Here is a 144179-nt window from a genome sequence, read left to right on the forward strand (position 1 = left end):
CAAGATGATCACAGATCCTTTGAGAAACTACCAGGATCCCAGGGCCAACTCCCAACATCCTGAACAAAGACCAGTTCTCAGAAATTTGAAAAAAGGGAAATCGCCCAGCCTTTGTGGGTGTCTCAGAGGGTTAGCAAATCTGCCTGACGGCTCGCTGGGGTGAGGAGAGGGAAGAGGAGTATCAACCAGAGTCTGTAAAACAGATTATCTAAGTTCAACTGTATGTGAGTTAATACATACGTTCATAATCTCTCCCTTTGTTACCTGCTTTCAAGCCCTCAAAGGGGACTTTTTAATAATTTTTAGGAGAAGCCTCCACAGAATTCCATCACCCAAATGTTGATCTCCATTGCCCTGCCCCCCTGCCCTGCCTCTCCAAACCCTCTCCTCTCTGCCTTTTGGGACACAAGATACTCCCTGTTGCATTGATCCTTCCAACTACTTTTTCGTGAAAATGTTCCCATGACTCTTGTCCTACCCACTCAAATGGCAATACCAGGGTTTCCTGAGACACAGTCATCACCCCTCTTTTCTTTCCATGGCTTCTCAGGGAGCTCATCCCAGTGGTTTCAGCTATACCTTGACCCAGAGGACCTTGATGCAGGTGGCTCCCTGTTGACATCTCTAGTCTGGGCCACTCACTCAAACTCAGTCCTGAGTCTCGGGGTGTTTACAGGTACATGAGAGAAGACCCACTTTTCCCTGTACCTTCTGAGTTCTTGGCCGAGACCCCGGTAACAAAAAAGATTAACAGGAGAAAAACAGTTTACAGGGATACCTTGTTTTACTGCGCTGCTCAGATACTGCATTTTGACCAAAATTGAAGGTTTGTGAAAACCCTGCATCAAACAAGTCTACCAGCACGATTTTTACCACCTGCATTTGTTCACTTCATGTCTCTGGGTCACAGTTTGGTAATTCTCACAATATTTCAAAAATTTTTAAATTACTATTATATTTGTTACGGTGATCTGTGGTCAGTGATCACCGATGTTACTAATTGTTTGGGGGCACCACAAACTATGCCCATATAAGAGGGCAAACTCAATTGACAAACACTGTTTGTGTTCTGACTGTTCCACCGACCCGCTGTTTGCCCGTCTCTCCCCCTCTCCTCAGGTCTCCCTAGTCCCTGAGAAACAACGATATTAAAATTAGGCCAATAATAACCCCACAATGGCCTCGCAGTGTTCCAGTGAAAGGAAAGAGTTGCACATCTCCCACTTTCAATCAAAAGCTGGAAATGGTTAAGCTTAGTGAGAAGGAAGGCATGTTGAAAGCAGAGATGGGCTGAAAGCTAGGCCTCCCTCCCCAGTTAGCCAAGTTGTGAATGCAAAGGAAAAGGTCTTGAAGGAAATTGAAAGTGCCACTGCAGTGAACACATGGATGGTAAGAAAGCAAAAACGGTTTTGTTGCTGATGGGGAGAGAGTTTTAGTGGTCTGAATGGAAGATCCAAACAGCCACAACATTCCCCTAAGCCAAAGCCTAATGCAGAGCAAGGCCCTCACTCTCTTCAGCTCTATGAAGGCTGAGAGAGGTGAGGAAGTGCCTAAGAAACGTTTGAAGCTAGCAGAGGCTGGTTGTAATCTATTCCTGGTGAAGATGCTTTGAAGATTGGGGAAATAACAGAGGATTTAGAATATGACATAAACTTAGTTGATAAAACAGGAGCAGGGTTTGAGAAGACTGACTGCAGTTTTGAGAGAAGTTCTAATGTAGATAAAATGCTGTCAAACAGCAAGCAGGCTACAGGAGAAATCATTTGTGAAAGAAGAGTCAGTCAATGCAGCAAAGTTCACCGCCATCTTATTTTAAGAAATTGCCACCAATTACCACCCTGATTAGTCAGCTGCCATCAATGCTGAGGCAAGACCCTACACTAGCAACAACAACAACAAAAAAAAAGTGTGATTTAATGAAAGCTCAGTTGATGGTTAGGATTTTTTAGCAATAAAATATTTTTTAAATAAGATTATACATTTTTTTAGACATAATGCTACCACATAATAGACTATAGTATAAACATAACTTATACGTGCACTGGGAAATAAAAAAAATTCATTTGACTCATTTTATTGTGATATTCACTTTGTTGTGATATTTGCTTTACTGCTGTAGTCTGGAACCGAACGTGCAATATCTTCAAGATATGCCTGTATTCATGCCTGTGGTGCACATCACACAGCAGAAAACCAAACCAGAAGTAACTCAAAATGGAGGTTTAGAATTGAGCTGATGTAGCATCTTTAACAAAGAACGATACGTTTGTAAAGAAATGATAGGACCAAAGAGTTTTAGTCTCCAAGGGCAGAGAACTGGGAAGGTAAATCTATGAGAAGAACAAACAGAGTAAGGTTCGTTTGCAGATTCCTCCAATGCATCTCTGGGCTGGTAAGAGTCTATCTCTAGGAAAAGGAGGACTCATACCCTGTCTTTAGGCCCAAAAGGGAGAGATTTTGCTAGGTTTGATGCTTCTAATTGCTTTCAGCTGAAAATAAGTTTTATGTCAAAGTGGTATTTAGGGGGTTTCCTACATGAGCTACACCTACCATCACCTAAAACTCAAATTGAACTTGATTCCTGGACTTGATTCCTGAGCCTCCCATCTGCTTCACTGCTACCAGTGCTCCTGTTTCTATGTCTGCAGCCACTGTTCTTCAAATCTCTAATGTGAGACATTCCCAAGGTCACCTTTAAGCCATCCATCTCCTTCTTATTCCACCTTGAGTCCCACCAACTCTGTGGACCATTTCTTTTAACTCTTTCTGGAATCTGTCCTCGTGTCAGGACTATTTCAGTTTTATTTTATTTTTTTTTAAGATTTTCTTTTTAAGTAATGTCTCTACCCAACGTGGGGCTCAAGCTCACAACCCTGAGATCAAGAGTCACACGCTCGACCGACTGAACCAAATCAGGCACCCTGGGACTATTTCAGTTGTAAGTGACAAAACCCAACACAACCTGGCTCAAGTATCAAAAGGAATTTATTGGCTTACATATCTGAAGAGCTGGGTCTGGGGCCTCATAAGACATTTTCAGAAATTGCCTTTCTCAACCTCTTGGCTCTGCTTTCTCTTTGTTGTTTTCATTATCAAGAGAGCAAGCTTTTCCCCTACTATACCAAATATGGAAGCTTTTATTCATGATCCTTGTATGACTAAGGAAATTCCTATTTATTCCTATTCTGTTTCTACTATTAAAATCGAGCTCTACTGGCTTGCTTTTTGCTTTTTGTGCTACATCATGAAATTCCAGTGCCTGACCTAAATTAAGAAGAAAAAAAAAAAAAGCAAGTCTTCATAATTAACAAAAAGGGTCTCATAAAGAGATGGAGGAGATGTTTTTCTTCAGTAGGCTCTGAAGAAGAAAGACCCCTCTACGTTTACAACTTGTTAAAAAAAAAGCTGATTTAATGGGGTGTTAAATTGATAACATTCATTAGAACATCAATCTTGTTTTCTATGCAATATAGAGACTTCTGCAGACATGCCTAAGTGTTACCAACTTGTTCTCCCACTGTCTTTGGAAGAATAATTTGAACAAAGGGGTCTAGTAAAACAGCTAAGATGTGAAGAAATGTTGCAAAAATAATCTTCAAAGAACAACCTGTATCTCTGATTTGTTGTCTTACTTGATAACGTGTTGGCCTGGTAATAGTGGTGACACTGTCACCTCTGCATTGATGAAACCATATAAACTCTTGCAAATATTTTAGGGTCCGTGGACCATATGCTCTCTGTTGCAACTACCTAACTCTACCCTTGTAGCACCTAAGCAGCCAGTAAGCAAATGGGTGTGGCTGGGTTCCATTACCACTTTATTTATGGACACTGAAATTTGAATTTCATGTAACTTCCCTGTGTCATGAAATACTGTTCTTCTTTTGATTTTTCAACTACTTAAAAATATATAAGCACTTCTTATGTCTCATTTGTACCAAATGCTTGATCTAGAAGTGTCTTCATCCATTTACTCATGTGGCTAACTCCCTTACCTCCTTCAAGTCTCTGCATTTCACTTTCTCAATGAGGCCTAACCTGACCATCCTGTTTAAAACTGCCACCTGCATCATTCCCCACTCCCCCTATGGTCCCCAGTCCCCACCTTTACTCCATACTCCGCTTATCTCATTATGATTTCCCATAGGACTTACACCTTCTATAATACTAAATAATGTCATTATTTATAATAATATTGTTTGTCTTCCCTTGCTGGATGGCAAGCTGTCTGAGGGCAGAAGTTTCTGCATTTAACTTCACAGATGCATCCAAAGTGCCTGAAGACAGCCAGGCACACAGGTGACACTTAACAGCTTTGTTGAATAATTAAACAGATGGATTCATGACCCATCAAAGCCATGATCACCCATTAGATTGGAGTTTGGGTCATTTGATGGGAAGAGTTGGTCTCTCCTTAAAGCATAGAGGACTTAGTCTTTAGAGATGAAATTGTCTATAATTCACTTCCTGTTGGACATTTCATTCAAGAATGGCCAAAGAAGGCCTACCAATTCAGGAAAAAAAGACAAAATATTTTTTTGTGAAAAAGAGATTGAATGCTTATAATCTATAATACTTCTTTCCCAAGATTAGCTTTAGCCCATACTTCAAGTCTGGTGGGTCCCTTCAGCATTCTGTGAGTCTGAATCCTCTTCCAACCTAACCATGCCTGGGGGTGGCTGAGGCTGATGACCAGTGACAGTTCGAAATGGCTGGAAACGTAGGGTCCTAAATAGACAAGTTCGAGTGGCTTAGTTTGTTTGTTTGTTTTGCATTAAAGGATCAATTCCAGAAAACAAATTTTAAGAGCTGCTTTTCTCCACTTTTTAAAGAAATGCAGGGGCGACTGGTGGCTCAGTTGGTTAGGCGTCCAACTTTGTTTCAGGTCGTGATCTCACAGTTCATGGGTTCGAGCCCCACATCGGGCTCTGTGCTGACAGCTCAGAGCCTGGAGCCTGCTTCAGATTTTGTGTCTCCCTCTCTCTTGGTTCCTCCCCGCTTGTGCACATGCACTCTGCCTCTCTCAAAAATAAATAAACATTTAAAAAAATAAAGGAATGCATTATTTGCAACTGCATGTAAGCATTCCTTTACTATTTTCCCTTCCTTGTCTGGTTAATTTTTTCTTATTTTTTTCGCTAGTATTTCATTAATTATACAACTAGCATGCACCACAGTATATACTTATAGCTGCAGCTTTGATCAAATTTTATGTGAGGCAAGACACTCTTGAAACTGGGTTTCTTGATTCACTCTTGAAGCATCTTAATTGGAAAATATAGATTGTCTCACAGTGCCTCCTTAAAGCTGTACAGGTATCTGCTGCTTTTTAAAAGATTGCATTATGCCACTTGACTTTTCAAAAAACAAACAAACCAACAAACAAACCAGAAAACCATTGGTACCTCTTTTTGCTAACTGAAAGAAGCCTGAAGAGGATTTTTGCTTTTACAATGAAAGGGGAAAGCAAAAATAGTGTGCAACATTTGTTTTGCAGCAAGCCGTTATACAGGCAGCAGCCCCCGAAGCAGCAGGCAAAGCACCGCCAAGCCCCCTTCCCCAGGAACCACACTCAGCATCTCAGCATCAAGCCTCAGAGCTTTGAACCGTATCTGTGAGCATCTGTGCTTTATTTTGATTTATTTTGAGCATTCATTAGCGAGATGTGCTTTAAGGTATTAGAAAAGCCTAAGAGAGGTTATATTTGGGGCCTGGGACACTTGCAATTTTTCCATATAAGTTAATGGTAATTGCTTCTTTGCTTATACCACTTCTAGTTTATGAAAGTTTTCATAGGAACGCTCTACTTTCAGGGAACAAGGGAAAGCTGTTATTTAATCTGACAGCACACGTTGTATTTCCCATTAGGTATCACTTTCTAACTCTAGATTAGAAGTATTTATTTACATGTCTATCATGGCTATTAAACTTCCTGAAAATATCTTATTTGTATCCCCCACAAATGCTAATACAGTGTTTAATAATAATATGTTGAAATGAAATGAAACATGTATAGTTGGCTTACCCCCCAAGAACTTCAACAGGTCCTCTTTGCATGGCATGAAAGGCCTTTCGTGATCAGGCCCCCACCTCTTTCCACTGTCATATCAGCTGTCATTCTCTCCTACCCTCCAGACCCTAGAAGTTCTAGACCCTCCGGATCATGCTACTGCTCACTCCTTGCTTTTGTTCATTTGCCTCCTGGGAAATGACTGCCTGGTAAACTCCTTGCCATCTTCAAGCCACAGTTCCTACTTGTTTATCTGTTTATTGTTTGTCTTCCCTCATTAGCCTTTTAAACTTTATGAAAGTGGGGGGCCTGGTCTGTCTTGCTCACTGCTGTCTCCCCAGTGTCTGAAAGCAGATAGAGACTGGACCAGTCTTAAAGACCAGAAGTTTTGATTATTTCCAAAGGCAACAGAGAATCACTAAAAGATACATTAAAAAATTATCAACAGGTTTTTGTTTTTGAAAATCACTGTGGTTGCTGTAGGGAGTGGGGTGTGGATGGATTGGAGAGGGCAAGACTGACCCTAAGAAATCTTACCATTAGAGTAAGCAAAAATGATGAAAGCCTGATTTGAGGTAGCATTAGTGGGGTTGGGAGGAGGTGAGGGATTGGAGACAGTGAGAGAACAGCAGGAATGGATGGCCTGTTGGATGCTGTGACTGAGGGTGAAAGGTAGTAAAGGATGACTCCCAGTTTCTGGCTTCAGAGATTCCGTAGCTGTTGGTGACGATGTCTGGAACCGTCACACAGTGTTACCGTTGTACGTTTACTTGTGGGTCTGAAAGGGACCTTGCTAAATCTTTGAATTAGCAGTGTAAGAGAGCACCTATTACATGGGAGGCATATAATAATGAATGAATGAATACACTGAAAGTAATGCTATGGCTCAATGAGAGGAGAGGCCACAGTAGAAATTCTACACTTACTATTATCTGCCTGCTGTACCAAGAAAGAGAGAAAAACAAGAGGAAACTGGCTTTGAAAACAAGTGAGAACTAACTGGCTACTCAGAAGCTTTCTGCCTATTGTACAACCAGGAAGCTGACAATAAAGTTTATTTGAGCGCCGACGTGCCCCGACGTGGCCCCGCCTACCCAGTCGGAGCCGCGATTGGTGGGCATTCCCCGGCTCCGCCGTTCCTAAGCTCTGATTGGTGAGGGCAGCCGTCATTTCGGAGCGTCCCGGCGCCTGCCCGCCCTCTCGCCGCGTCGCCGGTGCCTGTGCCGCCTGGTCCTCCTCGCCTCTCCTCTCCCGGCCGAAGCCCGGGGGACCAGAGCGAGACGCGGGGACCATGTTCCGACGCAAGCTGACGGCCCTCGACTACCACAACCCGGCTGGCTTCAACTGCAAAGGTGAGGCGGCGTCCCGAGGCCGACCGCGCGTCTGTGACCCCGCCGGCTGCCGCTCCCTTAGTTCCCGCACCCGGACCCTCCGCGGCCTTGTTTCCCCCCGGGGTCCTCTGGCCCCTCTTTTCCCGGCCGCCAAGCACCTCTGTTTTCCGCCGCCTGTGCTTGGCTTGGGAGCCCCCTCACCCATTCCTGCCTGGGCATTGCCACTTTGTGCACTTGCTAAACTCCAACCACCACCTCCCACCCACACCCTCAGCACGCTAGAGAGTATTCGCTTTCTAACTTAGCCCTTCAACTCCATGGTTCTCCGGGTGACTGGGCGATACCGTAGGCAGAGTGCTGAAATCTGTGTTAGGTGGTAAGTTGAAGACTAGTTCATTGCCCGTTGGGTACTCAAGGGTGAGGGTGGGGAACGGTCGGAGCCCACCCAGCAGTTTGAGATCGAGAGAGTGCACAGTGAAGTGCAGGACTGACAGAGTTAGGGTAAACACGTAACAAGCTTGTGGACTTGTGCAAAAAAGTTAATAGCAGATGATGAGGGGGGTTGGATTGTAAAACGGAAAGGTATCTGGGATTTCACAGCATTAAAATTTTAGAGAGGATTAACACTGCTACCTACTGTTACTCAACTACTACCCACCACTCCTTAAGTCTTCCAGAGTTTTTGACCTGTGGTCGACTAAAAAGTTTGAAAGCATAGAGTATAACCCCCGCCCAGGGGTACTAAGACCATTGTATAATTCTCAAGACTTAATAATGGAAGCCTGAGTTTGAGATTGAAAATTATTTCTGAGCAGTATACGTGTATTTTGTTAATCTCCTGTAGAATCATATAATAGAATCTTGTTTTTTTTTTTTTACTTTCCCTTTATTTAATAATGATAATAATAATAATAAAAAGATCAGTGGCAACAGAGCTTAGATCTAGATTTGAAACTTCGGACAATTTTCTCATCTATAAATTGGGGATATTACCTTCGCAAAAAAGTGAGAGGATTAAATGAAATGTATTGAACTTTCTCTTGTATGCACTTATGACAGTAAATGATAACAGTGGTCAGTATCTTCTGTTTTTCTGTTTTGTCATTTAGTTTTTTGTACTTTATTATTACTTTGCTATAAATTTAACTTTGCCCAGTCCTCCCTCACTTTCCTCCCTGAAAGGAACTGGAATAATAACTAACAAATAGCAAAAATATGTGCCAGACACTGTTTTTATCCATATTTATTTAATCTTCGTAACAACCCCAAGATGTAAGTGCTGTTATTACACTCATTTTGATACTCAGTCTGAGGCACAGAAAATTTAAGGTGATCAGCCCAAGTTCACACAACCAAGTGTCTGCAGCTAGAATATGAATGCAGGCCAGGGCTTGAACAGTTTTTTAATCAGTTCATCCAAATCCTGCACTTCCAACTTGTACTTTAAGCAGCTCAGTTAACTTCTTATTTTGGGGTCAAAAAATTATTTGTAGAGAAAGAAGTGCTTTTTTCTAATGCTTCTAGTGATTTATGAAGTACCTTTGTTGCAGATGAAACAGAATTTAGAAACTTTATTGTTTGGCTTGAAGACCAGAAAATCAGACACTACAAGATTGAAGACAGAGGTAATTTAAGGAACATCCACAGCAGTGACTGGCCCAAGTTCTTTGAAAAGGTAATGAATTAGAAAGTGAATAAAAGTACAGAGAGCTTTTCTAAAACTTATATGAAGACAGTTGAACTTAAATTACTTTGTGCTTTTAAAATAAATAAAAATAATAATGATCAGTATTAGGAAAGCTGGGTTTCAAGGATTTAACTTTTCTCTTTCCATGTTTGTTTTTAAACCAAATTATATTATCTCTCCCTACCAAACTTTCAGTATTAGAAAGCAATAGTTTTGTCTGGAAACACTGTGAGGTTTCTTAATGTGACATGTATTCTGTAAATGGTAAAAGGGGCCAAAATTAGAATTTTTACATTAGACTAAAAAGGTAGGAATAACACACTTATTATGTTAAATTAAGACATTGACTTACTTGCAAACTAAGATTATGTCTTGTTTGGGCTTATATTTAATGTACATAGTAGATGTTCATTGTTGTGTACATTATAAATATTCCTGACGAGGTCTGTGTATATCTTATTTTTGCAGCTAGAATAGTTTTCCTATTGACTTAGTTTAATTGTAGTAACATTTTTGTAGAAAAAGGAATTGTTTTCAAATTAGAATAAAAATCACATTTCCTGGTATCGTTACTTACATTAAACATTTTCATCAGCTTCATTACTTTGAAGAATAAGATATTTTCCTTTAAAAATACGAAAAGTAAATTTTTCATTCGCCGCAGCAAAGTGATTAGGTACTTTTCTCTTTAGAATCAGAGGTTTTGTGTATTAAGGGATTGTGTAAGTTACACACTAGCTCTATGACCACAGGCAAATTTTGTTAAGGTTTCTGTGTCTCAATATTGTCATCAATAAATGGGGATAACTGTAGTGCCAATGCCATAGCAGTGGCACGTATTAGTGAGTGATATATACCTGTGACTGGCCCATAGCAAGTGCTGTATGCTCATTACTTCCCCTGCCTGTCCTAGCATTATTGATATACTGCTATTTTCTTTTTTCTTAAAAACTTTTTTTTTGAAATTTTTGGTAGGTTTAAGACTTGGAAGTATGTTGTTAGGATTTTATATTTGTATATATCACCTCTCATGACACATTCATGTGTATAAGACAACACAAAGTTTCACAGAAGGGTATTTGAAGAACATGAAAATTTTTCTAATGGAAAACACCTAGAAGTGACAGTAAAGTAAGATAACTTACGTGTGTTGGAACTTGCAATCCAGATATTATCTTTCAAGTTGGTCTCTTTGGAATAATGAAGTCATTGTTTCAAACATATTCAGAACTTTTGGAATTACTTTTTTTTTTTTTAAGTTTATTTATTTTTGAGAAAGACAGAATATGAATGAGTGAGGGGCAGAGAGAGAGGGAGACACAGAATCCAAAGCAGGCTCCAGGCTCCTAGCTGTCAGCGCGGAGCCTGACGCGGGGCTCGAACTCACGAACTGCGAGATCATGACCTGAGCCGAAGTCGGATGCTCGACTGAGCCACCCAGGCGCCCCTGGAATTAACTTTTAAATCATGAGACGTGTTTTGAATATCTTTAATACTGGTAATTTTTTATACTTTAAGGTGGATTTTTTTTTTGCATCATGACCAAATCATGTGAATGAAATGTTTTCTTTAAAGCAGGGAGATAAAATTTTGGGTTAGAAAATGAGTTCTAGCGAAAAAATAATGATTTATCAATTACCCTGAAAAGATTTCCAAAAGGGAGTTGCAGAATTTTTGGCTAAATAGCATTGTTCCTGGAATTAGATGTTGCGCTCTTAAGAGACCCATTTGAAGGACAGTGTTCACTTTTTAAAGTGTTTTTGGGGTTTTGTTGTTGTTGTTTTTAAACTGTGTTTTCAGAACTGGAGTCAGAAAGTTTAGGTTCAAGTCCCAGATCTAAGTTGTGTAACTGCTAGCAGGTGTTAATATCTAGGCCATATTTCCTCATCTGTAAAATAAGGAAGTTGTTTTTAGACCAGTGGTGCTTTACCTAGAATCTCCAAAAGTAAAAATTGCGAAAAGCAAGATGGAAATACTTTTTTTTTTTTTTTTTTAAGTAGTACGTGTACATGTTTCCATCTTTTGGGGTAAGTAATTGTATCAACAATTTAGTAATATAAATGTTGTTTATATTTGTAGAGATCCAAACTAAGATCTCTTTCAACTACCATTTTTTGATTCTGCTATGTTACAGTAATAATGAAACCAGGTATTTTTTTCTTCACAGTATCTCAGAGATGTTAACTGTCCTTTCAAGATTCAAGATCGACAAGAAGCAATTGACTGGCTTCTTGGCTTAGCTGTTAGACTTGAATATGGAGATAATGGTATGTTTTGTGGAGAATGTGTGTTTCACAGAGAGGGAGAGGAAAGGTGGGAGCAAAAGGAATGTCAAAATGTAGGGAACTTACCAGTTGAGTTTCTTTGTCTTATATTGTTTTACCTTTGGTGCATAGTAGGTTTTACGCATCCTCATTTCCCTTTTTATCATCTTTTCAAAAATTTACTTTTTGAAACCATTCTTCTGTGTCTAGCTCTTACCCCTGCAACTCCTAAATTATCTAGGAAAGAGTTTTCTTTTAAAAAATTACAGTCTCTTCATTATCATAAAGCATTGAAAGCAACTGTCTTTCATTGGTACTTTTTAAAAGATTTCTTTATTTAGAGAGAGCAGGAGAGGGGCACAAGGAGGAGAGAGAGAATCCCCGGCAGGCTCCCTGCTGCCAGTGCAGAGTCTGATGCAGGGCTTGAACTCATGAACCGTGAGATCATGACCTGAGCCAAAATCAAGAATCAGAGCTTAACCAACTGAATCACCCAGATGCCCCTTTTATTGGCATTTAGATTTTTTCTTTTAGAATTTAGAATGGTGTCTCCTTGTAATTGTCTTCTCCCAAAGTAACATTACTTTGGTAAATTTGCTGTCTTTCACAGTCTGCACCTTAGCCTTTTGTGTTAAATTGTTGTTAGAGTCCTAGAATTGATGGGATTTCAGACTGTTGGTTGCAGCTGGTAATTTCACAAGAGACTGAAACATGTATCTAATGCCAATAGGTGCTGTAGCCCTATTATGTAGTAATATGTTTATTACTTTTGTTAATATTGTTTTATTATATATACTTATATTATTGGAAACTTTTGAATATTAGTACCTGTAGTAAAAAAAAAAAAAAAAAAATTCCAGTAAATTTGTTTCCTCTCATTAGACCATTTCATTTTGAAAGGGCTACCAACATCTAAATGCAGCATCCAGTTATCTTACCTCCATCCTCTGCATTTTATGTTGTTCTCTTTTATGCAACTCTTACAGTCCCTTCCATTTGCCTTTTTGATCTTTGTCGTCTCCCTTTTCCTTCCAGCCTGTCGCCATCCACCTTTTCTGATGTCCAGTGGATCTTTTCTTTTCCATTCCCACTGCTATAACCCTGACTCAGGCTCTTGTCACTTTCTGCTGAGATTATTGTAGTGTCTTTCAGACTCCTCTCCCATTAGCTTCATCCTCATGACCCACCAGGCTTCCTTTTGGAAACATAAGTGTTTTAGAATGCTTTGCTCTGTTTCTAAAGAACAGTTACTATTATATATTCAGGAACACCATTGCTTTCCCATTTTCTACAAAAGGAACTCCAGGTTCCCTTGGTCTGGTATTCAAGGCCTTTGATAAGTGGTATCCAATCAGTATTCACATACTTGACATCCCAGTCAAACTAGAAGAGTGCTGTTTCCTGTTTACATCTGTTTTTTTCTCCCTTAGATTTCTTTGCTTACACTTTTCCTTGACCAGAATGCCATATCAGTCTGTCTCTATGCATCCAGATCCTACTCATCCTTGTAAGATCCAGCGCAACTGCCACCTTAGCAAGAATATTTCCTTCTCTCAACTTTCATAGCTTTTTTTTTTAATTTGTTTACATTTATTTATTTTTGAGAGAGAGAGCGTGAGCAGGGGAGGGGCAGAGAGAGAAGGAGACACAGAATCCAAAGCAGGCTCCAGGCTCTGAGCTGTCAGCACAGAGCCTGACATTGGGCTCGAACCCATGAACCATGAGATTGTGACCTGAGCCGAAGTCAGATGCTCAACTGACTGAGCCAACCAGGCACCCTTCAACCTTCATAGCATTTACCTTCATGCTTTGTGTACCTTTTAGGTCATTCGCCCCTTTCCATTTTGTTTATATGTCTTATTTGCCCCACTAAATTATAAGCTGATACTCAGCTTTGTTTCCTACATTGTACCTCTATTAGCGTCCTATTGCTGCTGTACCAGATTACCACAAATTCAGTGACTTAAGACACAATTTATTATCTTACAGTTTTGGAGGCTAGAAGTCCAGCATCTGTCTTACTAAAGTCAGTTTGTCCACAGGGCTGGTTCCTTTTGGAGGCTTTATGGGAAGATTCATTTCTTTGCCGTTTTCACTTTCCAGAGGCCGCCTGCATTCCTTGATTCTGGCTCCTTTATCTTCAAATTTAGCAGCATAGCATCTTCAAATCTCTCTGTGACTCTTCCATTGCCACATCTTCTCTGACTCTGATCTTCCTGCCTCCCTCTTACAAGGATGCTATGATTATATTGAGCCCACCTGGATAATCCAGTATAATTCTCCCATTTCAAGGTCCTTAATTGAAACACATCTGTAAAGTTCCTTTTGCCATGTAACCCAACATACTCCTAGGTTTAGGAATTGGGATATTGACATCTTGGGGCCAGGGCAGGGGAGGAGGTGGGAAGGCAGGGGAACAGTCATGATTTTATCTGCCACAGTATCTGACATAGTTTCTTGGAGGCAGTAGATGTGCTTATTAACTTTAATGTTTGGCAAATACGAGTATTTACGTATACTGCTACAGAGGATCAACCAGCTGCTTTTTGCTGGTTCCTCAGACTTACATTTCAAAAGCCTTATGGCAGAAGTCTTAAGGAAATCTCTAAGACTCTTTACTTTCAATTTTAGTTTAGAAAGAAAATACTTGTGGGGCACCTGGCTGGCTCAGTAGGAAGAGTGTGTGACTCTTGATCTCAGGGTCATGAGTTTGAGCCCACGTTGGGTGTAGAGATTACTAAAAAAAATAAATAAATAAACTTAAAAAAAAAGGGGGGGGAGAAAATACTTGTGATTCTCTCCCTTTATGTAATCATAAGCCTTGGTAGCATTAGTTGATTTTTAGGGTCTTTAGCAAAGTCTTTAACTGTTCTGCTGTGGGTTGACAGTAACTCTTAATTTGTGACAAAATTTTCTCCAGCTTTTCCAAGGTGTTTCTCAGCTGTTGCCAAGTAAAACTGTAGTCACATCTGTTTATTTCTGTTTTACCCTTACTTATTTCATTTGTCCCATTTTTAGAATACTGCAACTTAGGTTACGTAGGTCCCAAGAACAGTAGATGCCATGTGAGTGTCCTACAGTTGACTGTAACTTTTAAGTACATTTATCAAGTGTATTAAAAGCCTAAACTAGAAAACAAGTGTTTGTTTAATTTTAAAATTCAGAATTGCAGACCATTTTTGGAAAAGGGTAAAGTAGTAATACTGTCCATTATCAGTAGGGGGTGCTGTTGTTCTTTTGTTTTACATTAATATGTTGCATTCTTCTTGACTTCTTTGACATAATTTCAGATTTACAGAAGTTGCAAAATAGTACAAAGGATTTTCCCATATCCATATGTAAAAAAATGCTAGCGTTTTACTTCATTTGCCTTATCCTTTTCTACCTACCCAAATACACATATGTAATTTTTTTCTAAGCCATTTGATAAATTGTAAATGATTCTTTTCCCCTTACGTTACTTTAACGCACATTTGCTAAAAAAGACTGGCTTCAATAATTACAGTATAGTTATCAAAATCAGGAAATTAACTTTGATTCAGTACTGTTACATACAGTTGTTATATTTTTCCAGTTGTCTCAGTAGTGTTCTTTATAGCAAAAAAAAAAAAAATCCTGGACCATATGTTGCATTCAGCTATTCTGTTTAGCCTCCTATACTCTGGAATTTTTTTAAGTTTGTTTATTTATTTTGATTGCACGTACATGTTGCCAGCGGGGGAGGGGCAGAGAGAGAGAAAGAGAAAATCCCAAGCAGACTCTGCATGGTGACAGTGTAGAGCCCGTAGAGCCCGAGGCGGGCTCCAACCCACAAACTATGAGATCATGACCTGAGTTGAAATCAAGAGTCAGAGGCTTAACTGACTGAACCACCCAGGTGCCCCTAATCTGCAACATTTACTCAGTCGCTTTTGTGCTTCATGACGCTGACAATTTTTTTGTAGAATGTCACTCAGTTTGGGTTTGTTCGATATTTCTTCGTAAGTTGATTCAAGATTTGTACTTTTGTTAAGAATAGCACAGAAGTAGGGCCGCCTGGGTGGCTCATTGGTTAAGCATCTAACTTCGGCTCAGGTCATGATCTCACTGCTTTTGAGTTCGAGCCTCGAGTCAGGCTCTGTGCTGCCAGCTCAGAGCCTAGAGCCTGATTCAGGTTCTGTCTCTCTCCTTCCCTCCCTCCCTCTCTCCCTCCCTCTCCCTCTCCCCCTCTCCCCCTCCCCCACTCACGCTCTGTCTCTGTCCCTCAAAAATAAATAAATATTTAAAAAAAAAAGAATAGCACAGAAGTGATATATTCTTTTAAATTAGCGATATGCCTCAGTACTAGTCATGTACTGGTCACGTTCTGTTCACTTGGATGAGGTTTGTCCACTGTAAAGTTAATATTTTCCCCTGTGTAATATGTGTCTTGTGGGGAGACGATGTCAGTATGCTTTTACTCCTCAAACTACACTTCTACCTTTATTTTCTATTTTTTAATTTTTAAAAAAAGTTTTTACTGTTTACTTTTGAGAGTGCGTGCGCAAATGGGCGAGGGGTGGGTGGAGGAGAGACACAGAATCCAAAGCAGGCTCCAGGTTCTGAGCTGTCAGCACAGAGCCTGTTGCTGGGCTCAAACTCACAAACCGTGAGGTCATGACCTGAGCGCGCAGACGCTTAACCCACTGAGCCACCCAGGCGCCCCTACACCTCTACCTTTGGTCTCCATTTGATTTTTCTTGTCTGAGTCATTTATTATGTTGATGATGAGTGCTAGAAGTGTTTTTCTGATTCCATCATTTGTTCTGCATTTATTTGTTGGCTTTTTACAGTAAAGAAAAAGGAGCTTTCCTTTTTCTCCAATTTATGTTTGTTTATATAAATTAGTGTAGATAATGTGGATTCTTATTTTACTCAGTGGGTCATAATCTTTTTTTGTCATTGTGTGATGTTTACACGTTCCAGATTTGGCCAGTGGGAGCTTTTTTGAGCTAACTCCTGTGTGACTTAGATTTGAATGCTTTTATTTTCCCTCTTGCTTCATTAACAGATCATAGAAGCACTGTAACCAAAGATGGCACTTTGGACTTATTTAGTGAATTACTATTAAATACTTACATTTATAAATTCTTTTTAAGTATTGTTAATGATTTATCAAGTGAGAGTAATGAAACCTGCCTTTGGAATTCTGAATTTCACATCTCCATTAAATTAGTTTAGGTTTGTACATGATGGTGTACTTGATGTGCTGGTTTTTTGAGAAAGCAAGGTTTTGGAATTCCACATATGACATTCAAAAGACTTAGGGAAGAGATTTTTAGTGAGGTGGTATCTAATGTCATGTAACCTATACTTACTCCTCCCATTCTCCTACCCCTGTTAAGTTTCTCAGCAAGCTGTAAAAGCACTTTCTCTCCTTAGATTTAGATGGTGTGTGAATTGTGTTAGTTTTAGAAATGGTAATGAAAAGATATTTGTATAGATATTCCAGTAATCATTTTAGCTTAATCAGAAAGCTACCATCACATTGTCTTCTGATGGGTATTTTATAGCAAAAATAATTTGGATTGGATGAGTTATGTTTATAAATCAGTTTGGCTTAAATTCAGTAAGCAGTGTTTGTTTTACCTTAAGTAAAACAGTTCTACAAATTCTATTTTTGCCTATGTTTACAGCTGAAAAATACAAGGACCTCGTACCTGATAATACAAAAAATGCTGACAATGCAGCTAAAAATGCAGAGCCATTGATCAATTTGGATGGTAAGTGTGTAAGTGCATAAAAGTGATCATCAGTATTTTTGGTCCCATAAATGTTTTTTTACTTCCTAGAATGAAGAAGTGTGGGTTTACTTGGTTTTAGTAAAGTAAGAATGCTTTATTTTCTGTGATGTTTTTTATTGTCATTTACAATGTGTTTTCTCCCTCCTCTTACAGTTGAATAGCTGAATGTTAGAATGCTGTTCTTTGATGTGTTCATAGTAATTTGAAGGTTTTGATTTGTATTTAATCATGGTGGTGATTGTTTGCCTTCCTGGATGCATAAAATATTTTTTCTAATCTAATGACATGAGACAAGTACTAAAACTTTTCATTATTTGAAATTCCAAGTGCCTTTAAGAAATTTTCTTTTTAAAAGTATGAAGATTCCAGTTACATTATAATAATTTAAGTATTCATTCATAACAGGTTCATTGTGACCTATGATTCACAAGCTACTCTTATGAATTAATAAGCTGGTTAGACAGACTCTCTAGAGCTGCTGCTTGGAGAAGAGGTTTTGGGAAAATTATCAATTGAAGGAGTTGAGTTTAAAATTGATAGCTTTGGGAAGAAATGTTTCTTAAAATTGCTACAGTAAGTGTGCCTTTTGGGAAATGTTACAGGACAAACCTAACGAGTTAATTTAGTCATTTATTGGATTGTTCAGTGTGGCTGATTAATAGAGAACCCATTGAGCTCATCAATTAGCCTAATTGTTGATGTCCCTACACTGCTCTTATCAACAGCAATTTTAAAAACTAAGAGGCTGTTATTGGAAAATTAAAAATGTTTTTTATAGGTTTATATACTTACACATAGATCTATAATAACATGCTTATAGAGCTGTAAGTTTACATTTTTTATCTTTTACAGTAAATAATCCAGATTTTAAGGCTGGTGTAATGGCTTTGGCCAACCTTCTTCAGATTCAGCGTCATGATGATTACCTGGTTATGCTTAAGGTCAGTTTCATATTCTTGATTCTTTAAAAAAATTTTCTTAATGTTTATTTATTTTTGAGAAGAGAGAGAGCATGAGCAGGGGAGGGGCAGAGAGAGAGGGAGACACAGAATCTGAAGCAGGCTCCAGGGTCTGAGCTATCAGCACAAAGCCAGATGCAGGGCTCAAACCCATGAGCCATGAGATCATGACCTGAGCTGAAGTTGGACGCCCAACCCACTGAGCTACCCAGGTGCCCCACATATTCTTGATACTTGACAGAAACCTTGTATGTAGAAAAAAAAATTTCATTTTCTAAAAATTAACTGTGTTATTTAAATATATGGTTAAATGACAGGAATTTGGGACTTAAAGCAGATTTCATCTGTTTTAGGTTATCTAATAGCAGCTAACATCAAAGAGTGTTTACTTTGTGCCTGCCACTGTGCTAAATCCTTGGCAAAGAGGTCTCATTCAGTCCTCCCAACCGTCCTGGAGATAGATGCCGATATCCTTTAATTTTAATATGTATATGAAGAAATTGAGACCAAAAGAATAGATAATGTCCAGATGACACAGAAATTGATAGAGCCAGGAATTTAATCTGGGCACTTGTGGTCTGACCTTGCGGTCCATTCTTTTTCCTGTATCTTCCAATTCTACTTAATCATTCCTTTTAAAGATTTGTGATCTGTACTCAACTAAGATAATGGAAAATGCCAAATTGGTAATGGTGGATTTGGCCAAAAATATATACCCCAGAATCTCTTTGAGGAATGAATGTTTTTATTTTTCCCAGTGCCCCATCCTAGGTAGGCTACTTAGTTCATACCTGCATGTTAGGGAACCCAGTGATCTGAAAAGAGGTCTCTTTATTTCTAAGAGGAAAGATATACTTCAGCAGAGTTAGGTCCCATAATTGTGATAGTACAGTGGGGTGGGGTCGTAGGAAGGGAGTGGTATTTAAGATACTTAAGATTCCAGACTTAGAAATTATTTTAGAAATTATTACTGATTTTATGAGAAATTAAAGAGCTTTTGACTATACCTAATACATATAAATTACCTTATTCTACTTTGCAGTAAATTGAATAATTAAATTCTGTTGTATCCATAAGAGATTAAGCCATAATTTATTCTTTTTAAAACTGTATGTATTAAATGACACTTCCAACAAGAGAAAAACTATTTCTACATTATTATAATTCTCTTTACTGAATCTAAACGTTAACTCAGATTTTCTCAACTCAGATTGGTTGCCAAGAGATAAAACGTTGGGGCACCTGGCTGGCGCAGTTGGTCATGACGAGCATGTGACTCTTTTTTCTTTAATGTGTATTTATTTATTTTGAGAGGAGAGAGCATGTGCCGGCGGGGGGGGGATTGAGAGAGAGAAAATCCCAAGCAGGCACTGCATTGTCAGTGCAGAACCTGATGTGGGGCTTGATCTCACGAACCACTGAGATCATGACTTGAGTTGAGGTCAAGAGTTAGATGCTTAGCCAACTGAGCCACCCAGGCGCCCAGAGCATGCAACTCCTGATCTTGGGGTCATGAGTTCGAGCCCCATGTTGGGTGTAGAGATTACTTAAATGAATACATAAATAAAAACTCTAAAAGGCAAAAAGTTGTTTTTATTGAAATTTAGCTCTTTATTCCTTACTTGGGCGATTATGTAAATTGCTTTGGAACAGTTCTGCAGTGGTCATGTCACCTTTAGTCATAAACTGAATGAGAGGACAAATAGACTAGCATATTTGGGGTGCTTTTATTAGACTTTAAAAACCCAAAGGGAAAAAGTATGAATCAGCTATAATCAAAAGCTTTTTAAATTCTAAGCTGCCTGTTTGTCTTGGAAGTTTGGAAGCATTCAAATAATCCATGACACTATTGCAGACATCTTCATAGGTTTGCCAAGTGTGAGAATCACTATATTGACTGGCAACTGGACTGATTATTGAAGATTGATTTAATGATTCTTTCTAAATGTAGTGTTTGGCTTGTTATATTATTAATAATTTTTCAGTTTTTGCATTTAATTTAAGTCACAATTGGCATCTACTAGAATTCCACTTAAAATTTATTTTTTAAGCATGTGTAGGGCATGCATGCACTTATGTCTGCCATAATAAAATGCCTTGGTGATGGAAAAAACCAGTCCTTGAATGAGAGATCTGAAAATGTTTTAGTATAATTTAAAAAATCAAGGACAGTAGGTATGATATGCCACTCTTTTTGTCAAGAGTTTGTGTGTGTGTGTGTGCGCATTTATGCTTGAGCATGCTTATAATAGTCTTTTTAAGGATATACAGCAGTCTGGTTCGTTCTGTTGATTGTCTTCTGGAGGGATGGCTAAGGCTTGGGTAGGAAGGAGAACCCCCCCCCCCCTTTTTTAACATGTATCCTTTTTAAAAATTTATTTTTCACACACATGAATTACCTACTCAAAAAAATTTAATTTTTGTGAGCATCTTTCCACATCATAAACTATTAAAAGTGAAAATGTTCATTCTAATAGCAGTTTGTTTTTGTTTATTAGGGAATTATAATTCTAACTTGATTAGTCTCTAGGTGTCCTTATTCTCTAGAGTCACAAGAAGAGATGAACAGCCAATAAAAAGTAAAAAATATTTTTTGGTTTCTTAGGCAATTCGCATTTTGGTTCAGGAGCGCCTGACTCAGGATGCAGTTGCTAAAGCAAATCAAACAAGAGAGGTATGTACTATTTTTTTTAATAAATTCTAAATTGATCACTAATGAAAGGTTCTTCTAGTGTTGTCAGGAGTTTACACTTTGTATCTGCTTAAGATAAACTATGGTTGAACTGTCCAGAGAAAGGATAGGTTATTTCAGTGGGATTGAATTTGCTTAAGCAAATTATAGCTATTTTTGAGTGAAAAATAAATTTACCTCGCTTCATACCTTAAAGCAGCTACCAATAGCATATCCACAGTCCACCAGTACAAACCACTGCACATGCGCAGTTATTTAAAAGAATTTACCTTGTAAAATTTACTAGGTTATTTTGACGAATTGCTGGAAAACAGGACACACCTTGTCTTTGTTACTAATTTTCTTCTTTGACGTAAATCCTGTCCTTGCTCTTTTGTTTCTTCAGAGAAATCTTTTCTCATTTTATTCATATTTCCTGGCATCACTTAGGAGAAAGTAACTTACCTAAGACCACCTAGTTGGTAAGTGGTTGAGCTCAAATAGTCTGATTCAAGAGCCAGTGCTCTTAACGGTTGATGGGGACAAAGGTCTGTGTGTGAAGGCCTGCATGAGCTCATTGGTCAGCCCAGGAGAATTCTGGCATAGGGGTGTGGAGGCTGTATTAGAGTGTAAGTTTCAAGGTTCAGGTGACTGCAGCTGTCCTCTTTCAGTCCTGCTTTGTAGGCTGAAAACTATACACCATGACAATTTTCCCCTTAATTCTGAGATATTTTAGATAAACTGTACTAGAAATCCAAAATCCCTAGTCTCATTGACTATGGGACAGTGCAGAGAATGTCCTCAGGGTTAGCAGTAGCAGGTGTCTGATAATGCCTCTTGCTATGAACAGATATTGCAGTGAATGCCTTGGGCACAATAAACATTCTAGATTCTTGTCCTTTTTTTGTCTCCCCTAATCCCCCAGTGTCTTTTGTCCTCTGATCCCATCTTTAGTAAGGCCCAGCAGTGTTAAAAGGTTATTAATGCCAGGGCAGTGTAGTTCTCTCTGAAAGACACTGTTTGTTTTAAAGGCTCTTTATTGCTTATTAATTATGTATGAATTGGGCCACTGGAAATTGGATTAAAGATCAGCTTATTTCACCCACACTGTAGAACAGACAGTAAATTGTTCCGCCATAATAAAATCATTCATTCATTCGTTCAGCAAAACTATGTCTTCTGTTTGGAGGCGGTGCAAATGAGGGCATAGTCAACTCTTTTTACTCTTTTTTGCAGAGTACAATTTTATTTTCATTGCTCCAAATCTTTAGTGTTCTCTCAGAAGGTATCATGCTATAGGTATACATACAGTGGAGAGGTTCTTCTAGTGAGTAGTCTTGTTTATAAACCATAACTAGTATTTGGGGCATATGGTCATCTTGAGGGGTTTAGCTGTTCCTTGGTGGTCTGTTGGCAGAGAAAACGAAAATAAGACTGGCCTAGAAAACCACTCAATGTAATTCTTTCTTGCTTTGCTTGCTAAATTTACATATCCATTTATTTCTTCACCTGTATAATGTATTTAGCTATTTTAAAGTATTTGGAGCCTAGATAGATTTGCTTTAATAGATTAGGTAAGAATTGAGTAGTGACATCCTAGCATTTGTAACATTGAAAGTATAGATTTTATATAGTATAATCAGAAAGTCTGGACTGTCTGTCCTTGTTGCTACTCTGAACTCCATGGAGGTTGGCATTATAGTCCCCATGTTTGGCATATGTGTATGTAGGTACTGACCAGTTAACTAAATGGTTTAAAGTTCATTTATTTTCCTGGACTTCAGAATAACTTCCAAATGAACTATTATTGAAAGTTAAATTCTATAAAGGTAATGTGGTAAACATCACACTAGGTGGAAAAAAGTCAATACAGATTTTAGGTTTTGTATAAAAACAAATTAATGTGTTCAGAAATATTAAAAGTAAACCTATTTGCCCTGTACTGTGCTGCTTATTGTAGCTAAAATAGGACAACAGCAGCCCTGCTCAGCTGTCCTTCCACAGCATCAGTGACAGAACAGCTGTGAAAGGAGCTAGTGTTTTATATCCCTAGTCTTAGAGGAGAGAATGGTTGGTAGAACTAGCTTCCCACTACATGTAGAGGCCATTATTTCATCCAAAGGCCAATCTACAGAGAAAACACTCAGCCCCCCATCACTGCAGCTAAAAGGGTTAATAGAATAGCTAGCAGATTTTCAGTTACAGATGAGAAAAGAACATGATTTTTAACTATAAAGTTTTATTTTGTCTTTAAGGGCTTACCTGTTGCTTTAGACAAACACATTCTTGGTTTTGACACAGGAGGTAAGTGATTTTGTTTTAATCCAAACTCTTATTTTTAGAGACCAGGTGATTATTTGGGGAAGAAATGGGCAAGTAAATGGTCTTGAATACGGATTAATGCAGTGTTTCTTATAAAATAGATGCAGTTCTTAATGAAGCTGCTCAAATTCTGCGATTGCTGCATATAGAAGAGCTCAGAGAGCTACAGACAAAAATTAATGAAGCCATAGTAGCTGTTCAGGCAATTATTGCTGATCCAAAGACAGACCACAGACTGGGGAAAGTTGGAAGATGAACGTTTTAGGATTTCAGCTTCTCACGTACTTAGTACAATTGGGAACCATGTACACTCTGGCATGTGTTTGGAAATCAAATGTCACATTTTCAAGAGAAGAATCCTAGAAAATTGACTCTGTTCTTGAGATTTACCATCATTGCTTTTTCTTTAATAAAGTTCAGGAAAGTGGATTTTTTTTTGACTGTTATGTTTGTGTATCTATATAATTAATTGTCCTCTTTTGTGGGTGAGGTACATGCCAGCCCCCAGCACTGTTACAGAGACAATACAGATGCTCAAATCATGGGAAAACTTAAAATATTTTATTGGAGTAATCTAGAAAATTTGAGAATTGTTACATCTTTGGTATTTATAAATGTAGTAACTTCTGTGGGTAACTATAGAGGGACTTATAGGATCAGAAGATACAAATTGAAACATTCTAGCACCTTTTAATATAAATAGAAATGCAGTGATGCAGAGGTAAAAAAAAATAATAATAATAAATCTTAGAACTTTTACTGGGAAACTTCCCTACCAGTTCCACATAGCCTTCTCTAGGTCAAGCCTTGTGGTCTTTAGGGTTGTGTCTTTGTACTGACAACCCATGCTTTAATTTCTTGGTCAGAAAGAATCCTTAGCAAAAATTAGATTTAGGGTCTTAATGTATTTTAGTGAGTTTGACCCTTTAAATATGACAGAAATGCTTATTAAAAATTGCTTTAATAAGCAATTAAAATTCTATTTTTTAAAACTTGTAACTTTTGTTATTCAAAATACAGTAGTAAAGATTGAGGTATAAAACTTTTCACAAGATATACTTAGTCTTTTTGTACTGAAAATGTTCATCTTGTAGGTCCAATTCCTTTTTCACTTTCTTTGCCTGTGTTTGTAGTAAATGCTCTTTAGGGTCCAGATTCTGATTGTAAACTCCAAATCCTTTGTGATGCCGTATTTACTTTCTTCCTGTGAGGGGAGGTGGAAGAGACAGTGGGTGAATATTTTATAACCCAGTTGCAACAACATTTTAAAGGGGAAATATCCTTATAGGCTGACCTTTTTTGTGTATAGTTAAGCTAGGGTAGTCAAGATTGGTCACCCCTGTGTATGGGCCATTAACTTTTCTATTCAAAGTGGCTCTCCCTGGTGGTGATGTTAGTGGCAGCAGCTGCCCTCTGGGCCAAGGATCATCAGTTACCAGGTATATCCTTCTCTACCCTGCTGATCCAAAGGAGCACCCTGCACATTTTGTTTACCTGTTGGGCAGTAGGGGTAGACGGCAGTTATCCCGTAGAGATGAGATCGCTGCTCCGGGAGATACTCATCAGTAAACTGGCCACTATCTCTATTTACTGATATAACACCATCCCTGGTAACAGAAAGGAAGAGTAAACTCATGGGATTTAAGGTTGGATAGAAACTCAGTTTCAATAGCGAATCTCTGCTAGCCTTCTAGAATATGTATTTTTTTTTTACTTTAACCGAGTTTTGACTCATTTAGATTTGAAGATTTTCTAGATGAGTGGTTCTCAAAGTGGTCCCCAGACCAGCATCATCTGGAAACTTGTTAGAAATACAAATGGCCTCAACTCCAACCTACTGAGTCATCAGGAATTATGGGCTGGGACCCAGCAATAGGTTTTAACAATCCCTTGGAATGTTTCTGATGCCATACAAAACTTTTCAGAACCACTGGTCCAAGTCAGTGGTTCTCAACCCTTGTTCAACGAATCACTTGAAAATCTATTAAAATACTGATGCCTAGGCCTCACGCCAGACCAATTAAATCCAGATTGCAAGGAATGGGGTAGAAGGGCTTAGACATCCATATGTATTTTTAATGTTCCCCAGTTCCTCCTTGGGGCACTAGTGTAAATTACACTACTCTTCCTTCTCCCAGGTGGACAATATATCCATAATACCATTTAAAAAAAAAAAAAATCAGTTTAAATCACGTGGCACCACTTAAGGGGGTAGTGTTTTGGATTCATGTACTTCCTTTTTGGATAGTTCAGTGTAAGCTGTGCCACTTTTAAGCTACGTGTGAGCAGTGCCATTAAGTAGGACTTAAAAAGCATTAGCACTTGAATGATGTTATCTACTAACAGAGATAATGGAAACTTGCAGCAGACGGCATAGTTTACTAAAGACACTTAGTGACATTAGGTAAAATGGGTGGCGCATCTTCCGGAACCCCAGCCTCGTGAGGCACGGCCAGTGTGCGTCGGCTCACCTCCTCCAGTCTGTGTGGTAGAAGTGATCTGCAAAGCTGACAATACTGAAGGGGTAGTTGAGGTGGTTCTGAATGACCCGCCGTCCAGTCCCATCAGGTAGTGTACACTCCAGTTTCTTGGTTCCTTTTAAAACACCAGAGAAAATGAAATCATTCCATACCAGGAGAAAAGTCATTTGCCAAAAATAATTGTGGCAGGTGGAGGCCTTCTGAAAGGAAACAAAGGTAGACGAGGAAATAGGGTATTTTCTTCCCAGTGCAGTGATGCAAATTAGAAACTAAAATTTTCCTGTTCTGTTACCAGTCTTCAGTTTAATAGCATTCTCGTTTCTTAGAATTTAGACTCTTGATCCCTTCTTGGAAGAGAGGACTGCATTTTTTTCTCCCTAAGTAGGACATTAGAGATAAACTTTGTTCTAATTAAAGTGTCACCTCATAAATTGTCGTAAACATCAGATAAACACTTGCCCTTTGTAAGCAATGCATAAGGCCCTTAAGAAATATTGAAGGATTTTAAAGACTTATCTTGTAGATAGGAATTAAAAGTAACTAAAATGGCGACATGGCTTATATTTTTCAGTGTAAAGGAAGCACTCTCGAAAATTTTATAGTACCTAAACAAGTCAAGAGTTTCCAAATTTCATGTGTCTTATGAAACATGGATTTAAATTTCAGATAGTTTTTAAAAATATAACTTAAAAAAAATAACTTGTTTTGGGCCAACCAGGTTATAATATTGATCCATCTGCATTTATAGTTCCTTTTATTAAATTAGAAATTCTTTAAGAATGGACATTTTCATATTCTTTTTAGTATAGAAGAAGACCTATAGCATCTTTTCTATTTTTCTAATAAGGAGATCACACAACAGAAAGAACTTGGGTATTGGCAACCTTAACTTACTACCAAGGGCCATCCTGCCACATCACTTTTCAAAAAATGTCTTCCACGTAATAGCATACTGTAAATTGTTCTGATACTGGCAAACAAACAAACAAACAAAGCCTCTTGTTCATTTATCTAAGCTTGCCAGTTCCAACAGAGGATAAAATTTCTCTTTACTTTAAAAAGTATACCAGGACAGGGCACCTGGGTGGCTCAGTCGGTTAAGCATGCGACTTCGGCTCAGAACATGATCTCACAGTTCGTGAGTTTGAGTCCTGTGTTGGGTTCTGTGCTGATAGCTCAGAGCCTGGAGCCTCTTTAGAGTCTGTCTCTCTCTCTGCCCCTCCCCTGCTTGCACTGTCGCTGTCTCTCAAAAATAAACAAACATTAAAAAAAAAAAAGTATACCAAGTGCTTGTGTGGGGAAGGGCTAGTAGCACAAAAATGAATTGGGACATAGTTCCAGCCCTCAGATCATTGCCTAAGTCACAGACAACCCCTCCCACCCAAAACCCCAAGAAGGATTAGAAGTATCGACTAAAAGTGTCCTTTAACAGTTTAGACACCAACCAAAGGAGCAGATTCTGTGCTGGCTGTACTGTTGAAAATTGAAGCCAAAAGCTCTACATACTGGGATTTGGTTTTGTTGTAAAAGCTGCGGTTAAGTGCTGGCACCCATGGTGCTGAAGTGTGCTGTGTGTACATGCCATCAGTAATACCTGCGTCTGCCCAGCAGAGCAGTTTGGAGAAGGGGTCAAAGGTTAAACCATTAGGTAGTCCAATGTCTTTATTCACCAGAATTCTTCTGTTTTCTCCTTCTAAAGAAGACGTTTCAATTTTGGGAGCCTCACGATTCCAATCTGTCCAGTACAAGTTGCTGTGGGATAAATTAAATAAAGATTTTTTGCAATAGTGAAAATGAGGTCAGAGAAATAAAACACCAGTGTCTGAGTTTTGGCTACTCTCACCATTTAAGGAACTTAACCCTGTTGCTTCAGCACTAGAGTTTCCTAATGTGTTGCTGAAGGAGACCCACCCATCCAGTTCAAGTGTTAGACAGCCTTGCCTGGTCAGTGATCTCGGGTGGCCCCCCAGTGCCTCTCACATACTCTGAATTCTCTCTGTATCGCACTGTCGTCTTAATGATTTTCTAGTTTATTCATTAGTTTACTACCTTACTTCCTCCCAGAATGTGAGCTCCATGAAAGAGCAGACCTTGTCCCCTTTGCCTAGAACAGCATCTGACGCCTAGTAGATCCTATATAAATACTGTTTTTAAGTCCATGCTTTGGAGCTTTTGCACTCTTGTTCTGACCCTCTCCACACTGCATTTAAAATCCAAGGGCTCCAAATTAGGATCCACAGGAAGCAGGAGAATAGGGAAGCCCAGCTGACCCTCGGATTGGATCCACAGCAATGGCTCGAGGATTCACCAGGTCCGTGTGGAAGAGGGCCTTCCGCTCAGAACCGTCCAGCCTGGCCCTCTCTATCTTGTCCAGGCCGCTGTCCGTCCAATACATTGTTCTACGGAAGTGGTCAATGGCAAGTCCTTCAGGGCTTATCAGACCTGGAAGTAGAACAGCAGGACTGGAGTATTTGCAGGCATGAAAAGGGAACCCGAAGCAGAGAGATCTACTATGTTTGAACAGTTTAAAAAACAAAAAGTCCCGAGAGGCTCTTGGCCGCAAGAACCAGGTTAACTGAGGAACGGATCCTTTGTTACTTGTCCTGCCACCTCTAGTTTTCCTTCTACACTAACATACCACCAGCCTGATGGTACCGGGCATGCACAGTGCTGGGGCCAGGCAGCATCAACTGTGGCCACACACTGAGTTCTCACTGTGAGCCGTTTCTGTTGGGAGTTCCAATTTCATAACAGGCTCACAGTAAGAATTACCTCCTTGCTTACGTATAAGTGTGTGTTTACAGAGGGGCTGGTATTGCAGCGCTTGATGAAGTGGCTTGAATGGCGCTTAACCTCCCCTGGTGAACGTAGGAGACTCAAATGAAATACAAAGCATCTTCCAGATGAAGCTGCTGACCTGAGCTGATGATCGTCTCAGGCTCTGCTCCTGGCTCCAGACTGGCACGGCTGATTGCCCGGCCAGCAACATCTGTCCAGTACACCATCCTCTCGCGGCAGTCATAGTCAATTCCCACGACTATGGAGCCCTTTGTGGACCAAAACATGAAATTGGAAGAGTTAGGACTCCATGCATTTCCCCAGAGCTTGCGCGCAGCTTCTGCACACATGGCTGTAGTGAACGACCCACAGTAGTCCTAAGGGCAGCTATGCAGCAGGATTACACAGGTGGCTTAGAGGCTGACTTCTGGGGTCCCAGCCAGGTTTGGCCACTGACTAGCTATGACTTTGGTATTTAACCTCTCTATGCCTGGGTTTCTTCATTTGCAAAATGAAGATACTAGTACCTACTTTATAGTGCTGCTATAAAAATTCTACCAAAAGTTCTTGTAAAGTATCCTCATCGGTCATTAGTATACAGCAAGTGCTCAATAAGCACAATTACTGTCAGCAGTAATAAAATGATTTCATGAAATCAGCCCCTTGAGTGATTAGAGAACAAACATTAGTCTCAGCAAAGTAAGTCCTTAATACTGTACTGGGTGAAAACGTACTCCTTCCGAATGGTATCAGCACTTCTGAAACAGCCTTTCTAAAATTCACCAACATAGGAGTGCCTGGGTGGCTCAGTCAGTTGAGCGTCTGACTTCGGCTTAGGTCATGATCTCACGGTTTGTGGGTTCGAGCCCCACGTCGGCTGTGTGCTGACAGCTCCGAGCCTGGGTCCTGCTTCAGATTCTGTGTCTCGCTCTCTCTCTGCCCCTCCCCTGCTTGTGCACGCATGCACACCTGTGCTCTCTCTCACAAAAATAAACATTAAAAAAATTTTTTTAATTCACCAACATACAACAACAAAATTTACTCTCCCTTTTCCTATAACTATCATGAGATCTTTCCCCTGAGGTTTAATCCCTTATCCCTATCTCTGCTTCTTATACAAAGCAAATGATTTGGTTGTAATCAGTATGTAGAAGAAAGTCTCCAGAAGGATGGGTTAAGGAACTGGAGACTGGTGGTCACCAAACCGCTGGTTAGGGAGGTCTTCCCTTCCCTATTGCTAAATAAAGAAGTCTTTTTTAAATGCTGAGTCTGTGGTATTTCTTTACAAAACTCTGCATAGTACTTGCTTCATTCAGTTTCCAACCCAGACTCCTGGTCTGAAGAAGCCCAACAGATGTGCAAAGCCAACATCTAGGGGCCATCTGGCTGTCCCTGAGGTCATACCAGCTCCCTGCTTGCCTAACAAAGCCTCCTGGGGCCGGCTTGACATGCCTCCGGGAGAGAAGTCAATATAAAAAATACTGTACAAAGCAGAATTTGACTCCTGTGGAAAAAATGGGCAGTTGATTTAGAGGGATCTAAAGGTCAAGAACAGTTTTACTTGAAAAGTGAGTCATCTGTCTCAGGCAGGAGTGACATCCATGTGCTTCCAGTGACCTAGGGAATCATGGGATCCATTAACCCATGTACTGACTTTAGGGTTTCTTCGAAGAAGGAGGCTCAGTTTAAGTAAATTTCCTCAAGACATGCTCATAACCCATGTGCCTTAGTTCTCTTAGTTCTGCCACCACCACCTTGCCCGAATGAGAGGCAAGTGCAGAAATGCAGTAAAACCATCAGCCTTGGCTACGATAGTTAGACTGAGGTGTTGACGATTTCTTAGTTTCTCTTAGAGAAGCTTACAGAATAGTATGCTAGTGGTTGCCAACACACCTAAAACTCCAAAACCTAAATCTTAAAAAACAAACCTCTTTCTCTGAATACTACCTGCTTCTGAGCTTTTTTTGGAATCCCAAAAGTTACAGAATTAGCTTGATAACATAAGTAAAGGGAAACACGGACATTATACTCTTCTATCAGATGAGCAAGTACCTGCTGCATGAAGTTTAGAAATGGAATCAGACGGCTTTCCTTAATAACCATCAGTGCCTTTCTGGCGAACTCCCTTCTCTTTTCTCCATTTTAGAGAAGAAAGCTGTCCTCCAAAATGGAGGGAGGCTGCTGGCTCAGAAAGCAACAAGCATCTCCTATGGAAAGCTTGTCCACTCCTTTCCCAGCGTCCCACTCCACCCAAATCTTCATCTGTGAAGGAGTTAGAGAAGATAGGAGACCGCTCAACAGAACCAAAACGGAGGGGAGGGGGCTACAACAACGAGGCAGTCATTAACTTCTTTCCACAGAAACCACACCCTTTAGCTAGTCCTGGACCCTCTGTGGAGATGTCTGGCATGGAGAGAACCCTGGGGACTCGGGCTGAGTTTCTTTCCATTCTCCCTTGGCTCACCATACTGCCTCCATATCCTGGTAACTCTGAACTTCCCTTTCCACTTCTCTGAAACCCCATGAGCCACTGGAGAAAGCCTTGGTCAGTCAGTCAGGACTCCCAGCAGACAGTGCCCTCACTTCCTGTGGCAGCAGCGTCAGACTCATGGAGTTGGACTGCAGCCCAGAAATCCTCCAGGACCTCCCTCTACCTCAGGCCCTGGCCCAGATCTGAACGCCCCGTACAGTCCCACCCCCAAGGGAGAAATCCACTTTACATGCAGTGACAGCAGGGTCTTGGCCATGTCCTTCTGGAGCCTGGTACCATTGAGTGGCAAGTGACCGATCTGCTGGCCCTGGGCGTAGAGCAGGAAAGTGCCCACAGGTGGAGGGGTCACATCAGGCCGGGGCAGGGGCCGGGCTGTGGGTGGCACAACGGTGGGTATACCTGCCATGGGAAGGAGCAGGAGGGTATGAAGAACGGAGAGGAAAGAACACAAAGGTGGGTGGGGACAGGGGAAGAAGTTACTTCCCACATACCAGAACCTCCAAAAACATCAAAAGGTTTTCACCCTAGACAGATGTATTCCAGATGTTCCTTAAAAGAAATTCTAATTTCTAGGGGTTTCCCCCCCCCCCCCCAAGGATTATGTAAAACACTGCCAATTACTAGGGAGGAAGACAACAAAACACTTCCCTCAGAACAAAGCAAAAACGGTTTTTTTCTTTTTAAGGGCAAAAAAACAGTATTGTGTCCGCTTTTCTTTGGGCCCCCAGGGTGACACGTGTCCCCTCTCATCCTGAGCTGGGGAGGAGGAACTGCTTGTTGAACTGAGTTCCAGATGTTCTAATTACAGAAACTGCTAATGACAAAACCAAACGTTAAATCCAAATAGGGATTTGGATCACAGACCAGCTGATAAATCAACACGGCATCTTAGCGACTTCTTTCACTGGACCTATGGGTCCCCCCTTTCCCCCCGCTTCACTCACAGCTGGCAGTTTCCATACAAAAAGCCCTCAGAGTGGATGAGGGGGATGAGGGCTGACCCCCGGGTGCTTACATGCAGGGGTGGTGCCTGGCTGGGAGCGGGTGCCCTGCACTTCTCTGCCATCTTTGTCCACGCACCAGCAGAAGTCACTCTTCCCGTGGCACTGCAGGGGGATGAAGTGGCCCAGGTCATCACACTGAGGCACATACTGATCGTCCCTGGGCGTGCCACCGTAGTGCTCCAGCAGGTTTTCCCTCCAGCGCTCGCAGACAGTCCGGGGCCTCCGGGTGGGCTCTGAGCAGATGGGGACAAAAAGCCTTTGATTGTGAGCCAAGGACAGAATGCAGCATGTGGCTGAAGATCCCCACACCTGGCCTCCCTCCTCCTAGTATCCGCCAACAAGGCCTCAGCCAAGCCCCTGGACGTTGGACCAGTCAAGTGCTCTAAGAAGCTCTCCACAGGCATCCGGAGAACGGAGGAAAGCTCCTGGGCCAGGAGGATTTGTCACGAAGGCCAGCCACGTCAGCAGAGAGCAAGAGGAGGTTAAGATCAGGGGTACAGGGCACACTCGGGCCCGGCCCATGGGGACACCTCTGCTGGGGCCCAGGACCTCTGCTAACAGAGCCCTTTGGTGGGGACCCTCCTCAGGGACTCGGGCCTACATGATACTTAAAGGCAGTATTTATTCTTTCCCGCTTGGTTCAAGTTCCAGGCCTGCACCTGAGAGGACAATCTTGACGCTGGCCATGCGTCTTACAAACTAGTCCTGACCTACTGCCTGCCCTACTTTGCCCTACTGCCCAACTATTCCTGCCTCCTATTCCTACCCTACTTACGTGGCCCTCAGCTCTGCTCACTGGAAAACTATATGGAGTGAGACTCACTGTAATTAGTAGGGGTGCACATGGAGGACGTGGTGGCCAACAGCTCCATACTGACTGTTAGACGCTCCAGTTCCTGGAAGCCCTTTGGCTCAAAGCTGAACCTTTCTCCCGGGCTCCTGCTTCCTGCCCATAGCTCTGCCCCTCCCTTGTCCAGCATCCTCCCCTCTGCTCGCCCTCCTGGCTCACCACCCGGCTTACACTCCTGTGAGCTCTTGCAGAGTAGCTTCTCTAGCTGCAGTTTTCTCCCTGCTTGCTTCCACAGGGCTGTCGCTCTGTCCCAAACGTGGTGGTTCTCTGTCTGCAGGGAGTCTGCTGCGGGCTTTGGAAGTAACTTGTACCCCCGTCTATCAGAGGAGTATCTAAAGGAGCTCGTTAGAAGCTGCTGCTGCTTTAATTCCTGTAACTCGAAGCCTGTGGTCTGTGGAATCACACAGCCAAGTACCTACATGATACCACTACCTGGGTGTATGCCATTAATCTCAGAACAAAAACGGGGACCCTGCTTTCCACCGTCAGCGCTACTGTCCCCTAGACTTTTTCCTATCAGTAAATAGCACCTCCATTTTCCATTGTGTGGGCCCAATCATCCCTGACTCCTTTCTGTCTCTTGCTCTCCACATCTGGTAGGTCAGAAAAAGGTCAGCTGTGCCTTCAAAATACATTCAGAAAATCTTCACTTCGCACTATATCCACCCCTATCACCCTGGTCAGAGCCTCATGGTCTCCTGCTAGGATATTACAAAAACTTTCTCACTTGGTCCCTGGCTTCCACCCTCTTTCCCGCCCCCCAATGTAAACAGCCAGCAGCCAGAAGAGTCCCTTTAAAACGTCATTTCTGGGGCACCTGGATGGCTGAGTCAGTTGCGCTTCTGACTTTGGCTCAGGTCATGATCTCATGGCTTGTGAGTTCGAGCCCCGCATTGGGCTCTGTGCTGACAGCTCCGAGCCTGGAGCCTGCTTCTCCCTCTCTCTGTGTCTCCCTCTCTCTCCGCCCCTCCTCCACTCGTGTTCTCTCTCTCTCCCTCACTCCGTCTCAAAAATAAACATTTTTTAAAAAAGCAAAAAAATACTTCAAACACCGTCATTTCATGTCACTCCTTTGGTCAAAACCTCCACTGGCCTCCAAGAACAAAGTTGGAAACATTACAATTCGGTTCCTGTACCTACGATTCCTCCAGACAAGAGGGGGGATGGTTAACAAAATCCTCAGAGCTCAAACCCAACTAGCTCAACTCCAAGACTCACCAGGCCTGGTGGCAATGGATGCCCTTCAGGTGGCCTCTATAGTTCATAACCCTTGGGAAGCAGAGTTCTTTTTAAGACCCAATGGAGAAGGAGAGTTCCTCACCCAAATGTGTCTCAAAGAATCTGGACAGGGAAAGATCACTTCTTCAAACACTAACAAGCCACCTCAAGGTGGGATGCCCCGCAGAAGTTCCCAACACGGCTCCAGGTCCACCCCGCAAACTCAGAGGGTGTGTTCTTAGCTCAGGGGACCACCCGATGAGGCACGGCTCTTTGTCTGGAATGGAGACACACGGCTCACTCAGCTTCTGGGAAGTGGGCACATCACTGATACGTGTGCATCCCTCTCATTCCTTACTATTTGAAGCTACTTCTTAATCCAACCACAGATTGATTTCTGGTTTCGGTTGGCAGGGTTTTAAATAGTTTGAAATCTTGGACACAGACTTTTTTCTCTCCCTTCAAGCCAACCCCATTATGCAGATGGGACTAGTCAGAAAAGGCAGCCAAGGCCAAACCAGTGCCAAGAGAGGAGCCTGGGCCACTGGGGGGAGAGTCTGCACAAGACAATGTGTCCCTCTCTTCAGTCATTAACTTCTCATTCTCTTGGCTCCCTTCTGAATCACGGTCCTTAAAACTAAACGCTTGTCTTAGTAAATAGAACTCTGAACCATTCCCTAAGGCAGGCCCCAACCATCTGATTTCTTTAAATCCCAGATGGAGTTAGAACCAAGACTTTTTAAAGATTTTAAAGGAGTGAAACAGGATTTTTCTTTTCTTTTTTTCCCCCTTGGACCTGTCAAATCTTTTCCTAAAAATAGGGACAAGAGGAACTAGGAATGTCACTGTGGAAACAAAGGTATACATCTAGATCAAACACTACCAATTTTTACCTGTGTGAATCTTAGAACTACTCATGTCCTGGCCATTGCACTATTGTTGACAGGATCAAAACTGGTGGTAATTCACCAGCTCTTCTTACTGTCACGTTAAAAGCCAAGATTTATCTTTTCCAGTAGTAAAAATAGCAAGCTCATGGCTATAGGAATTTTTGGCTAAAATGGAATCAGATCAATCCTACATTTTTCATAATAAAGTTCTGTAGTTTTAAAAATGTGCTTTCCACTCTTAACAACTCAGCAAGGAATACAATCTGCCTTGGCAACCTGCAGCTGGCAGGACATGTGAGCACTTGATAGCCAGGCCCCACCCCCCCGGGGAGCACGGAGAGCCCTCAGATGGTTACAGACACGCTCACCATTAGCATCTCAGACCGCACAGGCTAATACAACAGGTCCCTGCATCTCTTCGGACAGTGGCTGGGGCAAGGGGTTCCCCACTGATATGCTGGGCCTGCCTAGAGACAGCGAGAGTCATTAGCTTAGAGCAAACTAGTTGGATGCACCCACAGGTGTCTGCTTATTTTTCCTATTAATACTAAACTGGCCTTCATACTGCTTCCTGAAATTCAGAAGGCAGAGTGTAGTGATATAAAGGAACATGTGCAGGCAGTTCTCTTTGGACAAAAGGCTGGTCTGGCAAGATCCGTTAGCTCCAAGGTCTCCCTAAGCTGCCATAACAGGTCTCGGGCAGTGGCCTCAGCCTGACCTACACCATTCATCTCAACGTCCCGTCTTGTACCGGGCAAGTCTAAGGCTGGAGTCCAACGTGTAACAGTGACGTCAGTCTATGTCCCTGTCATCTGAATGTGTGCACAGGTGGGCACAGATCATCTGAGTGGTCCTAGGAGGAAGGAGGCTATGAAAGGACAGAAGTCGGCCCCGAGTCTGCACGGTCTGGGCAGGAGTTATAATCTGCCCCACAGGCTGCGCCATTCAGCTTCTCAAGCCCCGGGCCTAGGTCAGTACAAGCTCCTTCCTGCCTGGCTCACCTGCTGGTCCGCAGTGAGGTGGTGTGGAGCCAGGTGGAGTCCGGGTGCCGGGGACTTCGTGACCATCGGGGTCCACGCACCAGCAGAAGCCAGTGCTCCCGTGACACTGCAGTGGCAGGAAGTGGCCCTGCTCATCGCACTGGGGGATGTGCAGCCGGGAGCCAGGATAGGCGTGCTGAGCGTGGGCACTGCGCTGCTGGCGTTCACAGGGTTTCAGTCCTGATGTGGGGTCTTCGGAGACCAGGGTGGAGGAGACGTACAAAGAAGGAATAAAAGACATTGCAACCCATCCACTTTTACCAGCTAACTTCAAAGTCTCTTGTCTGAGGTGACGTTCTTTGTTTCTTTTTCCCTCCCTAAACTTGGGAGACAGCATAACATGGGAAAAAAAAATAGCCAGGCACTGAGATTGTGAACTCCTGGATTCTTATTTTAGCTCTGCCACTATCTACCTAATGTCTCCCTAATTCTCACAGTTCACCCTGTTAAGTCCTGAGCTGACCGTACTTACTGTAAAATCGCCCCTCCCTCAGCCCTAAGGGTAAAATGAAGAACCCATAGCTTGTGTCCAAACATCCCAAGAGACTTGGGAGAAAACAAGTAAACCTCTGTTCATCCTCTCAAGTCCAGAGTCTAAGTCTGAGAAGCTCCAGGTCAATGGCAATCACTAGGTCACACAGTGCTGGCCAAGACCTCCTAGAGTGTCACCACGGGGGCTTACTACCAGCTGACTAGGTGCATATGGCTCCTATTTAGTAAGCTTATCCCAGTCCTTCATCTAAATGACACTTACCGAGGCAAAGCAGATCATGACGGGAGTTGAACACAGCTGCCACTAGCTAGGACAATGGGTGGGGTCACACTCCTGGCCTCCCAGATTACTAATAACCAGGGACTTCTAAGTAAACTAGAAGGAGGGAACAGGAAGAAAATCCAGAGCCTAGAAAAGCCTTGGTCCCCGATAAGAACAGGCTAAAGGCTGTAGAAAAAATACACTGAAGGAACCAGGAGTTTTCTGTGCCTCAGCCAGCCCTCCAGACCTTACCAGGTGCACACTGAAATCCATCCCCATGATATCCAGGGAGGCATCGGCAGGAGAACGAGCCAGGGGTATTGTAGCAGGTAGCCGAGGGGTGACATCTGTTTTCCGAGCATTCGTCAACATCTGCAGAGGCAGAACAGGGATGGGGGGGCGGGGCAGGGAGGAACAGCATGACTTCAATGCACCCAACTGGGGCTACTACGCGGCCCTAGTACATGTGGGTCAATGCCAAGGGGTCAACCTTAGAAGACCTCTGGGCATGAGCAGAAATATGCTGACAGCTAAAGGCGGGCTAAACATACAAAGTCGAGGGACACGTGAGCAAACCCATTAGACTGAGAATGTACAGTGTAGAAATCAAATGTGTGGTCACTTCCAGAAAAAAAAAATATCCTGCAGTGTATTTCTAGAGTATCTTTCATCCACAGTGAATTCCAGGAAGTTATTACCTTTGAACTAGCCTTTGGGCTGTAAATCACTCACTTCCTTTCAGTACCACAGCAGTAAATACATGTAACAATGGTTTCGGTCTTGCCCTGTTGGCACCATGTCCCTATAACACCAATCTACAGATGCAGAGAAGCCCGGTGAGGCTCCAAATGCTTTTTCAATTAAGTTTGGAAGCACACCCAGTCTCCCGGAATCAGAGTCCTACCATCTACAATGCCCAAGGAATCAGAAATTTTCTCTACTTTCTACCTTTAGAAGAAATAGAAAAGCATCAGAAAAATATTATCAGAAGTTTGGAACAACACAGTCAAAAGAACATCTAAGGGTGCCTGGGTGGCTCAGTCAGTTAAGTGTCTGACTTCGGCTCAGGTCACAATATCGCAGGTTGTGAGTTCGAGCCCCGTGTCGGGCTCTGTGCTGCCAGCTCAGAGCCTGGAACCTGCTTCAGATTCTGTGTCTCCCTCTCTCTCTGCCCCTCCCCTGCTCACGCTCTGCCTCTGTCTCTCAACAATAAATAAACATTTAAAAAAAAAATTTTAAAAGAACATCTAAATTTGTCAGGTTTATCAGTACAAACAATTCAGGCCCTCCCACTCTCCACATGGTACTGTAAGGATTAAATTTCATATTTCTCAAAACTGCAACATCCTAGGGGTGTCTGGGTAGCTCAGTCGGTTCAGCGTCCAACTCTTGACTTCAGCTCAGGTCATGATCTTGCGGTTCCTGAGTCTGAGCCCCACATCAGGCTCCATGCTGTTGGTGTGGAGCCTGCTTGGGATTCTCTCTCCCTCCCTCTCTCTTCCCCTCCCGTGCTCTCTCTCTCAAAATAAATAAACTTAAAAAAATTTTTTTTAAGTTACAACATCCTAGAACCTTACATGCCAGCTTATAGTCCTTTTATTTACTGCAATCAGCATATGCAGACAATAGCAAGACAGTCCCCTTTCCCCCAAAAAAACCTATGAGAGCCAAACTATTAAAACCAACGGCTAGTGGTTGAGATAAGCTCTCTGCAGAGATAGGAAGTCTTCCAGAGTAAAAGGAGGATAAAGAGTGTAAGTCTGATCAAGGCTCCACTGAAAAGAAAGCTGTCACTTTCACGAAAACACCCAAAACACGATTTAAAAAATGGATGAAAAAGGGTGGGTTGGGATGATCAATGTGAAACCTAGAAGAATGTGAGTCCCAGAAGTGAATTGCATCAATTTGCTATAAGCCCATGGCAGAGACACATAGAACCCAGGAAGCCCAAGAGCCACAGCCTGAATTTGACGTGGATCAGCTGGGGACAGAGTTGGCCCCTCAGCCGGCCTCCCATGCCCCAGGTGAAATCTCTTCTAGGGTTATGACTACCAGCCTTGCTATGACCATGCGCTCACTGAGCCACCCTCCCAGGTGCCGGTGAGCAGACATGTTCACGGGAGAGGAATCTCTTATGTCGTAATTAGCGAATTCACATTCTGCTTATCCTCAGTCTTAAGGAAGTTTCGTCAACATACATTAGCTCCCCTAAGTCCAAAATCATCCTGAATGCTTGACAGAACGGAGTTTAATGCCACCCAGAGAGGCTCTGCCCAGATGAACTGGCCTCCCTAGTTACCTTCTTTCCACCTACAAAGGCAGGAAAGTACAAGGTTAGAAACAAGGTTTTCTGGTTAGCTCCTCAGTCAACCAAAAATAAACCAGACTAATCACAACAAAAACTCTATCTCCAATCTAATCAATAGGTTCTATATTGTCATATTTAATTATCTTTGAGTCTGGCCCTCAGTCTCTTGACAAGGACAACTCCAACACCTAGCTGGGCAAAGCCAGTGACCATCCAGTTCCTTGGGCCTGCAAGAGGCCATAAAACTGGCTGTAAAACCAAAGCTGTAAAACTGAACATCCAGCAGGAAATTAAATGCAGGAAATTGAAGCTATTCATAATACATATGCTAAAAGGACTTCTCATGCTAACAGGAACCCCAGGCAATGACAGGAAGCAGGAATTCCTGAGACACAGGGCCTATTTCTAGAACCCATGGATCAGTTTCTTGAGACTGTTTTTGAACTAAGGGAGAGGGGACTCCCCAGAGCTACCAGGTTCCTTATGTTCTTAAAGCCTACGGCCTAAGAATTGTGATCAGACTGAAAGCCAGTCATCTTCCCACAGATACTAGAGTCAGGGGGAGGGACACTAATGGTTGTAAATGACCAGCAGGAGAAAGCCCTTGAAGGGACAGAAAGCATCACAAGTGAGGAGCCCCCGTCCCCTAGAAGCTGGAGGAGGTAAAGCTCCCATACCTCCTTGGAAGACCTCACACCATGACAGAAAATGAGTGCAGTCAGCCACTCCAGAGCCTGGGCTCAGAGCAGGCTATGGCTCCTCCCAAGGAGTGCTAACATTGAGGGGTGTGGGGGGAAATGGGGCTTTTGTTTAATGAAGGGGAGCTCTTCCCTCTATCACAGGATGTCAAGTGTCAGGACAGAAAGCATGGAACACTTACAGCCCCTAGGGAAGGGAGAAACTCCTTGTTGCTACGCTCAGGCTGGGAGCTGCCATTTATGCCTAACAATCCCTGTCAGGGGTCTTTAGGGGCTGTCAGAACACTGAGGTCAAGACGACAATGTTTGGGGCACAGCAGAACTCCTTTGCCATTCAGGTAATGAAACATGGCTCAATGCCAGCACAATTCTCCATTCTATTCTGTTAAGCTGGTAAAACACCTGTATGGAACATCTGTTAAAACCCTCCATTTTGAATTCATGCTTTGGTGTTTCAATGCTTTCACTGCTGTAATTCTGAGCCCATACCCAAATCAGGCGAGGTCCCTTCAAAACAAACCCAACCACTGGATTACCAGATTCTAGCTACCCTTAACCCATCCCCCCCAACCCCCTTTGCTTTCAGACCATCCAGTGAAATTTCCAGACCCCAATAAAGGCTTCGGCCCACAAGTTCTAGCTCCCCACCTATTCGGTCAAGCACCTTGCTGGGTGTGCCCCTGTGTGGTACGTGGTGACCCTCTCTCTGGGACCCATGAGCATAATAAACTCCTTCCTTGCAAACCTTGTTCTCTTCTCCTGTGGCTGCACCAAATTTACCATACCCTACTTAACATCTCTCTTTTTTAGAACAGAAAACCAGAGACAGAATAACCTAAGTGCCTCTCCTCACGTCCCTCCTGAGCAGTGATGGTGCTGAGGGATGTCCCACCCGTAACTCAATCGCTTCTCCTGGAAAGGTCCCAACTCAAGACACACTGCTTCACCTGGCAAAGTTACCAAGATCTATGAGGACAAACATGCCTGAGAAATACCAGCTCATACCAACACAAGGTGGACATCAACCCTGAAACTGTTGCAATCGGGGTTGATTGAGGGAAGCTGGAAAAGATTGAACTCTACTTGGATAAAAGTAGTAACTGCTGGTGACTCAGACTAGACTGAGAACCCAAAGCCAAGTCCAGCCTCTCCAGGGAACCTGGTTTTTAACAAACTGGCTAGAGAAAAACCCACACGCCTTTTATTGCTAGTTTAATGGAGTAAAGAATAACATGCATGCTTCAAGAATGCGCACTTTCCACAAAATAGAGCTTCTATCTCTATTTTTCTCTATTTTGCTATTTTCTATGGCCACGGGTACACATGCACATTGTGGCATGTCTTTAAATATGCGCATGCATGTGCATACACCCACACACACGTATGTACTTATCCTGCAAATCACCTTCATGACTAGCCCAGTCGGATTTAGGCATGGCATAGGTCTTTAGGAAAAGGACTATTCATTCTCTTCTACTCCACAGTCTGAAAAGCTTGGAAGGCAACCCATGGTAATGGATTCTGGGAGACAGCCTCTAAGGACTCCCAAAGATCCCTACCTTCTAGCATTTGCAATCTTATGTAATCCCCTTCCCTTGAGTAACTTGCATCTAATCAATACACGAAAGCAATACTGAGGGGATGTCATTTTTGTGATTATAACTTCCAATTTCCTAAAAGACTTTCTGCCACCAGCTTTGATGAAGTAAGCTACCTTGTTGGAGGTCTGCGTGTCAAGAAGCTGAAGGTCATCTCCAGGCCACAGCTAACAAGGACCTGAGGCTCTCAGGTCTCAAGGAATTGAATCCTGCCAATAACCATGTGAGGATGTTTCCCCAGTTAGGCCTTTAGAGGAGACCCCAAGCCTACCAGACCCCTTGTTGCAGTTTTGTGAGGATCTTTTTAAGCAGAGGACCAAGCTAAGCCATTCCCAGGCCCTTGACCTATAGATAATAAATGTGTATTGTTTTAAGCTACTGTATTTTGGGAGTAATTTGGTATGCAGCAATAGATAACTAATACACTAAGGGAAGCAACTGATGGGTTTTAAGTTTGTGAGTTCCAGAGAAAATCCCAAATGCAGAGAAGCAAAGATTGAATAGGGACAATTAAAAATGGCAGAAATCAGCAAGAGGGCAGTAATAACAATGAATGGCATTACTCACAAGTTCCCAACATGGAAAAGTAACCAATTTTAACATGATCCCAAAGATAATCAAAGTTTTACAGGACAAATAGAAGTTAAAAGAAGGAAGAGAGAATGATTCTAGACGGGATTAGGGCAAAAACTAACTCAATTAACATTCTGATTAACACTCATCACACCGAGGCTGCAATTAATTTCAACTTGTTAGCTTTAAACCAAAGACCTAAGAAGTTAAATACTTTAAAGGCACAATCTCTGCTGACCTGAGTGGCCGGATGTTTAAATACGCAATTCTACTGACAAGATTTTGCTTCTCCAGGCAGTCTCATGTCTTAAATGTGTTAAATGGAACTGAACGGGAAAGTTCCACAAGGGTGGACAAAACATTATTCCCGCATGAAGAACAGAACCATGAGGAGTTTGTGCACCTCACATCCTGACCCCCATACCTGTGGAGGCTACCCTCTGTGTGTCAAGAGTGTATCTATTACAGATGGAACTCTTGGGCTGGTCAAGTGGGAGAAGCATCTGTGAATTTCAAATCTACCTCATTCTCACTGGGAAGCAGTTGAGCTCTGTCTAAAACTGGGGATATTTTTAGTAGAGAAAAAAACAAACCAGGGCTGAACTGAGCCACAGCTTTGGGTCATTTCAGTATAAACTGTGTTTTTAGGAAAAGCATACAGCAGAACTTCGGTACAACAGAAGTGGAAACATGAAAGAGCCAGTTCAGACAATACCAAATGGCCCAGCACAACGAGGAAGGAGAGGACGGCTGTGCTGCCCTGACACGCGTTCTGTCCAGAACGGACGGTGTCAGTGGGCTCGTCCGGGAGCCTCTCCGCTGAGAGGGAAGGGAAGAGGAATCAGGAGCAGGAGGAGAAACGAACATCTGGTAAGGAGGCGGGGCGGGCATGTTGTTTCATCTGCTGTGAAGCTCCCAGGGGTCACACGGCTGTTCTAGCCCATCAACAGTGGCCCAGCCAATGCAAGCAGCAGTCTGAAGGGAGGGGGAAACCCTGTGTTCCAGGTTTATAATCCCCACACAGACCCTTTTCCCACCATTCTCTCATTGCCGGTGTCTCATTTTACCCTAACTTTGTGCGCATTACTGACAGCATGAAATGGAGTTTCAATTCCATCATGTCACTGGATATATTTTGAAAACCTTTTGTGGATTATGTAGATTTCTTAAATAATCTCTATATTAAAGTACTACTCATCCCAGTTTCATGAACGCTTATACCCAGAGAGTTATACCTAGTTCAGTAACAACCTCAAACATTATTATTATTATTTAACCGAGTTAAATTTTAACAGTTAGTCCTGCATTCCAGTTTAGTGATTTTACAAAATACTGTACCAAGTCTTAACCACCTTAAATGTGGTTAGATTTCTGGGGGGAAAAAAAAGTTTTGGGTATTTATGTATGCATTACTATCCTCTTAAGACAGAGTTCTCTCTCTCCCCACCCCCTCCCCTTCTCTCCAGAGAGAGAGGTGAGAGGGAAAAAATGAGAAAGAATTGCATTGCAATTTAGAGATTACTTAAAATACCCCTTCAACCAGTATCATAAGCAACTCAAAGTTAGGCACAACTGGAAGTGCTAGACTAAGTCACTGACCATAGATGGAAGGATGGAGACTTCCCAACAGGTGAATAGGCTTTCCCGAAGTTCCTCCAGCCTACGCCAGCTCTAAGGAACAGAAGGTTGGCTACAAGCTCGCAGTGGCTTCCTAGTGCTCCGGGAACGTCCCCACCATATGCTCACCAATCTAGCCCAAGGGAAAATACCCTTCGCTCTGCTTTTTGACTCAAAGGACAGCTTTTCTCTTGCTCTTTGGACAATTCCAAGGCTGTGTGAGTCAAGGAAGGGAGAAGTCCTTTTGAGAAAGGTTCCGGTTACGTGGGGATGTTGCATACAAGGCAACTTTCTAGAGTCACTGAGGCTGACGACCCGCAGGTACTCACCAGTACATTGGTGCCCGCTGCCAGTGTAACCAGGCAGGCAGGTGCAGCTGAACGTGCTGCCCCCATGGTAAATGCACCGGGCCTGGTCAGCAGGAGCACAGGAATGACTGCCATCCGCACAGGGGTTGGGAGGTGGGGCGATCACTGAAAAGAGAAGAAGGCAAGGACATCTGAGAGTTCAGACCTGCAAATGGATGAGACTGCTCCTCCCAGTGTGATACACACACCCATAGCATCAGGACATCTAGGGGCTTAGAAGGCATATAGGTTCTCAGGCCCTATCCCAGAGCCAGTTAATCAGAATCTGACTTTCAACAAGATCCCTGGATGGCTTGTATGCGTATTAAAGTTTGAGAAGTGCTGGTCTGGGTTTGTGGTTAAAACTCTAGACATGAAGATCAGTCATTAAAATAGTCCTTGATAAAGTTTATAACTCACCAGAACTACACCTACACACACACACACACACACACACACACACACACACACACACACACACACACACACAGTTTCTATGATCACTGCTACTTTTTCATCCCACTGGGTTAAAAAGTGTATTTTCTCTATCATCGTCTGGTTTTACCAATGGGATGAATTTGGGATCCTACTTCCTGTGGATCCACTTTTAGGTCCAAAGGTTTCTTTTTCTTGTTTTTTTACCCTTGAAAGAGTACATTTATTACAGATGGAGTTGTACAGCTAGCCCAGTGGGGCGAGCGTCTTTGAATTATAAATCTGTTTCATTTAAATTTGAGAAATATTTTACTTCTGTCCAGAACCGGTGGTATTAGAGGTTCACAGTCTTGTTATATGATTGGGCCAGATACCAAGACACGCAGGAATCCCAACTGGGTGAACACCCTTCAGTAACTCAACACCGAAAGGAAAGCAACATACAAACCCAGGGCTGAACTGGGCCATAGGGTTATTTCAGCGCAAAGTGTTTTCAGAAACCATATGGCAGAGCTTCTGTACGTTAGAGCGGAAACATTAATGAATCAAAGAGCAAGGTTCAGCACTATTTTGGCCAAAAAGAGAAATGGCTTAGCACTCACATATACAAGTGTGGTGGTCATCTGCAAACTCATAACCACTCCGGCAGTCACAGCTGTAGCTGCCCGGCAAGTTGGTACACACAGAGTTGGGGCCACAGTGATGGAAGCCCGTTGCACATTCATTTACATCTAAGAAGAAATAACGACAGAAAAGCGCGGCTTAAATCAAGGGTTCCACAAGTGAAAGGTCTGAAAACTCGATGTTTCCTCACTACTATGAAGCTTCAACAGGACAAATTGTGGACTTAACAGAAGTCCAAAGGTAAGATTTCTAAGCATCGACCAGAATGCATGTTGCAGATTATAATATTTATCTGCAGTCAGTCAAGTCTAAGTCCAAGGGAGAAATATTTCAATATTCTAAGAATTCTTTAGACTTTATTTTTAAAAAAACCACTCAACATTTAAAAGAAAAACACACTAATGACTTTTCTTTTAGAAGTGTAAAGAAATTTCTGTGGATTGTGGGGCTATAATAGGGGAAAAAAAACAATGTCTGAAACCAGAAGACAACCTGAAAACACATGTTTTAGTAAATATAAGAAAATACTTAATACAGGATTAAAATGACAAAACTTAAGAACTCAAAATATGCAGGAACTGCAACAGTTGTCTTCTTTCTCCAATCCCAGCCCCAAACACCCACGTCCAAACTATCCTCTCAAACCTAACCAGAATATGCTTCAGTTTTTAAATAATAGCATTTAGGTTAATAGCTGCTAAACTTGTCTCGTTGATCAGTGGAGATCATAAAAGCAGACGTACCTATCTTCTATAAACACAGGGCTGGAGGACCCCGTGAAAGAACACAGCGCATACCACTTACCCACACAACTCCGTCCATCTCCCTGGTACCCGGAGGCACACTTGCAGGTGTAGTCTACACCTGTCCCTGGATGGCACCGAGCTTTCGTGTCACATGTGTGGCTCCCATCGAAGCAAGGATTCACTGGGGTGGGGGTTGAGTCCACTGCATGAGCAGAGAGGGAATAAACCACACTAGCACAATCTGGTTGTTGTAAAGAGAATGGCACAAAAAGGAGATCAAAGACTCCATGGGACCCAAAAATAAATTCAAAATGGATGAAAGACCTAAAGGTGAGACAGGAAATCATCAGAATCCTAGAGGAGAAAACGGCAACAACCTCTTTGACCTCGGCCACAGCAACTTCTTACTTGACATGTCTCTGAAGACAAGGGAAATAAAAGCAAAAATGAACTATTGGGACCTCATCAAGATAAAAAAACTGCACAGCAAAGGAAACAATCCACAAAACTAAAAGGCAACCAAAGGAATGTAAGAAGATATTTGCAAATGACTTATTGTATAAAGGTTAGTATCAAAATCTATAAAGAACTTACCTAACTCAACACCTGTAAAATAATCCAGTGAAGAAATGGGCAGAAGACATGAATAGACAGTTTTCCAAAGAAGACATCCAGAAGGCTAACAGACACATGAGAAGATACTCAATATTGTTCATCGTCAGGGAAATACAAATCAAAACCACATTGAAACACCACCTCACACTGGTCAGAGTGGCTAAAATTAACAAGTCAGGAAACAAAGGATGAAGGTAAGGATGTCAAGAAAGGGGAACCCTCTTGTACTGTTGGTGGGAATGCAAACCGGTGCAGCCACTCTGGAAAACAGTGTGGAGGTTCCTCAAAAAATTAAAAATAGAATTACCCTACAACCCAGCAATAGCACTACTAGGAATTTATCTAAAGGATACAGGAATGCTGATTTGTAGGGACACATTTACCCAATGTTTATAGCAGCACTATCAACAATGGCCAAATTAGGAAAAAGCCCCAATGTCCATCAACTGTTGAATGTATAAAGATGTGATATATATATGTAATGGAATACAACTCAGAGATGAAAAAGAATGAAATCTTGTCATTTGCAACAACGTGGATGGAACCAGAGGGTATTATGCTAAGTGAAATAAGTCAGTCAGAAAAAGATATCATGTGTTTTCACTCATATGTGGAATTTGAGAAACTCAACAGAAGACCATAGGGGAAGGGATGGAAAAATAAGTTACAGAGAGGGAGGGAGGCAAACCATAAGAGACTCTTAAATACAGAGAACAAACTGAGGGTTGATGGGGGGGTGGTTAGAGGGGTGGGGAAAATGGGAGATGGGCATTAAATGGGAGATGGGCACTGAAAAGGGCACTTATTGGGATGAGCACTGGGTGTTGTATGTAAGTGGTAAATCAAGGGAATCTACTCCCAAAGCCAAGGCTACACTGTATACATTGTATGTTAGCTAACTTGACAATAAAAAAAAACAAAAAAAAAGAGAGAGAGAGATTCCATGGACTGACTATATCCTCATCTGTTTGGGGGCCCACCAGGTGACCTTACTAAATTATTAATCCCCAAAACTGGGCTGGATTATCCAACCTACAGTTTTAAATTCCAGAATGGCTTCCTCTTCCCTACTCTACAGACACCTAACCTTTTATTACTTACATCAGGCTTGTGTCCAGGGAATAAAAACATCCAAAACATGACCAACTTTTAAAGTGCTTTCACTCTATCACCTCATGTGATTCTCCAAACTTTGTGAGGTTGGCTGTCATCCCCATTCCCTTTGCAGATAAGTGAGTGACATTGGAAAAATTGCCCCAGCTCACAAAGCCAGGAAATGATACAGCAGGAATGCATACCCCCAATTTTTGTCCCTAAAGTGGGCAAGATCTCACTAAAATTCACTATTTTAGAAGTCAAAATTTCATTAATGGGAAATCTTGCTTTTATAAGATTTAGAAGACTAAAGAGGAATGATTTTTGCAGTATTTCCTCTTCAGGATTAACCTTGCCAGAGATCCATCCACCCACTGGGTAGTGAGAACTGTTAACATCTGAGATCTTCCCTAAAGTTTTATTTCTAGACAGAGTAGAGTAGTAATGCTTAGTGAGCACTTATTTGCCAGGCACTGTTCTAAACCCTTTACATATAACATCCCTTTAAATCCTCATGAGTGCACTGTGAAGAAGACATTAATATCTTCATTTTTTTACTACACCATGGAGAGGCCAAGTAACCTGCCCAAGGTCATAAGACAAGGTGCATGGAGTGGGGACAAGAAGCCAGGCAGTCTGTGCTTTCCACCACTTGGCTACAGATACCACTGAAGGAACTTCATAAACTGGGCTCATCTAAGCCAAGGGCACAGAAGTGGTGTTGGAGAGAGTCCCAGACACAAGGAATCCATTAACTCTGGGCACTTCCGTTTACTCCTCTGATTCCTCAGGTGTAAAATGGGAATAAAGACAATGCTTAGATCTGCTAAAACTGAAGAAAATAAAGCAAACCCGACATAATGTATGTGGAAGGCAATTTCGCTCCCCACAGGCAGGCCCGCCCAGTCCCTAGTGACTCTGTTACCCCCTTTTCTTCCTCAGTGGGGCCACTACCCTCAACATGCTTTCAGCTTTATGTCTCAGTTCCTAGAATTAATTCTAATCTTAGATCCAAAAGATTTCAAGAGCTTTATCCAAACCTCCCAGGCTTTACATCAAGCCATCCCTGCTACCAAGAGGGCTTCGTCTAAGTCACAACTGGAGCTTACGCCTTGGACTTCTGCCTGTGCCTGGTCCCTGTCTTGACAGCCAGCTCGGTACACCCCAAGTTCTGCCCGGATCACGACAGCTCCCACTGCTCCAGGGACCAGAACCTTGGCATCGGTAGATACACTGGCAACACCACCTATTTGAACTTCCTGGCACCACCTCCTCCTAGATTCTCTCTCATTTCTCTCTAGCTCACCCACATCTCCCACCCTCCTTACCTCAGGTGGGTGGGCCTTGCCCAAAGTAACTCCTAGTCTAGACTCAAGGTGACACTTGCTGCCGTCACCTGCCTCAGACTGGACCCCCTTGCAGTCCTTCAGGACATCCAGCTACCTCCCCAGGGCTTGCCCACTGTCCACGCTGACTCTTCCAGTTTTCTCAGCCTGGTAGCAGCAGGGATGCCTTGGCTGAGTCTCTGAAAGGACCCGCTGCTTTCTGGTCAATTTCCCCTATCACTTTATAAGAAACACCACTCTGTGTTCTTACAACGCAATATTCTTAGTCCCAAATTATGGCCAAGCAAGTAAATAAAGGAGGGCCATGGGTTTATCCTTGGTCTGCTTCAATGATGTTGGCTGGTGTATGTTACAGAATCTTTGCCAAGAAAAAAAGGACCAACAAATGGCTCCAGCACTTTTTAAACCTGATGAACTTAAGTCTGTCAGCGTGCGCCTAGCTCCGCAAATCAAGCAAGATACCCTTGGGTGTCCCTCGTTCTTCCCTCTGGATCTCTTGGTGAATGGGATGGAAGCAGAACGCTGGGGTTATAGGGTAGTACAGACCAAGTCCCTGAGACAGTCCACAGCATGGTTATGGTTAAGAGTAGGGTCATGTCCTCGCTGAAAGCTGAGAGCAAGGCAATTCCTTCTCATTTCTCCATTTTAGGAGAAGATGCTGTATAACGTGCGTGGTCTACCCAGCCAAAGGGGGAAGCGATCTCTGAAATGTTTTAATTTAGAAATACCAATGCTTACCCTTCTCGTTCAGTACTTTCCAGCATCAAATTTGCACTGTGGCACATTCTGGTAAAGATCAGTGAGAATGCATAGACATCAAGAGCTCACCACCCTGCTAGGCATGAAACAAAACAAAACAAAAACAACACAGTGCAAAAGCTGACTTGCAGACTTGGACAGGAAACAGTGGCCTACCTGAAACCGAGGGGGCAAAATGTCCATAGTTACAGGACACTGATTTAAAATATACTACACTGACAGGACAGGCTACGTAATTCAGAGCTCAGTGCAAAATGAAAGCGTGGGGCCCTGTTCACAAATTAAGAGTTTCAAGAGAACAGCCGCAGAGCTCTCAAACCAAGTGTAGAGCCCTTCTGAGCACAGGCCCTGCTCACTGAACTTGGTTTCCAAAAACACGGCTTTAAAAATACATTTCTAAAACCATTTGGCTACTCACTCTCCACGGCTTGTTAGCTTTCTCCTATTATAGCAAGAACAACACTATCTTCCTTACCATGTATTCTATTTTGCCCTCACCCTTTTAAACGGCTTGACTCTCTGACAGGGGATCTGGAACTAATTTACTCATTTAATCAAGAGGAGAAGAGCAGTTTTCCATCAAGGAACAGTCCGTTCCGCTTCGCTGCATAGCCCTCTGCCCAGTCTCCTCGACCCACCAGAAGGAGCCCTGAGGTGGGCACAAGGGCAGGAGGCCCAGCGGCGTCCTGCTCGAGGACCCTACGAAGGACAGCCAACCCAGACCTGAAGCTCAAACACTTGGAGGGCGTTTGGGGGCTGCAACTGGGAAGTGGGCCAGGCCTCAGGCTCTGACTGCTCACTGGGAAGACTGGACGACAGTACCTCCCGAGCCCTGGGAAGCCACAAGTGCCCACATCAGATGGGGCAGCTGCGGGGTGTCGCAGACATTCCAAACAGATCATCATTCCCTCCGGAGAAACGGAACACTTGAGAGGATACTGCTGTGTACTGCGGAGGGAGGGGGGGGGAGGTTTTGTCATTTGTTCATTTGTTGTTTTCTCTCCCCCCACCCCATTTTTCTCCTATTCAGGGAGTATAAACAACAGTATTGCAGTTTTCCCCAGGGGTGGGTGAAACGGGGTGCAAACACACAGGGTTAAAACACACACGCCCTCTTGAAATTTGGCCCAAATTATGAGGCAGTCCTGAGGCCAGCGGAGTCCATGTGGAAAAGCCGGGTGAGGTTATGAGACGGGCTCTAGAGCTGGGGCCCAGGATTGGGTCCCAGCTGGACACATTTTAGTTGTGACGGAGCAAGTTACTTCATGTCTATACCTCAGTCTCTGTAAAACGGGGGATGATGATCCCCGTTGGGCAGGGGATTTTGTGGGACTGAGTTCATTTCTGAAAGTACTTATGACAGTGCTTGGAGCCAAGTAAACCGTCCTTTGCTATTATATTGGACTGGCACGGAAGGGAAAAATCACATAAAGTTCTAAAGACAAATTAGCAACTTGGTACCTGTCAGTTTGCTGGCATTCCTTTTGTTACTCTCATCTGGTGTGCCTCCGGGAAAAACACACCCAGAGATTTATCTTTTCACTACGTAATTCTAGAATCTGAGCGGGATTCCACAGCCTGGGAGGCTCTTCCGCTAATCACTGTTCTTACAGACCAGACACCGACACCCAGCAAAGTGCTGAAGGGTGTTTTCCTCAGCTGTTTTTGTTCAACTCTTTTCTTGAGAAATAGGCAATCATCTTTTCCCTTGTGGGATATCCATCTCTCTAAAATCAACTGACGTTTTCATGCTGTTAAAAAAAATCTTTGCATTCCCAATGCCTGTACTCCCAAGCACGTTTCCTAAAACCAAACCACCCACATGCCCACACCAACAAACTCAGGATTCTCATTTCAAGTCACCTCCACATCCTCGAAGAGTCCAGCCCTCCTGCCTTCATCTCGTTATCGTATTGTTGAAGTGATGCTCATGAGCCTGAGGAGGCTTACGGAGCCCTCCTCTCCATTGCTGAGTCACAGAATCACCTCTGGAGGGGAGTCTGGCCTCAACAGTATCGATACAGAGCAAAACATGCGAGACCCTCTCTTTACTCCTTAGGTACACTTTGCATTCTAGGGGAAAACACAAGCTATTGGCTTTCAGAACTAAAATGTCCCTTTCATCTGACAATTTCCTATCTGTTAGGGTTCCTGGACTTTGCAGGTTCACCCTCTGGCTCACCAAAAAAAAAAAAAAATTTTTTTTAATCGACAGATTTTTTTTTTTTTAAAGAACAGTTTTAGGTTTACAGAAAAATTGAGCAGAAAGTAAAGGTTCCATAGCGCCGCCCCCCCCAATATGCAGTTCATGAACTTCTTATATTAGTGTGATACAGTCATTGTAACGATAAGCCAATACTGATATTATGACCTAAAGTCTACAGTTTATTAGGGCTTACTCTTTGTGTCATGCAGTTCTATAGGTTTGGGCAAATGTATAATGACATCTGTTCACCATCATAGAAGCATACAGAGTAGTAGCTTCACTGCCCTAAAAATCCCCTGTGCTCTCCCTGGTCACCTCCCCCTGAACTCCTGGCAACCACTGACTTTTATTCTCTATAGTTTCATTTTTCCTAGACTGTTACATGCAGTTGACCCTTGAACAATTTCCTGATCCCCTGCAGAGCTGAAAAATCTGCATATAACTTTTGACTCCCCCAAAGCTAACAGCTTACTGTTGACCAAAAGCCTTACCAATAAGGAAATATCTGATACATATTTTATATATTATATACTGTATTCTTAATAAATTTAAGCCAGAGAAAAGAAAAAATTAAGAAAATCCTAAGAGAGCACCAAAAACAAGAAGATACCTAGGAATAAACCTAACCAAAGAGGTAAAAAATCTGTACTCCAAAAACTATAGAACATTTATGAAAGAAACTGAAGAGTACACAAAGAAATGGAAAAACATTCCATGCTCATGGACTGGAAGCACGAACATTGTTAAAATGTCTATACTACCCAAAGCAACCCACACATTTAATGCAATCCTTATAAAAATACTAATAGCATTTTTTACAGAGCTAGAACAAACAATGCTAAAATTTGCATGGAACCACAAAAGACCCCAGATAGCCAAAGCAATCCTAAAAAAGAAAAAAAATGCTGGAGGCATCACAAACCCGGATTTCAAGCTACTTTACAAAGCTGTAGTCATCAAGACAGTATGATACTGGCACAAAAACAGACACATAGGTCAATGGAACAGAACAGAAAACCCAGAAATGGACATGGAACTATATGGTCAACTAATCTTCAACAAAGCAAGAAAGAATATCCAATGGAAAAAAGACAGTCTCTTCAACAAATGGTGTTGGGAAAACTGGATGGCAACATGAATGAAATTAGACCACTTTCTTACACCATACACAAAAACAAATTCAACATGGATGAACGGCCTAAATGTGAGACAGGAAACCATCAAAATCCTAGAGGAGAACACAGGCAGCAACCTCTTTGACCTCGGCCAGAGCAACTTCTTACTAGACACATTTCTGGAGGCAGGGAAACAAAAGCAAATATGAACTATGGAACTTCATCAAGATAAAATGCTTCTTCACAGTGAAGGAAACAATCAACAAAACTAAAATGCAGCCTACGGAATGGGGAGAAAAATATTTGCTAATGACATACCTGACAAAGGGTTAGTATCCAAAATCTATAAAGAACTTACCCAACTCAATACCCAAAAAGACTAATAATCCAGCTAAGAAATGGGCAGAAGACATGGATAGACACTTTTCCAAAGAAGACAATCAGATGGCTAACAGACACATGAAAAGATGCTCAACATCACCCATCACCTGGGAAATGAAAGTCAAAAAAAAATGAGATACACCTGTCAGAATGGCTAAAATTAACACAAGAAACAACAGGTGTTGGCAAGGATGCAGAGAAAGGGGAACCCTCTTGCATTGCCAGTGTGAATGCACACTGGTGCAGCCACTCTACAGAACAGTATGGACCGTCCTCAAAAAGCTAAAATAGAACTACCCTAGGACACTGTAATTCCACTACTAGGAATTTACCCAAGGGATACAAAAATACAGATCTGAAGGGGTATATGCACCCCACTGTGGAGCTAAAGTATATTATGCTAAGTGAAATAAGTCAGTCAGAAAAAGGTAAATACCATACGATTTCACTCACATGTGGAATTTAACAACAACAACAACAACAACAACAACAACAACAAAACAGATGAGCATATGGGGAGAAAAAAAGAGGGAAACAAACCATAGGAAACTCTTAACGATAGAGAACAAATTGAGGGTCAATGGAGGGGGGTGGGTGGGAGATGAGCTAAAGGGATGACAGAAATTAAGGAGGGCACCTGTGATGAGCACTGGGGGTTGTATGAAGGGATGAATCACTGAATTCTACTCCTGAAACCAATACTGCACTGTATGTTAACTAACTAGAATTTAAATAAAAGTTAAAAAAAAGAAAATCATAAGAGAAAATACATTTACAGTACTGTATAAAAAAAAAGCCACATATAAGTAAACCACCCAGTTCAAACCTGTGTTGTTCAAGGGTTAACTGTAGTTGGAATCACACAGATGTAGCCTTTTCAGGCTTTCTTTCACTTAGCAATATGTACTTAAGGTTCCTCATGCCCTTTAGTGCCTTAGTAAGCCTAGAACATTCTTATCTGCACGTTTACCAAGCTTCACAGGTGTGGTTAATTCCAACTCAAGTTTGAGAAACACGGCTTTTTTTTTTTGTTTAGTTTTTTTGGTTTTTTTGTTTTGTTTTTTTATTTTTACCCTACTATTTTTTTTTTCAGTGAAGACATAACTCACATACCATATAATTCATGCATATAAAGAACACAGATTTTTTTAGTATATTTACAGTTATGCAACTATCACCACAATCAAGTTTAACACATTTTAATACCCACCCGCAAATGACACTTGTACTCTGGTCATCCACTCCCTATCCTCTTATGCCCCAGCCCTAGGCAACCACTGATCTACTCTCTTCGCAGATTTGCCTCTTTGGGATATTTCATATAAATAGAATCAAACAGTAGGTTGCCCTTTGTGACTAGTTACCCTCACAAGTCAGCATGTTTTCAAAATTCATTCATATTATAACATGTGTCAGTACTTCATTTCCTTTTTATGTCTTGATCATATTCCATTGTATGCATTAGGACATTTTAAAAATCCACTCCTCAATCGATGGACATCTGGGTTTTTTCTACCTTTGGGCTATTCTGAATAATGCTTCTATGAATATTCATGTACAAGTTTTTATGGGGACATAAGTTTTCTTTTCTCTTGGTTATAGAGCTTTGAGTGGTGGGGCACCTGGGTGGCTCAGTCAGTAGAGCGTCCGACTTCGGCTCAGGTTGTGATCTCGTGGTTTGTGGGTTCAAGCCCCACGTCGGGCTCTGTGCTGACAGTTCAGAGACTGGAGCCTGCTTCAGATTCTGTGTCTCCTTCTCTCTCTGCCCCACTCCCCACTTGCACTGTTTCTCAAAAATGAATAAACGTCAAAAAAAATTACAAAAAAAAGACAATTGCTCAAGTGGTAACTTTAACTTTGAAAAACTACTGGATTGTTTCCCATAGTATGGACCATTTTACACTCCCACTAGCAGTGTATGAGGGTTTCAATTTTTCCACAACTTCACCAACACTTATGTTTTTTTAATATAGCAATCCACATGCATGTAAAGTAGTATCATTATGGCTTTGACTGTATTTGCATTTTCCTGATGACTAATGATATTGAGCATCTTTTCATGTGCCTACTGGGTAGTTTGTGTATCTTCTGAGAAATGTTCCATCCAAATTTTTTATATTATTTCTTTTTATTGTGTTTGTGAGAGTTCTTCATATATTCTAGATACAAGCCTCTTATTAAATATATGATTTTCAAACATTTTATACCTTTCTGTGGGTTGTATGTTCACTTTGTTGGTAATAACCTCTGAAGCACAAGTTTTTAATTTTGATGACACCCAATTTTTTCTTGATTGCCTACGCTTTCAGTATCATATATGAAGAAGCTATTGCTGGGGTGCCTGGGTGGCTCAGTTGGTTGGGTGTCCAGCTTCAGCTCAGGTCATGATCTCATACTTTGTGAGTTCGAACCCCACATCAGGCTCTGCTGTCAGTGTGGAGCCTGCTTTGGATCCTCTGTCCCCCTCTCTCTCTGCCCCTCCCTGCTCTCAAAAATAAACGTTAAAAAAAAAGCAGCAGCTATTGCCAAATTCAGAGTCATAAAAATTTGCCCCTTTATTTTTTCTAAAGTGTAGCTAAATTACATGAAGGTCTATGACCCATTTTTGGTTAATTTTTGTGTATGATGGAAGACAGGGGTCCATAATCATTTTTAGCATGCAAATATCCCAACTTTCCCAGAACCACTTGTTAAAAAAACTACTCTCTCTCCTCAATGAATTGTTTTGGCAACCTTGTCAAAATCAATTGATTGTAGATGTGAGTGTTTATTTCTGGACTCTCACTTCTATTCCACTGACTTTATACCCATCCTTGTGCCAGGACTACATGGTCCTGATTAAAGTGGCAATCCTCCAATCGTTCTTTTTCAATTTTGTTTTGGCTATTCTGGGATCCTTAAATTTCCATCAATTGTAGAATCAGTTTCTCAGTTTTTGCAGAAAGACCAGCTGATAGCTGATAGGATTGTGTTGAATCTATGCTAGGAAGCACTGCTATGCTAATAAGTCTTCTGAGTCATAAAGATGCCATTAGGTCTAATTTTCTATTTATTTAGGTCTTAATTTTTTTTTCAAAACTGCTTTATAGGTTTCAATGTAGAAGTGTTACACTTAAAAAAATTTTTTTATTCCTAAATATTTTGGGAACAGAATTGTTTTTAAAGTTTCCTTTTCAGTTTGCTGTTACTATATAGAAATAGAAGACTGATATACAAAAATTATATCCTTTGACTTTGCTGAACACATTAGTTCTAATAGTTTAATGAATTAGACTTTCAACATATTAAGATCACATCACAGAACAGAGATCATTATTTTCTTGCCTAATTGCCCTGGCTAAAACTTCTGATGCAGTGCTGAGTAGAAGTGACAGGAACAGACATCTTCAGAGTGAAAGCATCCAGGCTTTCCTCATGGGGTACGATTCAACTTGTGTTTTTCTCTCTTTTTGTTCTTCCAGGCACTGGCTCTTTGTCTTACCTTGATTTGATTTGATTTGATTTGATTTGGTGAAATCCAGCTCACCCTTTGAGTTCTAGCTAAAATGTCCCTTTTTGGGTACTTCTTCCCTACACTTCCAGACTAGGCTCATAGTGCCATGCTCTTATCAGTATTATAAATACCTGTCAGCATCAGTCCCCCTCCTAACTTGGCCTCACCTTGTTCACAGATGTCTCCCCAGCAGAGACTGGCACACACATGGGGTGTGTGCTTGGCACACCAAGCAGCCTCACATATTGTGCTCTATTCCTTAGTTTGGTAGGAACACTGTTCTACAAGTTCCATTTCTACCTCTGTCTCCACCTCAAAGACAAGCCCCTGCTTTACGCATCCTTACGCCCAGCACCTAACACAGAGCCTGGTACTCGGTAACCCTTAGTAACCTCCGTGAATCATTCTGAGGCTACCCAAAAAGGAATTTTTAAAAGCTGGATGCGATTTTTTGCCAAAACAACAGAGGGAAACATACCTTCAACTGGGCCAAGCTGATTGGTCACAGCAAATCTAAGTACTCCTTCCCCATCAGTGTACAAGGCAAAGACCCGGTCCACATTCAGCTGCTGGGTTTTGGGGATGGCCCGGTGTCTGGGGGCGTGCCTGCATGCCTGGTAAGTGATGTTCTGGTAGATGCGGTAGGACAGTGTTTGGTTGATGGCACCGAGGATGAGTGAGTAGTCTCTGGAACTTGTGGAGGTCACAGCTGCAACAGATATTATTCAGCCAAACCGGTCAATTTTGAAGATACCAGAGATTTTCATGTGGGGGAGATTTTTCTGTACAGTTTTTCATCTAATTCCTGGAGGGTGTTCCCTTGGGAAGTTCCTGAGTTAATATGGAAAACCTGCCCGACAGGGGCGCCTGGGTGGCGCAGTCGGTTAAGCGTCCGACTTCAGCCAGGTCACGATCTCGCGGTCCGTGAGTTCGAGCCCCGCGTCAGGCTCTGGGCTGATGGCTCGGAGCCTGGAGCCTGTTTCCGATTCTGTGTCTCCCTCTCTCTCTCTGCCCCTCCCCCGTTCATGCTCTGTCTCTCTCTGTCCCAAAAATAAATAAAAAACGTTGAAAAAAAAAAAAAATTAAAAAAAAAAAAAAAAGAAAACCTGCCCGACAATTCCAGGAATGTGAGTAGACGCAAAGCCAATGTGCAGAGGAGGAGGGACAATCACTGCCATCATTACTAGCAAAGAATAAATTCTGCCACAATGTGCCAGCCACGCCAGGTGCTCTACAAGCACTGCCTTGTTAGTACCTCACCCCAGCAGGGTGGCCTCTGCGATCACGGGCAGGGGGACTTGCAGAGGTGAAGAGGTAGCCTATCACATACCAGCCTTGTGTGTATGTGATAGAGCTGGAACTGGGACACGAGGCAGCCCGACTCTCTACCCCAAGTTTTCATGTTCAAGATTGCACAGAGGTGACAGCTTCCAACTTAAGTCCGAAGGGTTCTGGACAAAGGGAAGGGACGTTCTTTCAATCTGAATGTGGAGTTGGAAGCCCGCACCAGTGTTCTGGCCATCAGCTGTTCTGTGCACGATCTGGGTTTCTCCTGCCCATTCTCCTCTGTTCACCCTCTGCCCAGCTTCCAACACTCACAACACAGAAGCAGGAAAGGCACGGCTCGAAGCAAACTGCTGTGCCGCAGGACGACTGCTGTGACTACGCCAGCGTCTTGCATTCAGGTGGTTTTACAGAACTCAGCACAATTTACACATAACAACCACGGAAGGTAGAGAGAAAAGGCGTTCTTCTGCTCATTCTCAAGATGAGAAAATAGGCGCTTAGGTGGCAAGTGACCTTAGCCCTCAGCTAGTTTAAACTACAAGTCCATGATGTGAATTCCTATCCTCTGACTCCAAACCTAGCATTAGTTGTACAACACTGTGTAACACCTCATTTTAAAATGGGCTGAAACAATGTTACAGGACAAGTAAAAATTCCAACAGTCAATATTTGTCCTTGGCCCAGAGAGCACAGGCGGTTAAAAACGGCATATAATTATACAACCCTAACCCACCCCCAGAGACAAGGTTACCATTGATTCCATTATTATTTGAAAGTACTGGGATAGGAATGTTGGTATTCATTTGTGTAGCAGCCAACACTCCTCTCACTTATACTACATATTTAGTAAGAGCACTAAAATGATACTGAGCTCCTTTTATGTACCCCACACCATTCTAAGGACATCCCACATAAAAACTCATCATCCTCACAACTATCTTGGGAGATATGCACTCTCCCCATTTTATAGATGTCAAAACGGGTTACACATACCTGAGTCCGTGTAGTGGTAAAGCTCCTTGTAGGGCGCTATGTGGGCTGTGAAATTTGCTGGGATGTAAGGCACCTGGCCTTGAATGTTGGTCTTAATGCTCAGATAGTTCTCTGGGTCAAGTCCCTCGGCAGTTTGAGTGATGCGAACCCTCTCTTCCCCCGGATAGAAAATAACTTCCATGTCATGGGTAAAGGTGGCACCTGGAGAGGAAGAAAGACTTCAGCACGGAGCTAAGAAGGGGTGTCGCGTCTCCCAGTAACGATCACCGCTGTGCACTTCCTCATTCCTACTGCTGTTGGAGACGGCGCCTACAGAGATCATCTGATGTCCAAGACTAAGTACCATCAGCTGCCGATTTCGTCAGTTCCCCCAAGTTTCTACTAAACAGTGTGGTTTCATCCTGCCTCATTTCACGCTGCTTCTCTTTGTAACAGCTTGTTTTCCGTAAGAAGCTACTAGGAACATCCTGACCTTTCTCTTTCTGAGGTTGCCAGACTTAGTAGAAAAACAAGCAAAAAAACTTAGGACACCCAGTTAAATTTGAATTTCAGATAATTAATATGTTTTTAGTATAATACGTCTTCTACAATATTTAGGGCATACTTTTACTAAGTTATTCACATAATTCATTGTTCACCTGAAATTCAAATGTGACGGAATATACTCCACCTACTTGTAACTCCAAACCTTGATGGAAAACAAGATAGCTCTGGAGGTGCGGGAAGAACTTTTCTCTCAGCACTTGATCTGTGATAAATCCAGTAGGAAACCGGCCTTTTCAGGTTGGGAGGAAAGAGCCAAGAAAAGATCCTCTACACCACCTAAGGTGGTCCTTAGACCAGCATTTGCGTCTCCTGGAAGCTTGCTAGGAAAACAGAATCACAGACCCCAGCTCAGGCCCACAGAGCCAGAATCTGCCTTTTCACAAGGGCTACAGGTGATCTGTGTGCAGGTTAGAGTGTGAGAGGCAATCACCGGTCGGTACCATTATAGGTCAGAGTCACGGGGGTGGGAGAGGAGGAAGCTTACTCACGAGCAAACTCCTCTCCAGATGCCCTGTAATCACCATTTGTGCATCTCTATTTGTCAGATCTGTGTGTAACAACTCAAGTAAACACAACCTAACAAGCTTGAAGCAATTCTGGTGAAAGGACATAAATGGTCCAAATGGAATCATCCCATTTCTCAGGATGACTTGGAGAACATGTGCAAGAAAACAGTCCCGTGAGACCAAACCAGGCCCAGCTACACACCTGTAGAAAACTGAGCAAACAGATCCTCTTTCACAGAATAAAAACCAAAGCATGGTGGCCAGGAGCCATCAGCCCCCTCAAAGGGCACTGCTGCTCACCTGTGAGACGGAAGCCATTCTCCCAGCCTGGTTTTTCTAATGCAAAGAGCCAGCCAAATAGGCCTCCGATTGGCGTGAGCGGGAGAAGGGCTTGGGCCGCGGGCTGTGGGATGTGGCTGATGGCCGTGTAGGCTCTGCCGTCATTGCCCACGATGTAAGCATGTAGGTCCACGTCAGTGAAGTGGACGGGCGTGTGGCCCACGCGGAGGTGGCCACTCACTTTCCCGTTGACTCGATGCGGTACCCCTGAAAGACAGCAGATCCGGTCAACTGTGACCACGGTCCAGGTTGGGGATGGGTACCCAGAAAGTAATTCCGCTCACAATTCCCAAAACTCAGTCTTAGCCATTTTCATGATTCCTAACCAACCAATTATCCATCTAAGTACAAAACAGACCGTCTTCGATTTATTTTCTCCCATCCACTCTCCCATCCACTGACTCTAATGAGCTGGCAAAAAGGAGGAAAGATTTCTGGCTAATCCTCAAATTGGGAAATCAGCCCAAATGCGCTCATTTCTCTCGATCAAGCACCTGCAAGTTGCCGGTGCTTTGATTCAGGCAGTCGGAGATTCGAGGTCCATAAGCAGAGTCACAGTGGCGGCTGGAAACAAGCAAGTGGCAAAAATCTGCACAGAGCAGCTCCCAGCCCCGTCAAGCCAGCATCTCTTACCTTCTGGCAGACAGTGCTTCCCATTTCCGTAAAACCTGGACTGGCAGTGGCAGCAAAAGCCAGTTGTGTAGTCAGTGCAGAAGGCATGTGGGGAGCACTGTCCGTGGTTGCGTTCGCAGGTTTCCTTGTCGGCAGCATTATACGTGAAGACTGGAAAGTCAAAACAAATTCGCATTACAAGGACTAAGTGATTCCAGCATCGTTCCTGCCAAGCTTCATCGTGGACACCACATCTGCTCCATAAAATCAGTTTAGCTTATAATAAACAAATGCGTTTTTGATGTTTAAGAGACAGGAACAACATTCAACCCAGGGGAATTAACTTGCTTTGTCTTCTGGCAAGAAGTACCACGGACTGCTCCCATCTGGGCTCACCGCAAAGCTGGTGAACTCCGGGGAGGCCGCAGCGCTGTGGGGTGAGCGCAGAACACAAAAGCCAACCAGTAAGTACGCGTGAGGCCGAACTGTACAAAACTGCCATTTTGTGGGTCTAAAATGGTCAAATAGCAGCAATTTTATGTGACTCAACCTGAGAGTAACGACCTGGAGAGAGAGGAAGACTGAAAAGAGAAATGACAAATGTGGTCTTAGGTCCAAGCACTCTTTGCTTCTAGGGGATCCTGTACCTAAAGAGAATACCCTGCAGCTTGTCTCATCTGCCCAGAGAGGTAGGTTTTCTTCTGATAGAGAAGGGCCTTAAAGAACACACCCACCCCTAAGAAGAATGTATGGAGAGGAAGGGAGGAGGGGGAAGGAAAGGATTCAGCTGTTAAATGCCCTGTGCCTTTGTGGGGTTTCTGGTGGTGGCTATGGCACAAGCGAGATTGCTATGCAGTAGGAGAGAGGGGGTCACGATTACAGCTCTTCTAGGAAACCACAGTGGACCAGTAGTGGCTCCTTCCATCTTCCACTTATTCTGCCCATTAAAAAAAAAGGGCCATCAGGGGCACCTGGGTGGCTCAGTCGGTTAAGCATCCCACTCTTGGTTTCGGCTCACGTCATCATCTCATGGTTTGAGTTCGAGCCCCACGTCGAGCTCTGCGTTGGCAGTGCAGAGCCTGTTTGGGATTCTCTCTCTCTCCCTCTCGGTCCCTCCCCCCCACGCCCCCTCAAAATAAATAAATGTTAAAAAAAAAAAAGTGAGAGAGAAACAAAGGAATTGGAGCAGATTCCATTTCCATATAGGAAATGGCCAAGAGAGTGGGGTGTGGTTGGTGGGGGGGAGCTAATAGAGAAGAGAGGGCTCTCTCCAGACACCAGGGATGATGTTAAGCCCGAGCATGGCCACCAGGAGGCAAAGTGGCTGCGCACACCTGGCCTTCACATGGGGCGGGAGGGTTAGGAGTTGGGTGGAGACTCGGGGAGCGCTGACAAGCAGAGACAGCACAGAACTCCAGCGCTGGACTCTGCTGCTGTGGGGTGCCAGCTCCGGAGGAAGACGGATTCCCTACTCCTAGGCAAACCTAGGTGGCAGCTGTGCTCCAGAACTAGGTCTGAGAAGGAGGAAACTGAAGGGTAAGGAAAAAATGGAAAGATTAACATGTGCACACTACTCCAGGGAAGAAGAGCAAACAAAGAAACCGAAGGAGGGGAGATGTACCCCAGGTAAGTAAACATAGCCAGGCAGAGACTTGTATCCACAGGTAAAAAGAGAGCAAAGTTACCATTTAAATAGCCATTCCTCTATGGCAGATACCACTCTATGTACTTTTTTTTTAATTTTTTTTTTTTTAACGTTTATTTGTTTTTGAGACGGAGAGAGACAGAGCATGAACAGGGGAGGGGCAGAGAGAGAGGGAGACACAGAATCTGAAACAGGCTCCAGGCTCTGAGCTGTCAGCACAAAGCCCGATGTGGGGCTCAAACTCACGGACTGTGAGATCATGACCTGAGCCGAAGTCGGATGCTTAACCAACCAAGCCACCCAGGCACCCCATCTATGTACTTTATTAACATCTTCAATTTGCACAAAAGCAGGGACTGTTTTGATTCCTGCTCTGCAGATAAACAAGCTAAAGATTAAAGTGAATTTCCTGAAGTCACACAGGCCATAGGACTTGAACCCTGGAGGCCTGGCCACAGCTGGACTGCAGTGGAAGCCAAGTACATAGGCCATGAGAGCTGGGTTAAGGATCTGATCAGCTGCTTGGGGTTGATCAGCCTAGGCTTCAGCAAGTAAGATTTGAGGCACATGTTATAAATCAGGCCTGATGGAAGGAGAGCTGGGATGATCCGGACGGGATTACGGTGTGTTGTGGGAAAGAGCACAGGTAAGAGCAGCGGCAGTGGCAGGAGCATTAACTTCTGGGCCGTACTTGACCTCTGCTTACAGACTCTTGAGAAAGCAGCAGGCTGAGGGTTGGCAGGGCAGGTGACTGGACTCAAGTGAAATATCTGGGAACATGGTGAAAATGCAGTCAGTGACTCAAGACTTGGTATTTAGGGCCTTGATGACACAGATGAGAAATTCCAGTTTGATAAACATAGACATTTAGGCATAATCCTGAACAGGGTTTTTTTTTGACTAGGACAGGGGCATAGAACTCACAACCCCCTCCAACCTCCCCTCTCCCCACCCCGCCCCAAAATCTAGATTGGGCATTATAGAGGCTGCTGTGAAGAAAATGATGTCATCACCGTCCATTGATTTAAGAAGTTAGGACCCAGTTTGAGTAAAACAAAAAGGAACTTGTCAGCCTGGGTTTCTCTGGCTCCAAAGGTGACAGCTAAGTGTAAAGAAGCAGTGTCTGGAGGGACTGGCACACTGGCAAGTGCTCAGGGCACGGCTGCCATCAGGACTCTCCTCTGGAACAAGGTGGGAGGGACACGGGGTGGGGGGGAACAGCAGGAGGAAGCCAACCTCTAGAACTCAACCTTGACTGTGGCTCAGGTGGCTCTGGGCAAACCACAGAAATGCTCTCTAAAATCAGGGTGACACCCCTTCTCACACCTCCATTGCCGGAAATCACATTTTTTCCTGAACGTACTTCAGAGGACCAAGGTAGAAAAGCAATGTGACACAGGTCTAAAGAGTCGTCATATTCAGGTTAAATCGGGTAAAAATAAAACCAAACCCTAAACAGTGTTCTCCCGGATTAAAGAAAAAGCGGGTCTGTCTTGTATTCCTTCTCTTTCTCTGGTGAAGACTTGTTCTGGCACCCAATCCCTCTTACAAGAGCGGGTCATCACACAGGGAGAGATGGGATGCAGGAGGACTGGAGATTTGGAGAGCTGAGGTTCATTAAACTAAAAAGCAAGGCGCAGGCATGGCTTTCCTATGGGTAAAAGGAGAGGTGCTCAGCAGTGCAGCCAGCAACTTACAAAGGCAACTGTGCAAAAGTTTAACCAGACTGGCACACTGACTGCATTTTTCTTTTTTTTTTTTTTTAAGCTGATTTGTGAGTGCAAGTGGGGGAGGGGGAGGGGGCACCAGCTCTGAGATCATGACCCAAGCGAGACCCCAGCAGATATTAAGAGTCGAATGCTTAACTCACTGAGCCTCTCAGGCGCCCCCCGGACTTCATTTTTCTAAAAATAACAATAATAATAATAATGGGTAGGGTCCCATAAAAGGCCATTATGAGACAAACTATAATTAGAACGGGTTATTGGTAAACTGGTTCAGGGATATTTGTATGCAGTTTTTTTGGAGACTATTGCATTCACAGGATGGAGGTTATTGGGCCACAAATAGAAGCTCAGCCTTCCAGCCCCGTGACAGCTGCACAGGGAAAGAGGTGGAGTTCGCTCCCAAAAGGAGCAAACACAGGCTCCCCTTAGGATCCCTTGGTATGCCTGCCGTCACACAGGCGTGCACACAGATCCACACACTTGATACAATATCAGCTTGTCAGGCGAAAGGTAAAGACATGCCTGTTGCGCTTTTTTTTCATTTATTAATTCAACAAATAATGTGAGCACTCACTATGGGCCTGGCTCTGATCTAGGAATTAAGGATACAGCAGACAAACACGCCGTCCTGAAGCTTACATTCTTCTAAGCAGCACTGAACAAACAGCTCAAATACTTAGTACAGAGATGGTTGTTACGAGCTGTGCAGAATCTTAAGTCGGGGAAGGTCAAGAGGGCTGGGAGTGGGGGTGCGGACTTTGCTCTTTTAAACATCAGGATCAAGGAGGACCTTGGGAGAAGGTGACCTCTGGACAGAGGCCTGGAGGCAGGAGCACTGCAGGCAGGACACAAGGGGCACGTGGGAGGAACAGGGGCAGTGAGAGAAGGCCGGGGAGGTACTGGCCAGTTGTCAAAGGGCCCGCATAGGAAGGAGCTGAGCTTTAGTCTGAGTGAGAAGGGGAGCCACTCGGGCATCCTGAGCAGGAGAGTGACAAGATCTGACCTGCCATACTTCAGGAACGAGCCAATGGGTGTGTGCCCTGGCAGCTGGAAGATCTGGTGGAGAGAAGGGCGCAAACACGGAGTGTTTTGAAGATGGGGCCGACGGGGTTTGCTGATGGGTTGGATGGAGCGCAGAAAGGGAGAAGAAATGGGGAGAAGGTGAGAGGAAAGACAGAAGCCCACGGTGACGTTCACACCTTGGTGAGCTGCCATCCCTGAGACAGGGAGACTGTGGAAGGGCAGGTTTGCGAGGGATCCGTTCCAGCAACAGCTGGGAGGCATCGAGGAAGCTCTTTCCCCCTCCGACAGGACCCTCAGAGGGCACCATTCAACCACTCAGAAGGAGAGCTGTCTTTCTCCATGGATTGTGGGGAACCACTGCATCAGAATCACCTGAACCACTCCCCAGGTGGTTCTTGTGCCCACTGAAGATGACCTTCAGGCCATTTGTAAGCTTTCCATTTCTGAGCTCGAGGATGCTCATTAGCATAGTTAATGAATTTCAGCTGACAGCAGCTCCTGGGGGTGGTGGGATTTCAGGCAATGCCCTATTGATTCCTGGCCAGGTAAGCAGCAGGACTCAGTGCTTACTGCCAGCTTGGGCCCAGATCCACCAGCCCAGAGGCTAAATCCCCTCCCTGATGAAGAGGCAGAACTGGACCTAGAAATAGGCTCTGACATGCAGCTATCTATCCAAGGCAAGAAAAGCCAGACTTCTGGCCCATGTGCCTTCTCAAATTTCTATGAGAATTGCAGATACATCCAAAGATGCTGAGCTGCTTGAAAGTATAGAATCAACGTCTGAATCCCAGCTGGATGAGATGTGCCATGAATGTATCCCAAAACAAGTGACAATTTTCTTCAGTGATCGTTTATATATGCCTCTTTACATCAGAGTTTTGAATGTATTTTCATCCACTTCTTCCTATTCTGGGGAAGAGATATTGTTTCCATTTTACAGATGAGAAACTGAGGCCCATGGAGGTGATATGATCTTCTGGCTCTAAATCCTATGTTCTTTCCATTACTTTGGAATCACCAGGGGACCTAGTTTAAAAATGCAGATTCTGGCTCAGAAGGTGGAGGAAGGGTGTGGAAATCGGCATTTTAAGCAAGGGCCCCAGATGAATCAGATGCTAGGGGACTAGAGACCACACTTGGAGAAATCATCTTCCATGGCTGCTTCTCTCCTGTATTTACCCACAGGCTGTCTTCCAGACCCTCCTGGGACCCACTCTCTGCCTGGGCGCACCTGTCACAGAGAGTCAAAAACGTTAGAGACAAATCGGCTGGCTTGTGCCCGGCACAGCAGGAGGGCAGAGGCCAGCCAGGTTTGAATGTGCTCAGTTTACAAAGGCTTTGTTAACATGAGGATTTTCAAATCTCATTTGTTTTTCCCCTTTAAGGCTTTTTCACTCTTCTCAGATCCTTCATGGAAAGAAAAGTGGGGTGGGGATACATAAGAGAAGGAAAGGCACCTGCCAAAGTTCCTGAGATTCGTCTTCATCGGGAGTTCTTCACAAAAATGGAAAACTTCTCTAAAAAAAAAAAAGAAAATTGAAAATAAGGGTGCCTTGTTGGCTCTGTTGGTTAAGCATCTGACTCTTGATTTCAGCTCAGGTCTTGATCTCAGGGTCATGAGTTCAAGCCTTGTGCTAGGCCCCGCACTAGGCTCCCTGCTGGGCGTGAAGCCTAAATTTAAAAAAAAAAAAAAAAGGAAACCTTCTCTGCTCTAGATTTGATCTGTCCTTCAGTCTTCATTCTGCCGGCAGCACGTAAGCGCTGGTCTTCAGCCTTGGTCCTGCCCTCCTTCCCTAAGGGCTCTGGCCCAGCCACGTGAAAGGTGGCAGGCGGCTGGCTCCAGGCAGGTAGGACACAGAGGGGAAGGAGGACTTCCGGCAGGAGGCTGCCCCTGGCACCTGGAGTGACTTTGTTTTTGTTTGTTGTTTTTTTTTTTTTTTTTACTTTCAACAGCTTTTACTGCTCAAGAAAAGGACCCACATTTTCACTGCAGGAAAGATCTTCCTAAGTTTCCCTGCCTTGTAGAATGATTGACTAGTAAGAAAAACCACATCCAACTCTGTAATGAAAAACAGTGGTATAGGGGCACCTAGGTGGCTCAGTCAGTTGGGCGTCCGGCTGGGCTCAGGTCATGATCTTGCAGCTCATGAGTTAGGCCTGGAGTCTGCTTCAGGTTCTGTGTCTCCCTCTCTCTCTGCCCCTCTCTCGCTTGCGCTCTGCCTCTCTCTCAAAAATAAACATTAAAACAAAACAAAACAGTGGTATACTTTTCCCTCCAGTTTTCAGTTTGTTTTCTTCTGGGGTGTGTGCGCGTGTGTGTGTGTGTGTGTGTATGTGATGCCATTGGGCACATAGTTATTAGGAGTCGAGGCGTGGGGGTCGGTATGAGCAGTGGTTTACATCCACTGTCATGTCACCAGCAGGCTCTCCCATGCAGGGGTCTCCACAGGTATGGGAAGCCTTCGTGCTCACAGACCCTCAGCAACCTGGACGTGTCCCTGGGAGAGATGCTGGAGGGGGAGGCAGAGCCTGCTCTGATTCATCCCAGGGTGGAAGCTGCGTGAGTAACACATTCCTGCAGCCTTTCCCAAAGCCAAAAGGAGGGTTGGACTAGAAGCCACAGGGAAATCCCTGTGGTACCCTGGGCTTTCCCGGCTCGACTGTCATGTAAGTGGGGACACCAGGATCCCACGGTGGAGTACGGATGGCTGAGGTTTCATCATGCAGACTGAGGTTAGATGAAGGTGCTCACAGCACCACCCCAGCAGGTACAGGAACACCTAAGAGCTCTGTAAGTCGTCATGCCCACTACCCACCTCACAGTCAGTCCTGGTCCTGGTCCTGGTCCTGGTCCTGGTCAGCCGTAGTCCTTACCTCTCTCCTCCACCCCATCCACTCTCTCGCTCTCCATTTTCACACGTCAGTCCTCTGTCCAGACCACTTCCCCAGTTTCCCTCTCTAAGCTCAGACTCTGATGCCATAGTCTGGCTCAAGGCCCTCTTCCTTCACAAAGACTTCCCAGACTGCAGGGACGTGTGGGTCTGCCCTCCGCTGTGTCACCTTACAGCATGTGCCAATCCTTCCGTGGCTCCCTTCTCTCTTATTCAGACAAATCACTCAGTATTTCCAGGCTTCAGCTTCTTCCTCTGTAACATGGGAAGAATGACAGTATCTCCACTTCACAGGGCAATTTTGAAGACTGATCGTGACAGCACAAACTAAAGCAAGTTCCCACCTAGAGTCCCAGGGGGTATGTGACAAATGCCAGCCAAAAAGTCCACTAGTGCCTCAGTCAGAGCAGGGCGTGAGGCAGGCACTCGGGTAACTCTCTGCTCTGTTGACCAGCTCCTGGAGCTCCCTGCACAAACAAGGCACCTTAGATAGAAGATGCTTGCATTTCCATTATAGTGCTGGCTCTGTGGTCTCTGAAAATAGAACAAAGCAAACAATGCATTTGAGGCCAGAACTGGAGTGTGACTGGGGTGGGGGGGGGGGAGGGGGGGGGTGCCTGGGTGACTCTGTCGGTTAAGCGTCCAACTTGATGGCACCTCAGGTCACGATCTCACGGCTCATGAGTTGGAGCCCCGTGTCAGGCTCTGCGCTGATAGTGCAGAGCCTGCTTGGGATCCTCTCCCTCCTTTTTGGGCCCCTCCCTCTCCCTCTCTCAAAATAAACAAATGAAAAAAAAAAAAAACAGAGCGTGATTGGGACATTCGTGAGTGTGGTACACAGGTTCTGAAAAGAATCTAGATTTCTCAACAAGAAGAAAAGTCTATAAAAAGAGTCTCTAAGGGAAAAAAAAATTTGAAAAGAGAGGAAGAGATATTTGGGGGTTCTTTAAATCTTAGTATTTTGGTTCGGCAAGATGACCTGTAAGTTTTAAAGGGGAAATTAAAAATGCACTGGGCATGGTGCTTGCCATACTCAATTCCAATGCTCACAGCCACTTCACAAGGTTTACATTTTCTCCATTTAATAGCTGAGGAAAACGAGGGCCAGAGTATATGTCTCAGCCCAAACCACACAGTAGAGCTGGGACTCAAGCTCAGGTCACCCAACACCCAGATCCATGCTCCCCCACTCCGTCAGTAGAAACGGCCAGGCAGGTGGCTCACCACTGGGCACTTGCAGGCAAATTTCCGTGTGAGTCACTGCTTACCCCCCTCCACCAGCTATCCCAGAGGAAGTCCATTTCTGCTTGATGGACCTCTGGGGTGCCAATGTTTCCATTTGAAAAAAAAAAAGTATCCACTAAGTGCACGGTTCTATAATCCACACAGTCTTCCCAAAGCCTGAAAATCAGAACTGATTTTCCCTCTCTGCTCTCAAGTTTTATCTGTGCTCTCTGAGGTTGCCGATTTTTTTTCTCCTCACAGTTCAAAAATTTCTAGTTAGATATTTTTTTCTTCCTAAATGTCTCCGTGTACTAATCAGCTTTTTCATATGCATTTTGCCATTTCTAAGACGTCAGGAGTAGACGCCCTCCAGCAGCTGCTAAATACCATAGTTCGTGCCCCAGAAGGGTTATGGCTGCTGCCTCTGTTCTCTATATTCCTTAAGCCTCCTCCCCTCGCTCCAGCAAGCTCAACCTCTCACAGCTCAAAGCAGGCTAGGCAGCCCCTTTCTTCCTAACCCTTCAATCAATCACTTCCACAGATGGGCTTCTTAATATTCCAACCTCTTCCCAGGGCAGGAAATCACAAGGGACAAGACCATTTTAGGACTGCGTCTTTACCTCCAAATTCCCTTTCCTAAAAATCTTTGATACGTGGCTTTAAATATTCTTTAGATGTATGGAATTTTCACTGAAAAGGCTTCCAATAAAATTCACATCTTCCATTTGACAGAAAAGTGGCCCTTAGGCACAAATTAAGGCATTAACAAGCCCCTTGTCTAACCTCTAGCCAACCCCCGCCCACCTCATTCCTACTGCCTTAAATCTTCCATCATTAGTAAAAGCAGCCACCATTTATTAAGGATCAGGTAGTGCAGACACTGAGAACTTTGTTATCTCATATAGTCCCCTCAGCAAACTGAGGAGAAATCAGAGGCTTGAGGGTTTCATGAGCTGCCTCAGGTCACCCAGCAAGTGAGCGTGCAAGCAAGCAAGGCAGCTAGGATTCAAACCTAAGTCTGACACCAGTGTTCTCCCTCTAATCATTACACAATGCCACTTTTGTCACAAACTAGCTTCTTTCCTCCTAAAATAAGCGCTTCTTTGAGCATGTCCTTCGAGATCGCTACCACAGCAGAAGAACCCAGAAGGCCCTCTGCTAGGTCAACACATTTTTACTACAAAAGGAATGGGAAACAGCAAAGGTGGGGCAGGGGGCAGGGCAGAGGTCCTGAAGAGTGCTTTCACCTGGGGCCTCTCGCCTCCTATTAGAGGTCAGATGAGCAGTCCCTGGAACTGGAATGAATTTGTGCTCGGTTTCCCACTCATGTGTTTACGTCCCTGACTGGGAAGAAAGAGCTGATGTGACAAGACTCTATTTGGAAGAGAAGGCAACATGGCTCCATGTCTGTATTAATTAACCACAGCCTCCTCTTGGCATTTCTTTCCTGGCCCCCTCACACTGGTCAGTGAATCATAAAATGAGGACAAGACTGCAGGGAGGTGAATACCGCAGCCGCACAGCCATGAACCAGAAATGACAGGGCACAGGTGGTTAGCAACTTTCTTTCCCCAGGGGTCTCCCCTCCCACACACCACCAATGCATCTCTAACTAAGGGGAGCACAAGCATTATCCCATAACAGAGCAAGAATCTGGAATGTGCGTCTGAGCCAGCACAACCAGCCACTTGAAACTAAAGCCTTCACCCCTCCGTCACTATAATGTATATGAAGCCTCAGAACACTTTACCTTTGCTGAACTTTTTTTTTTAAATATTTATTTTTGAGAGAGACAGAAAGCGAGAGAGAGACACACACAGACAGATGGTAAGCGGGGGAGGGGCAGAGAGCGAGGGAGACACAGAGTCCGAAGCAGGCTCCAGGCTCCGAGCTGTCAGCGACGAGCCTGACGTGGGGCCCGAACTCACAAACTGCGAGATCATGACCTGAGCTGAAGTCGGATGGTCAACCGACTGACTGAGCCACCCAGGCGCCTCACCTTTGTTGAACTTTCAAACTGAAACACTTCATTACACTATGACAGCACAGCCGGCACGAACAACCTAGTTCTTCCCCACTTACTTTGTGAGGCCCATTTAAAAAAAAAAAAAAACAAAAAACATTATTAATGGTCAAGAGATTCCAACAGACTTTGCCTGCCAAGATTTACTTGGCAGAGGAAAGATACTCCGTCTCCTGAAACGTAGGTTTAAAAGTCAGTTCCAATCTTCATTTTGCTGAACGTTTCACCAACTCCCTGGAGGGAAAAATCATAACTCTGCGCAAAACCAGCATTTTAAAAATGAAATCTCAGCGCCCGGTCTTCTCACGCACTTACCCTCAGTGTTGGAAGTGATGACGTCTTCCACCCCTAACACTTGGCTCCCTCGACCCAGTGGTATACTGTGAGCTGGCAAGGGATAGTTTAGAAGAACGACCTTTCCTTCAGGGAGGGCTGGAGGAACATCCTCTTCTGATGGTGGTGCCCCTCCAAATGTGTAGGGGTTGATGCTTTTGTTTTCAGGATACGGAGGCAGGGTCCCCTGGGAAGGATCCAGTGACTCTCCTTCTATTTCTGATGGAGCTGGGCCTCTGGTCCCTGGCTGTTCAGAAGACTCAACGCGAACGTTTAAATCTGGGGTGTCCATCCCCCACGGATGTCTCCCCTCTTTGGGTTGAGGGTTCAAGGTGGCAGATTCCGTTTCAGGGTAGAATGGCCAGTTACTAGAGGTCAGATGCGGCAAAGGGGAGGCCAGATCAGAATTCGGTGGAGACATTCCACCCCCCATGGGTCTTGACTCAGCTTTCGATTGGAAGGAAACATCAACACTGCTGTGGCCATTCAGTGCTTCCTCTGGTTCACTCGGAGCATATTTGACTCCCCCCTCATTCTCATTCTCATCATAATAATCCAAATTGTCCTCAGTGTAGTCACTTTCCAGGACCTCAGGGAGGCCGAAGGAACGCTCGGGGGGAGCTGCAGAGTGGCCTTTGGAAAGGTCCCCTCCAAGTGCTGCTGGCCTGATATTGTCCAGTCGGGGGGTGCTGCCGATATGAAAAGCCCACACTCCAGGAGCCCCCAGGTTGCTTTGTCTAAATAAAAAGGAAACAGTGCATGACCAAAGTGTCCATTCGCCCACCATCCAACAAAGGTGAGCAATTTATTTTAAAACTGAAACACTGTTAAGATCAGATTCAGAGTTTTCATCAGTGTATAAAACCAAATAAAACCAGGCTTATGTGCTAACTAAAAGGATTATACTGGAATTTTGATGTAAACTACCTCTTACTCAACATTAGCTTTCAGAATGCTGGACCATCAAATTAGAAATCTGCTTTAAGGGGCACCCGGGTGGCTCAGTCAATTTGGCCTCTGACTCTTGCTGTCAGCTCAGGGCATGATCTCTCGGTTTGTGAGTTTGAGCCCCGCATCAGGCTCTGCGCTGACAGTACAGAACCTGCTTGAGATTCTCTCTCTCCTTCTCTCCCTGCCCCTCCTCCGCTCTCCCTCAAAAATAAATAAACGTTTTAAAAAAGAAAAAAAAAATCTCTAAAATCCACATGTTTTATCTAAAATCTGGCTATTTGAAAACAAATAGAGAATGCAGGAATATTCTATACGTCCTCTACTTTTAACACACTCGGAAAAATGTATGCTTATACAACTTTGTTAAACACTTAAAACAGTGACAACTACGTACTTTTGAGATTTAGTCATATACCAAGTGCTTAATGTTCTTCAGTACAATCTACAAGGTAGGGGCAGTCATTATGCCCAATTTTACAGAGGTGAAAATAGTTTAGAGAGGCTAACCAATCTTCTTAAGGTCATACAACTAGTAACTGGCAAAGCTTGGACACGAATTCACCACTAACACCAAAGCCCATGCTCTAAATATCTACCTTATGTCAGAAAACCAATATACTAGAGTCAGTCGGCATCTGAATGATCACTGGTCTTCAGACTGTTACAGACATTTCACTGTTTAATCACATGGATTAATCAATATAAACTAACTCACATAGAATTGTGAGTCAATGTAAAAACACTCAAAGAAATATACATGCCCAAGTGTAAAAAATGTTGAGCAAACGCAGAACAAAGTTAAGAGGAATATCAGAAAGTAGTTTTGGGGCACCTGAGTGGCTCTGTCCGTTAAGCGTGCAACTCTTGATTTCAGCTCAGGTCATGATCTCACGGTTAGTGGGATCAAGTCCCATATCAGGCTTAGCACTGACCGGGCAGAGCCTGCTTAGGATTCTCTCTCTCTCCCTCTCTTCCTGTCCCCCCACCCCCGCATGTGCACGTGCACTCTCTCTCTCTCTCAAAATAAATAAATAACCTTAAAAAAGAAAAAAAAGAAAATAGTTTAACCAAAATTCCATGGGTTATAGGTGAGAGGTGTTCAAAAACATCTGGAACCAGAGAGCTCACGTGTTTTCTTTATTAGAAAAGAACATGGACCCCACTCAGTTTTCTCAATGCCCCAAGGATCCATTATTTTAGTCAATGATACATTCTAAAGAGAACTACATAAAAGACTTCTAAAAAAAATAAAAACAAAAACAAACAACAACAACAAAAACTTGAACAAACAAGGGTCTGGCTAGTTTGAATGCACCAGTTTCTGTACTCCTCTGGTGTACGTGCAAAATACCAAGCTCAAAGTCCCCCCTCTAATCAAAAAAAATTATGGGGGTCAGTGAGTCATAAGGCTTAATTTAGAGAATAACAAATTTATCGAATCATTATAAGAATCATTGCTCATTTGGGTAGGAACTCATCATGTTCACATGGATTTCCATAGCAATAATAACTTTAGTACAATTCTAAGAATGTCTCCTTCCCTCCTTGTCTGCCCATCCCTTGCCCTTTTCTTCCTCTCCTCCTGTCCACCTTCCCCTCTCCCACTCTCTATCGTGTGTGTGTGTGTGTGTGTGTGTGTGTGTATGTGTGTTGTGGTTATTGTTTTGCTGCTGCTCTTATAGTTACTTTAGGGAAAGAGGAGCAGAGAAAACAAAACTGTGATCTCTTGTGCAGTATGCTATATATGCTTGGTACGTTCTAAGATTCCATGTTGGTATTTTTCCGGCAAGCAAATAAGGAACACTTAAGTAAGAAGAGAGAATCCTGAGGATCTGAGGATAGTTAGTTTATTATCGCATCAGAGGTGTTGCAGCTATGAAATTTCTTCTTGAAGTTAGAAAAACTATAAAAGTTTCAAAGACTAGGAAAATACAAATTATGGCAGAAAACAGCTAAATAAAACAACTCTCTAATGAAATATAAATCACTATCCTGGTTTTTGTTGTTGTGCGTGATGGGAAAGTAACCAGTTTGAGTTTATCCTAAAATCCGAGGTCATTCGGAAAGCTCAGAGATAGAGAAAATTTAATTTATTTTCTACAAAGGAAAACAAGGCCACAAAGTGGGATGACAGTGCCTTCCTCCCTGGGCTGTTAGGAGGATTAAGTAAGAACACCACATAAAATGCCTAGCATGAGGCCCTGCACACGATTAGTACTTAGTAATTACTGTCTTTCAGGAGACAGAAAAGTATAATTTCAAAAAACACAAATGTGTGCATTCGCATTTAAATTTGCAGAAGAGGAGTTATGCCAAATACACTATGGATTAGATAATCCATTACCTTTAAGTTCACAATTATAAGACAAGTTTGAGGAAGACAAAGATTCCACTGACTAGAAAGATAATTTTATTACTTAGAGATGCATACTGAAGTATTTAGTATTTAGCATTAGCATGATGTTTGTGATTTACCTTAAAATACTTAAGTGTTTTAAAAATGATGAATAATATGGCAAAATGTCAACAGCTTCTAAATCTAACTGATGAGCTTCTGGGTATTCATTCAGCTATTTTCCCCACTTTTCTGTGCATTTTTGAAAATTTAAATTCGGAAAAGTAAAATAGAAGGTTAAACTGAGGACCATTTCCACAATGGGGAGGTAGGGAAAGCCTTTCTAAGAATAACAAAGGAAAAGAGTACTATCTTTGATGACACTAAACCTACAGCTTCTTGATGTGGAGTAACTTTAAAGATGAACTGGGCAAAAATATTCACAGCATATGAGAGAATTAATACTCTTGCTGTAATTTTTATTTATAAGAGCTCTCCATGCACACCCCAGTAGAAAATAGCAAAGGGCATGGGCAGAGAAGTCACAAAGATGGATAAATGGCTATTACACCTATGAAAAGGTGTAATCAAAGAAACGAGAGTAAGGATCTAATCAAAGAAATTAGAGTGAGGATAGCAATTGATACCTACCAGATTCACAAATATTAACAAGAAGCTGTTGATCACAGTTCTATACTATTGGTGAGCATAGAAACTGCACATTTCTGAACGGCAGTTTGTTGATGTAAATCAAAGTGTTAAAACTGTATCTATCCTTTCTCAGCAATTCCACTCTTAAGAAGTTATCTTCACCAGAAATAAGAATCTGAGCAATGTGTGTTATGCTGTGTACTACAATGATATTTCTAAAAGGAAAGATAAAAAACAAATTCATCAGTAAGTTTTTATCTTAATAGTGTGGTATAAAAATGATGCAATGTTCGATAGCCTTAAAACGATAAAACGAACAGATTATCTTAGTGAATGATACCTATAAGACATTGATAAATGGGAAAATGCTACATGTATAGCAAAAGAACCATTTTGGTTTTAGAAAGTTTTTGCATAATTCTTAAGTTAGAATGACTGCTAATACTGGTTATTGCTTGAAGCAGTGATAATGGGTAATTTGTGCTTTTATTTCACATTATTCTGTGTGTTTGTACTTTATATTTTATATTAAGTATGAGCTATACTTCAGAAAAATCTGTCAGTCCCCTATCTTCTGTTCTCAGCAAGGAACTCAGAAGAAGCATCAAAGACACAAATGAGGCACGGAGGGAGGTAAATGGGAGTGCTGCGTGTGTGTGTGTATGCACGTGCAAGTCTTTGTGTGCACGTGTGTGTGCATGTGTGTGTGCACATGTGTAAGCATGTGTGTTAGTTCCAAGGGTTTTTATCACCGTGGTGGGGAGCGCAACTGCTTTTTCCTACAGACTTTTTGGCCTCCACCGCCTCCTGTACCAGGAGTAGAGTCAACACTCATTCCAGTGCTCTGAAATTCTACCCATTTATTTGTCTGTCTACCAGAGTATAGGTTGCTAGACAGTGTGCAGGGCCGCTGTCTCAAACATCTTTGCATTTCAAGTGCTTTGCCCAGTGTGAACTCTTAATAACGTCTGAGGAGTAGAGAATCTGTGGCCTCCAGAGACGAAAAGGAAGGTGAAACCAGAGGAGAGAAAGCAAGCAGCTAAATTTTCTCACGTCTGAACTAAAAGGCAGCCTGGATGGAGACCTAAAGATGCCCAAGGTTGGTCAGAAGACTGGGAAAGCAGAGCGGGATTCAGCACAAAAGAAGGAGTTGGGGACTCCAGACTTGTGCTTGAGTTTTGGCCTTGCCACTTAATTACTTTGAGGTCGTAATTTAACTTCCCTAAGCTCATTTATCAAATTGAGAAGATAGTAGAACTTACCTCCCAGGATTCCTGTGAGTTTTAACCAAGACAACTTCTGGAAAGTGTTTTACACGATGTTTGGCAACTACTAAGCCCTCAAAACATGTCAGCACTAAGTAACCAGATCTGGTTGTAGGGCCTGCTCTCTGATAGCTGAGCAGAGCGGATGGCATGTAAAAGTGTGAGGTACTGCAGTGCCCAGGAATAACATAATGGAAGGGAGACACAGTTAAGGAAGGCTAAGTAAACAGTGTAGTCCGCCTGGATTCTAGCCCAGTATTAGGGAAAGGAATAAAAGCAAAGATAGTTTTTACAAGCCCTGAAATTAGTAAGTTATGAAATGGTGCCGACCCAGATAGGGTGTTGATGCGGACGGACACATAGCACAAGGGCATATTATTGCACTGGCAGAGGAAGCCTCTGATGGCACTGAGGAATGTGCTCAGTTCTGGCGACCTCATGGAAAACCAACCAGTATGGTTTCAGTTAATGAAGCCATACAGAAACCCTGAGACCTCGAAAATGCTACCAATGTGTTTGGTTTTCCCTTTTCCCCAAATTACACTATACTTGATTTAACTTTTAACGTGTATCTGCCTAAAAGACTAAATCACAACATCTCCTCTGGTGAAATGATTAACTTGGAAAAATCTCAGTCTGGGCAGTTATATTACTGGACATTTTTATGTGGCTCCAAGAGCAATGTTTTCCATAGCAAGCCTCAGTGGCTGTGCAAACACATAAACACTGTTCTGTTTCCGGTATCTATACCCAATAGGGCAGGAAAAACAAAGGGCCTTTTATATTTTGGTGACTTTGTTCCCCCTAGGGTCTACTCTAGTTCCTGGTTTTGACCTGATGCCTCCAGTAGAAGCCCCCAAGATATTATTTAATGGTCTTATGGCCGCTTGAGTTTGGGTAGCTCCAAAGGGTCCTCAACATCAGACAGGGAAGGGCTTATGCCCTGAGTTACTTACTGGTAGAGATTCTTCACAGACTGTTCAGTGCTTGTCAAGCTGAAGTAGGGACCCTCTCTCTTCAGGTCATCGACCTCCCCTCGGCAGAAGCCCACCCGGGCAGGAAGCTCGAGCTGGACGTTATAAGACTCTTTGGGGCGGGTTCCAAAGAACTGAAGGCCATTGGCAGGGTAAAGAAAGAGGGCGTAGGTATCAGACTCATCAGACGCCAAAACTGCCTGGAAAGTGTTCCGCTATGAAAAACAAAAAATAGGAAATATTTTTAATAAAAGAAACAGAAAAGAAAAACAAAACAGAATGCAGACAAAGCATCATAAAATACAAAGGGTTTGCCCCCTTCTTAGAATTCCTCCAAATTGCTTTTGTACCTTATATTCTTCTCAATTTCCTCTCCAAGTTACAATTTTGTAAGCTATACTATTATAATTCTTTTTTTATCATTTAGATTAACACTTGAGATGTGCATAGGTAAGAAACACAGGTTACAAAAATAACGTTTTTTTTTTCTAAATTTTTTTTTTTAATGTTTATTTATTTTTGAGACAGAGAGAGACAGAGCACGAACGGGGGAGGGTCAGAGAGAGAGGGAGACACAGAATCTGAAACAGGCTCCAGGCTCTGAGCAGTCAGCACAGAGCCCGACGCGGGGCTCGAACTCACATACCACGAGATCGTGACCTGAGCCGAAGTCGGACGCTTAACCAACTGAGCCACCCAGGCGCCCCACAAAAATAACGTTTTTAAGGTTTCATATTGTTCTCATCCAAACCTCTTTAAGAGCTAAGAGCAAGGACCAAAATTAACCTGTATATTCCCACAGCCACTGGCCTAGTTCACTGTCCCAGGAACTCATGTGGATCATTCATTCATTCATTCATTCATTCATTCATCTGTTACTGAATACCCGTGATGGGCAGGCATGGTGTTAGCCAGTGGATGATCTAAAGGCCTCCTTACTGTTCTCACACCCTTGCTGTCTTTCCTCTTTCTGCCGCCTTTTCACACCAGCACACGAGTTAGCCTACCCTCACTTCACAGATCAGGAAACAAGACTTGAGGGCTAAGAGATCTGCCTAAGGGCTGGTAGCTAGTACGTGATGGCAGGCCAGCCGGCTCCAGAGTCTATGCCCTGTGCCACTAGGCCACCCTAACTACTCCTTAGCGTGCCATTCAGGGCGGTTTGTAAGTGCCCTAAACTCTTTCCCCAGGTTTAGATCCACTGCATCTTCATTGGACTACGTAACATTCCCCATCTGTGTCATGTATTTTACTGCTTCTGTATTTTTGCTCATGTTTCCCTGTGCCTGAAAACCTTCCTAACATTCCAACACTATCCTTCTGAGGCATTTTGTGATTCCCTGTAGATTTATTTCTGTTCTCCGACCATCCACAACACCTTTGTGGGTATTTCTCGTTAGCATTCACCTCATCTTGCTTAGTTAGCTGTTTATGTGTTTGTAAACTCCATTATTAATCCACTCTCACATTAATTCAGCCAAGTGCCTACTATGTGCCTACAAAGCACTAGACATTATGCTTGGTGCTGAAGAAACAAAGGAAGGGAGACTTTCTGCCCAGGACATTCTCACTATTTCGGAGAAGGAACGGCCATGACTGGAATTCAGGAGAGTTGGCGGAGAAGATAGTAGAGGCCAGAGGAGGGTGTGTGAGACCTTAGGGTTGGGCTGGGGAGGCGTCACAGAGGCAGCCTGTGAATGCTAATAAACACAGGAGGAGCCAAAGCAGACCAGAGTGAGAGACTGAATTAGCCACAAACCCAACACCCACGTCCTTATAGAATCACTCCTTAAAGGTCATTTCACTCTTGTATTTTCAGCCAGACACTTTTGCCTTTACCTACATAAGGCTATCTCCACCCAACCCCAAATGGTCTGTTAATGGTACTTCCTTATCTTAAAACGACATTATATATTTAGGACTCTAAGAAGGCTTCTCTCACTAAATCCCCCTCCTTTTACAATTTGGTAGGGGACTGGGAAGTATTTATAAATAACACTACTTCCTAAATAATGTGACTCTTATTTACTGGTAAGGAGTATTATTTCTCCATTTTGCTAGACAGATAAAAGCAGGCAGAGAGAAGAACATCACATCTTACTAAATAAAAGAGGAAACAAGAGGAAAGTGTCCTGCATTTCGTTCTGTCCATGGCCCTTCCCCATATGGTGCTCAGACTCTTCTAGTGTTTACTCTGCCTTTCACAAGCTTAATTTCAAAGTACAGTTTTGAGGTTTTGCTTATAGGACAAAGCAATTCAGGTGTTAAAACGCTTTTAAAGAAAAAAAGAAGGCACACAACCTTTCTTTTTGTTCTCTAACGGAAAAACTTACCTTGCTTTGCTTCCTTTTTTTAAAAGATTTTATTTTCTTTTTAAGTTTATTTATTTATTTTGAGAGAGAGAGAGAGTGTGAGTGGGGTAGGGGCAGAGAGAGAGAATCCCAAGCAGGCTCCACACTGTCAGCGCAGAGCCTGATGCAGGGCTTGAACTCGTGAACTGCTAGATCATGACCTGAACCGAAATCAGCGCTGGACGCTTAACCTACTGAGCCACCCAGGCACGCCTTTATTTATTTATTTATTTATTTATTTATTTATTTATTTTTAATGTTTATTTATTTTTGAGAGAGACAGAGACAGAATGCGAGTGGGTTGGGGCAGAGAGAGAGGGAGGCACAGAATCTGAAGCAGGCTCCAGGTTCCGAGCTGTCAGCACAAAGCCTGACGCGGGGCTCGAACTCACAGACCGCGAGATCATGACCTCAGCTGAGGTCAGACACTCAACTGACTGAGCCACCCAGGTGCCCCCCAGGCACCCCTTTAAAGATTTTATTTTTAAGTAATCTCTACGCCCAAATGGGGCCCTGAGATCGAGAGTCACATGCTCTACCAACCGAGCCAGCGAGGCACCCCTGCTTGCTTTCTTGCTTTCTTTAAGCACACACACTTAAAGATGGCAGAGGTGGAGCGGGGGTTGGGGGGGTGGTGGGGGGGGAGGCACTAGTGTACTTGTTATTTTTGTAGTTGTGGATTGTTTCATTAGCAAACTCGACTGTTCCGAAAACAAAAGGCAGAGGACGCTTTCTAGAACGTCTCAAAGCTAGGAAACCATAACTTCTGCTGAATGTCAACAAAGCCTACTCTGCATCATATCTCTACATAATACATACTACATCATCAATTAATGTTGATTCCGTAACTTCAGAGTACCCCATTTGTCAGAATCAACAAAGTTCGGCTAGGGAAAGAAAAGTACTCGAGGAAGGAGAAAGGACCTGTTGTAATTATCTAAGCTTTCAAAGCTCCTGGCATTGATTACCTATGGCAAATGTGAGGAAGGAAGCATCCTGGTTCTGAGTTTAGAGAAATTTTGTAAGATAAGGAGGAGGGGGGTCCTAGAGACTGCGAGGGAACTGAAGGGAATGGGGGAAGAAGGGAGGGAGAAAGTAAACAGAGCTGTGAAGGGGAGTGTATGGCTTTTACTGCAGGGCCTGGGAATTTAGCACTTTATTTTATTCATTCTTTCAGTCAATCAGTCAATAAATTCATTCCAATGAAAATTTATTCAGTGCCTTTTATATGCCATCCCTGAGCCAAGTGCTTACTAGACAGGTGATAAGCCTTTATTTAATCCACTTGTCTCCACTGAAACAGGCCAATAGGAGGGTTTTAGATAGAATTTATGATCCCAAAGTACAGGCCAAAAGAGGTTGGCTGTTCAAAAACCACCCACACACCAAATGATCTCTTTTGAAGTTCTCTGTCTCGGCCCCACAAAATTCTACATCTAATTGCTAAAGACCACACTGCATGAAGTCCTGAAGGGGTCCTCCTCCCAAAGTACCCCTCAACTGGCTTCCAGACCGGAAGGGTCTTCACATTTCTGGAGACTAGCACCTTTGCAAGAACCCCACATGCTCTGTCTCTAAAGACAAACCCTCAGATGGGCCGCCAAACCCCACAAAAGGGTCACTGGTTCCCAACTTCCTTAGGATCCCAGGGAGGAGAGAGTGACCTCTGTGGGAAGAGGGGCAGCACAGGAAGGATCAGGGCCAGTGGCTGCCTTGTTTCAAGGTTTCTCCCATCTTGTTATCAGAAAGAGAGACAAGCCAGAGTCATCAGTAGAAACCAGGCAGGGTCTGACTTTCCCCTGCAGGTATGGGACATCACCAATCAGTGTTGACGCTCAGCAGAGCCATGCTGGCAGATATAAAACATGCCCTTCTACAAACTTCTGAGTTTACAATTCATGCAATTGATTTCGGTCATCTGGCAAAAAATCAGAACAGCGCCAGCCGGCCTTGTCCCAAACAAGTTTGCCTATAGTGAATTACAAAAATTACAATGAAAGGGGCACCTGGGTGGCTCAGCCAGGGTTAAGCGTCTGACTCTTGGTTTGTGCTCAGGTCATGATCTTGTGGTTCATGGGTTTGAGCCCTGCATCGAGCTCTGTGCTAACAGTGCGGAGCCTGCTTAGGATTCTCTCTCTGTTTTTCTCTCTTTCTGACTCTCCCCTGCTCCCTCTTCTCTCTGTCTCTCTCTCAAAAATAAATAAATAAAAACTCGGGGTGTCTGGGTGGATCAGTTGGTTAAGTGTCCAACTTCGGCTCAGGTCATGATCTCATGGTTTGTGAGTTCAAGTCCTGCATCCGACTCTGTGCTGACAGCTCAGAGCCTGGAGCCTGTTTCGGATTCTGTGTCTCCCTCTCTCTCTGCCCCTCCCCTGTTCATGCTCTGTCTCTCTCTCAAAAATAAATAAACATTTAAAGTAAATAAATACATACATACATACAAACATACATACTTACCAAAAAACTTTAAAAAAAAATGAAAATTAAGAAGTAGGATAACTCCCTACAAGTGTCACAAAGTTCTCTTTCCTGTCTGTCTTCCTTAGGGTCACATGTTCTCTACAGCGGTGGCATCACTGACTTCTGGCCTCCAGTGTTTGGTGCAAGCACTAATCTCCACTCTTTAACAGATTTCTCCATCTCCCAGTACCCATACATTGCCGTCACACACAAGACTTCCCTTCATTTTTATGCCCTAAATCCTACAGAGATAAATTCTCTAGTCTCTAACGTGACATCATTCCTGACTCTTAGCCTTTAGCAAAACTTCAGCATTTCATTAAGCAATTTCCATATATGTCTCTGTTGAGTACATCTTCACAACTATATCTTAGAGTCAGGTTAAACTCTTTCAGATAGAACCTCAGACTTCTCCTCTTCTGGACTTCAGCTCCAGAAGTCAGTGACCTACAACAAAGTCCTGCTTTTACCTCCCATTTTCTCTCTGGACCCACCCCTTCCATCAACGATAATCATCCTGTGACACAAGTCAACACACCTTGTCCCCACAGTAAGGCCTCTGAAGTGCAACCTTCCGCCCATCTTGTGCAATCCCTTCATCCATTTCTCCGGCCTCAGGAAAAGCCTCACTTGGAACAACTTCTCCTGCTGCCTTATTCTCAAGGTCCATTCTTTCCGTCTTTCCAGCCCAATTTAAATTCCAACAGAATATCCCCCCATGTCACACAGATCTGTGTGACCCAGTTCTCCATAACTCCCATCACTCAAACAACAACAAAACAATACCTCCCTCCCCCCAAAACCATAGCTAAAGTAAACACTAGTCCTCTTTACCTCCATCAACAAGTTCTTTGAAGGCCAATACCATGACTGCTTTGCCCTGTGAGGTACCTAAGACAGTTCAAGGAATCTCAGATTACCTGAACTGATAAACACTACTCATTTTTTTCTTTTTTTTTTTTTTTTAGTTGCAATCACCCCTGGCCATTCCTGCAACATCAGGTACCATGTCCTGTCATACCCACCATGAATACCCATGGAAAGAAAGAGCAACAACTGAAATTGTTTTACATGGTAAAGATGCCATTCCTTTGATATCTTCAAGTTTCCGGCAACTCTGTGACATCAGGTTAGCATGTCAGGGTTCAAGAAAGCCACACAGAACTCACACAGTGCTTCAGGCAAGGCAGATTACTGCTTGCCAAAATCTATCTCCAAAGAACTATTAAAATAAGAGCTCAAATCACAGGGCTCTTTAAAGTATTCAGAAGAACCTTCAATGCGGGTAACTGAAAAAAACATCCTCTCTCCAAACAGAAGAACCCTTATCTCCTTTCGAAATGAAACAAATCCCAAAGCCAAATGAGCATATGGCGATGTCTGAGGAATGATTTTAACTAGAAAAGTAAAAGAGATGGAATCTACAAATCCTCTTGTACTTCCCACCCAAAAGAGACCAGACAAAAGTTGCAATTCAGAAAACCTAGTATTTAAAGAATCCTTATGCAAAGGGCTTCCATCACAGTGTCCTTACAAGATAGAAAAATTAAAAAAACTAGAATCTGGTCCTATCAAGCCCACACAAAGGAACACAGATTGGCTGAGCAACCATACCCACTAGGTCTAAAGGGATATAAGGACTACTTAAAAATGTCACCCTACCTAAAAATGCCACATTAGTTAGGGGCGCCTGGGTGGCTCAGTCAGTTAAGCAACCAATTCTTGATTTCGGATCAGGTCATGATCTCACGGTCATGGTGTCGGGCTCTGCACTGATCATGGAGCCTCCTTGGTATTTTCTGTTTCTCCCTCTCTCTCTGCTTCTCTCTCTCTCTTTGTTAAAATAAATAAATACAATTTAAAAAATATGTTTAAAAAATGCCACATTAGCTAATTCTCACAACAATCCTGTAAGATAGGCATTGTTCCCACATTTTACAGGTGAGAAAACTAAGAATGAGGCTGAATCATTACTTCCAAAGTCACTGGATAACCTTTCATAATCCACATCTTCTTTCAAGATGTTTTTATATTGTCATTGGCTTGACAACCACCTGAAAGTTGGGTGAGAGAGCAGTATTCCTATGCTACAGATGAAACTGAAAAAATAATGAACAAATTCACCTTGTCTGTATTGTAATTTTTGGTTTCAAATGAGCTCTGATAAAAATGGAATTGTAAAACTCTACTGTGATTTCACCGCCCCAGCACTTCTGTGTAACTGTTCATCTCCCTGATTCAGCCTCACTCAATTCAACATCATCTGTCTTTATTCTACTGAAAAGTAAGACAGATGCAGCTGAATTCTCTTTAGCGCATTGGAATACTAATTTAGAAGTAATAAGGCATCAATAGCATCCTTGGCAGCCACTTTCATTTCAAGTTCATTCTTCCTTTGAATGAAATATGATTCTAAGCATTCTTTTGGTACTAAGATCACACCAAGCTTTATTTATTGGAAGTCTGTGGAAAAAGCACAATTATTATTGTGTCCACCAACATCACTCGAGCCAAGGAAATGGGTCTTGCATGAAAAATCTGGGTTAAAAGCAGTAAAACAAAACAAAACAAAACAAAACAAAACAAAACAACTGGGGCACCTGGCTGGCTCAGTCAGTAGAGCATTCGACTCTTGATCTCAGGGTTGTGAGTTCAAACCCACACTGGGTGTAGAGATTACTTTAAAATAAAGGCAATTAAAAAAACTAAGAATCAAGAAATGTGTCCTCTAAGCCTGCCTTTGCCTAACGAGGAGAATTCTGGACAACTGTATTATCTTCTATTTGCCATTATCTGTGAAATGCAAACATAATTCTTATCTTGTAGGACTGTTGTGGGAAGACAGTATGATAAAATAATTGTTTTAAGAATTAAGTAGATAGCTTGAATAAACAACATATATAGTAATTGTTTTAGTAATCTTTCCTTTGAGCCCTTACCCTCTCAATACAGACAAAAAGAACTTTAGAAAAAAAAAAAAAAAATCAATCCCCTGCTTAAAATCCTTCAAAACCCTTCCCACTGCCAAAGAACCAAGTTCAAACTCCCAGCAGAACATGATCTGTCCCCACCCCATGGCCTTTTCGTCCTCATGCCCAACAACCGTTCTTCTTCAGTAATAATGCACTACATGCAATGCCCAAAACACATTACACTTTACAGCACATGGGTGATATGTCACATGCTATTTCTTCTGAGACTGTTCCACTAAGCTCAACTCAGATTCAAAACTACTTCCTCATTAAAACCTTCCCAGATTGAGGGGCACCTGGATGGGTCAGTCAGTTAAGCGTCCGACTTCGGCTCAGGTCATGATCTAGTGGTTCACGAGTTCCAGCCCTGTGGGCTCTATGCTGACAGCTCAGAGCCTGGAGGCTGCTTCAGATTCTGTGTCTCCCTCTCTCTCTGCCCCTTTCCAGCTCATATTCTCTCTCTCTCTCTCTCTCTCTCTCTCTCAAAAATAAATAAAAAACATGTTAAAAAAATTAAAAAAAAAAAAACAAAAACCTTCCCAGATTGAGTCCCCTAATCAGGAAGGGTCAACATTAGTCTTCTTAAGTGAAGATGCTATTACACTTATCATATTATATTACACATAATCAATGTCCTCACTAAAACTATGAGGTCTTTGGGAGTAAAGAGTATTTCCTTTCATTGTGTCTATACCAGTTCTGAAATATAGTTAGTGTACAAAAAACAATTTGTTGGATGAATAAATCTTAACTACATTTAAATATAAATTACTTATACACACACATACATATCTGCCACATATAAGACATATGTTTACAAAAAGAGACTGGAAGAAAACACAAAGTATTAGCAGTGGTAACCTCTGGTTACTGAAATTGTAAATAATATTTGTTTTCTTATTTTCTACGTTTTTTATTATAGGTGTGGTATATTTAATTGCAGGTAAGTGTTTTGAACTGATATACAAAAACGAATGGATGAGTGAATGAATGAGTGCAACATAATGATGGGGAGCCTTACCTTATTCATCTTTCTCCGACCCCCCACCTAGCCCAATGCCCTGCACTAAGAAAGTGCTCAATATATTTGTTTGAATTGAATGTATTCTGTTGAATTGAATAATTGAAATGTCAAACCCACATCTGTAAAAAAAAAAAAAATTACTCAATGAACAAAACTAAATGTTGCCTGACAAAAATTAAATGTCAAAAAAAACCCACCACAAATTCAAACTTTTTTCTAGATCTTTTCAGAATAGCCTTCTGGGCATATTTCTCTTACAGAACACAAAACAAGAATAGCCACCATCTTGAACTACTCAGGGAGTGTGGACAAGCTACTTGATCTTGATCTTTCAGGGGGGACATGTGCCATCATTCTACAGCTAAGAAACATAATGAGTTAAAATAGAAATAAATTATAAGAGTTTCAGCCCTTCGAGTACGCCATTTTAGATTCAGGTCTAATTTCACAGGAGCCCTTACCTATTCTAAGAATGAGGCAGTTCACCACTTGCCAAGCTACCCTGATCCCACCTGAGGTCCATTTGGAGTATTTAGATCTTGCTGCCAAGCCTAAAGACTGAGCGCTTGGGTTGTTTTAGGTGCTCAGGTAGACACTATAAAACAAATGGAGGGCAGTCCCCTGTAAACTAGGGGGCACGTAAACTAATATCTGCAGGGCAATTTGGCAAAAGCTACCAAGAACCTTATGGAAAGTGTATTCCCAGGGCGCCTGGGTAGCTCAGTCGGTTGAGCATTGGACTCTTAATTTCACTCAGGTCATGATCTCACGGTTCCTGGGATGGAGCCCTGTGAGGGACTCTGTGCTGACAGCACAGAGCCTGCTTAGGATTCTCTCATTCATGCTCTCTGTCCCTACCTAACTTGTGTGTGCGTGCGTGCACACACGCGCGCACACACACACACACACACTCATACACACTCTCTCTCAAAGTAAATAAGCTTTCTTAAAAAAAAAAAAAAAAATAGGGGCGCTTGTGGTTCTGTCGGTTAAAGGCCCAACTCTTGATTTCGGCTCGGGTCAGGATCTTACGATTCGTGGTTTCAAGCCCCACCGTTGGGCTCTGTGCTGGCAGCATGGAGATTGCCTGGGATTCTCTCTTTCTCCCTCTCTTTCTGCCCCCCCCCCCACTCTCTCTCTGTTTCAAAAATAAACTTTAAATAAATAAATAAATAAATAAATAAATAAATAAATAGAAAATAGAAAAAGTGTATTCTTTCTTGCCCGTCAATTCCACTTCCTAGACTATCCAGTAAGGATATGTGCAAAAAATTTAGCTAAAAAAAAAAAAAAAAAAAAGCTCTTCACCAAATTATTCATAATGATGAAAAACTGGAAATAATCTTAATGACCACTGAACACAGTGGTCAATTCATTGTGTGGAATATTATACAGATATTATAAATGATGTCGGAGAAATGTATTTTGTGACAATGAAATATATTGACAATACACTATGTAGTGGAAAAAATAGTTTACAAAACTGTGTGCAGTGTGAACCCATTATTGTTAATAGACAGTCACAGATAAATACAGATATTAATAGGGGAAAAAAAACTCCGGAAGATATAAATGAAAATGTTTAACAGTGATTATCTTTGAGTGCTAGTAAAATGAGAGGTTGTTCTTTAAATTGCCTGTATTTGCTGATGTTTTTCCTTCAATGAACATATAATTAGAAATAATTATTGTATACTTAGAGGTGATTCTAAAAATAAACAACCAAACAGTGAACCGCCTTGTGTTCGGAGGGCCTTCCGCATCTGCCCTGGGGCCCTCCGATCCCTTTGCTAGAATTCTGTAGCCACCTCTCAGATCCTCAGAGGATGCCTAAAGAAGCCTTCTCCACTTCCCAGTCACTTCAGCCCAAGTGCCACCACAAGATACGGCAGGTTCAGCATGAGAGCAGACTCAGAAGAAACTCCAAGCCAGTCCCTGAGTTCCAGCCCAGAGTTCAAACCCATCCCTCCATTGGCCCAGCGGCGCAGCACTCCTGGTCAGTTACCTCTTCCGAGGGCGGCGCCCGGCGTGTGGTCTCCTCGTAGGCGCCCACCTGCTTCCAGGTGACCAAGAAGGCGTGGGTGGGGGTGAAGTGCGCGGCGGTGCGCGGGAAGCCTGAGCGCACGTAGCGGGCAGCCAGGTCCAGCACAGCCCGGGACGTGTCCTCACGGTACAGGACCTGGCCCCTGCCCTGGCTCGTGTCGATGTCTGCCAGGAAGGGAGCAATGGCCGGGAAGTCTGTGGGGAAATCATCGTCCACGTACTGGGTTTCCCTAGGGAAGTCCTGAGTGGAGATGATACCGTTGGTGCCCACCTGTGAGAGGAGGGGGACAAAGGTGACGGTCGCGTACGCGGCAGGAGGCCCAAGGGCAGCCACCAAAGGTCCAAATGTGTGCGCTCACCCTGCTCCACATGGAGGGAAGGGAACCGGCCCGGGCTTGAAGCTCCCCCTTCCCCACCGGCTGGGAGCCCGATTCCTGATTTAGGGCGACCAGCGCAACTTTAGCCGCTGTCCCACCAACCCCCTCTACCCCCACGGAGGGGTGCGATAGGTCCAGGAGCCCTAAAGTATCTTCTCACTTTCCGCACCACGCTGGAGGAAACCTCTGGGTCCGAGGAGGGAACACACCAGCTCTGCACCCGCGCACAGCCTTCTCGAGGTCCTTACTGGAAACCCCACTGGCCGCCCCAGCATCCCCACCTCCTTTTCCGCCTGGGACGCTTCTGTGGCTGCGAATTTGTGGATCTGAATTCTCGCTCTTCCTCTCGAGGTAGAGAAAAGCAAGTCAGACAGCAGCATCGCTGCAAAGCCAGCTCCCACCCCAGGGGCGCTCGGGGACAGCAGGGCGTGCGGACTATTTCCTCCCCCTCGGAAGGCAGGGGTTCGGTGAGAGCCACACCACACGGACCCCTGGGAAGAAGCTGCGAGACATCTGCCGGTTCCCACACCAAGCGGGGGCTGAACTTACGTAGAGGTAGCTGAACTGAGCTTCGTAGAAGCGCAAGGGACTCGCCAGCTTCACCGCGGCTGAGCTTTCGTCGTCGCCCTCCTGCAGGAGCTGGTCCCCCCAAGACTGCCCGTAGGGGAAGAGCTCGTCCGGGTGCAGCGCCGCGGCCCGGGACAGCAGCAGCAATAACAGCAGCGGCAGCAGCGGCGGCGGCGGCAACGCCCGGTCCCCCCGCATGCTGGCTCGGCTCCTGGGCTGCCCCGCCGCAGAGCGCGTCCCGGCCCGGCCCGCCAGCCCGCTAGTTGCGCCGCGCCAGCCTCCAACCTGGATCCCCGCGGGCGCCCGGGCGGGCGGGGACTCCGGGCCCTCGCAGCGCGCAGACTGGCTGCGGCCCTCGGCCGGGGACCAATCGCCGGCTCGGGGAAAGTTCGACAGCGGCTGCCACATCTGGTTCTCGTTAAAAGTTTTCTAAGGCAGCGGTCGCGGGAGCAGCGGGGCTGGCGAGGTAGAAGCCTCCGGCCAGGGCTGCCGGGAGTGCTGCTCCGCTCCGCTCCGCTCCGCCTCCGCAACCCGAGAGCGGCCGGGCTCTCTCCCGCCCTCCTGCAGGGGCTGCTCCGCGGGGCCTACGAGCCCCTCCCCCAAGACCAAATGGCCCTCCAAGTCCGAGGGCAGCGGCGCCGCAGGAGAGGACTTCAGCGCCAAGGGGGAACCCCGCGGTGGCGTGTGCAGCTGCAGGCTGGCGGGCGACGGGGTGGTGGTGGGGTCCCGGGCGCCCCTCGTTCTCGAGGCATAGTCGCAGCCACAGCTCTGTGGCTCCACCCGGAGATGCCCTGCGGAGAAGCGTGCCTTTTTGTATGGAGATGAACGGGGGCGGGGGGCGGTGTAATTCCTAAATTCCGACCCCCCCCCCGTCCAAAGGCCACCGACGGGGAAGACTGGGCTGCCCGGCCGAAATACCCACTCGTCAGGGTCAAGAGGCGCCGTTTAAAAAGAGAGTGGGAGAGAGAGCGCGCTGTTTACCCTCCCCGGGGAAAACGGCACCTGGGAAGGCCATGAAACACTACTGTGTGTGATCGGCTCCATTTGGGGCATGGAATGAAGCATCCTCTTTGGGCACCTAGCGGAAATGGGCGAGGCGCCAGGGTGGGGGTACGCTGGGTCTCTCACCCCGTGAGCAGGGAGGTGGTAACTTGAGCCGGTCCCTGGGACTGGAAACCGCACAGCCTCGAAACCAGCTGCTAGGTGTGGGGGAACCCCATCCACCACAAATATCCCCTCTGTGACGAATCAGGAGCCAGCGAGATTTTATTACCACTTTTATTATCAGGAGCTTGAAATTTCCCAGATAGTCTGTTTTCTCTCTTTGCCCGCCCCCCCCCCCCTCCCCGCACCATGGGGTCGTTGGAAACAAAGGTATTTAAAAAGTAGGAAAAAAAGCAAACCCTTGGAAACGCCTTAAGTAAGGGATGTTCAAAAGACACATTTCTTTTTGTGGGTGTTTATTCCAGTTATACAAATCCTTCTGGGCCCACAGGGCCAAGCCCTGAAAACTCTGAAGAGATCAGACTGTGAGACTCACAGAATCAACACAAAATGGAAAACTGGCCCAAAGCAGTTGGCTTCCTCCCACTGTGAAGAGTTGTATATTTGTTGTGACTAAAATGTACTTGTGCTTGCACATTTACATTCTCATTTCTTTGAGACATGGGTATTTTCATTGGACAGAGGAGGAAATAAAGGCTCAAAGACATGAGGTGATTTGATTTAGCCAAGATCGCCAAAAGTTACTCTTTGATAGAAAATCCTTCACTAGCTTTCTCTAGGTTTTCCAGATCTCTCAATTCAGCATAATAAAAATAACATTTGTTCGGTGGTAATATAAGCTACAGGTTAATAGGTAATAAGCTATAAGCTACTAGCTATAGGCCCTCCCTAAATCCCCCCAAAATCCCCATTTCATGGTATTCATTCTCTTGTATAATCCCATCCCTCCCCCCCTCCAACCTCCCAGAGTATGGGCTGGGTGACTTTTCACCTACAGAATGTGGTAATAGTGGCAAGAAGTCACTTCAGTAACTGTCTCGTCTCTCACTGACTGATGAAGCAAGCTGTTAAGCTGGGGAGGCCCACATGGCAAGGAACTGAGGGCAGCCTCTGGCCAATAGCCAGCCAGGCACTGAATTCTGCCAACAATCACCATGTAAGTGAACTTGGAAATGGATCCTTCTCCAGTCATGTCTGAGATGACACCTCATCTCTGGCTGACACTTTGCGGCCTTGTGGGAGACCCTGACGCAGAGGACCCTACTCAGCAGGGCCCAGGTTCTGGACACACAGAAACTGTGAGAATTTAATAAACGTGTGTTGTTTTATGCTGTTACGGTTTGGGATAATGTCTTATGCTGCACTAGAGAAGTGATACAGCTAGAAACTGTGTTAAGGAAACAAAGACTTAGAGGAGTTTAAAAAACTCAGTTACGAGGCTGGGAAGTACCAGAGCTGGGATCTGAACGCAGTTCTGCCTGATTTCTAAACCTCTGCCGAGGCACTAAGTCGTACTGCCACAAGGCCCTTTCTTTGTGAGGCAGTTGTAGCCTACCTCTCTAACTTCGGCTCTGGCCACACAGCTGCCATTTCAGCTGAGACTTTAGTCCTAACAGCCTCCTATTTTATGGTTTGGAACATCTTCACATGCTCGTCCCTCTACCCAGAATGCTCTTCCCAATCAGTCTCCTCTACCCGTCACTCATCCTTCAACGCTAGAATAAAAAATCCTTCTCTTTCAGGAAGCTTTCCTGAAAACCACAGTCTGATTTAGAATCTCCATGTGCCCTGTGCCCGTCATTATCATGCTGTCAATCACACCATATCTCCCACAATTCCCGAATGCCTCATGTCCCCCTCACCACCACCACCACACCTTGAGAGCAGGGACTGCTATTCAGGGCTTGCCACAACGCTTGCCCGGCTCCTTGGCATAAGCTTAGAAAAATGTTTGTTGAATGAGTGAAAGCAAGCAAGCCAACGTGGGGCTAGGATCCATGTGGGCTGACTCAAATGAAACATTCTTTCCCCTACACCACCTTTCCTGCTCATCTGACCTGAGTTTCGTAATCTGCTTTACCAGACAGCAGCCCAGCCCACCTTTCGCTGTTTTCCAGTTTTTGTCATTGTTTTATTCATCCATCCATCCAACAATTTCCTGTAAGTTTACCATGACAAACACAACTCTGCAAGACATAATGGAATACAAGGTGTGACCGCTGACCTTAGGGTGCTCTTGATCTGGTCTGGAGAACAAAGTATAACTATGAAAAAGCAGCAACACCGCTGTGTGGCAGGGATTTAGCAGCAAAGCAGGCAAAAAGAGCTGTTGCACCAGGAGGGTGTCACTAGTTTTGAATCTGATGCTGAGTCCAACGGATTCTACCCAATAGGAAAAGAGGCTGGCCTGGGCAGTCCCGGCTTCCTGTCTGCTTAGAGTGGGCGCATTCTTCTTGAAATATGAGGCTATAGACAGTTGTGCTGGGCAGACATTCCTTTGAGCTCTTATTCTAATATAATTTTTTAGAAGACTATGGCACCCAAAGAGTGGTTTCTCCTTTAAAATGTCACTCTGTGTCTCGGGAAAAAGAAAAAAATCTGTCATAGTGATTTCACTGGTCAGAGTAAATACTGAAGAAATATTTCTCTTGTATCCAGTTCCAGAGTAGAATTTCCATGACCTGCCAGACCAGCTAAAGAGGCAGAGGCCCCTTCTGGGTTGGCGGTTACAGAGGACTTCTTCTGTAGACGTTTTAGTCCTCTTGGATCCCATCTTCACAGTAGCTGGGAGCATGGCTCGAGAGGTGAGATTATTTAAACGTAGGACTTTTGCAGGAACGGTACCAGACGCCTTGCCAATAGACCTCAGCAAGAGTCTCCACAGTTATATTTGTGTGCGTGTGGTTATATGTCTGTTATAAATACCAAGACTTCAAGAATGATGATACTTCCTGTTATTTTAATCAAGAGAATGGAAACACATTTGCTCCACAGTGTGGCAAATAGATGTCGGGATTCAAGAGAAAGTTCTATGTATAGCACTGACTGGTATGTGTATGTGTTTGTGTTGGAGGTGGGCTTGGCAGAAAATGTCCTGGTGCTGGGTTGCACACACTGATTCTTTGCATAACTTTACTGTCCATTAAATTCCAGGGTGAGTATATTAGCATGTGGAAAAAAACAGGGCTGTGCAAATTAGCACGTCTCCACAGGCTTAGGCTTAATTGAAATTGTTAGGCCTAGGAAAAACCATGTGCTACTTAGAGATTCTGAGTACTGCTTGAGATATATTTGGTGGGATCCCTACATTCTAATGACCTCCAACTTTCACTTGAGTTTTTCATTTATATCCCTCCCTAGGTGGGATGACACATCCAAGCCACTTCTTTTTTTTTTTAATTTTTTTTAATGTTTATTCATTTTTGAAAGACAGAGCACAAGCAGGGGTGGGGCGGAGAGAGAGGGGTACACAGAATCTGAAGCAGGCTCCAGGCTCTGAGCTGGCAGCACAGCTCAGCGCTCAAGCGGGGCTGGAACTCATGAATGGCGAGATCATGACCTGAGCTGAAGTCGGATGCTCAACCGACTGAGCCCCCAGGCGCCCTTTTCCAAGCCACTTCTTGAACTAGATCCACTACTCTGAATTTCTGAGTTTTCAGTTTTTGTTAAGGGCAGCAATAGCCAGTCCTTCTTTATTACCATTGTCCTATTTCCCGTCCTCATCATCTCACCCCTTATTCCCACCCCTTATTCCCAACCTTCTCTCTTGCATGAATCCACCCTAGATGGAAGATGATTGCTGTCTCAGCTCCTCTTGCAGTGACAGTCACCATCTGGTACAGTCCTGACCAAACTGCTAGCTGTGTGCCGAAAATCTGGTGATTCCAGGAGGGCTTCTACTTGGTGATTAAAGGGAACGGTTGCATCTTTCTCCGTATTTGTTGCCTTAAACATGGATGTGTTGGTTTGAGCTTGGGCAGCCCTCTTCTGACCACAAAGGGACAACTATGAAGACAAAAACATGGTGCAGCAAAAAGACAGAGAGGAGAAGATTGTCTAAGTGAGTATCTGCCTACCTCCAGACTTTTTGTTATGTAAGAAAACAAACGCTCATTGGCTTAAGCCACTGTTACATGCAGCAGTACCTATCCTGATACTTTGCTAACTCCTTTCTCTACATCTATCTAAAACACAAATCTCCGGCGCCTGGGTGGTTTGGTCGTTAAGCATCTGACTTCAGCTCAGGTCATGGTCTCAAGGTTCATGAGTTCAAGTCCTACATCGGGTGAAGCACGAGCCCCACTGCACTTCGGGCGAGCCCACTTCTCTGTCTCTCTCTCTCTTTGCCCCTCCTGGAATTCTCTCTCTCTCTCTCTCTCTCTCTGCCCCACACTCACTTGCACCCCCTCTCTCTCAAAACAAAACAAAACAAAATAATAATAAATAAATAAACCCACAAATCTGACCATCACACGTTCCTGTCTAGGACCCTTTGGTGGATTCTCCCTCACTTTTAGGCTGAATCTTCAGCTGGAAAGGCTCAGTGGCTTGGCCTCTATCTGTCATCTCTTGCCTTTTCCTCCCTTCACCTTTAGCAATATTGAACCATTGGTAGTTCCCCATCCTCACAGATAGCCTGACGGCAGTGTGCCTCTGTTTGTGCTATTCCTTGCTTGGAACACCCTTCCTATCTCCTGATGATCTCTCATTCCCTCCGGGATTTAGTTCAGACATCACGTCGGCAGCCTCGCAGAGTTCTGGCAGAGAACCACCCTGAGTGGTTGTAACACCTGGGCACACCCGTGTCTCAAGTCCTCACCAAAAATACTGAAATGGTCTCTTTGTATCTGTCCTTTCAACTGGTTAAAAGGGCCTCAGGGATGGTTTTCATTTAATGGCTCTTTCGTCTTCTTTTTTTCTTACGCACTCTTAGGGACTCAGTACATCTATTTCAGATCATTTTTACCACAAGCCTGAGCACAGAAAAAGAGATAGGACTTGACAGTCCCACATGACCATTAGAATGTGAACCATCCTTCCCTGAAGGCAGGACCAATCTTCCTCACTCTAAACATCATGGGTCTAGCATAATACCTGGTACATCCTTCCTGGCTGTTTTGTAAACCATTGTTGATTTGTTTTTTTGTTTTTTAAGTTCTTTTTTTTTTAATGTTTATTTAATTTTGTTTTTGAGAGAGAGAGAGAGAAAAAGAGAGAGAGAGAGAGAGCTGTCAGCACAGAGCCTGACGTGGGGCTCGAACTCACAGACTGTGAGATCATGACCTGAGCCAAAGTCAGACGTTTAACCAACTGAGCCACCCAGAGGCCCCAACCATTGTTGACTTGAATTGGGAAAAAGTATTGTAAAGAAATCTTCCCCCAAAAGTAAAGAAATAAAAAGAAATCAGGGCGCCTGGGTGGCTCAGCCAGTTGAGCATCCGACTTTGGCTCAGGTCATGATCTCAAGGTTCGTGAGTTGGAGCCCCGGGTCCGGCTCTGCGCTGACAGCTCAGAGCCAGGAGCTGCTTCAGATTCTGTGTCTCCCTCTCTCTCTCTTTGCCCGTCTCCCACTCATGCTCTGTCTCTCTCTCTCTCTTGAAAATAAATAAACTTTACAAAAATTTTTAAAAAAAGATATCTTCCATAACTCCCATACTTTTCCATGAATAATCTACTCCCAGATTCTTCACATATTAGTTACAATCAGGGTTGTTGTGGAATAAAAGGAATTAAAAGGTGTGGCCATTTATATTGGTAGCCAAGATACCTTCATTACTAATTATATTTGAAGGCTTTATGGATAATGGCATTATTTTCCTGTAGACAGAATGGTACAAAAAGGCCAACATTGTTCTCTCTCCTCTTGTAACTTCACTGCAGTCAGAGGCCAAACCTCACAAGTTAGCTCTTAACACCAGTATCCATTCTTCATGAAGACTTCTCTCCCCAACCAGACTACAAGTTCCTCAAAGGTTCTACTTTTCACTTCCTTGAATACTCCCACACTATCTGACACAATGTTGAGTAAATACGGGCAGGTCAACTTCTAATGAGTTGAGCGACTGCCCAAGAGTGACCTCAGTGTGTGCTGTCTCCATTGCATTGTGGCTGTGGTTGTGTTTCCAAAGGCTGTTGTCCTTGGCTTCATCTGTGCTTCTTTCCTAGACATCCTGTGCGTCTTACCAAATTGAGTCACCTCGTTTCTGTTGCATGTGGCCTGCTGGCCATTGTCCCTTTCTCTAGAACTTAGTGCATAAGTCAGAACAATGCTAATAACGCCAAAAATAAGAATAGCAAGCTTTAATTGAACCTTTATAATGTACCTGCTTCTAGTTAAGGACTGTATATACATTATTTCATTAATCCATTCAACACACCCAGTTTGCAGACAAAGAAAGGAGCTGAGAGGGATTAAGCAACTTGATAAAAAATTCAGCCAACAAGAATTGAAGCCAGAATTCAAACTCAGGTGGTCTGACTCCAGGACCCAAACTTTTAACCTCCTAAGACTGTGGATCTGATTCTCTGGTAGACCAGTCACTTTGCTCAGTAACCTGGTCACAGATAGTACCTTTAATTCTGTAAGACTGATAAAGGTAATTAGTTCTATCTAATATTCCCTATAATTTATAAAGTTGGAATTGTGTTATCTTTATTGAAAACCATCTCATGCATGATTAAGGAATTATAAATACCAAACTATATAGAGAAATATGACCCAATACCCTAAAGGCATTTGCAATCTAGATTTGGAGGTAATAACAGCTCTAATTTATTGAACATTTCTTATGCAATAGACAGTATAATATATTATTTGCAATCCTTAAAACAACCCTCTAAGATAAGGAAAATGAGATTCTGAGAATTTAATTGACTTGCTCAGGCTATAACAACTAGCAGTAGTTGAGCTAGGATCTGATGGCCCCAACAGTCACATCAAATGTAAATGTGGCTGTGTTTCTTGCATCTGGTGATAGGAACTTGGTACATAAGTCATCCAGAATGACCATGAGCACAAAAATGAGCCAGAAATCTTCCAAGCATAAACATCAGAAATAACAAAAACAACAAATAAATGAAGAAAAGACAGAAATGTGAAGGCTACAAAATCTTCACGATACTTGATTCCATTAATATATTGATAGATACGTCAAGCAGAGGAATGTCCATATCAGATGCTACTCATGCTGATACTGTAATAGCACTACCAAGTTTAGCATGAGTAAGAATAAGCTCTCAAATTCTAAGTGATATACAGTGGGCTATGTCCCATGGCTGCCCTCCTTTTTATTGTTTTGTTTTTACCATGGACATGCAACCTGATAAAGATACTCCATGAATTGGCTAGGGTGCATTTCTACTGCCAACGTAAAGTATATCAAAATGAAAGGCACTAACTTAACATGCAGTCATAGTAAATAAGTACCTTTATTTGGACCTTACTTTTTAGCCAGCTTATGTTGGCAAGGCCTGCTGGGATATGGTCTTAGTCCAAATCCCATGTTTTAAAGCTATGGTTCTTAACAATAGCTGCATGTGAGAATTACCTTGGGAATTTTTTTCCCTCTCAAAGACTAATTAAAACAGAACCCCTGGGGTCAGACTCAGGTATCAGTATGTTTTAAGGTTCTCAAGGTGATTCAAAGTACAGCCAAGGTTGAAAACCACTGTTCTACAGACACCTTATAAATAGCTCGTGCTGGCCACTTTGACCTAAGGAAAATCTATTTATAAGTCACTGAGTGTTTGAACCTACTCTTAACATTTTTTCAAGATAAAATGGTCTCTTCCATAGCTATGTACATAGCTAAGTAGGGTTTAAACAAATCCTTTAGGAGTATGAGCAGATTCAATATACTTTTTTTACAAAGGGGTTGGGGGGAGAAACAATGATCTTACCATCTCTGTGGCCCACTTCTGAGAGGAAGCAGAATGATCTCTGGCCTGGGGAAGAGTAAAAAAGTAGGACTTCTAAATTTTCTTAGTAGCATGTCTACTTTGTTGGTATATATCTGTAGCCTACAGAGCTTTCTTTGATGAACCACACTGAATACTGCTGTGTTATGTACCAGGCAGAGAGGTTGGTGAGGAATTAACCAAAATTCAGCCCATGGCAGTAATTTCCAAGAGACATCTGATATTTGAAACACAGCGTACAGGAATATGTCCATCCCTATATTCCATCCCTGTAGTAAGTAATATTATTATGAATAAATGCACTTGGATTATTTTGTCTTGCTGCCTCCAAAAAATCCCTCGACTGGATTAAGATTTACTTGTATGCTCTCAACTTTTATAGAAGGTCTTTATGGGAAAAGTGAACTTGACATTTAGTCTTTTTTTATGAAACCATATTTATAGATATTATCCATGTTAATGAACTTTCTCATATAAGGTTTATAAAAAAAAAAAATGTGTCCTAAAACTTGGGACCAGGAATGAGTGTCTCCAGTCCATTCTGGATGTCTCTTGAATTAGACACGGAGAAACTGTACCACTCTGCATAGATCAGCTGGTGCCAGTCACAAAACCCAAGAGTTAAACCCAGAGCTCATTTCACTTTAGGAAAGCATTTTAATTAGCTAACAATTCTTCAAGTTCATTGTGCTGAACACTGAATGTGTCACCTTTCACCCCAACCCACTCCATCTCCTGCCTTCTATTGCTGTCAATTGCACCCCCATTTCCCCAGACGCTCAAGCTGGAAACTTCAGTCACTTCTGTGTGATTTCCCACTTTCCCTTCTCACTGACATCCAATTACTTGACAAATGGAACAGACCATAATTTCACAGAGATCAAGATTCTACCTATTTTATTCACTGATATATTTCCTGTCCCTGGTGCAACACCTGACACGTGGCAAAGGTTCTATTGAGTGAATCAAGTTCTATAGACTTATTGTCTTGTCTCCTAGTCTCTTTAGTCTTTACCTCCTTCTGCTCCTGCCATCCTCCAAGTACAGGCTCTTACTACCTTTCCTTGTCAGTAAATAACACTCCTCTGTCCTGACCCCAGTCCCCATCTCCTGGTCTATCAGATCAACTGCTGCTAAGAAAGCTTTCTAAAATACCTGAATATGCCCGTTCCTCACTCAAAAGCTACCCTTAACCTAGCATTCAACATGAGTGTTTGATATTATTCTTACATCTGCTTCCAATAATAACTATGTGGTGTGAGAGAAAAGAAGTGGGAGCCGCGGCCAGACCATGGGAGCTGCGAGGAAAGATGCCGACGGGTACTAATCACAGGGTCAGGATGGGGACAAACAGCTATGTACCTTTCTGTGGAAATGGAAGGAAGTTATGTAGGTGACGGCAGGTTAAAGTGGTAAAGCGCCATAGACAGGTATGGTTAGCGCTACAGACAGGTATGTTTTCTCGGTAATAGATGTTCAGGAAGATAACCCTGAGTCATCGAAAAAAATTGCAAATTATTTCAACATGTCAGAGAAACGGATGTATCCTTTCAGAAAGATTTCTATCCTCGGTTTTCATTCATCATCTTGCTAGCTCCTAACAACGCTTGCTTTGCAGTTTGTGGTTTACAGTGCATGATTTCACATGCACTATCTCACAGAGCTCATTTTAACATCCTGAAGAGATAAGCATTAATACCCTCATGGGGACACCCAGACTCGGAGAGGTTGGGTGACATGGCCAAAGTCACCCAGCTAGGAAGTGACAGTACATGCCTAATGTAATTTATACTGTGGAATTTGTTTGTGGGCACATTCTTGATCTCTGTGTTATCTGGAATCAAAACCCTAGGCTTCAGAAGCCAAGTCTGGCGGCTTAGTCACTCCACCACAGCCGTCCCTTTCCCCAACACCATCCATGGCTCTGTGTTCTGGAGTGTATCATTCCCTCAAGACTATATGTAGCAGCGGCAACAGAAGTGGTGTTAGTAATTGACTTCCAATGTTTCACAATGCAGGCGAGCATGAATTATTTTATGTAATCCTCAGAGCAGCTCTTTGAGGAGAATTTTATTATCACTTTTTACACCTGATGAACAGAGGCCCAAAGAAAGAAAGCTGGCTGGGGGTGCCTGGGTGGCTCAGTTGGTTAAGCGACTGACTTCGGCTCAGGTCATGATCTCACGGTCCGTGAGCTCGGTGAGTTCGAGCCCCGCGTCCGGTTCTATGCTTACAGCTCAGAGACTGGAGCCTGCTTTGGATTCTGTGTCTCCCTCTCTCTCTCTGCTCCTCCCCTGCTCATACTCTGTCTCTCTCTCAAAAATGAATAAATGTTAAAAAATTAAAAAAAAAAAAGAAAGAAAGAAAGAAATCTGGCTAAGGATACACAGCTACCAAGTGCTAAGACTAACATTTGAAGCTGGGCAGGGGGACTCAGAAACCTGAGTATCTAACATTTGCTATGACATGTGCCCTTAGAACTTTAGGAAAATCTCCAATCTTTCTAGATTGTCATCCTTTGATAGTGTCATTTGTGTCCGCTGTCACTTCTTTACTTTGTATTCTACATATTGAATGAGTGGTGAACTGACACACAGGTGAATTACTCATTCAGAAAGAATCCCAGTCATCATTATATATCCTTGAGCTCTGTTACTGATTTGATCTCATTTTTTTCCCCTTAGTTCATAAGCTCATGGCCTTTAGAACTGAGGGCCCCAGGAAATCCCATCATCTAATCTCCTTGTTTTAGTGTGACAAAACTCTGACTCAGAAAGTTACACTCACACATCACAGCACCAGTAGGAACAATCGAGCCTAGTTCCCACGCTAGCAATCATTGAGCCAAAGCTCCAGCCCTTGCTGCCCAGATATAAACAGACATGCCAGATATAAACAGAGATGATGAGAAGAAGCATCCTCCGTCAGATCAGTTTCAAGCACTGGTGACACTTTCTTTCCTGAGCTTTCTGGCTGTTACCCTTCCAAAGACAAGGTACCTAGGAAGGGCTTAACAGACCCAGTAATTTGATGATTTGGGTTGAAAAGATCCCTTTTAGCACCTACTTGAAGCAGCTGGCAGCCATAGTAAACAGAATAACAGATGGAATCAAATAGACAGCAAGCTAGTTTCCCACTGTTATTTTCTGGCAGGGGCAGGGGGAGGCGTTCTATTAAATGAAGGGAAATAAAATGATAGGCCTTTGGGGGAGGGCACTTCCTTCAGTTTAGAGTCTTAGGTATATGCTGTTATGCAAAGTGGTCACTTCACTAAGAACATCTGGTGCATCATTACCAAATTCAGGGTGGCACTTTAAAGACTTATTTATATGAGGAGCACCTGGGTGGCTCTGTCGGTTAAGCGTCCAACTTCAGCTCAGGTCATGATCTCACGGTTTGTGGGTTCAAGCCTCGCATCAGGCTCTGCTGACGGCTCAGAGCCTGAAGCCTGCTTCAGATTCTCTGTCTCCCTCTCTCTGCCCTTCTCCTGCTCACATTCTGTCTCTCTCTGTCTCTCAAAAATAAACATTAAAAATTAAAATAAATAAAAATAAAAACTTATTTATATGGAACAATCTGTTTCAGTCTCTTCTATTAACAAACCCAATTTGTCAAGGCTGACTCATTAATAAGCCATGCTCAAAGGGTAGGCTTCCTTTCTAGGCTGAGCTGGAAAATGGAGGTGACCGAGGAGAGCTCAGGCTTCCGGCCTTAGGCCAGCAGATTTTATTGTGTTGTTATTTTCTCCTTTTCCTTCTTTTACCTTTTAAAAAAAAAATTTTAAATTTATATTATTTTATTACCCCTCCGTAAGATGCACAAACTTAAAGGAAAAATATACTCAGAAACAGTGCTTTTATTTGGCCATATACCATGCTAACTGCTAAAGAGATTATTCTCATGCATTGCATTTTACATTTTCAAGCCCACGCAGATATATGCAGTCAGGGTCCACAAAACTGTTAGAGGAGAGAGAACCTTGCTTCCTCTGGCACTTAAGGGCCTTCTTTACTCATGGTCTGAATAAAAGGAAGAATGAGCATAGGAATTTGAGACAAACATGATCAAACAATTTTTTGCATCTTATTGATGGGTGGGCAAGGCAACCTTCCAGTGTGAAGGGGATTAAAGCCTTAATGGACAGCATTCACAACCTGTAGAGTCTGCTCCTGAATAACTGAGTGTTGACCCACACTTCATACAGTTCGCACTTATACAGAGAGTTTGCAGGCTATGGTTCTGAACTCCCAATCTCTCCTTAGGTAGCAAGAATATCAGTTAATTTACAATTGGCAACTACCTTTGTCAATTTAAAAGCAGGTTCTCTTGGGGCGCCTGGGTGGCTCAGTCTGTTGAGTGTCAGAGTCTTGATTTGGGCTCAGGTCATGATCCCAGAGTTGTGGGATTGAGCTCCACATATTGTCTCTTTCTCTCTGCCCCTCTCCCTGGCTTGTGCACTCTCTCTCCCCCCACCTCTCTCTCTCTCTCTCTCTTTTTTAAATTTTTTTTTAAACGTTTATTTATTTTTGAGACAGAGAGAGACAGAGCATGAACAGGGGAGGGGCAGAGAGAGAGGGAGACACAGAATCTGAAACAGGCTCCAGGCTCTGAGCTGTCAGCACAGAGCCCGACGCGGGGCTCGAACTCACGGACCGTGAGATCATGACCTGAGCTGAAGTCGGCCGCTTAACCAACTGAGCCACCCAGGTGCCCCTCTCTCTCTTTTTTAAAGCAGTTTCTCTTAACCCAGAAAATTTATAAGATTAATCAATACTTGTCAACTTTTTAAAATAAAACATCAATTAGATCTTTTTTAAATAGCATTTTTAAAGTATTTTTTAAATTTACATACAATAAAATTCTTTTTTTTTTTGGTGTATAGTTTATGAGTTTTGCAAGTGCTTAGGGCTGTATAACCACCACTGCAATCAAGATACAGAAAAACACCATCACCCTAAAGCACTGCCCGGCGATTCCACTTTCCTCACCCCACCCCTAATCCCTGGATAGCAACTTTCAGTTGTGCCTTTTCCAGAATGTCACATAAGTGGAATCATACAGCTATTCTTTCACTCAGTGTAATGCATTTGAGATTCATCTATGTTGTCACATGTCTTAATGGCTTGTTTCTTTTCACTGCTTTCTAGTAGTTCATTTTATTGGCACACCAGTTTGTTTATCCATTCACCAGTTGAAAGACACTAAGCTGTCTTCAGATATTGATGATTATGAATAAGACAGCTACAAACATTCCTGTGCAGGTGTTTGCGTTAAAATAACTTTTCTTTCTCTTGCCCAAGGAGTGCAATTGCTGAGTCATATGTTAAGTGTATGTTAAACTTTATAAGAAATTGCCAAACTGGGGGGCGCCTGGGTGGCTCAGTTGGTTGTGCATCTGACTCTTGATTTCAGCTTAGGTCATGATCTCAGGATGGTGAGATTGAGCCCTGCATTAGGCTCTGCACTCAGTGTAGAACCTGCTTAAGATTCTCTTTCTCTCTCTCTCACTCTCTCTCCCTCTGCCCTTCTCCCCTTATACATACGCTCCCTATTTCTTAAAAACATTGTCAAACTGTCTCCCAGGATGGTTGTAACATTTTACATTCCCACCAGTAATGTATCAATGATCTGGTTTTTTTCCTGCATGCTCTCCAGCATTTGATTTTGCCACTATTTCTCACTTTAATCATTATGATATGTATAGTGGCAGTTCACTGTGGTTTAATTTTTATTTCTTTAATTATTAACGATGTTGAGCTTTTCATATGCTTACTTACCAACTGTATATACAGATTTTTAAAAATATTCTTCATCTGATTTCAAATATGATACACACTTGTTATTAAAAAATTAAAATGTTACAGAAATGTTATATTGAATGCCAAAGTTTTCTTCAATAATTTTACTTTCTAGTTATAGCTACTGTTGACAGCTTAGCATAATTCCTCCATAGAGTTCCCATGTATATGCTATGCTATGTATATAGTATAGTTTCATACAAGTGCAAAAACAGTGGCATTTTACATATTTGGTGTGAAAACTTGCTTTTATCATTTAATAATAATCTTGGAGAGCCTTCCACATCATGGTAATCAATTATGTGCTTTATTCAATCATCTAATATATTCTCTTTCCTAATAACACAAAAACGTTCTGGTTTTTTATGTAAAAAAATCACATTTTGACAATTCCATGTGCTTCCAAATGTAACAGCAATTTTATTTCTAGTATATTTGAATAAATTTTAAAGTTGTACAAATTTCCTGATGAAATTATACACTGCACATTTCCCAGCTTTGAGTTGAGAATTATGCTGCAACAATAAGGACTGTTTTAGAAAGATGTGACCAGTTGAATCGTGTGGAAATATGAGAAAGTCTAGTCAATTTCATGTTTCTGTCTCAGGAAACTTGGTATATGAGTAGCTGCTGTATCATAAAGAACAGCAAGACTACAACAAAATTTATTACCCCTGCTTACCAGGGGTTTCCATAATAAACAAACTGGTTCTGGTATGTACTTTTAATTATTTCATTTCAAGGCAATTCCCTTATGCATCAATCACTCCCACTAACTCATAATATTCTCATGGGGGTTAAATTACTATCAGTATCCTTTCATTGATGATCTCATAGAGAATAGATGTGGTGGCAAGGGAATGCAAATGATTTATTTCTTGTGACTTAACCTTAGATTCCTATGCTTGCTTAAATTGAGAGAGATAAAGGGAAAATGCTGACAATATGGTCATTCTTAAGTAGAAGATTCTTTTGGTCTTTTTAACAACAGATAGCCATTATTTAATCCTAGAAGATTAGAAGTAGGAAAAAAAGGAACTATCAGAGACCTTAGCAGGTATTTCCTCCCTCCACCTCTCCCTCCCTCCCTCCCCCACCCCTCTCTCTCTCTCTCTAAGAGTATTTAATCTTTTGGTTTTTTAAGCAAATCTCTTGCAGCTGCTTAGTTCTCTGTTCCTGCCAAGGACCCTTTGTTTATACTAACTACACCCAAAGAATTCTTACACAAGTTGTACTATTTAAGCTCTTTTGCAAGGCTCAGACTTTATCACATCCATGGGGAACAGAGCTATACTTTTCTTTCTCAACATTCCTTCTGGTCAAAAGAGAATGTAGAGGATTTAATTCCTTAAGCATCAAGTCTTAATACTGCTGGTAATTTGCACGTTATCAATGTATGAGAAAACTTTCATAAGCCTGTGGCTAGATACACCTACCAATTTCCATATAAAGTGAATTTAGAGAGATAGCCCTAAAAAGGGACTAGAACAGTTTAGGCCATCCGGATTCAGGGGTTTTCTATCCTAGCCTTAAAATCAGCAAGAACCAACAGGTCTAAGAAACAGAATAAAACTGGACCAAGTTCTCCTAGAGAAGACTGATTCTAGATAGTCATCCGTAAATTCATACCTTTTTAGTTCTATTAAAATAATTTTTTGGACATATTTTTGAAAGTTCTTTAAGATTACGAAATAATGTGTCACTTTTTATCATCAACCCCAAATTACACAATAATTGATATATTTCTCAATTTTTAACATTTTCCCTGACAGCTGAAAAGCTATGAACAAAAAGAAGTTCCTTTTATTCAGCCGTGTCTGTTCAACACCAAAACTTAATATTAAATAAACATTTGGATGATTAACACCATTCATTTAAATTGTCTCAGTTGATGTCCATTCAACCAATTTAGAGATGAAATTGTCAAAGCTAGGAAAGGTCAAGGGATATGTCCAAGATCATCCATCTACCTATCCACTGGCTACAGAATTCAATCCAGACCCTTCAATTCCTCCACATTCTTTCCACTGTACCACAGCTGCTTTTCCCAAATTATCCAGACTTTTAAAATTGAGAACACAATTAATCATTCTGATATTTACTATCATCCAGATACAAGTGACTCATACAGTTTATTTTTTATTTTTTGGCATGATAGAGAAAAACTTCATTTATGTCCAATCTTACTTGGCTAATAATACATCTCTCCCACCTTTATTTATTTTGCAGTTCTTCCTGAAAAATTCATCATCTACAGGAGTCACAGACTCACATCTAGCCTTAGTCTATCTATACTCACTTGTGAGCTGTGTGAGCTTCACCGAATTACTTAAACTCTCTGAGCCTCTGGTTCCCCATTTTGTGAGATAAAGACAACAGCAGTGTCCTCAAAATGGCATAGAGAAAATAAGGTAAGAAAATGCATGGGGGGAAAAAAAAGAAAATGCATGGGAAGCCTTTATGGCATTTGGCCAGGTCAAGTACCCAGGAGAAGTGCTCCAAGAAGGCATCTTACAAGAGTAAGTGTGTGGGAATATGAGGAGTAGGAAGACTGTGGACCTTGCCACTAAATGGTGAGTGACGCAGGTTTGCTCCAGGCTCCAAAATGTATTTGATGACAACATAACCTACAAGGTAAGTTGTGGTGTGCTAGAGGCAGATGATAGCAGCAACAGTTGATTTTGTGTATTTCTTCCCAACTCTCTGATCAGTGAGATCATGTTTGTGGCTCGAACATTTGGTAGTTGATAGTTTGGTAGCTGGTAGTTGAATATGTGTTCTAGTGGAAACTGGCAAACACCAAAAAGCAGACCTCCCCTCCCACACCAGAGAGCTGGTTGTTGAACATTGATCAGCAAAGATGAATTATAGATCTACTGACAGAGACCAGACTTTCAGGTCAAATCAATCTAGGTTTGCAGCCAAACCTAAACTTTGACACTCACTAGTGTACTCAAGTTCCTTGAGTCAGGAGTCTCTGATTCCTGATGCTTAAAGTGGACGCAATAGTACTACCTAATTTAAAGACTATTGAGAAGATTAAGTGAAATAAGGTATATGAAAAACACTTAGAACAGGATCTGGGACCTAACATCAAATAGTTGTTGATAGTGATTGCTATTATTGTTGTGAAAAGTCTAGACTATTTTAAAACTTACCCAAATCCTATACATATTTCACTTCTTTTGCATGATACTTAATAAAGATATGAATGTGATTTTAGAGTGAACTTGTCCGGCTAAGTCAGGAAAGAATTTGTTTCATGGAAAAAATTTCTATTCAAGTTCTTTTATTGTTTCTGTTTCAGAAAATATTTAAACAAATTTGAACATCTAAACAAAGAAAGTTTTAAAGCCAAACATCTAAGTGCTCCGAGTCTCCTCTGAGCATTTTTCAACAATGTTGGGCCCAAAGCCAGAGTATGTTACAACCCTTTTGAACCCACCCCACCCTGCCCCAACAGCAGGCCTCCCCCAGAGAAAAGAATTTGATACAATGCCAATAAGAGAATCTTCCTCTTAGAATATCTTAAAGCTTTCATCCTTTTTGTTTTTCTTAAAAAAAATAAAAATAAAAATTTGAGTGTAACAAACTTCAAAATGTCCAAATGCACAGAGCCCAGAGAAATAAATATTGAAAATATAAAAATCTTTGGTTCAGAGGCATGTAGATGAAGGACCTGGGCCTGAGGTCCCCCATACCGTGCTGTACAATAATCCAGACAACCACAGGGCTGGATTCCTGTCCACTCCCAAGCCTTCCTCCCAGTTCCCACATCTTTAAAGGAGTAGCTGGTCACTCTTCTGTCGATGTCCTTTGGGGGAGGCACAATAACTCAAGGCCATCCAATGGGCAGTTAGGTGAAGGGTCATCCATTCATTTTTCACTCTGTTACCAGGGCATGCAGGGGTGGGGCAGGAAAAGGAGAGTGCAGACATGACTTAAGAGTAGTGGTAGAGTTCCGGAAGCTACACCCTATAAACTTGGTGAAGGAAGGATGTGGAAAGGATGGTCCCTTGTAGGTCCTCCAGCGTTCTGGGGAAGTTCTAGCACTTCCTCTTTATTCCACCATCCACCTCCTCCTTTTGCTGGACGGACTGTTGGGAACATGTAATGCATTTGATATACTCTATAGGGGGGTAAAATCAAGATTTTCTATGGACAGCTGTTTCTTTATTCTGAACCACAAGTTTTACCGCCATTTTCCCATTACTGTGAAGCCAGGAAGACAAACAGGAGCTTAGAATTGCACCTTGTTCCACTGACAGGACTCCAAGTGGTGAAATCCTTTCTCTAAAATTGTACAGCTTACTAATTGTGTCTAGAGCACAGATTTTTTTTTAACTTTCCTCCAAGTGCAATTTTCCCAGGCTACACAGTGATAGCAACTTTTCACCACCAAGACCTTAACCTTCAAGTCTCTTTCTCTGAATTGACTTTCAGTATTCTGCTCTTCAGGCTAAACTTGAACCAAAGTCCCACAGGGCAATACCCCTTCTGGTCCATTTGCTTTGAACACCAACCTCCTTCTGGATTCACTTCTCCCCATACAGAGGCTGGACTCAGGGTCTAGCTCATAGCTTTCCTGGCATAATTGGCCTTGTCTGGGTCTCTCCAACCTTCAGCTTTTCCCACCACATTCTCAGGCTGCTGGGCCTGGCTGGGTTCAAATGACCTTAGCTAGGTTCTAAGTGCTACTCAAAACACTCTTGCTCATCCTTCCATGTGCTTACTTCCAAATTCACCATTGAGACTGGGCTAAGATTTTCTCCCTGCCCAGGTCTATTCACCATCCTCTTGCCTGCTCCCATGTCCCTAGAGAACTGAACCACAACATATTAAGAGCAAGTAGATCTATCAAAGACTATGTCATTTGGGGTGCCTGGGTGGCTCAGTCGGTTAAGCATCCGACCTCAGCTCAGGTCACGATCTCGCAGTCTGCGAGTTCGAGCCCCGTGTCGGGCTCTGGGCTGATGGCTCAGAGCCTGGAGCCTGCTTCCGATTCTGTGTTTCCCTCTCACTCTGCCCCTCCCCCGTTCATGCTGTGTCTCTCTCTGTCTCAAAAATAAATAAACATTAAAAAAAAAAAAAAAGACTATGTCATTCAATGCTCGCACTCTACAGAGAAGGAATCAAAGATCACAGATGCTCAGAAATTAATGAGTACTTCAAAGCACCTGGCCTATGCCTTACCTTCAGGCAGGCAAAATATTACGTCCATGTTTGAGATGAGGCACTAGAGATCCAAAAACGTAATGTCATTTCTTTGAGGTCACAGACCCAGCCAGGCAGATTTTAGAGCAATACTCTCCTTTTGATTCCCCACCTTCCAGATGCTCTCTAACTAGACATCCTCTTCATTTTCAAGTAACTTTTGTACAACTTATAATTTACACTGGTGATCTATTTTTAATTTTTTTTTTTAATTTTTTGAGGAACCTCCACACTGTTTTCCAGAGCAGCTGCACCAGTTTGCATTCCCACCAACAGTGCAAAAGGGTTCCCGTTTCTCCACATCCTCTCCAGCTTCTATAGTCTCCTGATTTGTTCATTTTAGTCACTCTGACTGGCGTGAGGTGGTATCTGAGTGTGGTTTTGATTTGTATTTCCCTGATGAGGAGCGACGTTGAGCATCTTTTCATGTGCCTGTTGGCCATCTGGATGTCTTCTTTAGAGAAGTGTCTATCCATATTTTCTGCCCATTTCTTCACTGGATTATTTGTTTTTCAGGTGTGGAGTCTGGCGAGTTCTTTACAGATTTTGGATACTAGTCCTTTGTCCTATATGTCATTTACAAATATCTTTACCCACTCCGTTGGTTGCCTTTTAGTCCTTTGCTGTGCAGAAGCTTTTTATCTTCATGAGGTCCCAATAGTTCATTTTTGCTTTTAATTCCCTTGCCTTTGGAGATGTGTCAAGTAAGAAATTGCTGCGGCTGAAATCAGAGAGTTTTTTTCCTGCTTTCTCCTCTAGGGTTTTGATGGTTTCCTGTCTCACATTCAGGTCCTTTATCCATTTTGAGTTTATTTTTGTGAATGGTGTAAGAAAGTGGTCTAGTTTCATTCTTCTGCATGTTGCTGTCCAGTTCTCCCAGCACCATTTGTTAAAGAGACTGTCTTTTTTCCATTGGATATTCTTTCCTGCTTTGTCAAAGATTAGTTGGCCATATTTTTGTGGGTCCAATTCTGGGTTCTCTATTCTATTCCATTGATCTATGTGTCTGTTTTTGTGCCAATACCATGCTGTCTTGATGATTACAGCTTTATAGATCTACCCTATGACCCAGCAATAGCACTGCTAGGAATTTACCCAAGGGATACAGGAGTGCTGATGCATAGGGCACTTGTACCCCAATGTTTATAGCAGCACTCTCAACAATAGCCAAATTATGGAAAGAGCCTAAATGTCCATCAGCTGATGAACGGATTAAGAAATTGTGGTTTATATACACAATGGAATACTACGTGGCCATGAGAAAGAATGAAAAATGGCCTTTTGTAGCAATGTGGATGGAACTGGAGAGTGTGATGCTAAGTGAATTAAGTCATACAGAGAAAGAAAGACACCATATGTTTTCACTCTTATGTGGATCCTGAGAAACTTTACAGAAGACCATGGGGGAGGGGAAGGGAAAAAAAAAAAAAAAAAAAAAAAGCTAGAGAGGGAGGGAGCCAAACAACAAGAGACTCTTAAAAACTGAGAACAGGGGCGCCTGGATGTCTCAGTCGGTTGAGTGTCCGACTTCAGCTCAGGTCACCATCTCGCGGTCCGTGAGTTCGAGCCCTGCGTCAGGCTCTGGGCTGATGGCTCAGAGCCTGGAGCCTGCTTCCGATTCTGTGTCTCCCTCTATCTCTGACCCTCCCCCATTCATGCTCTGTCTCTCTCTGTCTCAAAAATAAATAAAAAAAAAAAAAAAAGGCAAAACTGAGAACAATCTGAGAGTTGATGGGGGGTGGGAGGAAGGGGAGGGTGGGTGATGGGTATTGAGGAGGGCACCTGTTGGGATGACCACTGGGTGTTTTATGGATTCCAATTTGACAATAAATTTCATATTAAAAAATATAAATAAATAAATAAATAAATAAATAAATAAATAAATAACACTGGTGAGCAAACCAGAAAGGTACACTGCTTAAAATCAGACTTTCTATGGCACTTTACATTTTTCTATGACTTTGGTGGGAAATTAATAATTAATTAGAGGCTAGGAACACTCATTTTTTTGCAGCCCTAACAAAGAAATGTCCTATAATTAAATGCTACTGGAACAGTCACAGGCATACAGAATGTGGATCTGGCCTATATCTCTTCTTGGAGCTCTCTTAAAAAGGAGGCATTCATATATACTGACATGGAAAACAATTCAAGTTGGTCATACCTTGGGACTTCCTGTTTTGTTTTCATTTTATTTCTAATAAAACATCTCTCCCCAGATTGTTTCCTGAGGATGGTTTTGGTTCTTCCGTGATTCTGTCCAGACAACTGTCCTGGTCAGGCACCTTAATTTCAGTAAGAGGATCATAATCTTACCGTTGACTCTACTGATTGCCAAAGATTTGGATCTGGTTTTAATTAGCAACTCAGAACATCTCGATTCCAAGTTTTGATAAATATTACAACTTTCAATTCTCTGTGGACAAGACAGATCCAAAGTTCAGCTACAAAAATGGAACTTGACAAAGGCACATAATCCATCATTCTGCTGGAGATTAGAAATTTTGCCCTTGGCTCAAGCAGACTATCCAGAAAACATGGCTGTACTGTTAGGCTTCCTTTCCTCCCTCAAGTCACTAGTCAGCCACAAGGCTACATTTTGGAATTATATTTTCAATTGAAAAATCTGAAAGAAACAGCCATCTAAATTCTGTATTCTATATAACCCTACTGAAGCAATGGCCCAGAATCTGAGTGGAGTTCTAGTCAAAGAAACATAGTCCAGCAACCAACAACTAATTTAAAAATAATGCAGACTCAGGGCACCTGGGTGGTTCAGTCAAACGTCAGACTTCAGCTTGGGCCATGATCTCCTGGTTCATGAGTTCAAGCCCTGTGTCAGGCTCCATGCTGGTAGCTCAGAGCCTGGATCCTGCTTCAGATTCTGTATCTCCCTCCCTCTGCCCTTCCCCCACACATGCTCTGTCTCTGTCTCTATCTCTCTCTCTCTCAAAACTAAAAACATAAAAATTTTTAAAAATAATGCACTCTTGTGTTTCTTAAACACAGCAAAGTTAATACACAGTTCATAGCAATATTTATTAAAATGTCATCTATAAGTTGGCTGACCTTAAAAAAAAAAAGCCAGCACTTTTAGCAGCAAAATAAGTGTATTTGGGAATACCAGAGAACTGCAATTTGGGACAAGCAAACTATGGCAAACCACAGGTAAGACCAGATAACTGGGGAGACTAATTTGCTCTTATGGAGGAAAGAAGGAAGTCAGGAGTGACTGCTTCCAAGAGTTCAGGTCACGGCTTTACTCTAGCTGAATGAAGCAGTTTCTCACTGGCTGGAATGTTGCTGGACGCGGAGAAATTCTTCTTCTCCTCCTGCTGGAGTATGAATGGTAGTGTGTTAAAGCTCCATTTTTAATCAGGTTTTATCTTCACAAGTTCATTATCATTTTTTAATGGTCATGTATTTTTGGGAGGGGGTGGGGAGGGGTAGAGAAAGAGGGAGACAGAGGATCCGAAGCAGGCTCTGCGCTGACAGCACAGAGCCCGATGTGAGGCTCGAACTCATTAATGATGACCTGAGACCGAAGTCAGACACTTAACCAACCTGCGTCACCCAGGTGCCCCACAAGTACATTATCTTGATTGCAATGATAATTTCATGACTGTCTACACATACAAAAACTCATCAAATAGTACACATTAAATATGTACAATTTATTGTATGTCAGTTATACTTCAATGAAGCTGTAAATAGTAAAAAAACTACTGGAAAAAATGCCATCTGTGATCAACCATCTTACCCTGTAGTTCCCACCAATTCTCTCAACTCCTAAATCTCTGGGGAAATTCCTGACTTGTCCTATCCTGCCCACCCATTATTCTTCACGATCCTACCCCCTTTCCTATCAATTCTTCATCATGAAGCCTCAGAAGAACTGATCTACTAAAGGCAGGACACCACTTAGACAACAGGAGAGAAGGAAGAAAACAGATTAGCCAAAGCCAGACTCCTCCTTGGAAAGCAGTAGAGGCATGAGGAGAGGCTAGGAACACTAGTATTTTTTTTGCAGCCCTCACAAAGCATTTTGTTCTCTTTGTGTTTCTTTCATGCCTCATGGCTTCTTCAAGCCAAAACTCCTCCAAAACTCCTTAAAGAGTTTCTCTCCCAATCTTAATTCACACATATCTTGGCTCCCACCCCTCTCCCTTTCCTCCTAATTAGTCATCAACAAAATCCAAGGGGAAAAAAGTCTGCAAAGGCAGAACTGTCTTTAAACAGTAGAGAAGGAGAAGAAACTTAGCAAAACCAAAGCAGAGAGAGGGAAAGGCTGGCATTAATTATTTATAATTAATAAATTTCACCATCACCAATCCCTGTAGGGATTAAACAAGAGAGTACATCATCTGTTACATCACTGTGTCCTCTTTCTGTGAACACAGGAAAACATTTACATGTATCAAGAAAAGCTGTGTTCCCACCAAACAGTAGATTTATCTTCATGGATATTGAAAATCCTCCTCTGTACCTACACAGGTCATTCAGAAGTCTACAGCCACGTTTACACTATAATCTTAGTAACATGCAGTGTAGTGTCTTTAGCATGCAAACCTATTTGCTAATATCATATCTGATTGGTATTTTCTATGTCTATTTCTCTATTTATTCTCTATGCAATTTTATAAATGGCTTCAGATCCATTGTGGAATGAGGTGATATGTTGAATGAATGAATGAATGAATGAACGAATGAATGAATGAAAACACACATAACTTTCCTTCTATCTCCTCCTTTACAAGGTTACACATGCTGTTTCCCTTGCCTTTTACATTTCAGCTCCACTGTATTCTAAACCCATTCCTGTCCTGGGTTCTCTTCTTTCTCTCAGTGACCTAGGGTCTCAGTTAGACATCATCTTCAGCCTCTTCTGTGCTTTCTCTCTCAGGCAGTCACTAAAACCTGTCAGTTCTCACTTCATTTACTGCTGCACATCATTCCCCCTTTCCATTCTCAAGGAAAAATTCTTGTTCAGGTCCTCGTTACCTCATTCCTAGACTATTGCAATATTTTCCTAACTAATCTCCTTGGCTGCAGAACTTCTCCACTCCAAATCATCCTACAGATGCTGGATCATTATTCCTAAATGCATAGAAACTCTCTTGCCTTTCCTAAATGTAAACCACCAATTAATACTTTATAAAAAATATATGTGAAGATTCTTTTAAATCTAACCTATCTTTGAGGCTTTCTAAATGGTCTCTAGGTAACTAAAAAGATTTATCCAGTTATCTTATAAAAGATGGTCCCTAGGTAATGAAAAAGATTTATCCCCTCACCCTATTATTATAAATAATAAGGTATTTTTCATGCTCTTTATATTTTAATTAGCTCTATCAGCTATATGAGTCACTGAAATAATTGTGTCAATGCCTGCTTTCTGAATCCAGATGCCAAATGAGCCTTTCCTTTATTAGGCAAAAATCAGACTAACTCTCTATTTTGGACATTTTGACCTACACTAACCCTTTCTCACAATTTGTGCATAAAGGACAATGTTATATTTTAAGAGTACTTATTCCAAACTAGGAGTTTATCATAAACCCATTGCTTATGTTTCTCTTGACACCTCATCTAAGGCTTCTCCACCTCGTTTATCTGCTGGAAGCAACCCAACCATAAGCAGCACTTTAGCCAGTTGATTATCACCTATTAAATTCTTGTGTTGCCTGCTTCCAACACACTAGTTAAATGCTGCTTTGATCTAAACCCAATAACCCTCCCTTCCATTCCTTTTTTTTTTTTTTTTAATTAAAAAAATTTTAAAGAAATCTCTATACCCAACATGGGGCTCGAACTCACAATCGCAAGATCAAGAGTCACATGCTCTATAGACTGAGCCAGCCAGGCACCCTACCCCTACCCCTTTACCTTCCCCTTCCCCTCCTTTCCCTTCCCTTTTTGAGAGAGAATCCCAAACAGGCTCCATACTCAGCACAGAGCCTGATTCAAAGCTCAATCACATGACCAGGAGATAAGGACAGATTTCGATCACTTGAAATCAGGAGTCAGACACTTAAAGAACTGAGTCACCCAGGCACATCACCCCATTCCCTTTCGAACATAAGCAAATCTCATGATATCACACTTTCTGTTCTGATTTGATGTTTAACCCTCATGACAATGATACATTTGGTGATTGCTCACATCTTAAAAATAATCAGTGTAGGGCCCCTGGGTGGCTCAGTTGGTTAAGCATCTGACTTCAGCTCAGGTCCTGATCTCAAGGTTTGTGAATTTAAGCCTCGCATGGGGCTCTGTGCTGACAACTCAGAGCCTGGAGTCTGCTTCAGATTCTGCGTCTCCCTCTCTCTCTGCCCCTCTCCTGCTCACACTCTGTCATTCTCTCTCAAAAATAAATAAACATTAAAAAAATTTTTTTAAAGAAAAAAAAGAACAATCAATGTACACTTTGTTGTATGAGTATACAACACTTTGTGTTGTATGAGCAATAGATTCTAGCTATTCTGTTACCATAGCTCATTCTTCTCAGCTCCAACATGAGTATGCCACACTTAAGACAGGTCTAAGCTGATGTTTTTCATAATTTTGATATGTTGTTTTTAAGAAGGAGGGGTTTCTAACCTCTTTGGAAACTCCAATCAAACATTAAAAAAATAAATTAATGTCTACTTTTTGGAAACAATTTAATATCTAAAGGAAATTAATTTTAAAGTTAAAATATTTGAGGGAATATTTAAAGAAATATGTCACTGACATACCACTCCTAAAACTCTAAGAACATAAAATGAGCTAATGGTATTTGACAATAAAAACTGTTCCAGTTTTCCATTTTCATGGAATCTGTCAGAATCCCCATAAATTTGCAATGTATAAAATTGTTGCATGAAGCCCTGTGAGATTCAGCTTGACTCTTTCCCTGGCAGATTGCATTTGGCCTTGCCAGATATGATCAGGTAGATATGTGATCACAGGTCCAACAGATGTGAGCTGCCATTCCAAAAGGTACATAGTTGAAATTATCACTACATGATATAGATTTAGGAGATCAAATATATTCAAACAGACCCCAATGAAAGTCAGCCTTGAAACTACACTGGGTTCTAGCCACACACTGGGCATAAAGCTTACTTGAGAAAAAAAATGCAATGCAATACATTTTGAGGTGCTTGGCTGGCTCAGTCTGTAGAACACTAGACTCTTGATCTCAGGGTTGTGAGGTCAAGGCCCACATTGGGTGTGGAGTCTGCTTTAAAAAAAAATTAAAAAAAAATACACTGAAAGGGCTATTTCAGGTACTCTTAACCACAAATATTGTTCTCAAGTTCCAAGACATATATTGTAGACACATGTGGGCCAGCAAACATACTTACGATCTGTATCCTATAGTCTAGACCACTGTGTATCTGCCCAAGACTCACTAAAAGTCCTCCAGAAGCAAGACAACTTCTGGAAGCCATCAGCTTACCTCCCAATCCTCTATTGATGAAAAAGTTGACATCAAGTATAGATAGTTTCCTCTCAACACTTTGGATGAACATCCATGATTGGGTCAAAGGATTTATCAATCAACTTAAGACTTATTGTTTGTCTCTCCTTTCTTTCTTTCCTTTTGTGTTGGTCTGTTTTGCTCTCTTCTCAACTACTTTCTTTCCCGTAAAATTCTCTAAACTAAATTTGCCTTTTGCAAAGAATTGCAGTGACCACCCAGTTTTCTAAATATTAAATTAATCTATAGCTTCAAAATTCACTAAAATATATATATTTTTAACTTTGATACATCTCTATATTTCAGTGAGATTCAAGACCCCAACCAATTAGCTGCTGTTACAGATATTTTTCAGAACTTCAAAGGGATGCAAGGACATCAGAAAATAAGGAGACATGTGACCAATTAGGCAAATTGGTCCAAATTATTTTTCCATAAAACCATGCAGGAATAACTGCATGATTTCCTCTTAATTCTCCCAGGGATTTTGTTCTCTACAATTAGACCAGTTAAGATCAGACTGTTATTAGTACCTATTCTCATTAAACAGCACCTCAATGGATATCCTTGAGTCTATTCTTTTAAATGTTTATTGTTTATTTTGAGAGAGAGAGAGTAAGTTTGAGCATATGCTAGTATGGGAGGGGGAGTGGCAAAAAGAGAGGGAGAGAGAGAATCCTGAGCAGGCTCCACACTGTCAACACAGAGCCTGATCCAGGGCTTGAACCCATAAACCATGAGATCATGACCTAAGATGAAACCAAGAGTCAGATGTTCAACCAACTGAGCCACCCAGGTGCCCCACCTGGAGTCTATTTTTGAATAATGAAACAGCCTTCTTGTCTTTAACATACTAAAACGTAATCTATTTTCTCAACGTGGTAATATGGCCTTTCCAAGCATTTAAACCCATTCAGCCATTTACTTACATTTTGAGAGCTTCACAAGATAACTTGCCAAGAGTTATCCAATACAGATTTTGTTGGCTTATACAAGGATTCCTGAACTATAATGTAAGATTCATAATTTATGTCTGATAACGGCCCCCAAAATAAAATAAGAAAACTCAATCTTGAGTTGCTTAAGAGGCTAATATAAATTTATTGGTTAAAATAGTCCTAAATACTAAAATTGCCCTAGTCTATTTCCTAGTCAGCCCAGATAAAGTCTCATAATATTTAATGCATTTTTCTATAACTGGATAAATACATCAAAAAAGACAAAATAATCAGTAAAGGGGATAATAGTCACTCGGTTAATTAAAACTTATCAAACCAATCCTGTGAGACTTACTCTTCTGATTAGGCTTAGACTGACTAAAAATTGAATGCAAAACAGATTCCAATTTTTTTTCATATTTGTAATTATCCTCATACATGTTTACCTTGTTCCACTTGTAACTGTTGACACTGCCCCAGAAAGACACACAGGCCCTTGAGAAAACTGATTCTTTAGGAGTTTGCTTTGAGAAAATTGTGTTCTTGCTTGTTTACTGTCTTTCTCTTCCATTAGAAACATAAGTTCCATGGGGCGCCTGGGTTGCTCAGTTGGTTAAGCATCTGACTTTGGCTCAGGTCATGATCTCATGGTTTGTGGGTTCAAGCCCTGCGTCAGGCTCTGTGCTGACAGCTCAGAGCCTGAAGCCTGCTTCAGATTCTGTGTCTCCCTCTCTCACTGCCCCTCCCCGACTAGTTCTCTCTTTCCCTCTCTCTTTCTCTCTCTCAAAAATAAACATTAAAAATCTTTAAAAAGAAAAAAGAAACAGAAGTTCCAGGAGAACAGGGTTTGTCTTTGTCTTATTCACCACTATGCCCTCAGTGCCTAGGTGTAATAGTGCCTGGCATGCAACAGATGTTCAAAAAGAATTTGCTGAATAAATAGGTTTCCCTCTTCTGCACGGATGGAGGATGATACAGAAGTATTCTCCACACTGGGAAGAACAGCCCAGCTGCATCTTCGTAGTGACCACATGTATAGTCTGTCATTGGTCATGCAGAGCAAGCAGTGTTCCACTCTCAGCAGCACCTGTCAGAACCAGGAGCTCAGGACCTCGGCTTTGTCACCCACTGTAACTTCAATAACCAAGACTGGGTCTTGGACACAAGTGTGCATCTCTGGAAATCCCAAGATTTATTTGGGGAGAAAGACATCGGAAGACATTGGCCCTCTGGTAATCAACTGCCATCATGATGTGGATATGTATGTTAATGGAATCATAGTTGTGTTTACCAGCTTTAGACACTGGGATTCCACTTCTATTTCCCATTTTGAATATGTATAATCAGCCTCCTTGACTCAATTATAAATTTCTCAAAGGCAGGCATTTAATATGAATGAGGAGTTTTATTGATTGATGAGGGAATGAGAATAGCCCTTGCAGGTTTAAATCAAGAGAAAGAAAGAACAATTAAAAGCAGGTCAAGACCTATCTTATCCTATGCTCTTCTCATAAGAGCTCAGAAAATATTTTTTTTTTCTTTTTTAAGAGAGAAAGAGCACAAATAGGGAAGAGGGGTGCAGGGAGAGAGGCAGAGAATCCCAAACAGGATCCATTCAGCATGGAGCCCGATGCAAGGCTCAATCTCACAATCATGAGATGACCTGAGCCGAAACTGAGTCAGACACTTAACCCAGGTGCCCCCAAAATAATTTTAAAACCATATGATATAGGAACATGCAGCAGCATGAGGTAATATAATTCAACATCCAATGTGATCTGGTGGTGGTATCTGCTCATTATCTTTCAGAATAGCCAAAGACAAGCTTCTTTTTCCTGCTTGTTATTCAGAGACAGTAGCCTAAAAAGAACTTGACAAGAGTAATGGATCAAACTTGATTTAGCTGCTGACTTCTTGTGTGATCCTAATTCCAATATTTAACTTCTTTCCAACTGTATTTCCTCTTCTGCCAAACAAGGATATTTGGCTGTGTCACACAGAGTTGTTGTAAAAGACCATAATATAGAAAGGCATTTAGAATGTAAAGTATTCTATATTAAAATGTTCTAGCATCCCTTCAGTCATTGAATGCATTCTAAGCAGTATTATGTTGTGGGCCATTTGCTATCACTGAAAAAAACAGATGGTCCTCTATGTTACAAATTTATACAGATGACAAGGTCATTGTTTTGCAAAAATACATTGAAAGCAAAGAATCCTCTGCATAAAGTATTACTAAGAGGGAAGCCATTATTTCAGCCCAGAAAGTCTCAGCTACAATTTCCGCAGGATTTCCAAAAGTGGAAGAGAAATCAGCATACTGGGATTATTGAAAGCTACATCTGGCTCAGGCAAGCAGCTTACCTGTTTGCTTTTATTTTGATTCCTGGCTCAGAGCAGACAGTATTCTTGCCACCAATGCCTACAGACCGATATTACTCAGTTACTGTCAGCATCTCGCTGATGCAGAAACATCATAAGGGAAGCATTTCTACAGAGTTGGTTAAAAATGTAATGGATTGGGGTGCCTGTCTGGTTCAGTAAAAAGTGCACGTGACTCTAGATCTCAGGGTCATGAGTTCGAGTCCCACGCTGAGTGTAGAAATTACATACACACATACTTACATAAATATTTTGAAAACTGAATGGATTAATCAATGAATGTCAGAAAATTTTTGTAAATAAGACATATGCACAGGACGTAAGATATAAAGATTCGAAAAAGTTTGGAATTCCAAAAAGTTTCAAGTATTTCCTGTTTTTCTTATTATCATCAAGCAGTACAGTTTGGTGTTTGGTAAATACAAGTATAATTAAGAAAAAGACACAATTTGGGACTGCTGAGTGGCTCAGCTGGTTGAGAGGCTGACTTTGGCTCAGGTCATGATCTTGAGGTTTGTGGGTTCAAGCCCCGCACTGGGTTCTGTGCTGAGAGCTCAGAGCCTGGATCCTGCTTAGGATTCTGTGTCTCTCTCCCCCTCATGCTCTGTCTCTCAAAAAATGAACATTTAAAAAAGAAAAAAAAGACACAATTTTATTTTCTGGTTAGAGAAGCACAGGGAAGCCATGAGGCATAATTTGAGAATCGGAGAATAAGGAGTGTCAGGCAGATGTTAAATAGTAAACACTTAGAAGGTTTTCTGTTTTGTCTTAGAAGATTTTGCAGATGAATATTCTGTTTTCACCTCACATAGTCTAAGGTTTGAGCTCTTTTAAATCAACAGACAGCGTCTCTGCCTGAGTTCTTCTGCCTGAGTTCTTCGTTGCTGCAAGTTGAGCAAATATTCCACCCCCTCTTAAGAAAATGAAAAACAACTATGTAGCATTATTCTCTTGACTACTGTTGAAATATACAATGCAACTGTATATCTATATATCAATATGTTAAAACTACACAGCACCTGCTTGAGAATGTCCTCTAAGTGGGTGCATTTTCGGATGAGAAGATGCCATGGTATGAGAAAAAGGTGCTCCTCTTACTGATGAATTCTGCCTGAGCCAGAGCAGTTGGGCAAGCTCCCATTGGCTTCCTTGGCTGCAACCCTTTTTGCAGTGCACAAACCTTACAACTGTATACAATAATTCATCAGTACTCAAAGATAATCATTATCACAGGTTGGCTTCCTGGAAACAACACTGTCCCACATCTGTCTGTGTTTTAGAATTTACAAAGCCCTTTTAATATTATCTTAATTTCTTCAAGAATCACTAAAGGAGATATTACTTCTATTAATTAGATAAAGAAGCTTAGATAGGTTAAAGTACATGACTAGTAAGTGACAAGACTGGGCATTACAGAACAAGCCTTTTATTTCACAATGTCCTTGCTCTAACAGCACCAGATCTGTTCCTTCTTTATTCTTGTTTAAACACATCAGATTTTTTTACCGTTTTTGATACATCTGTTTCCTCTGCACTTAAAAGCATCTTTGTAGAACCCTCAGTCCCATGTCTTTCTAGAGCTTGGAGACCCAAAATCCAGACACCATAATATAGATCAAGTCACTTGTCAAGAGCCTTGATGGACTGAGTGTGTTGTGAGGGGATCCAAAGCACCAAAAAGTGCAGCCCCACAGCTTGAGTCAAGTATTGATCTCAGATGAATAGGTATTCATTGTTACTAAACCTTACCTGTGTTTGCTTCTCTTGAGAACACAGCACTACCATTTAACACTATAATTTGACATCGTTCGTCAGATTGTTAATGGCATAACCTCAGGCTTTCCTTATTTTGTACCTGTAGCATTTCATTTTGGATCCTCAATGCCCACTTCAACGTGATCACTTATCGTATTCATTTTTAATATTTTTTCCAGTATTTGATTAACAACTATTTTCTCCTCCTGCCTGGTTTAGCAGCACTACAAATTTAGCTAACATACACTTTTAGCTACAAATTTAGCTAACATTGATAGGACCCCTCTCAAAGGTGTTCAATTGGGTAAGACAATGTCTCTAAATGCATTAGGGCAGGAGTCCACACACTTTTTCTATAAAATGCCTGAGAGTGAACATTTTAGATTTTGCAGGCCCTATGGTTTCTGTTGCAACTAACCTACTCTGCCATTATAGCACAAAACCAGCCATAGATAATACATAAGCAAACAGGCATGACTCTGTTCCAATACAGCTTGCTTTATGGACACTAAAATTTGAATTTCATATCATTTTAACATGTCACAAAATACTATTTTCCTTTCAAGTTTTTTTTTCTGGCCATTTAAACATCCAAAAACCATTCTTAGCTCACAGACTGTACAAAAGCAGGCTATGACAGGGTGAGGTTTGGTAGCCTTGATACAGAGATCAATACTTATATATCTGCTAGGGGGTTAATATGTGAAATATATAAAGAACCCATACAATTCATTAGCAAAAACCCCAGACAATCTGATTAAAAAATGGGCAGAGGAACTGAATATTTTTCTAAAGAAGACACACAGATGGCCAACAGACACATGAAAAAGTGCTCAATATCATTAATCATCAGGGAAATACAAATCAAAACCACAATGAGATGTCACCTCACACCTGTTAGAATGGCCATCATCTAAAAGACAAGATATGGGGCACCTGGATGGCTCAGTAGGTTAAGCGTCTGACTTTGGCTCAGGTCATGATCTAATGGCTCATGAGTTCAAGCCCCGCCATTGGGCTCAGTGCTGACAGCTCAGAGCCTGGAGCCTGCTTCAGATTCTGTGTCTTCCTCTCTCTCTCTGCCTTTCCCCCAACTCGTGCTCTCTCTCTCTCTCTCAAAAATAAACATTTAAAAAAAATTTTAATAATTAAAAAAAAGATAAAATATAGCGAGCGTTACCAGGGATGTAAAGAAAAGGGAACTCTCAGGCACTTTTGGTGGGAATGTAAATTGGTGCGGCCACTGTAGAAAACTATATGAAGGACCCTCAAGAAAATTAAAAACAGAACTATCAATTGATCTAGCAATTCCACTTCTGGGTACTTATCCAAAGGAAATGAAATCACTATGTTGAACAGATATCTGCATCCCCTGTTCCTTGCAGTATTATTTACATTAGCCAAGATAGAAACAACCTAAGTGTCCACTGACAGATAAATAGACAAAGAAAATGTGGAGATACTTGGGTGGCTCACTTGGTTAAGTGTCTGACTCTTGATTTCAGCTCAGGTCATGATTTCAGGGTTCGTGAGATCAAGCCCACGTCCAGCTCCCTGCTGATTGCACGGGGCCTGCTTGGGATTCTCTCTCTCCCTCTCTCTGCCCCTCCCCAATTCGGGCACGTGCACACACTCTCTCTCTCTCTCTCAAAGTAAATAAATAAACCTTTTTAAATTTTTTTAAATGTTTTATTTATTTTTGAGAGAGAGAGAGAGAGAGAGAGAGAGAGAGAGAGAGAGAGAGAAAGAGAGGAAGCATGAGCAGGGAGGAACAGATTGAGAGGGAGACAGAATCTGAAGCCGGCTCCAGGCTCTGAGCTGTCAGCACAGAGCCCGACATGGGACTCAAACTCACAAGTGGGGAGATCCTGACCTGAGCCAAAGTTGGACATTTAACTGACTGGGCCACCAGGCACCCCAATGAACCTTTTTTTAAAGGAAAATGTGGTGTACAAACACACACACACACACACACACACACACACACACACACACAGTATTATTTGGCCATAAAACAGAAGGAAATTCTGCCATTTGCTACAACATAGATAGACCTTGAGGGCATTACGCTAAGTGAAATAACTCAGACAAAGACATATACTAAATGATCTCACATACATCTAAAATCTAGCAGAACCAGCTCATAGAGACAGAAAATAGACTGGGGGCTTCCAGAGGCAAGTGTGGGTGGGGTGGATGAAGGTGGTCAAAAGATGTAAACTTCTAGGTATAAGACGAATAAGTTCTGGGGATATAAACTACAGCATGGTGACTAAAGTTAACAAAACCGTATAATATATATGAAAATGGCTAATAGAGTAGACCTTAAAAGTTCTTATCACAAGAAAAAAATTTTAACTATGTGAGGTGATAGATATCACAGTACGCCTGATAAAGAATTCAAAGTAACGGTCAAAGTAACCAAACTTATTGTGTGGTGATCATTACACAATATATACACATATCAAACCATCATGCTATAGTCCTAAAACTAATACAATGTTACATGTCAATTACATTTCAATAAAAACAGAAAAATGTAAAATAAGTCTACTATCTTCCTTAAATATTCTATTAATTTTGTACACAGGTATAATCCAGATGATACGTTCTTATGAAAAGCCATTGAAATATAAATATATAAAAATATGTTATAAATTTCAGATGCCCAAGGTAACTGAGTCTATTCTAAACAATATCATTTATACATTGATAAATATTACATATATATAGATAGTCATCACGTATTGAAGAACCATTTGTGAACTATTACTGTGAACTTAAATAAAGGACACATGAAAAAGCAAGATGCAGTCCTTTTAGGGAATTAAAACTTTAGTGGCAGAAGCTTATGTTAGAAATAAATATATAAATATATACTAAAATATATATGTGTGTATGTGTGCGTGTATATATCTCTCTCTCTCGAAATGGTAGGAGGGGCAGAGTCACTGTTGGGAACCAAACCCCGCGCAAGACTAATCACAAAGAGGAGGGACAGCACAAGAAGGGAGACCCACACAAGCAGACCCACACAAGGCACACCAGGCACAGGGGACCTGCCTGTACTGGGAAGATGAGTCCCCATAATATTTTGGCTTTGAAAACCAGTGGGGCTTAATTTTGTGAATTTTTGCCATCAGTAGGGCTTAACTCTGGGTACTTTAAAACTCAGCAGGCTTAGTTTAGGGACAGGCAGAGGATGATACAAAACTGAGTCCCCACCCTTAAAGAGCCACAATAACAAATAGCCCCTTGGGATACAGCATAGAAGCAGCAGTTTGAAAAGCACATGGGGTATATGAGAAGGTTTATTTACTAATCTCAGAACATGCGCTGGAGGGGGCAGGAATATTTAGGAGACTTCTCCAAGAACAAGTGCTGGCAGATGCCATTTCTCTTCACATCCCCACCAATCCCCACCCCCTCGCCCAGACAGCAGGACATTTAGGGGAAACACTGTGATCACTGTCCACCCAACTCGATAACACCAGGCAAACTGCCCCCACATTCTCCTGCAAACCCACCCCCATCCAACGTGCCCCACTAGTAGGCATCCCTCCAAATCAGCTCCTGCCTCAACACACCCTGCAGGCATCCCCGGCAGGGACCAGTGCCACTCCAAAGTGACTCCTACACTGGAGAGAGGGAAAGATAACTACACAGACCAGTGCACCCATAGTCCCAACAGCCAAACCTTATGATAACCTGCAGTGCAGAGCAAGTACCCTGCAGATCAGTGCATCTGCAACCCTGGACTGGGGGCAAGCATTTGACCTGACTGCTGGCCCACCCACCCATGAAAGCCTCACAGAGGACAATGTAGGGAGAGTGCCCTACAGGTTGGTGTGACTACAGCTAAGGGGCCGAGGGCAGGCTTTTGGTCTGACAGCTGACACCACCAACTACAAACCGACAGCGGCCACAGACTGGCCCCTTAACAACACAGGCACCAAACCCTTCCTGTACCCACAGCAGGCAAAGTGGACCACTGCAGCCAACTGGACTGAAGGCAAATGCAACTCAGATAAAACAGTATGGCACATGTAGTCTAATAGGAGACACTCCTGAAGCACCTGGTCCCAGTGGACAGGATGCATTGGGCTACACGGCCCTCTTCTTCATAAGACCACTACTTTCAAGAGCAGGAGATGTAACTGACTTTCCTAATACATATATGTATAGAAATATACATAGAGTTAGACAAAATGAGGAGACAGAGGAATATGCCCCAGATAAAAGAAGAGAACAGAACAAAAATCACAGCAAAAGAGCTAAGTGAAATGGAGATAGGCAGTATGCCTGATAAAGAATTCAAAGTAACAGTCACACAGACATTCACTGGACTCGAGAAAAGAGTGGAGGACTTCAGTGAGACCCTCAACAAACAGAGACAAAACGTAAAAACAGAACCAGTCAGAGACAAAGAACTCAATAACTGAAATAAAAAATATAGGAGAGGGAATCAATAGCAGATTAGAGGAGGCAGAGGAATGGATCAATGACTTGGAAGACAAGGTAAGGAAAAGAGGCCAAGCTGAATAGTAAGTTAATAAATTAAATAAACAAATAAATAAAATAAAAAAATGAGAATAGGTTAAGGGAACCCAACAACATCATCAAGCATAATAATATTTACCTTACAGGGATCCCAGAAGAAGACAGAGAAAAGGAGGCAGAAAATGTATTTGAAGAAACAACAGCTGAAAACTTCCCAAATCTGGGAACAGAAACAGACATCCAAATCTAGGAGGCATGGAGAACTCCCAACAAAATCAACCCAAGGAGGTCCACATCAAGACACATTGTAATTAAAATGGCAAATGATAGTGAAAAGAGAATTTTTAAAGCAGCAAGAGAAAAAAAAAAAACAGTTACATACAAGGGACCCCCCCCCCCCCCCAAGGCTGTCAGCTGATATTTTGGCAGAAACTTGGCAAGCCTGAAGGGAGTGTCATGACATGTTCAAAGTGCTGGAAAAAAAAAAAAAAAACCCTGCAACCACAAATACACTATCCAGCAAGGTTATCATTCAGAATAGAAGGAGAGACAGAAAGTTTCCCAGATAAACAAAAACTAAAGGAATTCATGATCAGTAAACCAGCCTTATAAGAAATGTTAAAGAAAATTCTTTGAATGGAAAGAAAATGCCATAGTCAGGAGTAAGAAAATTAGGAAAGGGATAAGAGTTCACAGGTACATGCAAACATAGAATAAAAGTAGTAGATGAATCACTTGTAAAATCAGTATGGGAGTTAAAGCACAAAAACAGCAAATCAATTATATCTACAAAATTCAGTCAAGGCATTCATAAAATAAAATGATGTGAAGTATCAAATCATATACATAAAACATGGGGAGGGGAGTAAAAATTTAGTACTTTTTAGAATGGATTTGGACTTAAGTGACCATCAATTTAACATAGACTGCTATGTGCATAAGATGTTATATGTGAACCTAATGATAACCAAAAATCAAAAAGCTGTAATAGATACACAAAAAAATAAAGAGAAAGGAACCCAAGCTTAACACTAAAGAAAGCCATCAAAAAGCAAGGGAAAAGAGCAAGAGAAGAAGAAAGGAACAGAGAAGAACTGCAAAAACAACCATAAAACAAGTAACAAATGGCAAAAAAAGCATATACCTATCGATATTACTTTTGGTGTAAATGGACTAAATGCTCCAATCAAAAGACAAAGGGTACTGAATGATAAAAAATCTAAGACCTGTATATATACTGTCTATAAGAGATTCACTTCAGACCTAAAGACACATGCAGACTGAAAGTGAAGGGATGGAAGAACATTCACCATGTAAATGAATGTGAAAAGAAAGCTGGGGTAGTAATACTTGTGTCAGCCAAAACAGACTTTAAAACAAAGACTGTAACAAGAGACAAAGAAGGACACTACACAATGATAAAGGGAACAATCCAACAAGAGTATAACAATTGTAAATATCTATGCACCCAATATGAAAACACCTAAATATATAAAGCCACTATTAATAGGCATATGGAAGAAACTGACAGTAATAAATACTCACAGGGGACTCTAACACCCCACTTACATCAATGGATACATCATCCAGACAGAAAATTGACAAGAAAATAGTGGCTTTGAATGACACATTAGACCAGATGGACCTAACAGATACATTCAGAACATGCTATCCAAAAAGAGTGGTATACAGATTCTTTTCAAGTGCCCATGGAACATTTTCCAGAATAAGTCAGATGTTAGGCCATAAATTTGTCTCAATAAATTTAAAAAGTCTCAATAAATTAAAAAATGTAGAGGGATGCCTGGGTGGCTCAGTCAGTTAATCATTGAACTTTAGCTCAGGTCATGATCTCGCGGTTTGTGAGTTTGAACCCTGCGTCGGGCTCTGTGCTGACAGCTCGGAGCCCGGAACCTGCTTCGGATTCTGTGTCTCCCTCTCTCTCTGCCCCTCCCTCATTCACATTCTGTCTCTCTCTCAAAAATAAACATTAAAAATAAATGTGGAAATCATATCATGCATCTTTTCCAACCACAACAGTATGAAACTAGAAATCAATCACATGAAATAATCTGGAAAAAACACAAAGCATAGAGACTAAATAACATTCTACTAAACAATGAGTGGGCAAACCAATAAATCAAGGAGGAAATAAAAAAAAATACATGGACACAAATAAGTGAAAACACAATGGTCTAAAATCTTTGGGATGTGGGGCACCACCTGGTAGTTCAGTCAGTTAAGAATCCGACTTAGGCTCAGATCATGATCTCACAGTTTGTGAGTTCAAACTCTGTGTAGGGCTCTGTGCTGACAGTTTGGAGCCTGGGACCTGCTTCACATTCTGTGTCTCCCTCTCTCTCTCTCTCTCTGCCCTTCCCCTGCTCACACTCTCTCTCAAAAATAAATAAACATTTAAAAAATTTTAAATCTTTGGGCTGCAACAAAGCTGTTCTAAGAGGGAAGTTTATAGCAATACAGTTCTACCTCAAGAAACAAGAAAAATCTCATAAGAACAACCTAATCCTACAAGTAAAGAAGTTAAATTAAAAAAAAAAAAAAAGCCCAAAGCAAGTGGAAGGAAGGAAATAATAAAGATTAGAGCAGAAACAAATGAAATAGAGATTAAAGTAACAATAGAACAAATCAGTGAAACCAGGAACTGTTCTCTGAAAAGATCAACAAAGTTGATAAAAACTTAGCCAGACTTATCAAGAAAAAAAGAGAGGATCCAAATAAATGAAATCAGAAATGAAGGAAGAGAAATAACTGACATCACAGAAGTGCAAAGGATTATGGATTATAACAGAATATTATGAAAAAATATATACCAACAAACTGGACAACCTAGAAAAAAAGATGGATAAATTCCTAGAAACATACAACCTTCAAAACTAAATCAGGAAAAAATTGAAAATTTAAACAGACCAACTACTAGCAATGGATTGACTCAGTCATTGAAAAACTCCAACAAATAAATGTTCAGGACCAGATGGTCTCACAGGCAAATTCTACCAAACATTTATAGAAGAGTTAATACCTATTTTTCTTAAACAATTCCAAAAAACAGAAAAGGAGAGAAAGCTTCTGAATTCATTCTATGAGGCCAGCATTATCTTGATACCAAAACCAGATAAAGACACTGCAAAAAAAGAAAACTACCAATATCTCTGATGAAGATCAATGTAAAAATCCTGAACACAATATTAGCAAACTGAATCCAACAGTACATTTAAAAAATCATTCACCATGATCAAGTGGGATTTATTCCAAGGATGCAAGGGTGTTTCAATATTGTAAATCGATCAATATGATACATCACATTAACAAGAGAAAGCACAAAATCCATGATTATCTCAATAGATGCAGAAAAAGCATTTGACAAAGTATAATATCCATTCATGATAAAAACTCTCAACAAAATAGGTTTAGCGGAAACATTATTATATCTCAACATAATAAAGGCCATTTGTGAAAAACCCACAGCTAACATCATACAAAATGATGAAAAACTGACCGCTTCTCCTCTAAGGTCAGGCACAAGACAAATATGTCCATTGTCACCACTTCTATTCAACATAGTACTGGAAGTCCTGACCACAGCAATCAGACAAGAAAAAGAAATAAAAGGCATCCAGTGTGGTAAGAAAGAAGTAAAACTTTCACTATTTGCAGATGACATTATACTATACATAGAAAATCCTAAAGAATCCACCAAAAAACTACTAAAACTGATAAAAAAAATTAGTAAAGTCACAGGATACAAAATTAATATATAGATACCTGTTGAATCTCTTTAATAATGAAGTAGCAGAAAGAGAAATTAAGAAAACAGTCCCATTTACAAGTGCCCCCAAAAGAATAAAATACCTAGGAATAAACTTAGCCAAGGAGGTGAAAGACCTGTGCTCTGAAAACTATAAAACACTGATAAAAGAAATTGTATATGACACAAATGGAAAGATATTCCATGCTCAAGGATTGGAAGAATTAATATTGTTAAAATGTCAATACTACCCAAAGGAATCTACAGATTCAATGCAATCCCTATCAAAATAAGAACAGATTTTTCACAGAATTAAAACAATTAATCCTAAAATTTGTATAGAGCCACAAAAGACCCTAAATAGCCAAAGCAATCTTGAGAAAGAAGAACAAAGCTGGAGGTATCACAATCCCAGATTTCAAGATATAGTACAAAGTTGTAGTAATCAGATCAGTATGGTACTGGCATAAAAATAGACTCATAGACTGATAGAACAGAAGACAGCCCAGAGATAAAACTACAGGTATATGGTCAATTAATCTATGACAAAGGAGGCAAGAACATACAATGGGGAAAACACAGTATCTTCAACAAATGGTGTCAGGAAGACTGGATAGCTACATGCATAAGAATGAAACTGAACCACTTTCTTACACCATAGATAAAAACAAACACAAGAAAGATTAAAGACCTACATGTGAGACCTGAAACCATAAAACTCTTAGAAAAAAAACATAGGCAATAATTTCTTTGACATCAAGTACAAAAACATTTTTCTAGATATGCCTCCTCAGGCAAGGGAATAAAAAGCAAAATTCAACTATTGGAACTACACCAAAATAAAAACACATTTGCACAGCAATGCAAACAATCAACAAAAATCAAGGCAACCTACTGAATGGGAGAAGATATTTGCAAATATATATCTGATAAGGGGTTAATATCTAAAATATATAGGGGTGCCTGGATGGCTCAATCGGTTGAGCAACCAATTCTTGATCTCGGCTCAGGTCATGATCTCATGGTTTGTGAGTTCAAGCCCTACATTGGGCTCTTTGCTGACAGTGGAGAGTCTGCTCAGGATTCTCTGTCTCCCTCTCTCTCTGCCTCTCCCTCACTCATGCCTGTGCTCTTTCCCTCTCTCTCTCAAAAATAACATTAAAAAAAATAAAGATTTACAAAATATATAAAGATCTTATACTCAACACCAAAAAAAAAAAAACCCTTCAAATATTCTAATTAAAAAATGTGCAGATGACCTTAATAGACATTTTTCCAAAAAAGATATACAAATGGCCAACTGACACATGAAAAGATGGCCAACATTGGTAACTGTCAGGGAAATTCAAACCAAAACCACAATGAGATATTACCCTACACCTGCCAGAATGGCTAAAATAAAAAGCATAAGAAATAACAAGTATTGACAAAGATGTGAAGGAACCCTTGTGCATCATTAAGAATGCAAAGTGGTACAACCTCTGTGAAAACAACACGGAGTTTCCTCAAAAAATTAAAAATAATATTACCATATGATCCAGCAATTCCACTATTGGATATTTATCCAAAGAAAATGAAAATACCATTTTGAAAAGATATATGCACCCCTATGTTTACTGCAGCATTATTTACAATAGCCAAGATATAAAAGCAACCCACGTGTGCATCTGTGGGTGAATGGTTAAAGATGTACTGTGTATATACAGAGATACAGATACCAATATAGATTACAGAATATTATACAGCCATAAAAGGGATGGTATCTTGCCATTTGCAACAACATGAATGGATCTAGAGGGTACAATACTATGTGAAATAAGTCAGACTGAGAAAGACAAATACCATATGATTCCCCTCACATATGGAATTTAAGAAACAAAACAAGTAAAAAAAGAAAAAAAGGGGAAAAAACAGACTATTAAATACAGAGAACAAAATGGTGGTTTCCAGAGGAAAGGTAGGTGGGAGGTGGGTGAAACAGAATAAGGGTATACTTCTCATGATGGGCACTGGGAAATGCAGAGAATTGCTGAATCATTATATTGTATAGCTGAAACTAATATAACATTGTGTGTTCATTAAAAATAAGTAAAATAAATAAAATAAAAATAAAACCATTCTTAGTTCACAAGCTGTACAATAGCAGGCCAGAGTTTGGCAAGGTTTGTTGGCCCTGATGTGGAAATCCATGTTTCTATTAACATTTTATGAGCTAGGGGCACCTGGGTGGCAGTTGGTTAAGCGTCCGACTTCGGCTCAGGTCATGATCTCACGGTTCGTGAGTTCAAGTCCTGCATCAGGCTCTGTGCTGACAGCTCGGAGCCTGGAGCCTGCTTCAGATTCTGTGTCTCCCTCTCTCTCTGTCCCTCCCCTGCTTGTGTTCTGTCTGTCTCTCTGTCTCTCAAAAATAAACAAACATTAAAAGAAAAAAAATAAAAACAACATTTTGTGAGCTAGATAGGCACAACTATAACTTTCATGCTCACTATTCTCAGTTCCCCAGGCAGTAAAATCACTAGAACCAAGTCCTAAAGACCAGAGATAAAAACTAATAAAAATGCATTCGATGAAATAAAGTTGAAATTATAATCTAGAAACAACTGCTCCCTTCAAGTTTAATTACATATCACTGTAGCTAAGAATATTCATTTATTCATATGAGGTTTCATATTTTCATATTTCCCTTTTCCCTTCAAACTTCAGTTTTATGAAGTGCTCACAGAAAAAAAATAAATGAAAAGATTTTTGACTCCACATTAATAATAAATAGCCTCAGGCAGTGAACACTGGCCACTCCTGATGTTACCCTTGGCTCTGAAGTCTGATTGACCACGTCAAATTCTTCCTGTCTTGAGTGATTTTAATTCAGGTCTCCACCGTCCAGGTCCATGGTACTTGATTTCCAGTTTGGTTACATGCTTCTGTAAGTTAAACAAATGATTTGGATTCAGGACAGTAGGTTCTGGACAAATCCTGTCTCAAGAGGAATTTCAAGCTGGCAGGATACACTAGGAAGGAGGAGAAAGAAATGGGTAAATTACCTGTAGTGAAAAATTTAAAGTGGCCTCTAGACTACTGGCCTCATTAAGAGTTCAGACCTAAAAACACTACACACTAGAAGACAAAAAAAAAAAAATCTGTATCCTGTGGATTTAGCTATTTGGGGCTTTAGCTATGAGGTCTGGATTATAGACTGTTGTCTAAACCTTCCTAGTTTTCACCAGGCTGACTCTTGTGGTCTCAACCCCTTTGCCTCATTCTGCCCTCTAGTGCCTCTGCTCCTGGCTGCCTCTACCTCAGCTGGGGATTTCTTTTCTTTTTTTTCTTTTTTTTTAAGCTTATTTATTTATTTTTGAGAAAGAGAGAAAGAGCAGGGGAGGTGCAGAGAGAGGGAGAGAGAGAATCCCAAGCAGGCTCCGCACTGTCAGTACAGAGCCCGCTCAACAGAGGGCTCAAACTCACAAACCGTAAGATCATAACCTGAGCCAAGGGTCGGACACTCAACTGACCCAGGTGCCCCTCAGCTTGGGATTTCTGGGTTTCTGCCTTTAACTCACTTCCACCTCCATTGTGTGGCTGTCCCATGGCTGTCCCTTTGAATTAGGGAGACTCTTTCCTTGGTGTTCTGCTCTTTTCAAAGGGTATAGTTGAGTTCTTGGGGACAAGAAGAATGCAAATTAAAAATAGAAGGTACTACGTTTCTGTATCAAAGCAATAGTGAATATATAATACAAACATGAATCTATATATGTATATTTAATGCTGTTAGAGGTGTCAGGAAACATATTCTCACACAATGTAGGTACATGTGTAAATCAGAACACCAGATAGCCCTGTTGTGATACAATTTGACAACATACATCAAGAGCCATAAAACTGTTTGTATCCTTTAATTGCATAGCCCATTTCTAGGAATATAGCCTAGCAGAAGAAATTTAATATAGAAAAAAACTTTCAGCAGAAAGATATTCACTATAACATAATTATGACAGAACAAGGGAAACCCACATATCCAACCAGGGGGGAAGACAATTGTTAACTAAGCTGCATATAGTTGATGAGTAGTGTTAGTGTTTACAATACAAGAAAAGGTGAAAAAAACTACAAAATTGTATGTACAGAAGGATTCCCACTATTAAAAAGGATATTCGCATAGGAAAAAAAGAAGAAAAATTCCAAATAATAGTTAATTTCTTCTTCATACTTTTATGTACTTGATATTTACTACTGTATATACACTAGATGATCAGGGAGAAAATCAGTACGGCATTACATGGTATATAACACTGTACGTACACCAGAAGGATCAGGGAAAAGGGTTAGTGATATATTGCTTACAGAAAAGAGCTGAACATAAAGTTGCATATGCAAAATGAATGCAGTGATTAAAAAAAAAAAACAGTCTACATCAAGGACATCAAACTTAAATACCTACGGAAGCCAATAGGCAGCATAAACAAATAAAAGAAACCGCACTGGGACAATGGCAAATTGGCAAGCACGGGTTCCTTTTGAAGGTGACTCTCTCCTTAGCTCCTGCCATTTGAAAATACAGGTTCGATTTTTCAAGAAAAATTCCATATCTGGATTTAATTAAAAATCTCTTCATTTTTGCCTGTTAAAAATCTAATTTAAATGGTAAATACACTGCATGAGCCCAATAAAACATGCCAGATTTTTTTTTAGCTGAAAGACTGCTCATTTGTGTCTTCTGCTTGATATCTGAATAAATACACACATGCACACAGAAATAGACCTTAGAGAGAATCCAGCCAAAATGGAAGCAGTCATCATGCCTGAATGATGGAACTCTGGTGATTCCTACTATTTTCTATGCTTTCGTATATTCTAAATTTTATTTGATATGCACAGATGATGCTCTTATAATGAAAACTTCAAAACATTATTTTTCACCATCGTACAGACAGAGTTTATCTTTTTTGAGGGTTTCTCAGGATCTGGAGCTTCTTTTTCTCATTCCTTTCTGCATATTATAGCCACTAAATTCATCTTTTAGTTGTTCTTTTTTGTAAATTTTATTTTTAAAAAATGTTTTTAATGTTTGTTTATTTTTGAAAGGAGAGAGAGAGACAGAGCGTGAGTGGGGGAGGGGCAGAGAGAGAGGGAGTCACAGAACCCGAAGCAGACTCCAGGCTCTGAGCTGTCAGCACAGAACCTGACACAGGGCTTGAACTCATGATCCATGAGATCATGACCTGAGTGAAGTCGGATGCCCAAGAGACTGAGCCACCCAGGCACCTCAGCTTTTAGTTGTTCTTAATAGGGATTTTACAAACAGCGCCGACAGATCATACATAGGTGCAAGACTTAAAGATACCAGCATAAAAAATGACAACCATGTCAAGTGGACAGTAAAACAGGATGTTATTTTGATGTGACTGCCTAGTCTCTCTCTCCCCACCCCCTTGCCTCTGTCGCACTGAAACCCAATCAAAAGGAATCACATCCCTCCAGCCTAGTTGACTGTAACAGGTCAGCTGAGGAGGAGAAGAGGAGAGGCAGTAATTAAGCAAGAGTTGATGATTTGGAAACAGTGAAAGATTTTACAATTTACCCCAAATTATTTTAATCTCTTTTAAAGCTGAGCTGTTTCTGCAGACATAAAAAAAAAGGTAACAAAAGACCATCTCCAATTCTACTCAAGACAGAGGTGCAGATCTTGGAGAAAAACTATAAAGGAAGTTAGATTTGCCCTTCTACAAGTCAAGTACCATTAAGGGCCTTTTTAATTTCCTTTACATTTTCCTTGTAAGCTCAAAGGGACGTTCAAGTTTCACTTTATGTTCAGAGGTGGCACGCCCTGTGCATGGCAGGAATCAGACTTTCACTCTTTCGTTTGCTTCTCCTTGAGAATGTGCCCTGGGTGGGGGGGGCTTAGACATCACAGGAAAGTATTTGGGAAGGTGGGTTTGGAGGGAGTCCTAGAGCCCTGCCGTGGGCAGGGGTAGTGAGGTCAAGTGGCGGGGAGAAGGGTTTGCATACTTTTGAACTTGTGCCAGGACTGCTTGATTTTCCCTTGGCTTTTGCCCTGAGAGGTTAGACGCTTTGTGTCAGTGATAATGCCGGTAAGTGTTTCACAACCAGGTCTCTGGGGGGAAGAGCCTTGATTTACAGCATTTGCTGATTTTTGCCGTGTCAGCACTCCCACCAGAGCTGACTTCCAGCCATCACTCTGCCACGACTGAATGCAGAGCTGGAGAGATGTACACACCTGGCTCCTCCAGCACGCCACTCGTTTAGCTCCGCTGGTCCAGAACGGTCAGGCCAAAGGGTCTGTTGCTTTGCAGCAAGGTTGCTGGGCCCTGTCGGTTGTTCTGGCTATGAAATCCAGCTCTATTCTGCTGCTGCTTTGATCTCCTTTGGTTGGACACAGTCTTACTCTGGGATCTTTTTTAGCTTGTCCGATTAACAATCTTTTCTCACCACATTTTATTGCTGTATCTCCCTTCCTGTATTTTATCTTTGTCATTTTATTGATTTTTCTCTTTACCACTTTTCAGTGCAGATGGAGAACACTGAACCTGGAATCCCCCTTTCTTTAAAAAAGTGGAGAGCTCATGCCATGGGAGGTGCTCACTTTGGCAGCACGTGTACTAAAATAGATACAACAAGGGGCACCTGGGTGGCTCAGTCCACTGAGCATCCAGCTCTTGATTTCAGCTCGGGTCACGGTCCCAGGGTCATGGGATCGAGCCCCGCGTCGGGCTCTGTGCTGAGCATGGAGCCTACTAAAGATTCTCTCTCTCTCTACCTGTGCCCCTCTCCCCCACTTGCTCTCTCTCTCTCTCTCTCTTTCCCTTAGACGGAAATAGATACAACAGAGAGAAGACTGGTATGGCCCCTGCACAAGGATGACATACAAATGTGTGAAGCAGTCTATATTGTTCCCAGGGACCATCTCTCTATATGGCGGTGCCGGATGACTCAGACACATGAGTAGGTAGCGGACGGCTTTTTTCTCTAACTCTGAGTTAACTTTCTCACTGCGGCCATCATGAGTCTGTCTGTTCAGCAGTTCTTGAACTGGCATGGGTAGAATATGCAGTGGGCTGGAAGTCAAAGTCTGACTCCACCACTAGCTTCCCGTGTGGTCTGCTACATGTCATGTAAACCTCTCAGGAACTCATTCTTCCTGAACTGATGCTCCAGCAACAAAAGGTTGCTCATTCCTGACTGCCATGGGCAAAATATAATCAAGTGAAAATGTTCTCAGTTGGATCTGTCACTTCCTCTCCAACCAGGCCTCTAAGCATCACTGCTTCCATCTTGTGTTGACTTGTATTCCGTCAGGAAACGGAAATCCCAAGCTCATTAGAAACTGCTTAATTTTTATAGGAAGGGTGCAGGAGGAAACCCATCTTTACCTGCACGGCCCAGATTGCTGTGCGAGCCTTGCTTTGTGTTCCCTTTCTCCCTCCATGCATGCCTAAACCTGCTATCCTTTTGTGAACAGAACTGCCCCCATCACCATCCTCGTCATCTTCTTTGTGTTACACCCCTGACCCCTGAGTATCTAGAAAATGAAACTGAAAATTAGAAAAAAAAAAAAAAAAAGAGATCCTCTCAATTCATTGAAAACAGTTCTGAGGGTCAAAATGACAATATAATTACTTCATTTTCACTACAAAAGTAGAACATGTTCTTTGCAGAATATTAGGAAATATGGTTAGCAAAATGAAATAAGCAAAGACCACTCATAGTTCTAACAACCAGATATAACCACTGTAAAACACAACCGGCATATAACTTTCTAGATATATACACAGATTTTGGGTTCACAAAATGAGTTAACACGGTACATTCTGTTTGGCAACCTTTGTCTTTCTATGTCCATAAACACATTTTCACTCTAACACTTTTAATGATAGTGGTGTGAGTATCCTCTGGGATTCATATACTTTATTTCACCTATCCCCTATAGCTGGGCATTTAGGTTGTTTCTCATATTTTGCATTCTTCTATACGCATTTTTACATATTTGCGTGATTGTTCTTTTGGTCTAAATTTCTTTGTTTTATTTTTTAAATGTTTTATATTTTTTTGAAAGAGAGTGAATGGGCGAAGGGCAGAGAGAGAGGGGGACAGAGGATCCAAATCAGGCTCTGTACTGACAGCAATAAGCCCGACGTGGGGCTCAAAATCATGAACTATGAGATCGCAACTTGAGCCAAAGTCTGATGCTCAACCAGCTGAGCCACTCAGGTGCCCCTAGGCTAAATTTCTGAAAGTTTAATCCTTTGATCAAAGAATCCCAAGTAGGAATGCAAACTGGTGCAGCCACTCTGGAAAACAGTATGGAGGTTCCTCAAAAAGTTAAAAATAGAACTACCTTACAATCCAGCAATTGCACTACTAGGTATATATCCAAGGGATACAGGTGTGCTGTTTCGAAGGGACACATGCACCCCCATGTTTATAGCAGCACTACTGACAATAGCCAAAGTATGGAAGGAGCCCAAATGTCTACTGATAGATGAATGGATGAAGACAATGTGGTATATATAAACAATGGAGTATTACTCGGCAATCAAAAAGGAAATCTTGCCGTTTGCAACAACGTGGATGGAACTGGAGGGTATTATGCTAAACGAAATAGGTCAGTCAGAAAAAGACAAATATCTTCAAATTCGACTTCACTCATATGAGGAATTTAACATACAAAATTCAAATATGACTTCACTCATATGAGGAATTTAACATACAAAACAGATGAACATAAGGGGGAGGGGAAGCAAAAAGAATATAAAAACAGGGAGGGGAACAAAACATAAGAGACTTAAATATGGAAAACAAACAGGGTTGCTGGAGAGGTTGTGGGTGGGGGGTGGGCTAAATGGGTCAGGGGCATTAAGGAATCTACTCCTGAAATCATTGTTGCACTATATGTTAACTAACTTGGATGTAAATTAGAAAAGGAAAGGAAAGAAAAGGAAAGGAAAGAAAAGGAAAGAAAAGAAAGTAAGTTTGGACATAATTCACTTTGAGTTATCATGCTATGCAGAGAAAATATTACCCAACTAAAAAGAAGAAATTTTAGTAAAGTTAAAGACATTATAACCTAATGAAATTTTCTCAACTTAAGAAAATTTCTGACAAGATTTATTATATTTGAAATAGTCTGTCTCTTTGACTCTAATGTCCCACCAACACACAAAAACATGATAAATTTAACTGTAAATAACATTAAAAAAAAAAAAAAAAGAGTCCCGGAGATTTTTTTCTATTTTTGATTGGGTTGTCAAATTGAAGCGATAGATTTAGAGGCTTGGAGAAGTGTAGTGGGCTGCTTTTGGAAGCGGTTTAACTGAAGTGACAAAAATATTATTATAGAGAGTAGAAACAATGAAACGACTTGTACTTAAAATTATACCTGCCCAGAGGTGGGGAAAAGGAGGCATGTCCTCAACCCAGAAATGGATTTCCTTGAAAGATGGAAAAGTACTAAATTAGGAGCCTAGAGGGGCGCCTTGGGGGTTGAGCAACCAGCTTCAGCTCAGGTCAGGTTCTCGAGGTTTGTGAGGTTTGTGAGTTCCAGACCCTGGTGGGCACTGTGCTGACAGCTCAGAGCCTGGAGCCTGCTTCGGATTCTGTGTCTCCCTCTCTCTCTCTCTGCCCCTCCCCCGCTCACGCTCTGTCTCTCTGTCTCTCTCTCTCTCCCTCTCTCTCAAAAATGAATAAACATTTTTTTTTTTTTTTTTTTTTTTCTAATTAGGAGCCTAGGAAGGTGGTGTACTGGGATGTGCTGTCAGGGATCTTGGAAGTTTGACCTTTGGGACCAAACTCAGCTGTCTCCCGAGAGATAAATGATACTGGCTTCTCTGTTCATACTGGGAACGTGCATCTGCATTAGTCAGCTCCTGCTGCAGCCCCAGTGTGTTTCAGACAAGCCCCAACGCGGTGGCTTGGAACAGTCAACGTTTATTTCTCACTCACGGTCTGCAGGTCAGCGGCAGCAGCTCCTCCTTGGGCTGAGCTTCGGGTTCAGGATTTAGGTCGCTACCAGTGACTTCTTGCGGGACCCACGCTGAAGGACCGCTGGCTCCCAGAACGTGATCTAAAGCGGCTTCTGGGGCTCAGAAGTGTCACGTGGACTTCTGTCCACATCCCATTGGCCAAAGCAAGTCACATGGCCAAGCCCACGGTGGGAACCCGGGAATGGAGGGGAAGTAGACTCTGTCCCACAGGGAAGGGGAGCCTAGAGGGAAATATTTGCTGAACGGTATTTAATCAATCACAGCAGCTCTTCAAGGTATTGCATATTTAATGAGGTAATAAGGTATTGCTTGAGCTAGTTTTTCCTGAAAGTGTTCGCGAGCTGAAAAAGGAAAGAATGGACAATGAGAAGGTGGAAAGCAACAAAATGAGCAACTTGCTGTATAATTCCCTAGGAGGAAATCTCACACAAGCTCCTGGCCACCTCTAAGTATTACTACCAAAAAAAAAGGGGGGGTGGGGGTGGGGCTAGGTGGCTCAGTCCTTAACCTTCAGACTCTTGGCTGTGGCTTAGGTCATGATCTCGCAGTTTGTGAGTTGGAGCCCTGTGACAGGCTATGAGCTGTCAGTGCAGAGCCTGCTTGGGATTCTCTTTCTCCTTCTCTCTCTGCCCCTCCCACCCCAAATAAATAAACTTAAAAAAAAAAAAAGCGGGGGAGTTAAAAGTATCACTTAAGAGCAGGGTGGATCCTTATTTTGAGCGGCTTGTATATATGATTTAGGGCCTTTAAGAAAAGAAATGCCAAATTACAAATATAAACTCAAATTTAAAAGTGTTTATTTAAAATGAGAAAATAAACCACAAAGCATATGTTTTGAAAAAATTGATAATTAACAAAAAATATTCCCCCCCCAAAAAAAGATATTTTAATTAACTAACTACTGATACACCTCTATATGTCTTTCTACATTATTTGGGATGCAAAAATTTTGATAATACCTTCATTTGACAACAGTTTTGTTACATCCCTTCTACATAGAGAATTGATAAAGGTAGTCATTCCTCTGACATGATAGCTTCTGACTCTATAATTCAAAGTGTTTCTCCTCCACAAGTCACACTTCCAGCACTGGACACCCTGGGGTATCTTCATAGTGTGACATTACCACTGGTTCTAAAGCTTCATGTTAGCTGAGTTCACACATTGGTCAGGAAGAGCATAACTGGAAATACCCAAAATGTCTACCAACCGAGGAATGGATGAACAAAATGGAGTATTATGTAGCCATAAAAATGAATAAAGAACTGACTGATGCTATAACAGGAGTGAACCTTGAAAACATTGTGTGAAGTGAAAAAAACCAGACACACAAAGGGTCACATATCGTATTATTTCTTTTATAGAAAATGTCCAGAATCAGCAAATTCGGAGAGACAGGAATTGATTAAGAGGGGATTAAGAGATCAGGAGTTGGCTGGCCGTGGGGGAAGGAAAGAATGGAGAGTAACTAATGGGGTTTCTTTGGGAAGGCAGGGTGTGAAAAGGTTCTAGAATAAAATAGTTGTGATAGTTGCAGAGCCTTGTGAATACTCTAAAATAACTGAATTATATGCTTTAAGATTCGTTTTTATGGTATATGAGTTATATCTCAATTAAAAAAAAAGAGAGAGCATTCCCAAAAGCCATTGCTACATTCAAACAGCTGGCAATAACTATGCCCAGAAGTGCCTGCAAACTATGTAAATACATCACACTGAACGAAATTCACTGTATCTTTGCTTTGACATCCCTTTAGTCAGATCCCAAAATACCCTTAGCTGCTTACCACGTGATATGAAAGGATGGTGATGGAGGGAAGTCAGGGTGGAAGGAGATACTGGTTTCACTTCTGCAAATTTTACAAAAGCATATGACCAAGTGAACACATTGTGAAGGCCCTGAAAGGGGTCCCTGTGAGAGCCCTGAAGTTCAAGGACCACACTTAATCCTCTCTTGGCTAGTCCCCCTCCCCTCCCCCACATCCTACTCCCACCCTTTGCAGACCACGCTCATTTAAATTTTAGAAAATGGTCATGTGGTCCTGAATCTTTTTATACAGTTTCTTGAAAGGAAACAAAGCAGATTTCTTAACTAAGTTATTAAATCCTGTTTCTGTTTCCATTGTACCTGAATAGACTAAAACACTTCTCCCCCTAAACAAATAAACAAACAAAAACCTTTTTTTCTTTATTCAGGACTTTGCAATTTGTTCCCTTCTCCATGAAATAGAGACGACCCTCCAATTGGAATCTCTCTCAACAGGATCAGCCCCTTCTCAGAGGATCAAAGCCAAAATTTCATTTCAACACCAAAGCCTAACCAGAACTCCAGAGCCCTAAGAATTCTCCCTGCACTGATGACTCAGCCCCTCAGGCTGCCCCTCCCCCTCATGGAATCCTCTCCCTCCAGCTGTAGCCCTAATTTTGTCCTGCACCTGACTGGCTCCTTCCCAAGCTTCTCTCCTGCTCAGCTGGATTGGATTCAAATGTCCATAAATTCCCCAGCTGCCTGGAACCAAAGTGTTTGTCATCCCAGAGGAGGCAGCTCCACCAGATCCAGGCACTTGATATTCACTCAGTTGGAGAGTATGTAATTCTCAAACTCTGAAAGGCAAATAGGGATATTTATCTAACATTGTGTGTGTTTCAGACTTTGAGTGGCCCATTTCCCAATAACCAAAAAATACTCTTTTGGATACAAACTTCTAACTTCCCATTCAGGTATTTATAAGAAATCAGCTTTAAGAAAATAAATTGTTCCTGCTTTCTAACCAAATTTTCATGTCCCCTTCTCATTTCTACAGAGATGGGCGAATTAACACAAATCCCAGTGACTGTCAAAGGTTGGGTGGTTTAGTCAGAACCAAGATTTTCATTTCAAAATGGTGGACCAAGTATAAGTTGCAGTTTCTTCCAAATTCCTAGAATTTGGAAATTCTAGAAATAATTGTGCTTAAAAACGAGATAAGATGGGGCACCTGGGTGGCTCACTCGGTTGAGCGTCCAACTCTTGATTTCGGCTCAGGTCGTGATCTCACAATGCTTCATGTGTTCGAGCCCTACGTAGGGCTCTGTGCTAACAGTGCTGAGTCTGCTTAGGATTCTCTCTCTCTCTCTCTCTCTCTCTCTCTCTCTCTCCCTCTCTCTGCCCCTTCCCCACTTGCACATGCTCTCTCTCTTAAAATAGATATAAATAAACTTAAAAAAAAAAAAACCTAGAGAAGACTTTGGTCATAAACAAAGAATAAAAATGGAGGGGCACCTGGCTGGCTTAGTTGGTGGAACATGCAACTCTTGATCTCAGGGTTGTAAGTTTGAGCCCCACATTGGGTGCAGAGATTACATAAAAATAAAATCTTAAAAAAAATAAAAGAATAAAAATTTAGAAGATTGGATTGAAAGGGAAATATATAGTCCAGACTCATCTGAGACTCCCGAGAAAAGTTGAAGCACACTAAGCGGGGAGGCTGGGGAGGGTAGGGGGCGGGGTGGGTGTATACAATTGGAGGCTGCATAAACTTGCAGCAGAAGGGAGTCCAGAGCAACAGACAGGGTACACAGATGTCACAGCAACAGCAGCCAGGCAGCAATGACAGTGTGTCTGCCTCCAGGCTCCATCAGATCACAGACAGGGCAGCAGGTGGCTGATGACCTTAATGGGAAATGGTGAGTACCAGCATCCACCAGACAAACCAGTAACGTGCCCTGCCAGGTGACACATCCTGTCCTTCCTCTTCCTGAAAGCAGGCCAGAATGCAGGCAAGTCACAAGGACAACCCTTGGTTCTTTCCCAGGAAGACCATACACACAGATGTGACAGAGAATCTAAGTGGGAATCTCAGCCATAGAGATGAGCCCA

General features: G+C 42.2%; 2 protein-coding genes and 1 pseudogene across 2 annotated transcripts; 2 read left to right on the top strand and 1 right to left on the bottom strand.

Moving 5' to 3' along the window:
• The first annotated feature begins 7186 nt into the window (after positions 1-7186).
• Positions 7187-23435, top strand: RTRAF (RNA transcription, translation and transport factor). Its single transcript, XM_019451813.2, has 8 exons — positions 7187-7362; positions 8892-9016; positions 11196-11295; positions 16947-17033; positions 17907-17995; positions 20619-20687; positions 22940-22988; positions 23108-23435. Exons 1-8 carry the CDS (start codon positions 7302-7304, stop codon positions 23260-23262), a joined length of 735 nt encoding a protein of 244 aa, XP_019307358.1. The 5' UTR covers positions 7187-7301; the 3' UTR covers positions 23263-23435.
• A 110-nt stretch (positions 23436-23545) lies between these two features.
• On the bottom strand, positions 23546-90135 carry NID2 (nidogen 2). The gene is made up of 21 exons (XM_019451812.2): positions 89569-90135; positions 88605-88913; positions 77775-78007; positions 71599-72353; positions 60772-60921; positions 60100-60345; positions 58748-58948; positions 56946-57176; positions 45516-45659; positions 44690-44818; positions 43635-43778; positions 36764-36883; positions 35719-35949; positions 31771-31992; positions 30985-31154; positions 28404-28533; positions 27757-27928; positions 27081-27238; positions 25478-25601; positions 24501-24613; positions 23546-24210 (listed from the first exon to the last, which is right to left on the bottom strand). The coding sequence occupies exons 1-21, from the start codon at positions 89992-89994 to the stop codon at positions 24200-24202; spliced, it is 4419 nt and encodes a 1472-aa protein (XP_019307357.2). The 5' UTR covers positions 89995-90135; the 3' UTR covers positions 23546-24199.
• Positions 90136-137139: 47004 nt separating this feature from the next.
• On the top strand, positions 137140-137233 carry LOC128773172 (U6 spliceosomal RNA; annotated as a pseudogene).
• The last annotated feature ends 6946 nt before the right edge of the window (positions 137234-144179 follow it).

The sequence above is a fragment of the Panthera pardus genome, unplaced genomic scaffold (assembly GCF_024362965.1).
Source record: "Panthera pardus isolate Hobbes unplaced genomic scaffold, ASM2436296v1 HiC_scaffold_24, whole genome shotgun sequence".
Classification (NCBI taxonomy): Eukaryota; Metazoa; Chordata; class Mammalia; order Carnivora; family Felidae; genus Panthera; species Panthera pardus.

Excerpts from the sequence above, each read along its gene's own strand:
- RTRAF (XM_019451813.2), top strand. The coding sequence starts at position 7,302 with ATGTTCCGACGCAAGCTGACGGCCCTCGACTACCACAACCCGGCTGGC. Across the intron at positions 7,363-8,891 it reads GGCTGGCTTCAACTGCAAAG|ATGAAACAGAATTTAGAAAC; the intron begins GTGAGGCGGCGT and ends CCTTTGTTGCAG. Across the intron at positions 22,989-23,107 it reads TCTTGGTTTTGACACAGGAG|ATGCAGTTCTTAATGAAGCT; the intron begins GTAAGTGATTTT and ends CTTATAAAATAG.
- NID2 (XM_019451812.2), bottom strand. The coding sequence starts at position 89,994 with ATGTGGCAGCCGCTGTCGAACTTTCCCCGAGCCGGCGATTGGTCCCCG. Across the intron at positions 88,914-89,568 it reads CTCAGTTCAGCTACCTCTAC|GTGGGCACCAACGGTATCAT; the intron begins GTAAGTTCAGCC and ends CTCCTCTCACAG. Across the intron at positions 27,239-27,756 it reads GCTGTGGATCCAATCCGAGG|CAACTTGTACTGGACAGATT; the intron begins GTCAGCTGGGCT and ends TTTATCCCACAG.